Below are 144,179 nucleotides of genomic sequence, written 5' to 3' on the forward strand. Positions count from 1 at the left end.
ATCTGACTCTGAATGAAATAGAATGACACCAGATTGAACACAGGTGACAATTTATAAACTATGCTTCACTACTGAAATAGGAAATTGACTAAATCTAAATAATGAACATATACTACTTGAAGAGCAAAGCCTGGGATTTAAGCAATTGTGAAAGGATTTTAATTACTAAACCGTGCAAATACGGTCATGAAATCGACAGGATATTTCTGTGTATTGTTCAAAACTAGGGAAAATATTCACTCTTGACCCTCCATCTGTAAAGTAATGCATTACCTTCAGCCCAATAACATTTTAAATTGCTGATATCTTTTCATCTGTGTTCAGGTGTCAGCCAAGGTCTTTCTCATTAGCCTGCCAGTGAAATCACCTGTCAGACACCTCTGTTTGAAAAGAGTCATGCTAGTAATATTTGGCCTTCTTCACTCCATACTTATATTTAAAGTATGGATGCCTGATCAGTTATTGTCCTGTCCCTTACTGGCACTTCCAGTCAACAGCGGGGAAAGGCAGGAAGGGGAAAATTTTTAGACATCCCTTGGCTCACAAAAGTCGCTCTGGTAAAGGTGAGCAATGCCCCTACGTTGAACTATGAATATCTTATTTATGACATAACAGGGAAAACCGAAACAGGGTGATCTCTTTTACACAAGGTAAGCATAATTTACTGTTGATCTGTCTGCCAGGGAGGCTACAGTCCTACTAAACTCAGATCATATATATGTGTGCCAATGGGAGTGCTTCTGCCATTTACAGACTTGGTTGGTTGCTGATAAACCTGGTGTACTGTTTGTTCACGAGCTCCCTATCAGGAGTACGTCTGTACATGCTAACTGTATGGATATCTAACACCTTACAGTTATCACCTTAGAGCAGTGTTTCTCAACCCTCTCCTAGAGGACCCCCTGCCCTGCATGTTTTAGATCTCTCCCTGCTCCAACACAGCTGATTCAAATGATCAGTTTGTTATTAAGCAGCTTCAGGAGTTCATAACGAGTTGATCATTTGAATCAGCTGTGTTGGAGCAGGGAGAGATCTAAAACATGCAGGGCAGAGGGTCCTCCAGGAGAGGGTTGAGAAGCACTGCCTTAGAGAGTGTGTGCGCACATGCATGTAGGCTGAGAGAAATCCAATATGTCCCTCTGGAGTTTTTAATCTTCAGTGTGGAAACAATGTGGTGTACTTGGTATCTGGCTCTTCCTAGAACTGCAGTTGCTTCTACTCAGGAAAGGGTGTCTCTGATGAAACTGAGAAAATATCAAAGCTCAAACCCAGTTTGGAATGAATGACTCATTGAAAGGCCAATTTGCATAGAGCAAGTGACCTGTATCATTACATCACATTATTGGCATTTAGTAGATCCTCTTATCCAGAGCGCCTTACATAGGCTACAATTTTACGTGTTATCCATTTATACAGCTGGATATTTACTGAGGCAATTGGGGGTTACCTTGCCCAAGGGTACAGCAGCAGCACCCCAACAGGGAATCAAACCTGCAACCTTTTTGGTTATAAGGCCTGCTCCTTAACACTATGCTACACTACTGCCCAAACACAGATGGACCAGTCTCTTGCTTTAGAACATAATTCAAACTTTCCTTCCCGTATATTTATCTTCTTTGTTCTAACACCTAGCCATCAAACCTCAGATTAGGAAAAAATAGAGGATAAATTCTACCTGCAATTCAGGAGTTTGGAGATCTCCCTTGCTCCACCGTGGGTGAAAAATTGAAGTAATCATAAGGCTTTCAGGTATCTTATCATTCATACTCAGTAAATTCAGAGCACGATTTATCGGCGCTAATATTAACTGCGACACCCTCGGGCTGGTAATATATAACTCGTGTAAGTGAGAGTATGGCCACATAAAAACCGATCATTTTAGGTATAATGATATAACACTTCATAAACGAGGACTTCAACACCTTGGTTTTTACACCGAACGTCCCCAGCACCTCACACAGAATTCCTACAGCATAAATTCACACGCAAATTGACACATCCATGTTCAACCGCAAATGGTAATAGGAACATCACTAGAAGTGCGCACGAGTTTCTCGGTACGTTTGTGTGCTGGGCTGACATTGCCTCTTTTGTTGCGACATGCTCGTTGCAGAAAATGGTAGTGTTTCTGGTAGACATGGCTTGGCTTTTTTAGTTTACATTTTTAATCCACACTGTACAGATGCTGCTGATCATTAAATACTCTCGAAGATTCATTCTTGTCATGTGTCCGCTATGGAAACAGATTCACGTGTTACAGCGATCACTGAATGCGCGCAGCGCCGACAAAGAGCCCACAGTGACGCGTTCACCCTAAGTACCATGGCGTTCCAAACCAAGCCACTGGATGGAGACATTTATTTGCAAATGTTTTCTGCTCTAATTCATTGCACCAAAAAAGAGTTACCAACTATAATGCCATTAGGAAGAAACGTTCCTTTGAATCGTAGATTAAACTTAAAAATGGCTCCACGTTTATTTTATGGCTTGGTAAACACAGCTTAACGTGAGCAGTTAGCTTGTGTGTGATTTTTATTCGCGTGAGTGGAGGTATGAACGGGACATTGCGGCATAAGGGGTCGCAGTAAACGCGAACAATGTAAAGCTTTGTGGTCAGTTACAAAACACCCCAGAAGCGTAACTTGTATCTCTCCCGTGCGGGGGAACAGGCAAGTTTATGCGGGGCAGTCCCTTTCTCTGCCTTGAAGCTACGTTATGGGCCGTGCCGCTTCTCAATGAAATCACCATAAATAGGCCAGGTAAAAAAAAAAAAAATGTGGTACACAAAACAGAGGGTACATCTAACAACTTCTCAGCATCTAACCCCATCCCGTAGGCTGATTTGCAAAGCTACCCTCCCCCAAATGAATGGGACAGCTCAAAAGAAGGGTATTACATAACACCGTTGCATCCAGCACTGGGATGAATTAGTGCATCTGAGAGCTGTTAGGGAGGAATCCATTCCATGACAAAGTTTTCCTTCTCTTTGTGATTGCTTTTGTGACTGCAGTATTTGATTGACGTCTTTACTGAGCTGTGACATTAGGCATGATGTTCAGAATGAGCAGATTTATCTTTGGTGTGCCATACCCGCTAAGGGAAGGGAGAGTGTTTTGTTTTGCTTAATTTAATCTTTGGGCAAATATTCCGGTATCACAAAATGCTAAACAGGAGAGTCAAGAGTGTGATGCTGCTATGGCAGTTAAAAAGCAGGAGGACTTCCGTCAGGATAAAGTACCAGTCAAAAGTTTGCACACAGTTGGTTAAGATAACGGGACACATGCATTCAAAGACATTATGATCTAAAGACTTGTGCTTAAATGCTTGAAATTTATTTCTTAGTAAAATATATATATAGTGCAGTTGATCCCTATATATGAATTTCTTTTTTAAAAATTAGTTAAAAAAAATATTTTTGGCTACTTTGAAGAATCTAAAATATAAGAGTTTTTTTATTTTGTTAAAACATTTCTTTGGTCACTGCACTGCATAATTTCTTTTGTGCTATTTCGTAGTTTGTATTCTAAAATGTGGAAATAGTAAAATCTATCTGTAGGTGTGTCCAAACTTTTGTCTAGTACTTTACGTCTTAACCTAAGTTAACAAACAACGTTGAAATGTTTGAGGTAGGACAGGCAATAGAAGGTTCTTATTGGTTATGCGAGTGAGGAGGGGGATTGTTGACATGACTGAAGTTAGGAAGGGCAAAGTTTATTCAGTGTTTTTAAAGCATTTTCTATGTGTTTTTATATTTCATGTTTAACTTACGGTGTTGCGGTGCGTGATTGCTTCGTAAGTAATTTACAGTTACACATAAAGGCCTTTTTAAAAGTGCCACTTTTGCTGTCTGATTACCTGCCTACTTGCCTGCCTGTTCAACCTACTATCCATCTCTATCCTTCCTTCTCTCTCTGTCTCTTTCTCTCTCTGTCTCTCTCGGTCTCTCTCTCTCTCACTCACACACACACACACACACACACACACACACACACACACACACACACTGTACTTATATCAATTATGCCGTCCCTCTGCTTTTGTTGGTGTAAATCCAGGGTCTCAGTTTTCTTACACTGAAAGATGCACTCTGCTTCCCATGCCAGAACGGGTTCACGGTGAATGGAGCATTGTCTTCCCTGCCCTTTCATTCCGAAGGGCCGCGCAATGAATTATCTGTCTCTTTCCATGTAATCAACGTTCAGTTACAGAGTGAAACTGAAATTTGTGCATACGGTTGTTGGGTAAGGAAGGGGTGTGTGTGTGTTTGTGGCGGGCGGGGGGCGGGGGGTCAAGATGTACATTCATGTACATGTTTTTGGCAATGAATTAATTTGACTGAATGAGCTATCTGAAGACCAAATAATGATGTGGGCCACTTCTGTTTGTGAGGCCAAGTTATACTTTGTGAACAAGCCATGTCTTTTGGGTGTTAACACAGAGTAGCACTCTTAAGAACTCGGCTGTCAAAGGCAGGGTTCGGGGTAACTAGGTGCAATACATCAAACTAAATACGTGTAGTACTGCTAGTGAGTTCTCAGTCATTTTAAGCCCTTGCAGGCTGTCGGTATACCATTCTGTTATCAGCCATTTCTCTGTGATTTAATTTTATACATATGTATGGGTGGCCATGAAGTCTGCACCATTTTCCCCTAGTAGGGCACCAGCATCCCCAAGGACCTCACACATACTTCCATTTGAGGTGGATATGGACTACCAAGAGCCTGCAGCACCCGCAAGCACGGTTCTCTTGGTGTTCTGATGCCCGCGTTGGTGGTAACCCACGGAAGATTTTGGTGCACAGCTATGCGCTTTTTGGTGCAGAGTTCCTTCCCAGGGCAAGGAAATGGTGTCTAGGAAATTCATCCCTACCAGACACATTGTGGTCTCTGTGCTTCCCAGGATATAGCAGACAGACGGTGCGTTTAACAACATGGAAACACTAAGTCTCCAGACGGGTATGAACCAAATACAGTGTTGGTGAATAGTTACCCCATAAGCCTGATGTAAGCTATGCCTTTGGGGCATGGGTTGCAATGCCAGCCACATGATGCATGTAGGTTAAAAACAGCTACCCTGGATTCAGCCAATAACGAGAAGGACTTTTTTTTCTGCAACTTCAGCGAAGGGATCACCATGCTCACCCCTTCGCTGAATATATATATAGCAAATAATGGAGGATTTCATTGCTATAGATGTACTTGTTTAAACGGGATAATGAGTGGGTGTTTGAAAAAACAGCACATGTAGAGAAAGCCTCTGTAATTACTCCTGTTTTTTTCCTCTCCTCGGAGCCCAAGATCATAGTGATCTGGGATGCAACGCACACCCAACCGCTCCTTACCGCTTTTTAAGCGTCTAAACTTTTTAATTGTTGCAATGGCAAAAAATGAAATTCCATGGTTAAGGGGAGGTCAATTAGATGTTTTTTTTTGTTGTCTAGCTCTCACTCTTCCTCTCTGCTGACTCAGGACTTTGCCAGCTATACAATGGCTAATGGACACTCACTGTGTTTCTCAGTCTTTATACTGGGTTTTTGCTGTCTTGGAAATGGGATTTAGAAGTGGGATATGTGAGAAACCTGCTGTATTTTTGCAGTCTGTGTAAGGTCTACACAGATAAGCCCTGTTGGGGGGGGACAAAATGAAGTTACATCCACTGAGTTTGCCGAGGACCTCCCATGAATTCTTGCTACACATGAGACATCAGAAAGTGCATGTCACATTGTTGCGAATGCTCGCCTGCATCCCTAATATACCACGAAACAACATAACAGGAAACGGAAGCATTTCAATATGGTGTAAGACCCCAGCTACTAAGCTGTGAAACATAACATTCTACCAAAAGTACACAGGCCTGATGGTTCGGAATCGCCCAAAACAATTTAGCAATCCCACATTGTTTTATCGCTGTGTTTCCAGTCTGTGTGGCTTAGAGATGCCTCTCTCATTCCAGGTGTGGCAGGCTGTAGACCACCTCAGAGGTACCCCCTTTTCAGCTCTGACCTACTCTACTTTTTAGTGGTTTTTGTACGGCTCAGCTATAAAGTAATACTTTATGACCTCGTTTTAAAAAGCCTAACAACAACTATTAGAGATACTGTATGTTTCAGATGCACATGCTACACTGTTATGTGTGTCAAAATATTTTAGGATAAGGCAACTAATTATCAGTGATATACTGCACACAAGAATAGAGAAGCCTTGTGCTCTGCATTAGCACATGACTCAAGGGACACTTGAGGCTTGATTCAATAGAACCACGAAGTGGTTTGTCCTTCATATCAAATATAAGCAAGTGGTTTTCTTTAATTAAAGAATGTTCTGAGCTTGCCGATCACTGGTATTAATAAAAAAATGATGTGTGCAAAATTAACGAAGTAACATTTGCCTAAATCTGAAAAACATTTTCATTAAATATTTATCAACAAACTTCAGTTACCAGCAAACTCATAGCTGCTGAAGTGATGGAAAGCATTTGATCATGTATGCTCTGCACAGTCATAAGGAGAAAGTGCTTTGCAGTTGGATCAGCTGAGAGCGAAAGTTTGGCCTTACCCTCCTTTGACCTTATCTCCCTGCTAACTGCAGTCCCTGTTACCAGGCGCCCAGCAATGCGGCTGAATTTGTTCAGCACCGGGCTCATCAGTTAAGCCTGACCTCACTGTCTATAGCGGGCGGCAGTGTAGCATAGGGGTAAGGAGCAGGACTCGTAGCTGAAAGGTTGCTGGTTCGATTCCCCGCTGGGAACACTGCTGTTGTACCGTTGGGTGAGGTACGTAACCCAGAACTGCCTTAGTAAATATCCCGCTATATAAATGGATAACATGTTAACACATAGGTTACGATTTTTACATGTTATCTATGTAAGTCACTCTAGATAAGAGTGTCTGCTAAATGCCAATAGTGTAGTGTATGGACATGTGCCATTTGCTGTATTCAATAGGCCCTGGCAGCAATACATGAAGATCTTTTTTTTTCCTTCAAACTGAGAAAGCGACAAGCAAATATGATGATAATATGATGTGTTTCACAGGCACGCTCCCTTTTGTGTGGAATTGTTCATGGTCATTGAGTTAAGAGGATGTGAACAATCAGTTTGTTTCTGGCATAGCCCTGTGCTATCCTGCTACCATCTGAGAATGAGAGTATATTTTATCTGTGGTTTCTGGCCAAAGACCAGAGCTTTCCCACACCTCTCCTGAGAGATGAGACAAAGGCTGTGTCAGGGCAATCCTTTCATTCAGAGCGGGCATTTATACATTAATCCAAGTCATTTTGTTGTTAAGGAGAAGGTGTCTGTCAACATTTCTCTTGTTTTCTCCTCAATACAAATTTTAATTGCAAAAAATTTCCTCACGTTTAGAGTCGCTGTTGGGTCGAGGTGAACACTTGCAAGGCTTGCCTTTCTCCGTGATATTTTGGAGTCATTGACCTTTTCACATTACAAGATTGTGGCAGGGAAACCTAACTGCGCGTGACAAAAATGCATGTCTATTCTGGTAGTGAGTAAGAACAGCCTAGCCATTTTGTGAGAAGGAAAAACTTTGTAGTGGTTTGCAGTCCTATTACAGTACACAGTGTCCAGTGTTATATACCGTCTGAAGCCATGTTAAGTGGTGCCTTAGTTCAGCGGTGCAGAATTGCTTCCAGGACTCCTACTGAAGCAGAATCCTTTCATGGCTTATCCTCGACTGTCTCATATTGTCAGATATCCACCTTTTAAATGTTAACAATCCAAATGCACCTCATGCAATTCCAGCTGCTGCTCAAGGATTTTCCTGAGCTATTGAAAGTACAGACTTGCAGCCCAGTCACTTCCATTGCCACAAATTATGACGGGAGAGCGGCACAGACAACCTTTATAGACTGAGGGAGTTCACCGGGCCCCAAGAATAATTACCCGTCACATGGTTATTAGCAAGGAGTCCTGGAATATTAACCACAAACTTGAGATGCAATCAAGCCACAAACTGTCAACTTCTCCTGTCTGTCAAAATGCCCATGATTCATTTATATCCATCAGTCAAACATTAATATGAAGGAATAATGCTCTGATATGATCTTTGACTCAAAGGACTTTAGGGAAACCAGAATGTACTAGCTAATGATCTAAATGAGCTGATAATTTAGTTTATCTTTAGTTTGTCTTTGATCTTGTTCGAATATCCTGCATACAGCAAAGGCAAAGAAATATACCATGGCTTGTTGGAGTGACTGCAAGGTAATATTTTTGGGTGGTTCATTATCCTGAGATCATAAAATAATTATCTGAGGATTACAATATAATCAAATTGTTACCTCAAGAACAAAAGATGCATTACCTGGGACTTTGACATCACCAAAATGTTCATCTTGAGATGCATAATTCTGAGCAATCTGTCTTATGTTGAAAATGTTGAAATTCTGAGATATTTATCTTGCAATCTTGAGATACAAACTCCCAAAATGTTATTTTATAATGACTTCAAAAAGCCATTGACAAGAATATCCTTGTTCAAAGACATTTCCAGAATTTGCTCTGCTATATTAAATGTGTGTTTTAAAGTCAAGTCTGTTGTAGTAACACACAATGGTACATATACAAGTTCATAGGTGATTTTCAATGAGATGTTAGAGCACTTGTTTTATCAGGCAATACAATATACATAATTCATGGATGAGTTGTAAAAAGCAGATTTTTTTTTTTTTACTGTTTTTTTTTCTTTATATTATTTTTATTTGTTTGTGGGTCTGTGTACAATAACCATCCTGGATAAAGGTATCATCATCATGTCACAGTTATACATTTTGTGTCAATTATTACAAAGTCCAGGTCAGATATCTGCTCAGTAGTGCAGTTATTCAAATTAATTATTTCAGTTCAGTATCTGAGACATCGCAGCATTAAATATATTTATAAACAATTAGGTGTTTAGTTACTTATCTATTCCTGTCCTCAGTCTGAAATTTACCTGCCATGAACTATACATACATTTTGGAAAGTAGTATTTAACTGGATCATACAGTACAAATTTATCTTCATATTCAGCAATTACAGTAGACAGTATGATATCAATAATGTTTTTTTCCTTTAGTCTGACCGTTCCAGTGTAATTTCCAGCACTGCAAAATTCTATTGTACAATATACTTTCCACTGAGATTGAACAGATCAGAGAACTACAGCGCATTCTGCCTGTAAATGTCAGATTAAAGGATAAATTCTCTGTACTGATTAAACTCTCTTGGGCAAGCCCATACAGAAATGCATTACAGTACTTACAAAATCAACTGTATCTATGAATCAAATCAGGACAAAAGTATCAAAATTATTAGGGGGAGTGCTCTGTATGACATATTATCAGTGTATGATGAGACTTTCATAAATAGCACTTCACATAGCATACCATAAACAAACATTAATTTCAAGTAACTTTGCATTACATGGCTCTAAATAGCCAAGGGAAATTAAACAGAACCCAAAACAAAACTGAAGAAAATACAACACGCAATCAAAAAAAAAAAAAAAACAAAAATAGTTGGAAGATAAACAAAACTATAGAAAAATACAATACAAACCAATAAGAATAAATCTTTAAAAAACAAAGCAACAGAGATGTTGAGACATGTTTTACCCATATGAATTGCTTATGTTAGCTGCATTTTGTTGCATTTTTTAATAAAATATTATAAGATGAGAAGTTATGGATGACTAGACTGTGTGACTACCCTAATGTACAGCAGACTGTACACTGCATAGCAATACAAAAAGGCACTTAGAGTATTCTCTCCGAAAATACAACACAGTGATTGGATGTACCAAGCATTTGGACTGTGCTTGGCACATTCAACTACTTTTTTTCCAAAAATTAATTTTTAGTTACAACTACAGAAAAATACATATCAAAGTTCAGGTCTAGATACCCTTTACAATATGATACTTTAAATACATAGAAAGCATTTTTGATTTGTCAAAGTATGTGTCAGATACATCACATAAATTACAGTGATATGTTGTTATGTGTTTACTGTTTAATATACAAAATATATTATTATAAAAATCTATAAAAATGACTCACATCAAAACATTTTCCTGTTAATTTGATATTATATTAAACCCCTTTGCCACCTCCTGGTACAGAACTCATAAATTATTAACTAAGAGCCAAAAATGAAACACACAGGATTTTATACAACCCTGTGCATACACACCAAGTTGAGTTTTACTGTGGGAAGCCAAAAAAGTGACTCTAATGAATTCTTACAGGAAAACCCCTCTGGGGTCTGCCTCATATGTGGATGGTGAAGGATTCAAAATAATGATTGAAACAGAAAATGTGTTTTAAGGACACTTTGGGAAAATTAGCTTTTGACATGCTCACTTTTTAGTTATTGTTTGGTCTTATTCTCATATGTCACAATTGCGTTAATGTGAAAGCACCAAGCTGAACTTAAATTTAGCTCCCAGAGAAAGTACTTTTCAGACAGTGAAACTGATTTTGGAAAAATCTTAGAAAATTAGCCCACAAAAGGCACACTTGACTGGTTTACTTTGCTTATTTTTGGAGCTCCATGCTTTGCATACACCTCCAAACACACTCTCTGGGATCATGATAATTATTGCCTGTGGAATGTAATTGTGACTTGTCATGAACTGTCCCCAACAGCCCCCCCCCCCCCCCCCCAAAAAAATAATATAAAATCTGCTTTCTTTGCTGTTTGCATTTTATCGCAGAATTCCACTGAATCATACCCCACCTCCCCACCCCCCCCATGCAATGACACAGTGACACATCAGACTGCAGCAAGCAGCCCCACCCATCAGCACCCTCCTGTCTACTTTGTCCGTCCTAGAGCAGTCAGGGAAGGGGGGGCAGGGAAGCGGGGTGCTCCACGTCTCTCCCAAGAGGGCCTGACACGGCCCCCTCACACCCCCGTGGCGTTAGCCCAGGCGGGGAAGGAGTCCAGGTTGAACATGGCCCTTCCCCACGTGTTGATAGCCAGGGTGATGCAGACGATGCCTATGACGTTCATGACGACACCGGTCTTGGCCTAAGAGAAGAGCCAAATGACAGCATGGAGGGGTGAGCCACACAGAGCCTCAGAACCAGTGACTTCCCTCTCCTAAAAGTCCTTTCATTAGAGGGAAGGGATAAGACAATTCACCTCTCCAGTGAAATGATTTGTGTTATGATAACTGTGGCCATGGTGCGATCCCTATCCCAGAGCAGTTATGAATCTTTTCTCTTGTTGAGGCTTGAAATCATCGCTAATTAGGATTCCTTGTTTTTCCTTGACGGAATATTTACTAAGCGTGCATATACAGATGAACCCAATAAACATCACCTAGCCAAATAACACAACCCTCTAAGGTCAGGATGTCACTGGATTCATTGTTAAACAAACTCTTTTATGATCACCCATTTATTGTCCTTCTGAGTATCCAATAACTGCTTTTTGGCCCTTTAGGTACATATGTTTTTTGTCGCTATAGCTGTCACAACATCCCATAGAGACGATCAAAACAGGTGAGACAGTGTTGTAAAGGGATTGTAAAGGGAAAGGGAAAGGCATCAGCTAAACTAACACTGGTTAATGACAGACACAACTGCCTGAAAATGTATGCGCAACCACTGAACTCAAAGCTGTCGGTGTGCTGAGGCTCTTCAAGGCATGCTGGATCAGCTGTCAAAAGTACCACCGGCTTGCGATATGCTGTTGGATTTGATTCTAACTTGCATGGGCTACTACTGGTCTGCTGGCTGCACTATTGGGTGTGCTTCCATCAGTGGTCCTTATGTTGAGTCTCGAGAGTTGATTTGGAAAAACACAGTGTGACAAGCTCAAGAGAAACACATTGTCTGCATCTGACTCAGAGAGCTTTATCTGGCTAAATTCTCTCCTCCCTGAGAGAATTTAAGAGTGTCGAATGCACATCTGCGTAAATACAGTAGCTGTCTTTTTTCAGCTGTCTTTAAAACAATTAAGTGGATTAACCAGATATAAAAAAAGGGAAGGGTATCTCGTTAGCTACTTGTTAGCTTTGTTCACTGCATCTTAAGTAACAAAAACCATATCCGTAATAATGCCTCTATCCTTTTCATGGGCTTCATGGGCTTATCTTCATATTCAGCAATTACAGTAGACAGTATGATACCTATAATGTTTTTTTTCCCTTTAGTCTTACCGTTCCAGTGTAATTTCCAGCATTGCAAAATTCTATTGTACAATATACTGTACTTTCCACTGAGATTGAACAGATCAGAGAACTACAGTACATTCTGCCTGACCACTTTTGACCACTGCTCTTTTAAATTAATATATAGTAGTATTGTGTTCAAGTTTTTTAAATATAATTTGATCCTCTACAAATTGATAAATTACAACAACAAAAAATTCTGTGAAATACTTTACATTGGTCAATATCCTATGAAGGATAACTGACAACAACATTATGGTTATTCATGCATTTTTCAGTAACATAAACTATATTTAAATAAGCTAAAAGTTAAATACACTGTGGTGTACTGTATTGCCATTCAATCCATTTTTTATTTGTTTAACTTTAGTTTAACTGTAAAATGCATGAATAAGCCCAGTTAAAATACATGTTTTCTGTCACATGGCAACACAATCACTTAATGTTTCTATTTGTGAATGGCATGGTCTTTGGGCTGCTGTGGCTGTAGAATGATCAGACTGGTATTTACCATGGTAATACATGGCTGCGCAACTGCCAGAGACTGACTCTATCCATGATTTTATATGGCATAAACAGGACCAGAGACAGGTACTTACCATGTCGGACACTTTAAGATAGCCGTAGGAGAAGACAATGGCGTTTGGGGGCGTAGCCACAGGCAGCATGAAGGCAAAGGAGGCACTTAGCGTGCAGGGGACCATGACATACAACGGATTCACTTCTATAGACTGGCACTGTAACACACAAACAGGGTTCACTAATGTAGAATGGCACTGTAACACACAAACAGGGTTCACTAATGTAGAATGGCACTGTAACACACAGAGTTCACTAATGTAGAATGGCACTGTAACACACAAACAGGGCTCACTAATGTAGAATGGCACTGTAACACACAAACAGGGCTCACTAATGTAGAATGGCACTGTAACACACAGAGTTCACTAATGTAGAATGGCACTGTAACACACAGACAGGGCTCACTAATGTAGAATGGCACTGTAACACACAGAGTTCACTAATGTAAAATGGCACTGTAACACACAGGGTTCACTAATGTAGAATGTCACTGTAACACACAAACAGGGCTCACTAATGTAGAATGTCACTGTAACACACAGACAGGGCTCACTAATGTAGAATGGCACTGTAACACACAGACAGGATTCACTAATATAAACTGGCACTGTAACACACAGACAGGGTTCACTAATGTAGACACAGTTCACTAATACTAACTGGGACTGCAGCACACAAACAGGGTTAAGCCCTCTAGACTGGGACTATAACATATAAACAATGTTCATTACTACTGCAGGACCATAAAATATGGGCAAGCTACTGGTAGATCGGTAAATCCATATGCAGACACATCTGTAGGCAAGTACAGCACAAATGTCTGTGGTTTGACTCCCCCACATCCGGAATATTCAACAATTTGATGAGCCCTGAAGAAATAATCAGACATGTAGACATTGCAAATAAGAATAGTGTTCACCACTTAATGTCCCTGTAATCACTGACTCATACCTCTGATGTCAGCTGTCCATGTAATTTAGACTCAAAACACTTTAAAGGGTGTAATTCAGCTGTACTTGCAACGGGGAACCGTAGGCCTGTCTAGCTCAGATATCAGCTCCTAGAACAGAGCTGATCCACACACACAGAGCTAAGCAGAATGATGGAGCTGCCAGCAGCTATGGATTAAAATGCAGATTCATCGGGAACTGCAGACTTAAAAAAAAAAATGCTCACAGTAATCACCATTTTTATGTGGGGAAAAAAAGTATTTTAGACTAAGACTATCAGGTTTGGATTTCACACGCAACGCATGGATGACACTGTGTAACTTCCTCTTAGAGAGGGCAGAGTTTGCCTGAGCTTGTTCAGGGAGCTGGCTGCGGGATGAAGGAAAGTGAAAGGTTTTAAGAGAGCTGCAGTCCGCAGAGAAACAGCCGAGTGAACCTCACAACCCTGCCGGGCTGATGCCAATATTTCTCTCGCTTCCTGCCCCACCGAACCCATTTATATTTGGATCACTGAGCTTTTCGCTCCCCGTCTCTCTCTTTCTCTTTCTGCCCCCCCTTTCCTCTCCCCTCTCCTCCGACAATGGTGTCTCACTGGGGGATTTTTGTCGTCCCCCCCCGCCTCTCACTCCGGCTTTGCCCTGAAATAAATCCTCCTCAGAATGCCACTGTTCGAAGCATTCCAAGCACAGCCCGGCAGAAGCAGGGCTTTCTGGGGATTTCAGCCAGCAACAGTACTTCAGTCCTGGGGACAAGAGATGGGGGGCCAGGAGGGGGGGTGGGGGGGTGGGGGTGGGGGGGGGTGGATAGGAGGCAAGTAAATGCATCAGAATGTCCGGGGGGAGGGAGGGGGACTGGTCAGCGGACGGGATGAATGGCGTGGGGAGCAGTGCTACCCAAAATGCCTGACCGAAACGAGGGGCAGCCAAGAGAGTGAATCCAGGCCGGTTTGCACTGGGTTTCGTCTCTACGCTCACCTCCCGCTGGGGGAAAAACCCAAAGTGCTCGGACAAAGCGGGCCATCTCTGCAGCGGGCCCCCGCGCCGCACATTCGCACGCTGCTTTGATTTCACCCTCGCTGCCTCCCGCGTGCTGTTATCCGCGCTTCATATGAGCCGCGCACATTCAGACCCCTTTTCTCCGGGCCTAATTAGCGATCTGACATACGAGCTGCGTGAATCTCAGCGTGAGGCCATGTTGCGCTGTGCACCGGGAGCTCATCGTCACAGCACTGCTTTTTGTAAGCTGTTTGTAGCCCACACGCTTGTGTTACACCCCATCCAGTTATGCACATCATATTCCTCCCTAATCAGACAGCACTCAGTTCTACCATGCTGATTCACATGGACAACGTATCCAGTCTCTGAGGATGCTGTAACCATTCCTATACCAGGGTACTTCCACAGCAAAAAAAACTATTTACTGATAAGTGACATACAGAATAATGGAAATTCAGTCATGTAATATTTATATTAAATCTATTCTCTTTTATGTTTGTAATGTCAGACACATATTGTGGTGACACACTGTAAAATTACTTACTTACCCATGTGAAAAACATTCTGCAGTTTTCCTTAAAATGGCATGAATGAAATGAATACAAAAGTTAGCTTTTGTATGTATAGAAAAATAACATTTTGAAAAACTATATGATCCTTATATGACTTTGTTTAGTGTCTTAAGATTTCTCACCATTACTTTTTGGCGCTGGCACCTAGCCATAGAACACTGATTCCCTGCTGCTTAAAAGTCTCATCTTTCACTGCAAAGATTAGTATTACGAAACCTCTCTGACTCTTCAAAAATGCAACAATAAACACGCTGAGACGTTCCAATCGCTGTAGAACTCAGAAAGGTCTTTTTTCAGCACCTACTCTGGCTTTTCATGGCCTTAACACCAATGCCAGTTCTTACACAGCTGCAGAAGGCAACTGCACAAGTGAAAATGGAAATTTATGTCAACACGGAACCCTATCCGGTTTCAAGAACAGCGGAATCTGATCCAGAACCACAGTAACCCGAACAACGCAGGGGGCCATCCCCGGGCAGGACGGCTGTCAATCACAGGGCACACGCCCACGCGGACAATTCAGAGAGGCGAATTAATCAAGGTAGCATGCCTTTGAACTGCGGGAAGGAAACCAAAACGCCCAGGGAGACCGCACAATCTCCACTCACAAAGAGCCAAGTTCAGTCTCCGGGCCCTGGAGCTGTGTGGCAACAATGCCGTGCACTGTGCCACGATGCCAAGATCACCCAAATGTAAAAAAGCACTTCTGACTAGAAGGATCACCCTGGACTCGAAATAAAGCCCTCTATCATGCACGGCACCCACGTTAACTTGTAATGACCAGGCCTTTCCAGGAACATGACTCAGACCTACTCCATTTCACGTAAATGATCAGATGAAGTTTTAGTTGTGTTTTTTTTTTCCGTCCGCAAAATTAACTCTGCAAGCAATCTCCGAAGTGAAATGAAGCGGCCGTCAGAGCGATAATAGCAGGCATTGTCCACCCTCACCATGGAGGCTAGGATGGGCAGGAAGAGGGTGGCGGTGGCCACATTGCTGGTGCACTCAGTGAAGGTGGCAATCATGAGACAGAGGATGATGGCAATGGCCCAGGGTGGGATGGTGTGGAGAGGAGTCATCTGATTCCCCAGCCACCTGGACAGACCTGATTCCTGAAGAGGACATGGATACGGGGTCACAAGGGTATACACAGCCGAACACACACTCCCACCCTCACATACAACATCCCCACCACCGCTGCCACAGCTTCACACGCACACACTCACACTCACACTCACAGTCACGCACGCACACGCACACGCACACGCACACACTCACAGTCACGCACGCACACGCACACGCACACGCACACACTCACAGTCACGCACGCACACGCACACACGCACACACACACACGCACACACACACACACACACACACACACACACACACACACTCACACACACACACTCTCTCTCTCTCTCACAAACAGCATCATTACCACCACAGTTTCACATTCACACACACAGATGCACCAGTATCGTCACAACACCTAAATACACGCCACCACAACCATCAGTACAGTTACACACACACACACACACACACACACAGACAGATACACACAACAACACTAACACCATCACCACAGTTAAACACACACACACCACCCTAAGTGCTGCTACACACACACACAGACCAGGCCCGCCCCCTGCCAGTCACCTCGCTCCCCTTGGCCAGTGCAAAGCCTCCCCCGAGCAGCAGCACGATGTTCCAGGGCAGCTTCTTTTGGACCACCCTCCAGGTGAGCAGGGCAGAGGAGGGCTGTCTGGAGGGCTGAGGCTCTGTGGAAGAGCATGACCATCACATCAACCACTCAACACTGCGCGGAACACCAGCCTTACTCTCATTCGCTTACAGCATATGGTTTATTCATTTTAAAATGTTACATTTTCTGGCACATACTGATTGATTAAACATTGTTCTGTCTCTAAAAGTGGAAGTTCTCCAGGTGTTTAGCATGCTCGGTCAATCCCCTTGTATTCTATGTGTTGTACTCTGTCTCACTTCTAAGTCGCTTTGGAGAAAAACGAATGATTGTACATGTAAATGTGTGAATCCAAATCAACTCCGAACTTTCACCGTCACATGTGACGCCATTTGCAGTTCATTCTCAATGTGACTGTCTGCACCTCTCAGCCCTACCGTCTGCCCTCTCTGCTTCTGTGTCAAAGTGCGTGCATGCGCGCATGGAGTCGTGTGGGGCCGCGTGGGGTCGTGTGGGGGCGACGCTCACCCATATCCAAGCTCTGAGACCTCCTGTAGCAGAGCAGTGGGGGCTTAGAAGGCAGGACAAAGAGGAGCACGGCCACAAACACTGCCACCGTGGCATCGGTGACGTACCTGCAGGAGAGAGGGCTAAAGGTCAAGGCCAGGCCCGCACCTCTGTGCTGCTCTGATCAATCAAGAGGCTTCTGCTGATTGATTTCTGTTCCTGCCACCTCTCTCTCTCTCCCTCTCTGATCTCTCTTGTGAGGCGCTCACCACGCCGTAGGAATACTCCCGCGCCACTTCTATACGCACACAGTGTACCGACGTTGTTTTTCCACAACTTCCCGAAGCGCTGTCCCATTCACAAAATTCTGGACATTCGACCTGAAGATAAGGACACCGGTGGCCATTGGCAGAGAGAGACTGATAAGACAAGGAACGTTGTCTGCCCTTTGCTGTGTGATCGATGTGTTTGTGATTTCCATGGCGGGGGGGGGGGGTTTCCATTCATTTGTGAGTACTGGAATGGATGTTTGGTGTTTGTTTGTGAGTCTGTTTGCATCTGAGCGTGAGACTCCCCAGTTGTACGCATGTTTGCCTTTGCCCACAGTTCTTTGTTCCACCGGTTGTGTGTATGGTCCGGCTAAAAGAGGTGGGCTTGTGAACGTCTGTTTTGAGGGGTTGAAATGAGGCTGAGACATGAGTTGAGATATGTGTGTTTGTTTTGTACGTGTGTGTGTTTGCCTGTGTATGTGCGTAGCTGAGTGGCCTGTGTAAGTGTTTGTATGCTTGTCTGATCATCCTGTACAGTATAGCTGTGTGTATGTATGTGTGTGTGTATCTGACTGACCTGTGCGTGTGTGGTTGTCTGATTGCCCTTTGTGTGTGTGTGTTTGTGTGTGTGTATCTGATTGACCTGTACCTTTGTGTATTTGTCTGTTTGTCCTGTGTGTGCATGTTTGTGGGTATCTGATTAGCATGTGAGTGTGTGGTTGTCTAATTGTCCTGTATGTGTGTGTGTGTGTGTATGCATGTGCAGTTACGTGCGCATACTCTGCGTCGGCGTTGAAGACGTGCGTGGCCCAGCCGGCCATAAAGCCCGGGTCCCGGGTGAACCACAGCAGCACCAGCAGGGTGAAGAGGGCCAGCACACTCATTTCCCCGAACGACATGGGGCCCAGACGCCGGTGCTCCTCCCGGATCACGTTATACGCGGCGATCTCCTTCTCCGTCTTCACCACCCCGCAGCCCCACGTCTTCCTGAAGCTGAAGAGAGAGGGTCTTTAGGGTACGCCCGCTGCAGTGACACGGGAACAGAAGGCCCTGCAATCTGCTCAGCAAACACACGAGGACACTAGTAAGATCTGTCAATTATTATTATTTTTTTTAAGTATTATCCATACTTTTTTTCTTCTTTCCTTTTGTTATTTTACATTATTCAGTTAGTGCTTATCCCTTATTGTGTGTTTTTTTTATATTTTACTCATAGCTTTGTGAAATGTCTCACCATAATTACAATAAAAAAAAACAAGAAAATCAAAACAAGTTAGAAATGCAGAAAATCTTCATTGCAGAAAGGCTTAAATACAGAAAAGCTGGTCGCCTTCAACAGCGTGGCGTTACACTGCGTTTCACAGCTGGAAAAGCAGAATTGCTGGTTTGTACAAGGTAAACGTGGCAAGGGTCAGTCTTGAAAAAAGAGGGAAGGAAACTGCACTCTAAAATATAGATTTTTCCAACCTTGATAACTGTCTATTTGCTAGGTACACTGCAGCTCTGCTAACGTCACACTATAAATGACCGCTAAAGGGGTTGTAGCTGACAGGAAGAGGACACATTGTTTCACAGACAAAAACTGCAATAGATATATAATAAAATAATAAAATATTTCTCTAAGAGGAGAAACCTTAAGTAAAATTTATATTTTCTGTGACATGTACATAAAATATCTATGTATCTATCAGTCTATCTATCTGTCTATCTATCTCTCTATCCAGCTCTCTGTCTAATCTATCTACCTATCTATCTATCTATCTATCTATCCATCTCTGTCTATTTTTGGAAGGTATTTTCAACAATAGATGCCAAAAAGACATATTTCCTAATAGCTGGAGTCACCCTTTCTTTCCCATTGGTTCATGTCAGAGCTGTTAACTGAGCGCGCTCACTTGAATCCCATGAAGACGAACTGCAGCCAGAGCCAGGCCAGGGTGAGCATGAGGATCATGTTGGGGAAGGCGAAGCCGAACCACGAGGCAAAGTTGATGACATCGCCATTTTCAGGGAAAAGCCTATGACAGATTACATGACATTACATTATTGCCATTACATTTAAAGACAAACTGATCTGACGTTTGCAAAATTTATTTCAAGGTCATTTTTCCAAGTGAGATCATTTGTATTCACGCCAGATAAGCACTCAAGCTAGACATTCAAAGTAGGCTCTTCGCAAAAGATGAAAAAGAGCATGCGGTCTCTATGTATCTCATGCAATGCTCGGTTGATCTGGGACTTCAATGAAAGTGAGGATAAATATTAATATGAATATTATTATTAATATTAATATTAACTGGCTATACCCTGCAGATTTACCCACTGAATCCAGAAATTGGAGAGAGCTGCTAGGTATTTTGCCAGATCAAATACTCTCCCATCTGCTTTCTTGTAACTTTCAAGTCCTGTTGTTGATTGTGAACTTAAGCACAGGCCGTAGATAAGCTGAGTCTTAGTGTCTGGGGCCATGATCCACTCAGAGCCTCTATATTACCCCTTACTCAGATTTTCAGAACTATCACTATTGTCAACTGCTTGATTCAAGTTTGAACTTTATCAAATTCGAAAGATACTGTTAGTAAAATGGCTAGACAGAAGCTAGACAGCTTTATTGACCTTGCGGGTATTCACTTTTGGATTTGTGTAAAGCACCAAGATACAGCAGGTATAGCAAATAAGTTATAGCAAATATTGGCACTGCTTGGTGCGATGTACAAGGTGCAGCCTCAGATAGTGCACCGTGCAGGAACGGTAAAAAGATTAGACACAGCTATCTTGCTAATTCATCCGAAAAAGAAAATTGTACAAACAAGCTTATGTCAGTGTCACATTTTAATTGAAGCTTCACTGAATTTAAACAGGGAATGGAAATACTGGCCGCTTCCTGCAGCTTTAACACATAGTCCAGGCTGGGAGCGATTCCACCCATTTGCCTTTTTTTCACCTCTATGTGCAGTACTGTTTCTTTACACCCTGGGAAGTGAAAGATGGCCTTGATTTGGGCAGATCAGAATCAAAATCAGAATCGGAATCTGAATCCGAATCAGAATCAGAATCGGAATCGGAATCGGAATCGGAATCGGAATCGGAATCGGAATCGGAATCAGAATCAGACTTTATTGGCCAAGTATGCTTTTACACATACAAGGCATTTGACTCCGGTGGTGGGGGGAGGGGGAGGTGATGCTGGTATCACTGTAAGGAATAGGAATAATGTTTCTTTATGCCCTGGGAAGCGAAAGACGGCCTTGATTTGGGCAGATGACCGAAGCCAGGGGGGGTTACTCACTGGCTCATCTGGCCCGTGAGCACCAGGTTGGGGCCGGTGCCGGTCAGGGTGGCGGTGCCCCCGATGCTGGCCGCGTAGCACACGCACAGCGTCAGGCCTTTGCACATCTTCCTCCGCTCCGCCGCCTCCTCCCGGCGCTCCGCCTCCGTCGACACCGTCAGTCCGTTCAGCACCACTGAGCAACGGGAGGGGAGGAGAGAGGAGGGCGGACAGAGAAGGAGGAGAGAGAGGGCAGGAGGGAGAAGAAGAGGAGGCAGGAGGCAGGAGGGAGGAGCATGGAGGGAGAAATCAGATTCACTGTTTCTGGTTTGCCCTTTTGTTACTCCCCAAGCTTGCTGGATAATAGTAAACCTATTGTCCTAACTGCTGGTCATAATGAAGGCTATTGCCAAAATGCATTGATTTGCGTGCTCTACCCATCAAAATAAATGCATTTTATGCATTTACTCTAGTTTAGTGCTCTGTTTTTGGAATTTCTTTTTCCATAGGGGATGTCTCTCCTTTTGAAATCTTTGATTCTTTTCAAACCTATTGCCCTATTGCTGGACATATTTCCGCTACTGTTTCCACTCTGTATCGCCCTGTAAATGACCCGTTTTCCCCCGGATACGCCCGGCATGGGCCCTCTCTGCTGCTCACCGTGGCTCTCGGCCTGCTTGCCGGGCTGCTTGTCCTCGCCCTCGGGCGGCTGGCTGTCTCCGCTGTGGATCTGGGGCACCTCGGCCTGGGTGCTGTTCAGCTGCTCCAGCACGGCCTGCACGATGGGCACCATCATGGCGGTGGTGGCCGTGTTGCTGATCCACATGGACAGGAAGGCCGTCACCCCCATGAAGCCCAGCATCAGGCTGTGGGCAGAACAGAGGCACTGGCCTGACCGGGCGGAAACAGGGACTGACTGCGGTCTTACACTGTACATGTAGGAACAACGAGCATGCATTTCGTCTTCTCCTTCTCACCCAGTTAAACCCAGTCTCATTTAACAAACCCCGGTCTGTAGCGGAGTCGTTTACATTACACTGCATTACGTCACATGCATTCAGAAGACACACTTATCCAGAGCAAAACCAAGCAAAAAAGAACAGAAGTGTACCAACCCAAGCTGTATGAGTAACAGTGCCAGACCAGCAAGCCCATGTACAACACCATACATGTACTTTTTTTTTTTAACGTGGCACCATTCATCTCATAAACACTGTATAGCAGCGTGGATAATTACAATAGCGGTTTCCACTTAGCAGAGCACATTTGAGTTGTGTCTGCCTCCACTAGAGCTTCCCTGTATGGTTCTGTCCTTCCCCGCTGTGGCTATGTGGTACCCCGTCCCAGGCCTTCTCGCTTGCCACGTAATTGGCTACTCACAGCGCCGGCCGCACCCCTACGATGAGCAGCACCCGCAGGGCGATGCGTTTGTGCAGATTCCAGTGCTCCACGGCCACCGCCACGATCAGCCCGCCCACAAACAGCATGTTGGTGTCCTTCAAGTACTGCATGCACACCTACAGGACACAAGACATCCATGGCGCGTACACTTTTCTGGATTGTGCTGTGGTTTGGGTTATGACATAACAAAAGGAGAAGTACAAATAGTCTGAGTGTGGGACTCTGGACTTGGGGTTATAAGTTTGAATTACAGGGGGGGCTGTTGTGGCAGCCTTGAACAGGGTACTTACACCTGAATTGCTCCCGTAAAAAAACGCAGCCGTATAAACAGGTTACATAATGTGACAAGCAAAGAGAAAAGTATATCTTAGCAAATAAATGCAGAGAAACAAAAAGAATAATTCATCAAAAAGAGCTGAACTGAGTTGAAAAAAAAAAGTCTAGCTGAAAAATAAAACAGCTACTGAAAGCCAAGGCCGTGAACCATCACATGTGCCTAATGGACGTTTTGGTGGATGCTCCCTCTGCGGGCCACAGCGAGCAGCGGCCGGCGTACCTCTTTGGACTGCATGATGCCGAACATGGGGAAGAGCAGGACCGGCAGCAGGGCGGTGACGGCGAGCGGCAGGACCTCCGTGCACCAGTACACCGCCATCAGTGCAATCACATAAGCACAGCCGGCCTCCTGCAGGGAACAGGGAAAAACTCAGCTCAGAACGCGCCGGCATTCAAAAGGAGCGGCGCTCTCAGTAACTCCTCCATCGAGACAGCCTGGCCTCAGCGACCACTTCAGTAGCAACCGAGAGATCAGTAGAAACTTTGATGATTCAGTTTTCTTTTTTTGCATGACTTTACTTTACTGCTTGCTCTTTCCAGCAATTCTGATGTTCAGAGTGAAAAATTAAGCCTAGCTCCAGTGAAACAAACAGACAGAGCAAGCAGAATCTTCATTAGCTGAAGTAAATTTTACCGTTGTGGCAGTCGTGACTTACTTTATGAAGTGACAGTAACCAAGGTCACATGAATCTAGTACATAGATATTACCAATTGTGGACTAAGATCTTTAAGATTCTAAGATACTAAGATTTTATGTCATAGCTAGGGGAGCTGAAGCTGCTATCACTGTAAGAAACAGGGATAATGTTTGTCCTATGTGTCAAACTGGGACACATCCCTTAAAAAAAGAATTGCTCTTACATTAGTCTTTCAATAAGCATGTAGATACAATTGTCACTGCCCATCAGCTCTGTTCAAATATTTCAGGATTCGCAGTGGACTTATGCGAAACACTTCAACAGCAATGCCAGATACAGTATATGTGAATCTTTTCTAAACCAAAGAACTCTTTTACTACCTGTAGATGGCCTTTATCACAGTATAACTGGCCAATGTTGCTTTTAAGAGTTTATCTTTCTGCTGTTGAATTGGAAATGCAAATTATTTGACTGCTGCAGTCTGTGTTTTATGCTAAGCATGAGTCTCAGCTGTTAACATTTAAAAAGGAGTAAAGTTCATTCTGTTATCCAGTTACTACTTTGTAAAAAAAATACAACTATCCTCACTTATTATCCTCAACACATAATACAAAAACAAAACACTATAAACCTGGGAACGTTGTGTGATCTGAGCGCATATTTGCAACACAATTCAGTCTTATCAACCATGCTTCTGCCAAACATTATCTGCTGAGTAATAAAAAAAAACTGAATTATACCACGTTTTGATTACAGTGCATGTTCTGCCACTACAATACTGCCAACTTGTGCTCAGCCCCTCATATTTAAAGATTCAGAGTGTGACTGACCTTTTCACTTAAGCCAGTTTTACCTTGCAAGTACTCCATGGTCAACATGGTGAACTGAAAGACATTAGTTCTCATGTCTGATAGATAAGAGCACTCTAGCAGAGGGGCTACTGGATCAACCAAAACCGTCAATATTTCTGTTTGAGAACAGAAACACTCCACGTTGGTTTAAAGTCTAAAGAACTGAGCTGAAGCAGGAGTAGAGGTTTTGCTTCCGGGCTCTCATCTGGAAGGTTGACGCTCAAAGCGTCGTCTCGGTGCGAAGACATTAACAGAGATTGCTGTCATCACTAGCTATAGGACTGATGCTCTCATGACAGAAGTCATGTCTGAGCCTGGTCGGCTCCTATCGTTAAAATGTGTCATCACGCTCAGTTTGGAAGCAACTCGAGGCGGTCTTTTAAAATTACTTAACCAAATCCATATTGAATTTCTAGGTGCATGTCTTATTCCCACTTCAGACCGTTTACTCTCATTGATAATTGTGATACACAAATACGTTGTATCTGTTCGGTGGCCTTGCGCCCGTATCAGTTCGTACAAGGTTAAAAGGGCTTCAGATCGTACTGTCCGGTATAAAATCGGACGAATTGTCTCCCTTGTCAGAGGGGCACCGGCAGCCTCCACATTACAGGCTGGGTGACTGATCAGGAGCCTGGGGGGTTTCGGGCTTTAGTTTCCCACGGTGGGGCACAGACCTGCTGGTCATATCGACAACAAAGGGTTAAAACAACAAGCGTGTGGCGGGAGGCATTGTGCGCTGCCTGCAAGCCCATAAGAAATGCAGGAATGTGTCACTAGAGTGACGACAGTGATCCGCGGAGACCCAATTTCCCTCTATTTAAAAACTAAAATTAAACGTCTTCTAACTTTGATCTGAAGTTTAGGGCAACAACGTGGGTTAAAACAGTAAAATGAATCAAGAGAATGACGTAGAATACACAAAATGTTTTGTATTATTTTGGCCCCAGCGACAATATGACATATTGGCTTTGATACCGTTGTCTCTAAACTAATCAGTAAACTAGTATTTTACGTGGTAAGCGAAATTCAAAACAGGTACTGGAGGGGGCGCATAGCGCAATGATTTTTTAGCGACTTTTTCTCTTTTTAAACTATATTTGTATTAAGTTGCTCAACAGTACCTTTGGAATTTCGAACAAAGTACTAAACCATTACAGAAAAAGACGACATTTAATGGTGTCCTTATACTTCTGATATTCTAATTGTCATTAATGCGGATGAAATAGTTTATGCAATCCATTTTATGCATTTGCACGCACAAAGGATGCACCTGCAATTGTCAGTGTTGTTAGCATGCAAAATGTGTACACATGTTGCCTACCGTGGTCCCGATGATCAAAGGAAGAGGTAAAAGAATAAACGGGGTGCAGAAGAGTATCACCCTGTTCTTCAGCTGCCAAAGCCCTTTCAGCGACGGCTTCATCTTCTGATGTGGTGAGGCCAAGAGAGACCGGCTGGAATAACGTGCACCCCAGTTCAGTCGGAAAAGAACGAGTGAAAGACGGCAAAGTAGGAGGTAGCTCTGTAACACCGCTGCCGGCGCAATGGAGCTCAGGAGATCAGTCAGTAACCTGCCTCTTTTCAGGAGCTACTTAAATATTAACTGTTTCAGCGCTGCATCGTCGCATCCCTAAACATCCCATTTGTCATTGGCTGAGCCAACAATGCCCTTTTTCAGATGCATCTCATAACAAATTAGCCGCAACCATACACACTCTACACGTTTGAGATCTTCTAACTATCTGTCTTTTGTAGGCAAAGGTATAGTTTAGCTATGAATCTGAACTACAGACTTTTAGGTACAGAGAATGCTTCAGCGCAAAAGTTCTGCGTAGGGTGCAATCAGGATCACAATCACGAAGATGTTGACCAATTTTGTTCTGTCCTATCGTAGACACTGTCCTTATTCTTCAAGTGACTTATTGTGAAGTTGCGAATTGTTCATACATTTTGAACCATAACCTATTATCAATAGCCCCACACCAACTCTGATATGAAATTAGTCATCGAGAATATTACGCATTATTGGCTAATTCATTATCAACTAACACTAAGACTAAGACGGTTTCCTACTCTCGGTGAACTTTAATTATTTCGCAGTCACGAGGTCTGTCGAAACTCTGGAATAAACGCGTTTTCTGAGAAGTGACATGACTGACTCGTTGCCTGCCAATGTCTATAGCCTTTACACAGATTAAATGTCATGTCCCTCTCTTGGTGAACTGCGCCCAGAGCACCTTTAATTTGTGGTCCTGAAATTAGCAGTTCCAAGATTGTTTTGTGGGTCGCAACTCAAGAGCGGGATTTTCACATTTATGACTTGTCACTGCCTTTCTATTTATTTTGAATCCCAAAGATTCATTCCATAATTGGACCACAATCAAAGCAATGCTTGTGCTTAGTCAAGGTTTTTCACTTGCAGTGTTGCGGTTTTTAAAATCTGACTATACTTAGAGATGATATGGTACAATTTTAACTTTGACATATTCTAACGTTGCGCAGCCGAATGAAATGTAGAGGGAAAAAAGGAGGACTAGAGTTTTCTTGGGCCTCCGTCACAGTGCGGTCACGAAGCCCATTCCGATTTTACCTGGAAAATCGATATCGCTATCATGCTGTTTTTACGGTCGTCCCGACACAACATGCACGTGTGAACGTAGCAATAGCGTTAGTCATTTTTCTTTTCTTTCTCTTAACTTTTCTTGTTACTTTCTCTGCCTCCCATATTTGCCACCACTCTTTCTCTCTCTCTCTCTCTCTCTCACACACACACATACACTTTACAATGGTTCTGCTGTAACACAATGTGAGATGTGTGAACTACACGTCCCATAATTCTACATGAGAGGGAGCCAAATCCACAGATAGAAACCAGACAGCGCCCCCCCACCCCAAGGTAAAGCTAGCTGTAACCGAGATCAACTGTGCCGAGATCAGTGCTGCAAAGAATTTTTACTGGGTTTTAAAAAATTCTGTGGTAGCATTACATCAAATTGGATTCACATTGAGCTGGAAATTCTATCCCTACAACAGATCATTCAGTCAGAGACGTCCCTGGACTCCTTAATGCCTCAGCAGCTTCAATACAGACTGGAACTCCCTTACTGAAGTAAGACAGAATGCAGAGAGCACAGTCTCCTTAGTAACTTGTCTGTAGCGAAATACTTAAGCACTGTTCCCACTGGGTGTAGATCAGATCTACACTATTATCTGTTGGGCGCAGCTCTGCCTTGTAAGATTTAGCAAGTACAGTTAGATGATAGACAACAGCAAAAAAAAAATGTCAATAGAAAGGTGTATGAGGTGAGCATGGCTATTGGAAACATAATGTAGTGATTCAAGCACTAGATTGAAGCATTACTCGGTTGTAAGATTAATTCCTGAATGGAACAAGGTACAAGGCATTTTCCTGTACCTGCTTCTGTAAACTTCTGTACTTCTGTAAATGGTTCACATCCTCCATTAAACAGTCGGGCAGCACAGATGGGTTTTATAAAGCGTACAATGAAAAACTGTTACCAAGGAGAAGGACATCTGCCAAGTATAATCAGCCTCCACCGTGTTTGAAAAAACAAATACAATGGTGATGTACACTGTGAGATTTGTGGATATTAACCTTTCTGAGAGATTTTTGGGTGCAAGGTGTACACAGTATTGATGTAAGACATCCTTTTCCACCATAGAAATTTATTCAAAAGTTCAGAAAACAGTATCTTCCATTGTATTTTGTGGATGCATTACATTACATTACATGCATTTAGCAGACGCTCTTATCCAGAGCGACTTCCAGCACAATAGAATGAAAGTCTGTCCATTCAAGTTAAATGGGCAACAGTGTCAGACCAGGCTAACAACACTCACAGACCAGTGAGTGTGAGCATAACACCATTCGAGCCCTACCACAAGTTAACTTGTGCAACCTGACTAGATATAGATATAGGATGTGACAGATACGTAAAAAAATGCAATTCTGCTGACTGCTGCTTGTATCAGATTCAACACCCTGGTGTTAGCCTACTAGCCTGTCAAATGAATCATCCCTTCCTATAGCACCTTTAATTTAACATCAGACCATGCACTCCTGCAACACCTCTTCTCTCAGTCGCTTTGGGACGTATTGCATTACATCACATTACATTATATTACATTACATTACATTACATTATGTCATTTAGCAGACGCTCTTACCCCAGAGCAACTTCCAAATAAGTACATCACTATGCTAAGAGTAGTTATTGGGAAGTACTACAAGAGGTCGGTAAGATACTGGGTTAAGTGCTAAAGTAGTGTAGAGTGCTTTTTTTAAAATAGAAAATAAGGTTAGATAGGACAGATAGAGAGGAAGGTAGACTAGAGATACAGCTTGAAGAGATGAGTTTTCATCTTTCTCTTGAAGGCGCCCAGGGAGTCTGTTCTACGAATCTCAGCAGGAAGCTCATTCCACCAGCGTGGTGCAAGTACTGAGAAGAGGCGGGTCTGAGAGTTGCTGGCTTTGTATTTCAGGACACAGAGGCGACCCGAGGTGGCTGGCTTGTAGGCCTTGGTATGTTTGCTCCTCCTCTCTGTGGCAGCGCTGCATTGACCTCTATGTTTCAGAACTACAGAATCCCTCACCATCTTCTGATGCTGACTACAAACACACCTGTTCGGACCTCACCTTGGTGCCCAAAACTTGCCCTAACGTGCCCTAACCTCAGCTCCTCAGTGCCATCTAACACAGTATAAAGCCGCTCTAACAGATAATTGTAAGGCACCAGCGCTCCTGTTATGGATTAAAAAAAAATTGGTTGCACCCTCCCTTTGCACATTCAGATGCTGTTTTTAGCAATACCAGAGCACAACGAACTTCCTGTCAAAATTAATCGCAAAGCACATTATTTTGACAAAAACAAAAAGGTAAAAGTGAAACATTTGATAGACGACAGACAAAATGTTGAAAATTCAAATGTCATCATCCTCATGTGCTGTGTCATATGTCGTGGGTGATCTGTCTCTTATCTCAGATTTTCAGAAAAAACTTTTCAAAACCTTTGCTCATCCAGCTCTTGATATAGCCCATTAATGTCACGAACATTCAGCCATGACTTCTCTTTGCCTTGATTGTTTCTATCAGTGAAAGACGTTCTAACGTCTCTCTCCTCAGTATGCTTCAGAGGTTCCAGCTGTCATTTCCCAGTTGACAACATCAGCTCTCTTCTTGTTCCCGCAGTCCTTAACGTTTCCACATTTGTTACTCTTCCGCAATATTTTCATCATCCCCCTCAAAAGAAACCTGACTCTGTCTGAGGCTGTCTAATCAGGTTGCACAGGTTAACTTGTGGTAGGGCTTGAATAGTGTTATGCTCACACTCACTGATCTGGGAGTGTTGTTAGCCTGGTCTGACGCTGTTGCTCATTCAACTCGAATGGATACAATAGTGTTCTGTTCTGTTCTGTTCCTCTCCTCGAAGGCGCTCTGGATAAGAGCCTCTGCTAAATGAATGTAATGTAATGTATGTAATGTAATGTAGCGGTGAGACTTTCTTTGTTTTGTGAAGTTAAAATACACCCTGGGAACAGTAATGCCGCGGGTGACTAAGGAATCATTTTGGAATCCCAGCTATGCATTTGCTGTGAGTAGGATTGGCAGGTTGAACAATTTATTCATTAATTAACTATTAATCAAAATTACAAACAGAAAAGAAATGTCACTATCCACGTTAAGACCTTGCAAAGACACACTCAACCACAATGTAAAACCGGAAATGTGGCAAGCTAAACTTTGAGCTGCTGCCCATCAATTAACTAATGTGACTTAGCATTGCCATTGGATAATGGCTGACTTGGGTGGGGTGAGGGTGTTCCAACCTCTCTGTCATACTATAAAATACTACCTCTTGAGTATCAGATATAACTGTAGACAGGAACACGTTGTCCTTTACTCTTTGAAGGGGCAAACAGCATCTGGAACACCTACAGATCTGATATACTTCTGTAGCGGGGGGGGGGGGGGGGGGGGATCTTTGTCCCATGCCACACCCATTTCATCACAGTGTTTTGCAGCACCATGCAATTACCTTCTCACACGTGAGGCAGGCGATGATCAGTGTGGTCATCCAATCACCTGCTAGCGTGATGCAGAGGGAGAAAACGGGAAACGGCAGAAAAGGAGATGAGTCAAATATGGCAAAAGATGAACCTGTTTGGGGAGGTGCACGAAACGCTTCTGTACCGGAAAGATATCACGCGTTTTTGCCTTTTTCTGGGCGCCTTCTTTGAGCTAATTTTAAGGACACTGTTCGTGAAGCACAGTTCACCCCTTTACTTAAGAGGTACGCTGATACTTCGTGACTGTTGTCTGTAGAAGACAGCAGTATTCAGAATGGTGCTTTGGTGTTGCATGCATGGCTGATTACCCCCGTCCCTCTCAGTCACAGCTGCGGCAGCGTTTTACACTTTACCATTAGTATCATCCAAGTTAATTAAAATTTGACTCTTCTGAGAATCCTGGCCTAGGGCATGTACAGAATAACCCAGAACATTACCGAGACACCTAGAAGGGCACTAAACGCTAAAACAAAACACATGCTTGGAAACATAGTGACTATAGACTGAAATTGATGCTGTAGTCATATGTGTGTGTGTATATATATATAATATATATATATATATATATATATATATATATATATATATATATATATATATATATACATATATATATATATATATATATATATATGTATATATATATATATATATATATATATATGTATAACATTACATTACATCATTTAGCACATGCTCTTACCCAGAGTGACTTCCAGATAAGTGCATCACTATGCTAAGAGTAGTTATCGCAAAGTATTACAAGAGGTCAGTAAGACACTGAGTTAAGGGCTAAACTAGCACAAGTGCTAACCTAGCTCTAATTCTGTTCATTTTTATAAATAAAACGTTGGTGCATGACATCCAGTGTACAGTCCTCTGTAACTTCGTATTGTATAATGGCTTAAGCTACGTGGGGCGGTGGCTGGGTAACACTTGCATGGGAAATCTCAGTTGAAAATCGGGTTGCTACTTTAAGTGGCATTTGAGTGCCAGCAGGGGGCAGAATTCCCCTGCAGGCTAATGCCCAATGGTTATTAACTATCCCATAAAACATATTGCAATGATGGGGTCCTGGCCAGATTCCCAATCAGACCTCTTTTATTTTGGCATCTAAAATTCACCTTGATTCATTGGCTAAATAACTCCCTCCCTCTCCACCTCAAATGCAGTGTGGTGAGTGTTCTGGCCCAAGACAGCTGCTGTGAATCAATCAGGTACGTCCCACATATTGGAAGTGGTTGAGGGGAGTCTGTTTCCTCCAATAAGAGGCACTTGGGGATCCTTTAAGGTGCTATATAAATGCAATCCATTATTACTGCTACAATTATTAATACACCATCCCAAATAACAACTGATGCCTAAGTATAACATTTTGGCATGCTTCTAGGTTTGGTACAAGTAAACCAATGTTGAACCTGGCAGGGTTAATGAAGCGCTCATTTTCAAAGGGATACTGCCACAATTTGTACGTCAGGTACAATCACAAACAAACTGAACTTAAATTCTGAGGCTCGTTCTCTTTCCCTCCCTCTCTCTTTCTCTCTCTTTCTCCCTCTGTGTGTTTACATTCAAATTACATTAATGCTTGCCAGCTACACTGGATGTGCAGTGAACCTTGCAGTATTATAGTAGCTGTCACTTCTAAGACGAAACATGATCTTGACCTGCTGTCGTGAAAAGAAAACAAAGATCAGCGGAGGTCAGTGAGCAACAATCTGAAAACCTTACGTCGCCACCTTGTGGACATTTTGTATAATCACATCATTTACTTGGCGCGTTCAAAAGGTAGAACGCTTCATAAAATATCTCCAAGGGGCTTTGGAAAAATGCAGTTAATAATATACTAACTCTTAAGGTTTGAAACTACCAGAATTTACAAGTTTTGGTGGTGGTATGGTGCTAACATGTGAACAAGAGCATATGTGGTATTAGTGGTAGATGTAGTAGAAGGAATTTTTGATAGTATTAAATCCTAGGAGGCGTTTTACTTGTTGCTCCATCATTGTGCATATGCTGTGTAGAGTGAGGATTAGGTGCAAAGCCACCTCTGAGTCTTTCTGCTTGAAGCAGCTGCGGTATTGCAGGATATAGACATAACCAACTGATTATGTCATCTTTGATGCTGTTATTATCGAGCAAAAGACCCATCATCCCAGACGTACAAGAATGGAAGTGTTGCCACCAGTTCTGTAGATCCCCCTCCAGTTACGATCGAACAAGGGATTGAATTTATTCATTTCAGGTTGCTCCAGCTGACTCGCTGAATTGTCGGTTATTAAAAGATGAGTCCAGTCTTCAGATTTTTTTGAACACTCAATAAGTGTTTTTGAGAGACGGAGCAAACCCGTAGCGAGTTTTGGGAACCCTCCCCCAGAGGATAACAGCGCTGCCGCTGAAGAGAAACCCCGCATCAAGATCAGAATTCAATATTTTGCTTCTTACCTTTGAAACTGTCTTTTCTCATATCTCCAATCAAATCTGACAGTCTGGAGCTGAAACATGTCCTCAAGCTTCAATGCAGGTGTCTGTCTCTCCTCTGCTTATGTCATTCAGAGACATGTGCCAAGCCTGAGCAGATCCACAGATATATATTATGGCATCTTGTCATCTTTTTTCCTACTCTTATATACTCATACATATAAAGTGTGAAAAGACCCAGGATATCCAGGATAAGAGGACACCCAGGGTGTACATATGAATAGAATTTATATATTCATTGTATGTTCAATTTATATAATTTGTATAAATATATATATACATATATATATATATATATATATATATATATATATATATATATATATATATATATATATATATATATATGTGTGTGTGTGTATATATGTGTGTGTATATATATATATATATATATATATATATATATATATATATACACACACACACACACTCACATCTCATATCTGTTGATGATTTTGCATATTCATGTGCACGCCCTGGCCATCCTCTTTGCCCTCCTCCAAATCCTAAATCATCACAGTCACCCCTCAGATGCCACTGACCAGCCACCCTCCTGCTAGCAGGCTATCATGCACAGCCAGTCTCTGAATCACACCCCTGCCCGTCCGTCACAGTGCTGATGCCCTGCGGCTCTGCCAGAACTGCCCATTGCCTGGCAGAGGGGAGGAGGAGAGACAGACACACGTGTACAGATGCAGTCCCCTGCCTTCGCCTGCACTCAGTCCTTTCCTCTCCCCCCGCTTCCCCACTCCGTGGTTCATTCTTTCCACAAGATCAAGACCGGCTCAGCCCGCAGTCCTCATCCCCTTGTCCTTCGCTTGTGGCGGCAGCAGCTGCGGAGGCTTGTGCGGGGGTTGAGATCGGTCCTCAGGGACCGGAGACCCCTCCGCTGTTCAGGCTCACTCACCCGCATCAGAGAGCCCCGCTGCCAGCCTCTGCCTCAGTCCACCCCCAGGGCTCCACAACCATTTACATTTAACATTAGTCATTCAGCAGACGCTCTTATTTAGAGCGGCTCGCAGAAGGTGGCTGCACAGACACTGAATAATTATCCTCGAAATATCGTGCCTTTGTGGGAAACATTGGCACGGATGGAATAAGTGCTGTCATAGTACAAACAGCCACATAGCGTGACCAGCAGTTTGTCTGCGTGACCTCTTTTCCTTCTATCCCTGTGCCTTCTGCAGTAATGCCTTCACGCTGCAGCTAATGTTGCGACCAGAGCCTCACTGCTTCCCCACGTTATACTGATCCCAGAAGCCTTGGGGAGCAGCGGCTCTGGGCCATGGGGTGAGATCCCCAGAGACGAATAGAGACGAAGAAGACAACGAGGTTTGAAAGATTTGGGGGACCGTGACTGCGGGCAGGGTTGGCCAACCGCTGAGTCTCTGGAAGGGATGGCATCAGTGGGGCCGGAGGGGAGGGAAGAGATGGCTCCTCTTCCGGAATCAGCCTTCTATGACCAGGTCTTTCTGTTCAAAGCCAAGGAATTCTAGAACGGACAAGGAATTCTAGAATGGAATTTTAGAATTCTCAACAATGGATCTGGAATGTCCAAGGGGGTTTGGAGGATCTGACAGTGGCAAGCAAACTTGGATTTATGGGGAAAGGGGACTGATCTGTGAAAGAGTGCAATGATCTAAAATTTATGGGAGAATGGGAGAAAGGGAGAATGATCTGGAAGCTGTGAAAGACGGGACTGATGTCTTCTGAACTCGAGTGGGGCACACAACCACTGGCAGAATCCGCCAGTGAATATTTCACCCAGGCATCCACTGCCAGCAGTTAGTACCTTTGTCAAACATTTAAGAAATATTCTACTGAAATGGGGGATTTCCTCTTTTCAGCCAGTTTTTTGTTGTATTACTCTAACTGGTGGTCTCTTTACAAATTACATTACATTACATGCATTACAAATACATTGCAAATACATTATAAAAGACAGTCAAGTGGTCCTCTGTGAAGATGGGGTTTATGAGGTCATGCAGATACAGGGGAGGGAGGTTGTTGCACCTGCTTGGCAAACACTGGTAAGTCATATGCATATTTATGCACATGAATTATATAGCTATATAAATTGTCACAAATAAGGGCATTTCCTGTGCAAAGTATACTGCAAAATCTGAAGCTGCAAGTTTTTGTCAGAAAATGAGAGCAATTACATAAGATCTGGTTGTAATACCATGTTATCCCACAAGAGGGTGCAAGGACAGGCCAGGAAAGGTGGCTGGTCTCACAGAGGCGAGAGTGTAAACGCACAAGAGCTTCACTTGAGGAATGTGCTGAACCAAGCCCTCCTGTCTGCCCAGCTTCCTCAGCGTGTGTGTGTGTGTGTGTGTGTGTGTGTGTGTGTGTGTGTGTGTGTGTGTGTGTGTGCGTGAGGCTTGCAGGCCCGCGTCTGGTCGTGCCACACCGCCTCTGTGTCGGCTGTGAAGGGGAACAGCACATCGCAGGTCCTTCCAGGTCACCTCTCTCCCTGCTGTGCAAACACACAGAAACACAGTTTATTTTACATGCTGTTTGTTTCACTCTTCATGGATTCCTGCCGCTAACAGGACCCTGCCATCTGGCCTGCAACAATACAAGCAGATGGGTCAGGTATTTCATGTAGATGAAGGTGTGGACAAGGACATGGATCTGGGGGTGTTTATGTGGAGAGGGAGAGCCTTTCTGTTTTATCAGGGATGTGTATATATTTGTGTGTGTGTGGGCATGTGTGTGTGTGTGCATGTTTGTGCAGGAGTTACAAAATTTTCCCTAAACATAGTGATGGATTCAACTGCCATTCTGAGGCCCCCTAGTGGCCAGTAGCATATGTGCAGCAATTTATAGAAGCTGTGTTGTGTGGGGGGGTGGGTGTGGGGGGGTGGGTGTGGGGGGGTGGGGGGGGTAGGAGTGGGTGTGGGGGGGGGGGGGGGACTGACTCAAACACTGCAATTTTCTCCCCTCTCTCTTTTGAAGCACATTATATTCCAGGCCACTCACTCCCTTTGTGTTAGAGTTTCTGGCCTCTCTCGATCACGCATCACGCACAGCTCGGGAGGGGTGTGTTCTAACACAGCTCAAACTGATTACGGAACCTCTGAGTGTGAGGGGACTGACAATTACCGAAGAACACTTAGTCCAGCCAAACATGTCTTTTTCGCATTAAAACTGAATCAGAATGAGAGGACCCAGTAACTTTTTTTTTTTTCAGACATGCTAATCAAAACCACAGATCAAAGCAAACTTTATTTAACCCCTGATTTGTGGGGTCAAGGACTGCATCTCTTGCATTAGACTTGCAGGTCCAGGTAAATATGGACAAGGGTTACTTATTAGAGCTGGGTTACACTGTGCTGTTGGACCGTTTGCACACACTGCTGCTTGCATTTCCTTCCTGTTTATTCTCTTATTAAGACACTTAAATAGCATGAAATCTTTAGATATAGAATAAATCTGCCATCATGCTGGATCTAATCCAGGTGACGATTTAAGAACAATAAGGCATTTTGTGCTTGTGGGTGGATGGGAGATGACTGTATATGGTTGTCATTTCTGTGTTGAGTGTGTGTGTGTGTGTGTGTGTGTGAGAGAGAGAGAGAGAGAGAGAGAGAGAGAGAATGTGTATATGTACTGTGGCCCCCTTCCACTCCCTCTCGCTCTCTCTCTCTCACACACACACACACACACACACACACACACACACACACACACACACATACACCACACACACACACATGCGCACACACACACACACACACACACACACACACACACGCACCCGCACACACACACACACGCACACACACACACACACACACACAAACACACATATACACACACACACACACACACACTCACACACACACGCACACACTCACACACACACACATGCACGCACTCACACACACACACACACGCACGCACTCACACACACCCGCGCACACACACACAGACACTCACACACACACACTTGACTGCAGGCTGTGGGGGAAAATCTGTTTATCAGCTCCTCTACAGATCAGACGCTGATAGTGTGGAAGCACCTGGAGGACAAGTATCTCTTCCAGAACCACCAAACACCAGCCCCACCCCCACCCCCACTCCCTCCATCTCTACAGGGCTGAAGTCACAGCCAGCGTCTTGGCCAAGAACATCAGAATCTGCCCCGCGTTTGACATTTCCCCCAGCCTCTGCCAGCTCCACCAAGCTCACTTTCTGAGAAAGTCAGCAGCATCCACCCAGCGATGGCTTCCAACAAGGCTTCTCCTGCTTGGCTGGGAAAATTGAGTAGTGGGGTTTTGGGCCTATGCTAATCTATTGGCTTGGCTGCATGTTAATTTTGGGAACAATTGAGAATTTCTCTCCAGGCGGCTTCCTGTGCTCCCACCTATGAGAATTGTTCTGCAGATCTGCAGACAAATATCAGAAAACTAATGATAAAAGCACAATTCAGTGGATTTTCTAATGAGGTGCTGATGGGAAGGCTCTCCACTTGTTAGCCGGTGTTTTTTTTTTTTTTTGCTGGCTTAAATTTGATGAATTATTCTCTCAATAATATTTTGCCCCAGAACTCACGGTAGTTACTTCAGGTGTTGCTGTGAATTGAAATGCTGATGCTTACAACAGAATTAAGGAATAGGGAATGCAGAGAATCTCAATAGTGGAACCAAACTTCCAACGCAGTGCTGCCACTTCTGTCCACAGATCGACAAGAATCAACACGCGTCGCTCACAGACATTTATACAAAGGCCGTTGCTCTGTAGCTCTATTTGGAAAGAGGAATCTCATTTTGTCACCCAAGCAGTTAACTCAACATTTGCGACTGACTGTTTGCAGTTTGCGGCGTTACCTTGTCTGCTAAATGTTGACACCCTCAGGCTGCTGGAATGGCTGTGTCACAGGTGCATTCTGGGTCAGCCCCTTGTTTGGCCACAGGAATGTACCCCGCATCTTTGAGCCAAGGCCGCGCGTAGGTGGGCACCATCTGGAACAGCGCGGTTTGGCTGAGTAACACGTGGCAATGAGTGAGTTTTTCCTGAAACTCGTCTCCACTGTTTTCCCTTTTCCCTCCATCACAGTGCAGATAAGCAGGAGTCCTTTAGGCCTGAAGAGCGGGGCTGGTATGCAGTTTGAGCTTTGAGTTTTACATTCAACACAAATTCTGTAACAGTGGGTTTTTTTTGTCTTTTGTTAACCCTTTATCCTACAGTCAGGTGGTGTGAAAATTGAACCCCGTTATTACTGAAACAATTCAGATTTTGCATTGATTACATGAGGTGCTGCAGGAGAACCAATGACATAAAAATATGTCTACAATAGAGCAGGTTTTCTTCTTTTTTTGGAGCGAGAAAATACCTCCATAGCTTTCGAAAATGCTTGACAGTAAACATTATTAAAATGTATGTGGAATCCTGAGAGCCTGTAGTATCCATACAGACAGCGGAAATACTGAATCGCTCTTACACCTCATGAGTCTAAGAGCATCATGGACCTATCTGCCAAGTGTCAGGCCAGAGTCATGGGTTATGTAGTGTGTTTACTACTCCAAGACTCTGAATGCTGCTGGAAGAATGCAGAATGCGATCTTTCCACACCGGCATTTCACCACCATCTACAGAAAAAAATGTGCATTCTCTTTCCAAAACCATAATAGGTAACTTCAATACCCTTAACTAAACAGAATGACTGAATGAGTAGAATGGAAAAAAAAAATTAGAAACACCAAACCTGTCCTCTCTAAAATGGCAGCTTTATTATAACTACAGTCAGATGGATGCATGAGGAGGTGGAAGAGAAGGCCTCGGTGTCAGCAGGTGTCATAAGGAGTAAGAAAACAAATACGACTTGTCTCTACTGGAAATGGCAGTTGACTTAATTAGGAGAGCTTTTGCCGTCCCGCCTTTCAGAATCTGCCAGCAGGAATCACTGCTTTCCTGCAACGATGGTCCCCACGGAGAGGAAAAAAGTCTCAGTGCTGAAATACAAGAATTTATAGTTTCACCTCAAGGGCCTCCCTCTGGATCTCCAAAGGTTAGTGCCACAGCAGGGCAAAGATAGTGCCTCTCTTTGTGTCAAACAGGAGTGGTAATAAGAACCCTGGGAAATGTAGCCACAATCCCTACAGAGTCCCCTTTGAGGCATGTGACAACTGCTGCCAATGGGACAGAATTTATCAATCAGATAAAGGGAAAATGCTTCTGTTTCAGTCTATTTAATCTGATATCTTTACTCATCTTCTTTACTCATTAAATTAAGTTGGTAGACATACATACAAACAAACATTCAGGATGTAACACATTCACAAGTTTTTGTTTTGTCTAGTTTACTCCGTATGCTCTAGTTTTTTTTTTTTCTCAATCAGAAATATTTCTTATGAAAAATTCATTCAACATCTCCCACTAGAGTACCCACTGCGTCAGGATGTAGGTACATTTGAGCTCTTTGTTGTAAATTATTGCCCCGCACAAAGCTAATCAAACAAACACGATATCAATCCGCATGAAGGGAGATAGATTTTCACACAGACTCTCTGTGAATGTTCGTTGCCACGGCATTGTCAGTCCCTTTGGGTTTTTAGGATTTCTGTTTTAGATTAATGTTTGACTTCTGTATCCTATGTCTCAATATTTACATTTAAAACAAGTAGTGACTTATATGAAGCACAGATCAATTGCAGGTGAATATTAACTACTTGCTGAGAAACTGCCAACATTTGACACAGGAAATTCGCCCCAGTGTGCATTTATAATTCTCCCTCTCAATTCTAGGCTGAGAACCACTGTCTCCCTTTTATATTTTGGCAAGGTAAGCACAACCTTTCCTGTTTTTTTTAAATGGCTGTTGATTCTTTTTATCATGATTGCATGTTTGGGTTGTGTGTGGTTTGCTGGAGAGAGAAATTGCTCATCTGATTCATTCTGTTGTGTGTTACTGGGGATGTGCCTGTTCAAAGCCTGTGATCTCTCACTTGGCTTACAAACATGCATAAATGTAATCTGAAATGAGGATTGCATTAATTAACAATCTGTGAAAATCAATAATTCAAAAAAAGCACTTTTCATGTCTAAATGATATGATATACCTCCCAATGAGTGTCAGCTTGATGAATAATGAGTATTTAAATCATGCTGGAGAAGCTTTTTTCAGCCCCTGTGCGCCCTGACAGGATTGTCAAAGTTATTGGTGGGAACAGTGTGTACTAGGTGACATTGGAGGGCTTATTCAAATCACACTCCAGAAGAAATGGACTTTAGAATCCAGTGCAAAACTTCAGCTTTTTACAGATTTCAACACAAGGATGATTGGAATTCTTCTGCAAAAGCACATTTTGCAAAGCTGTGCTGCCTTGCCAGGCCAATCTAACAGTCGCAGACTCGGGCTGCGTTGCGCACTGCCTTTGGCAGGTCTTCAGGGGAGGAACCAACACCCGGCTGTCTCGGCTCCTCGGGGGCCAGGTTTCAGTGTAGCCCCTTTTAACAAGGCGGCGATTACACGCGAACATGCGTTTAAGTATGAAATCAGGCAAGGCCCGTTACTGTGCGGCGTGTGAGTGGGGCAGGCAGGAGGCTGCAGCTGCAGGGGCCGGTGGCGGTGCAGTCGCGGTGAGCAGCGCCAGCACAACCCTGGGATGTGACTCCACTCCCACGCTACATGACCCTGGCATTCGAGGAACAGAACAGTCCCTTCTGGGAGCCACACTTTTATTCACTGCCCCTTCTGTCATGCAGGTTTTTTTTTTACCCTCCCTCCCCCCCCTCCAAAACGAGCCGGCTGCTGTCCTGTCCCTTTCCACATCCCACAGCGTCTCAAAGCTGCGAACAGAGGGAGAGAGAGGAGGAGAGGATCAGAAAGAGACAGGGGATTTATCAACTGCTGGATGAAAGGACTTTAGAAACTAGTCGCCAAACAATACAAAGGTGAGAGGAAACCATTTTGTCTTCATTCATTTCTTCTCGTAATTTCTACAGACCAATCAAAATTTGTGTCAGTTACATGCATTTATATATTGCCTTTACATGTAGTATTACCTCTCCGTATGTATTATAGAAGTATTTCTTTTTTCTGCATATATAGCACACACTGACCTGTTCCATCATCCTTTTGTGTTTTTTTTAATGAACCTTTTGATGTCAAAGCAGGTTTGTTCTGACTGTATGTGTTATAACTATGGGAAAGGTGTGGTGCAGTGTACAGTGTTGCTGTGACCAGCCATATCTAGGGTCAGTGGACACACGTGTTCATTACATACTATAGATACAGCATGCATTTCTGTTATTTATGATAAAGCACATAATGTATAATATTTTATATATTGTGTTATAATTGGGTGCATAAAATGGATTGGATAATTCTGACATAACGCTGTTTGCAGCACATTTTTTAGCAGTAATCGCATGTAAGTGAAGATCTGTAAAGTGCCCTTTACACCTTAAATATATTGACGGAGTTGCTATTGATGATATTACACAGCACAGTTGGATTGACACCCACGCTCTGTGTTTGACCTTTGCACCTGAGAGGCAGCGTGGGCCTTATCTTGTCAGGCCCTGTCTCACTGTGGTCATTAATGATCCCGTAGCACTCAAAAAGAGAGGGAATGCCTTCAGGTATCCTGGCCATGTGCCTGATCTGTATCTTTTAATCTATCTGTGTAATCATCCCTGGCATAATTAGTCAATTAATCTGCTGCAGAATGACTCACGGGCATGACCTATTACCCTGCCGCCAAGTATGCACTATGAGGTACTCCCAAACAGCCATCATAGAATAACAAGTGACTGTTGTTATTATCACATTACATTACATGCGTTTAACAGACGCTCTTATTCAGAGCCACTTCCAGCACAACAGAACATAAGTGTATCCATTCAATTTAAACGAGCAATAGTGCCAGACCAGACTAACACTCCCAGACCAGTGAGTGTGAGCCAGTGAGTGTGAGCATAACACTGTTATGAGCCCTACCACAAGTTACCTTGTGCAATCTGACGGAAGCCAATTATACTACCATGTAACAGTCCCTAGAATACAGAATCCAAAATACATAAAAATACTACACATGACATAACTAACAAATAATAGAGGTATCGGGTGTTAGGGGGTGGGGATTGAAGTTGAACCGAGATCCAGAAGAGAATGAATGGGATCCAGGGCACAGGTAGTGGGCTGATGTGATGTAAGGAGGTGAGCAACATCAGCAACTGAAAGCGGGGAGAATTTAGAGAGAAGAGGGGTTGCGAGTGGGATGGAGGAAAAAAAGGTAGAGGTGAGAGATGAGGGTTGTGGGGATTGGAAGGATTTACGAATGTTTACAATCTTTAGGTTGAAATGATCTGTGAAGTCATTAGTAGAAAGACCGGAGAGGGGTGGAGGAGACAGAGGATTGAGGAGAGAAGAGAAAGTAGAAAATAGTCTGCGGGGATTAGAAAGTGAGCTTTGAATTTTTGATTCATAGAAGGAAGCCTTAGCCAATGTCACACTTGCAGAGGAGGCAGAAAGGAGTGCTTGACAGTTCAGCAGATCGACGGAAGAGCTGGATTTTCTCCACTTCCATTCTGCAGCACGAAGCTTCACCCTATTCTCGAGGAGTGAATCCATTAGCTAAGGACACGGCGGAGTGGGTCACACAGGCCTGGTAGTTAGAGTACGGAGAGAATCAAGGGAAGAGGGCAGAGAAGAGAAAAGGGTGGATGCAGCAGAGTCAGTCGACAGTTTAGAGAAAGCATGAAGGGACAGGAGAGAAGCACTAACTGTGGAGGAGGAGGTTGAAGGTGAGAGGTTGCGTATATTACGGTGAGAGGTGACAGAGGTAGGCACCAAGGCGGGTCATGGAGGAGGAGGTAGAGAAAATGAGACAAAGTAGTGGTCAGAGAATAGAAAGGGGTAACTTTTAGGTGGAGCAGTCCCTGAGGAAGACCAGAGCCAGCTGTTTGTCTGCACTGTGTGTTGGAAGCAACTGCATTGTTGTAAAGTCAAAAGAATGTAGCAGTGGGAGGAATGTAGACGCTTTAGAGGACTCTAGGTGAATGTTGAAGCCGTTAGCAACAGCACGAAATTCAAAAGAGCAGATAGAGAGATGAGAAAGAGGGAGAACAGAGAATTTCCAGGCCTGGGATATGAGGAGCCCAGTCCCACCACCCCAGCCAGAGGGTCGGGGAGTGTGGGAGAATGAGTGTGCAGCAGAGAGGGCTGCCGGCCTTGTGGTGTTGTCCATGGTGATCCACGTCTCTGTGAGGGCAAGGAACTGGAGAGAGAGGAGGGAGGCATATGCTGTGCATTTCTGGTTGCAGACTGACAGTCCCACAAGCATCCAGCAATAAGAAAGTTGTCAGTGGAGGTCAATGAGAGGTAGACAAGGTTGGAGACATTTCAAGGCTGAGGAACACAGCGATGACAAGCGCATCTTCTGCAGGAGATGGTCACAGGGATTGGCACATTGCTGTTCACCCTGATGTTCTCCCTCGATGGACTCCCGCAGATAGACTCCCTTGTCTTCATCTGAATGAGTCTTCTTCTGACCAAGGCCGGTACTTAAATACACCTGCTAATTAGTAATGCAGCAGTGGAAACACTCTTCTAATGAGCTGCTAGATCCGCCTCTAACTAAATAGCACTGCGACCAAAACTTCCACGGCCCACTAATTATCCTACAATTATCAAAACAATAAAACTAACTAGGCATAAAGCAATAAATACGCAACAAACAAACTAACACAGCTTAGAAAACAATGTAAAAAGCTACAAACTAAAGTTTCAAAGCACCAAATAATGCGAGGGTTTAGCTTAAAATAATGTTGTTTGCTTTAATTGGCTATCGAGAGTGAAACTAACTTGATCTAGAAGAACACTGGACACTCGTTCCACAACTGACGAAATACACTCTTCTGATCGTATTATCTGATCATGTGTTTGTCCTTTTCATCCAGGCTGACCGAAAGGACATGGACCTCAGTCTGCTAGCACTCCTCTTTCTCTGTCTCAGCAGACAAGGACTGACAGTAAGTCGCTTCGCACGTGGTTTTACACATTAGAGGTGTGGCGCAAACGGAGTCTGTGCGGCAGGGCTGTGACAGGACTCCCGCGGGGAGACGGGAATGAAGCCCTACGTGGAGTTACTTTGCCACCGAGACAATCCCTTCTGCCTGCATCAAATATGCAGGCCTCACCAGCCCTTAAGATAACAGATTCCCAGCATTTGTGTATGTCAATGCAATACAGTCTAAGTATAAAATACATACAAATGCCTAAGGTTCAAATGCAAATACTTTTGAAGAATTCAACTGATAAATATGATTTTTAATACATTTTTTGTCAGAGCATATGACTGTACAATAAAACAGCCACTAATACCGCTGAACCCAGTTCATATCAACTTAGTATCACAATCATCCTAATATCGTGCTTCTTAAGAACTACTGACCACTCACCATGGGTTTCTAGGTTAAAGATGTTATTTAATATTCCTCTAAAACCTGTTTATTATCACCTTCAGAGGTGCCTATTGTAGCTTTTTGCCGCTCCAGTGTACATTTTTAAAATAATTGATTTAACCAGTAATTGCCGGCTGTAGAATCAATGAAAACAGTCAATTAGGGTTGGTGGGGTGGTGTTGCAGTATGAGGGGTATCATCAGCTGAACTAACGCTGCTCAGTGAGCTTGTCATACATGTGCCAAATGTGTCCGAATGCCCACCCATCTCAAAGCAGTCAATAGCACAGACCTTTTCAGAATAAAGTCAAACTTCAGCTAATGTCGTCTTACGGTTTTGAGATTTGTCTGGATGAGATCAGGAGCGTAGCTTACCACCAGCTAATGATATGCCGTTAATGATGGCTGGAAGTGTACTGTTGGCTGCACCGGCGCCTATGTTTCCATCAGTCATCTTAGAGTCTCACAAGTCCATGTGGAGGTAAGCTCAAAAAGCACATGTAGATAGTCTTTAACATCCTAAATTGTACTCCACATGAGATGTTAAATGTTAAAATGCGAACATGTGCCCCTAACATGCTGGATGTGAACTTCTGTGCCCAGGCATTTGTTTTAGTTGTCTTTAAAGCTTTTCAATATTTTAATCGCCAACAAACATGAGAAAGTATTCGGATAGCTGCTTGTTACCCTTGTTCTTTTGGTCTCATTTTTAAACAGCCTAACAGTGCTTCTGTCATTTGCAAGGACTGTGGTATGTTTCCTATTACCATTACAATGATGAAACAATAGCGCTGTTTACACAATTTTTTAATCCGCCATCTTGCCAGACGTTCTGATCATTCCCTTGTTGCCTCCGCTCTGCCTCTGTCTCCGTGCTGTAACGCAGACCTCTGCCAATATCTCTCCTTCCATTTCAAGGATCCAACCGCAGCTCCTCCCGAAACAACCCCCTCAGTTCCTGAGCCCACCACCCCATCCCCAAAGCCCGAAGATTCCTTAGAGGAGAAGGAGGAGGAGGGTGGGTGTCCGGCCCATCTGCTAGGCGCAGAGGCCAAGAGGGTGGTAGGGGGCGCCATACTGAAGCTTGGCTTGCAGCTCCTGGAGAACCTGAAGACCAGCTCGGAGCAGCCCAACGTGGTCGTGTCACCCCTCAGCGTCTCACTGGCACTGTCACAGTTGGCTCTCGGTGAGAGGAGGGGGAAAGGGGCACATTCTCGGGGGCACAGTGAACGTGTGTGTTTTCGTGTGCATTTATGAGTTTGCGGGTGCGTCAGTTTGCCGTGATTGTCATCTGACGTCTGAGGGGCTATCCTGAGGCGTTGTGTCTTTAGCCGCCTGGGTGGATCAGTGTTTCTGCGGTCGGCTCGGCGGTGTGGAAGGAGCCTGTTGTTTGTGGCGATGGCTTCCTCGTAAGGGCGTCATTAGAGTCAGGAGACCTCTTCCTTTTGGCATGGTGGGCGCGATGCCTCTTAGCGGATGTGTATGGCGTGTGGCGGGAAGGTCACAGGTTTGTCCCCTGTGAAAGCAGGGAATGGGAGCTGGTGGGGGGGGGGGGGGGGCTGGGTTGGGGACATATGTTCGGGGAGGGGGGAGGAGGTGGCTATGTTTGTGGAGTGCCTTTCCAGGGCTGTGTGTCTTGACTCTTATTGAGGTGGCACATCTCATTAGAGGTGTGAATGCACTTACTCCCTCAGGGGCGGCGAATGAGACGGAGCAGCTGCTCCTGCAGTCCCTGAACGCGGACTCCCTGCCCTTCTACCACCAGTGCCTGCGGAGTCTCCTTCAGCACCTCAGGAGCAGCGCCATAAAGGTCGCCACCCGCATCTACCTGAGCCCGGGTCAGTACGGCGGGGGAGGGCACTGGGTTACAAGGGAATTCTGGGAGCTCGTGAGGCGAAGACATGAGCTGGCATTGGAGTATGAGGCGGGGCGACGCCTGCATTGTGCGCTAAAAAACCGAGCAAGGACACATGCTTGTTTCATTTTGCGCTTACTCCTTAGTGTAATGTTAGCGAGGGCGAAGAAATCAGGAGAACTGCTAACACACCATCACCACCGTCTAACTGTTTTCCATATGTTTATGCGCCTGCAGGGTTCCGTGCGAAAAAAGACTTTATACAAGAATCCCTGCGTATGTATGAGTCTGAGCCAGTGCCACTGGCTGGGGTGGAGGAGGTCAATCAGTGGGTGGAGAAGGCCACAGATGGCCTCATAACTGACTTCCTGTCCAGCCTTCCAGCCGACGTGGTCATCATGCTTATCAACGCCGTCCACTTCAAAGGTAGGCCCTCTTATTGGCCAGCTGTCTCTCTGAAAGGGACAATCACACTGGTGAAGGAATTGGCCAGTCTAATTCACAGCTCCTATGGCACAGTACTGCTGGTTAGCTCTGAATACCTCAGACCTCTATCTCACACTTTTTATTATGTGAGCTGAGATAGAGTTTTGTCGTTCTTGAGTCATCCTCTTTGAGTGATTACGTTTTCTCGCAGGGTTACTGAAGGGTAAGCTATCCTCTCGTTCAACAGTTCAGTCCTCGGGTGTCACTTTGTGTTACTGTACAGTGGTTGTGCCTCCGCCTATTTTGTGGATGTGTGAAAATGCTCCGCGCACAGTGGGTTTCAGGTGCATTTAATGGTTTAAGCGATCAATGTGCTGCACTATAAATGTCTCTGTGTGCAGGAGCAAGCGTTGTGTCGTGAGAGGTGGCCCTGTGGAAAAACGGTCTAAATTCAAGTGCTCAGAACAACAGGCTCTGAGCCAGAGGATTATGCTCAGACCCTGTGATTGTAACACATCCTAGGTGAGGGTGTCTACTACCAGTGTGTTGTGATAAAAAGATGTCACAGATAGCCATGTGCAATGATTTCAGGAACTCGCTTTTTGATGGTTTACTGTAGGCAGGGATGGCACAAAGGTGTCCACATTTTTACAAGATTTTAATTGGTTAAGGAACAAAAAAATCTCAAAATCAAAAATGTTGACAAAATCAACATTTAAAGCTGTTTTCATAAATTGGGGCAAAAAACAAGATCTCACCTCGTTTTCCATTTCTAGCTGATCAAGACCTATACATCAAACAAAGTTTTGACTATTCTGATAGATATGAGCTTGTGGACAGTCCTGGGGTCTTGTTAACCCCTTATCCACCCCCCGTTCTTACTCAGGAGAATGGATTGCCCGCTTTGACCCCAGCCTTACTGCCAAAGACCGCTTCTACATCGACAACAAGAATATGATCTACGTTGACATGATGCAGGAACCCAAATACCCCCTGAGTCTCCTCATGGACAGTGAGCTGGGTGCTCAGGTAGACCTGCCCTCAGATCTTACCTGTCTATTTCTCTGTCACCAACCCCCCCATCCTTAATCCATTGCTGCCCATGTGGGTGTTCCTCACTGTCTAAGTCTCTCTCTGTCAACCATTCTCTCCCCTGTTTGACTCCCTGGTTCCTTTTGCCACAAGTTAAAATATGTCATATATTATAAACAGATCACAGTCTACAATATGCACTTTTACAAACTAAATATGAAGGTGCCAGTAACTGAATTTTTTATGACATGATGCAATTGTTTATAAACTATATATTTATATATTTCCAGCACTGTTGTTTGTTTCTAGCACTCTGGTTTATGTAAGCATGTTGCTTTCTCATAAGCTAACCTTTGTCATGACTCCCCCAGCTCACCCTATCTAATTCCCATCCCTGACACCTTTTATCTAATATCTCTTCTTCCATTCCTGGCATTCCTTCCTTCCCCGTCCCATTGTCATTCTTCTCCTGTGATCTGTATTCTCCTCAATCCGTCTTTCAACTCTGTCCCTTCGATCCGTCTCCCTAATGGCTAAGGCGGGATTTCTGATGTGTCCTAGTGCTTTTACATGCTGAGATTCTTGCTGAGATTTGAAACCAATGCAGCCAGACTGAAAAATAAAATTTTAATAGTAAGGCATATGGTAAGCAAAAAAAAAAAAGAACTACCCAAATTTTCTCCTCCTTTCGATCTTCTCGAGAAGGCAGAGATGATTTCCTACGTGTCCTTTGTGTATATCTCTCTCCCATCCCCATACAGGTGGCCCGCTTCCCCTTCAAGGACAACACAAGCCTCCTGGTGGTGATGCCCTTGTCAGGGGAGGTGAACGTGTCTGACATTGTGACCAAACTTAACATCTCAGAAGTGTATGCCCATTTGCCCAGCGAAAGGACCATGCACGTCAAGTTGCCCAAATTCAAGCTGGAGTATAGCCAGGAGCTGGAAGAGGCCCTCACCGCCATGGGTAATGAAGATCAGACAAAGATGTATACGTGGATATTGGATGTTTACATAGGGCGGCAGTGTAGCGTAGTGGTTAAGGAGCAGAACTCGTAACCAAAAGGTTGCCGGTTTGATTCCCTACTGGGGCACTGCTGTTATACCCTTAGGCAAGGTACTTAACCCACATTTGCTTCAGTCAATATCCAGCTGTATAAATGGATAACATGTAAATATTGTAACCTATGCAAGTTGCTCTGGAAGAGAGTGTCTGCTAAATACCAACGATGTAATGTAGCATGTGCAAAGGTTCTGTGTTTGTATTATTTGGACATGAATAGAGACTGCTTGCGTGGTTGTCAATGTCTCAACCATCGTTCTTGCTCCTTTCCGGTTCTCCCCTTTTTGTCCTTCTCTTTGCCTCCCAGGGCTGGGGCAGCTGTTCACCAGTCCGAACCTGTCCCGCATCGCGGACGGCCTCCTGGTGGTGTCGAGCGTGCGGCACAAGTCCAGCCTGGAGCTGCACGAGGAAGGCGCGGAGGCGGCCGCCGCCACCACCGTGGTCATCTCCCGCTCCATCCCCTCCTTCAGCGTCAACCAGCCTTTCTTCTTCGCTCTCCTGGACGACGTTTCTCAGACGCCCATCTTCCTGGGAGTCATCACCAACCCCGACCCGGGCGCTACCGCAATGCAGAGTGACGCGCCCGAAAAGATGGGCTACGTTGACCACAAGGGTTTAGACATCCCCATGTCAAGCATCGACCCCAAGTAAAAAAGAAAAAAAAAAAGCCACATGAACTGTGAAGGAGAAATGAGGAAATGATCAACGCAGAATTGCAGTGCTGTCCATCGGCCAGCAGGAGGAGCACAGGAGGGACAAATCCAGAAGAGCGAATCTTGTACAATGCGAACCACAGATCTATTTACAATGGCTTGGATTTGCCAACTCTCAAAGGCATTAAAGGAATTAAAGCTTAATAATTTGTCTGCCAGGAGATGAAAAATCACTGGTGGAGCAGTTATTTTATTTAACTGGATTTAATGAACTTTCTCATTGGCTAATCAACTGAGATTTATCTTTCCCAAACATGACCAGTCTCCAGCTGGGGAGTGTGGGTGTCTGAGTGCTGTGAATTTAGACAGACACATGGGTTTGAGTGCATGCTCATACTTGTTAACCAGCACAAACAAAACCCAAACTGGAGTCAAACAAAATTCTCAGATGGTCTCTTTGATACTGTATACTGGCTTTTGAATGTGTTCATTGTTTTTTTCCACCACAGATTTTTGTTTATTTTTTTTTCCATTATAATACATACATGATGGGGTGTTCACTTCCTTCTGAACTTCTCAACCTTCTCCTGTTGTAGCAACTCTCTAATGTTATTGATTAAAGAAAAGTAAAACCCCTAATGCCTTCCAGATGTCTTATTTTAGAATGCTTACTTATTATATCACAAAATTATCAGACAACGCACTGTCTTTGTTGTTAATAGAAAAACTCTGTGCTCCCAGAAATTTGCATCTGTCACAGTTACAATCGGCTCTCAGAATCCTCTCTTTGACTAAACACAGATATCAGGCAAACTTTTATCTTGCCACAAAACAGTAATCAAATGGAAAAGGCAAACGATAATTACACCGCACACACACCTACAGTATGAGAGAATGTGCCAGAGTATTCATAAGGTAAATGCTGTAACAGCTCAAATCTATGAATAAAGATAGAGACGGTTCATGATTAAAGGAACCATTAAAGTATTAAAGGACACTGTGTGGCAATACTGTTTCAGTGTGTTTCAAATTTAGATGGCTGTGTTAAGGGTGATACTGGTAACAGCTTGTAAGCAATATCAAAGACATAACACAGAAAGCATAACAAAGAAAGCACTCAGCTATTATAATTAAGACGTTAAAAACGTAACCCCTTTTGTAGAGAAGGTATCATTTCTTACAGCTTTAGATGGGATGGTGGACCATTCCAACCCCCATATTCCTAAGAGTCTTTTTTCAAGATTCTTGTGTACCCTTTAGGCCTAAACGATATGGTGCTCAATATACAGCATTATATCATGATAGTGTGGTGTGTCAATCTTGTTGATCTACTATATTTTAAGCATATATTAGTAGTACATGAACAGTTATGGATTCAGTTTAGACAACCAATAACAAATTATGCACACTTTTTAAAATGACATTCTATCTGTCAGTAGCTGTGTAACCAGCTGCCCCCTTCTTTCTCAACGTAAAACATATCTTAGATCTATGCATTCCCCAAGCTTATTATTTACAGTTTTGACCAGCATATCAATGTGTTTCTCACAGGTTAATTCTGAATTAATCCAAAATCTAGTAAACATTCTCGAGAAGAGTACCATCTGCTCCCTGAATTATTCATGTGTACTCCTTCCGCCTGCACCAAACAACATGGCCTATAATTTTACCGTTCAGCATCAATTTTTAGCAAAAAAAAAAAGTAAAATTTTCTGCGTTTGTCTATATTTCTGTAACATGTCTAACATCCTCTCTTTGTCTGCATTGTATAATAGTATGATCTATGTATACATATTATTGCATACTATCAGTAATTTATATATGAAAATAGAAGATGTATTGGATCCAGAGTTGAAACCTATGGTACACCTTGTCCAAGTTCTAACAGACTTGGTCAACAAACTCCTATAACTAATCTCCTTCGATTGTAAACATTACTGAATTTTGAATATTTGAATATTTAAAAACTCTTTAAACTCTTTTAACAAATTAACAATGATGGCATGAGCTTTTCTCTGATCCACTGAGGCAGTCAAACTCTCACCTATTTTCACTAGATATGTGTGACAGTAGAAAGATTTCATTAGGGCCGAAGCATGGATATTATAGTGAAACCTATTAGATAATGACTCACCTTTATAGGCTAACTTTCCAAAAACATTTGCAACAGCAGGACTGTTTAATGGCCTATAATTAGTGAGAGTACTCTCCCCTTTTTAAAGAAGAGTACTTCATGCACATTTCCACACAAAAATCAAATCTCCAGTAGACAAAGGAACTGAATAAATTAGTGAACTTGAACACATTAATATGCTGATCGCTTAGCCAATTTTGGCTCCCATCCATAATTTTTGATTCTTTGTTGCTTACACAAAGGATAGTATACTGAAAATTAAAATGCTTCTTGAGGTTTCACAACTGCTGCCAAACATGTGTGGCACAAATGTGGGTGGGGACAAGCTCAACGGGTCTCAGGACACCTGACAAAGAAATCAGAAGTCCAGATACCCATTACTGAACAATACCATACGAACAGTAATAGAGTCAGCTTCATTCCACTCATCAACACCTGGACATAAACTGTAGTGTAAGTTTACAGGTTTAAAATGAAGCTTCTTATTATGGTGCAGCAGCTTGCCAAAGTGTCTTATTGATGTAAGCATTCATGTGAATCTGAACAGTACAAGAAATGTAACTGAAACTGACCTCATAACTGGTAAATACATTCCAAAAACAAATAGGTCTAGGTCTGTATTTGCTGTTATATCTTTACATGTTGAGATGGAATGGAATGTAGTTCAAATTTCAATATGCGTAAAACCAAGAGTGATGGGAATGAGTTATTAGTTTTCATTAGCAAAAACAATCAGTTTGCAATCAATGTCATCATTATCACTCCTCTTAGATTTTGTGCTGCTATTTCAGGCATTGAGCCAAATAGACCTCAAAAGCTAGCATAGCAAAATATTGCAATGGACAAAATATAGATAGTTTCATCCAGCACAGACTGTGTTACAAACATAAGGTAGGTTACTGGATCACTGCAGGCCCTAAGAATTTTACTGTATTTTACCAAGTTTGAATACTAATAGGTATTGATGATTGAAATCTCCAATCAATAGAACAATGAGCAACAGAGGGAGCATCCTTGAATGAAGCAGACAGCTGAAATGACCCTCAGGACAAAAGTATTTGATTTGTGATTCAGAAGCAAATACATCAAATAATCTAAAGGTAAGAAGCAGCACATTCTTCTTCTTAGCAAACAGTCGAAACACACTTTTTCTCAGTCTGGCTGTTGTTGGGACCATAAAAACAAAAACAGAACGTCGATGACATGCATCTCGATGTGAATTTATTGGGAGCTTTGATCAGCAGATCTGCTCTCGTCTACTCCCACTCACAGGGCACATTTCGATTCTCCCACTGCACTGTCACAATTGTTTTCATCATTTCACCCTTTGTCAGTAATTAACGAACGACTTATTTAAGTGTCCACTTTAAAAGTTGATTTGTTTTCTCATTTGAATTTAAAACGGAGCATAATTGTTAAAAAAAAAAACACTATCAATAAATACTGACTCCATACAGACTGAATGCTCAATAAAGCGCCTTTGTAAGAGTAAACTGTTGTGGTCCAAATGAAATCTCCACAAATTATATTTACAGATAAACTGCGGTTCCTTTTTCACGGACGGAGGAAGACTGATCGCCTACGGTGCGTGCTGGGGCGTGCAAGACCTATCAGCCTTACATCTGGAAGATGGCCTGGAGCTACGTCATGAGCTAGTCTTGGGCGGGATAGGCGCAGTGAGTTTGGAATATAGCGGTGAACCGGGCCGGTCCTGGGACAGTCAGACAGAGACGGCTGGTCCGGAGAAGGCAAAGTCGCGCACGCAACGACCATTGCTTGCAGGTAGGTCTACTTTTCAGCGACTGATGATAAATCCGAATGAGGTGTTCGGTTGAGTTGTGGACTAATCGGGAAAAGGAATGTGATCGAAATGCAGTTCGTGAAAATGTAAAGTAAAGAAATGGTATTATCCTCCACCACTTGCATCAAAGGAAACGTTGTTTTGCGCCTTTGCCTTTCTTGCTATTTTTATGGGAAAAAAAGTTTGCGGGGCCTTACAGCTTGATTTCATTTCTCCATTCTATTTAGAACACCCCATTGCATTGTTATAGTGGTTGTATAGCCAAAGAACATTAGACCAGCTGCTACAAAACAGTTTGTAGTGATCGCGCAACTTCGTAATTGCAATAATTCGGAACCCAAATACCAAACACGAATTTATGTTATGCCTAGAATGCTGTTTACTAATGTGATACTTAGCGGAATTATAAATTTTCTCCTGAAATCCTCTATCTCGAGTCTCAGGTATGTTTTGATCGTTCATGTTATGTATATACAGTATTTCGTTTTGCGCATAAATGGACCCTGATTACGTTGAATAAAGAACATTTTACAGGGATAATAATCAGTAGCACTGCTTTGGCTTATGCTTGTTACTATTTCCATACAGGTGTGCCTGTATTTTTGCACCAATTTCACTGGTGTGCGAGAGTAAACGCTTGGTAATCTACCCTGAGCGCATATTGGAATTATGTAATTGCCCTGAAAGTGGAGATTGGAAACCTTTTTGTATGTGCAAGGCTAAAAATAAAAAAGAAGAAAGCGTTGTCCTGTTGTATTCAGGGTGGTGTCACATCAAACCGTGAAAAGTTCAAACCACACGTCTTTTGAAAGAATGAAAGCAGCGCACACTCGACCTGACAGGATCACACAGAATAAAAGAGTGCAAGTGATGTTTAAGGCTAGATTATAGCTGGCTGGGCTGAGCTCACCACTGTGTTTATGCTAGGGTCGGGTGTCTAGAGTTAATCACTAGGCATGCTGGCAGAGGGATCTGGAGGAGAGGAGGGAGGGGTGGGGGGTGGGGGGGGGGTTGCGCTTGTGGTTAAAGGATGGGCATTCTTTCAACAGAAACCCTAAGAGTAACTGAATGACATCCAGATGTGCAGAGAGAAGGAGAGAAAAGTTCCTGTTGTGGGGTTTCAACATGTCTTTCGGTGCCCTTGTCCAAACAGTTCTGCTGGTAGTGCTTCTCATTTCTCTGTGTAGTTGGCTCTTCATTTATCGGTTGAAGTACATAAGGCTCCATTTCTAACTGCCTGAATGTCCTGAGGCTTACCTTGGCACTGTACCGGTCACATGAAATTGCAGTGCAAGGCTTCGGCTTGGTCGCCAGTCTAATTATGTATAATTTGATTTCACCTTTTAATTTTCCTGTGTGTGGAGCACCCGGTGGGAATTGACGATGCTTGAGCATTTGCTCCAACATGCAGCTCTCTGCTTTCAGGAAACATGAGCTGAAATTAAACCCAAAATATCATCTTCTGTTTGAGCTCCTTGGCATTGATCCCTGAGACTGTAAGCATGGGACATTCCCACACATGCACAGAAGCACAAACACATGCATAAACATGCATACATTCATGCATCCATGTATGCAAATGCTTTTAAACCTTTGTGCTCCCTATAGGAGGAGCTCAAATAAAACCATCTCCATCAGCGTTTTTTCTTAGGCAGGTGAGACCCTGGGTAAGGGACTCTTAAGTCAAAACACATTTTTCCACTAGGTCCTGGAGCACATTAGGGAAAAGACACAGAATCCCTCACTGGAACAACAGCTACTGTTGGAAATGATCCAGTCCTCTCTGCATGTGAGCATTTAAGGATGTGTTTGCCTTCCAGAATTTATTTTTCCCAAATTAGCTCTGCCAAACTCATTCACACCGAACATAGTGTACACAGTTACGCTGTCTAAACTTTTGCTGTGGTGTGATATGGTAGGCGAGAACTACCACAATGTTTGTAAATGCTGTAACTCGTTTACGAGAACAGCATATGTGCATGATCTCATAGTTCTCCTTCAAAAGGCAGTATTGATGTGAGTGGATGCTTCTGTTTGCTTTGATACACTACATTACATTAGTGGCATTTTTTAGCAGACGCTCTTATCCAGAGTGACTTTACAGGTCAATTACAGGTTTTGACAATGTTATCCATTTATACAGCTGGATATTTACTGAGGCAGTTGTGGGTTAAGCACCTTGCCCAAGGGTACAGCAGCAGTGCCCCAGCGGGGAATTGAACCAGCAACATTTCAGTTACTAGTCCTGCTCCTTAACCACTGTGCTACACTGCCACCCTGCAGGAGCCAGGATGCAGAGGACAAGCCTGCTGCTGTGTTTGGGGGTGCTCTTTTCCCTGTCCCACGCTCAGGTGAATGAGACTGCACCCTTCCCACACATCCATCACTCTCTCTCTCTCACTCTCATAAATTCTCTCACTTCATCTTTCCACGTTCACCCCCGTCTCCTCGTCCTCTCTCTCACACTGCATGCATTCTCGCTCTCTTGCTGTGATTTCTCCCTCTCAGGGTTTGCCTGGTTAGTTCTATTTTTTTCCCCCAGTGCGAGCACACATTCTAATTGCTCCGATCATAACAAGTCTTAAACATCAATTAATTTAATGATGCGCAGCTCTGCTGCGGATTGTTAGCTAAGCTATTAAGTCATCATGATTAAAGCAGTGTTGTGCTCTCAGGTATTTCTGCAAACACTGCCTTGTTATTCAATTTCTCCCTGACTCCTATCCCTCATCCCCCGTTCCGTCCCTGCTGTTGTCCTTTACCTCAGTTTCGGAAAAGAAAGGTCATTGCTCTTGTGAGCATAACATTAACAGCCAGACAAAATCGATGACATACCATTATGAACAAGGCAAATGTTTAATCGTCTCCGTCTGTCTTTATTTTCTGTCTTGTGCCCCCTTTGCTCAAACAACCGTGCAGTCGGATCCAGAGGAAGGCGGCGCCGAAGAGCAGGTGGAGCTCTTCACCACGCCCACCACAAAGATGGCCGCCGCGACCTCTGACTTCGGCTACAACCTGTTCCGCCAGCTGGCTGCACGCGACCCAAAGGCCAGCGTCCTGCTGTCCCCTATCAGCATCTCTGCTGCACTCACACAGGTCTCAATGGGTGAGAAATTCTTATTATTGCACCGTATGGAGCATTACATTACATTACTGGCATTTAGCAGACACTCTTATCCAGAGTGACTTACATTGTTTACAGTTTTTTTTAACAATGTTATCCATTTATACAGCTGGATACTTACTGAGGCAATTGTGAGTTAAGTACCTTGCCCAAGGGTACGGCAGCAGTGCCCCAGCAGGGAATTGTGCCGGCAACCTTTCGGTTACAAGTCCTGCTCCTTAACCACTATGCTACACTGCCGCCAAAATGCAGCACCTAATACCCTTATTCCATTCCAGCACACTTCATCAGAGGGTATAGGGATTAGCTTGGCTTAGCTTTCACTGAAAAGCAGAGTGAAGGAAAATGTCATTAGCAGACTGTCATTACCCCGCACATTAGCATATTGTTATTCTGTACACAGCTGGCTACATGATCAAGAACTTTTATTTCTCCTGTGTTGTCATAATGTTCACTGGTAAGACTTGAGCAATTGCTGCTTTTGGCACTTGTTCCAGTCGCAGTGAAATTAAAGAGAGAAGTTTTTTTTTTTGGTCAGTTTTTCCAGAGACTTTTTTGAATTGTGCTGTGTACCCTCCCTTCTTCTGGTGACCTGTTCTTTGCCCCCCAGGGGCCTCCAGCCAGGCAGAGAAGCAGCTGTACCGGGTGCTACGCTATCATGCGCTGACGGACACCCAGCTGCACGACACCCTGAGAGACCTGCTGTCCGCCGTCCGTGCCCCGGGCAAGGGGCTAAACTCTGCCGCCCGCGTCTATCTGGAGAGGAGTGAGTCCCTGTGTGTCTGAGAGGAGCTGTTTATTCATGAGCGAGTCACCGGTATTGGTGCAAGCCTTAACTGTTCAGTGCTTCTCAGAGACTGTGTCCTGTAGCTGTACTTGTATCTTATGTCTCTGTATTGGGTGGGTCATGGGTACCATAGGGTTTAATGGTAAGGAGTGTAACCGACTTCTGTGGGTGATACAGACCTGTATTCTACGCTGTGTGCTAGTTAATATATCACTAGCACAGAAGTTCTAACAACACCTCTATTGCATCTTACCAAGCACCAAGACAAGTGACTCTTATCTTTGGTACCTTACCTTAGTTAATATGAGTAAATTCACATTCAAGCATTCAAGAAAGCCCATTCCCTATGTAAGCAGAGGAAATACACCCTCAGATTTTACACACCTGCAGGTTGCTCTGTGATGTTTATTTTAAGGGAATTCAGGCACATGTTCTGAGGTAGATGAACACATAAATGTACAAGGTGGATTATCCCCAAAACAGGATAAATATGTAAGATGCTATGACAAGGTTTCACAAGGTTTCTTTCCATTATACTTTGGTCATGCATTGGTTATGTGCCAACTGGCATGTTAGTTACCTACACATGGGACTGTAGTCATTTCACCCACTTCACAGCACCCACAGGAGTACGTGGGCTACGTTCTAGTAACTTCTAGATAGATGGTCGTGACTATTATCATCATGAAGTTTGGTCAGATGCTAGATTAACTGCAATTACATTTTGACCAACTGATTAGTGATATGCAAATCTTCATAATTCACTGTAGTTTTGAATAAGTAAATTATGTATAAAAAATGCTACATGCTAGTTAAGTCAAGTCAAGTGAGCTTTATTGTCAGCCCATCCATATACAAGTATACAGTAGGGTTGAAATAACGTTTCCCTGGGACCCATGGTGCTACATGTAGACAATGAAAGACAAAGACAACATAAGGTGCAAAGCATAAAATCAATAAATAACAAGACAATAAGTACAATAAATACAACAAGACAATAGACAGAATAACAAGACAGGATCATCATGTGTTAATTTTGACTGCCTTTGGCGTAATCTGGGCCTTGTCTGTGTGAGCAGAGCTGCGTCTGAAGCTGGAGTACCTGAACGCGGTGGAGAAACAGTTCGGGGTGCGGCCCAAGGCGCTGACGGGCAGCTCCCGCGACCTGAAGGAGATCAACGACTGGGTGAAGCAGCAGACGGGGAGCAAGGTGGACCGTTTTCTCACCTCCGCCCTCCCCCGAAACGCAGGCGTTGTCCCGCTGGGAGCCGCCTACTTTAAAGGTAAGATTATCCCAGAGTGAGAGATAAACCAAAGGGGAAGGGGTAATTATGTGCAACAATCTAGTCCCTTAAACAGACATAGTTTTGGCTTTAATTAAATTTTGGGTGTTGTTCAATGTTTGTTGCTATTAACTGTATGCTTTTGATGATTTTATGGAGAATGGTGCGTGTGCAGTGGACTCTACATTCTGGTGAAAGAATAATGTATGTAAAATATGAGTGCCAAAGCAGGAATACCAAATACCATATTAGTATGCATTACAACTACATCAATTAGTGCTCTCATATCATTGAATTTACCTTGTGCTAATTGTGACATAACTTTTTTAATATTTTAAAATATATAATTAATATTAGAGTTCATCTAAATAAATGACACTAATCGGATGACGTTCCTGTGTCTTTGGTATATATGAACATACACACTGCTATTTCTTAACACTTTAAAAATTGGGGGTAGACGTAACCGGAGGTGTATTTGACCCTTGTGGAGACTGATGGTGTGTGACTTGGGATCTAGGTAACGATCTCTATGCGTGGTGTGGTTTCAGGTCAGTGGGTGACACGGTTCAGTCAGACCGGGAAGATGAAGGACTTTAAACTGGATGGGGCGGCACCCGTGCGCATTCCCATGATGCAACAGGAGAGGTATCCAGTGAAGCTAGGCATCGACCCTGACCTTGGCTGCACAGTGAGTATCTTCGTTTCCGACTACTGGGATTGATCCGTCTACCTCCTCAACACTGACATCTAATATCCTATTCCAGTCTTTTTCTGATCTCTTCGATTTCCTCTGTCACTTATGTCTGTGTTCTTTTTTGCTGATCTTTTTTTGTTCCCGCTATTATGAATTGCTGATCAGCAATACCTGTCGCAAGTAGTGCAATTTGCAATTTGTCAAATTCACTGTGCAACTCGAGCTGAATTACCTGCAAATATGACTTGAATACTCCGAGCGTTAACAAGGAACAGCTTTTGACACACTGACTCTGTCAGCAGTTTTTCTTTGTGCGAATCCCCTCTCTAGATCGCTCAGGTACGGATGCAGGGCGACATCAGCATGGTGTTCTTCCTGCCAGACGAAGTCACGCAGAACATGACCCTCATCGAGGAGAGCCTGACGGCTGAGTTTGTGCAAGACCTCTCCAACATGCTCCACCCCGTCCAGGTTGACCTTGCCATCCCTGTCCTCAAGCTTAGCTATTCCACTAATCTGCTCCCTCTTCTCTCCAACATGGGTGAGTGTGTGGTCAGCAGGTCAAAACAGCCATTCACTGTAACCAGGGCCACTCGAAAGGAGCTTATTTTAGTCCTTCTGAGTTCATCAAAGCCCAAGGGTTCATTCTGGCAAATGGCTATTGATTGACGATGTGTTGAGTGGTACTGAATCTCAGACATAGTGCCATTGAGGTAATTCACGACTCTCAAAAACTCCTCTCCCCTCTCTTTCCCCCGCAGGTCTGTCCGAGTGGCTGGCCAAGACAGACCTGGTAAAGATCACATCTCAGGAAGCCAAGGTGAGCAGCCTGCACCACAAGGCGGTGATGGAGACCGCCCCCGACGGCAGCCAATCCCCCAGCTCCACTCCGCCCTCCAACGGGCAGTCGCTGGCCCTCACCTTCCACGTGGACCGCCCCTTCCTCTTCCTGGTGCGGGACGAACCCTCGGGGGCGCTCCTGTTCATCGGGAAGGTGCTGAACCCGCGCGATCTCAGCCGGGTGTGAGACAAAGCCGGCCCATTTGACCAGCACATACAAGCTCTGGGCCTGGAGTATGCTACTCATGCTAAATGCAGGAAGCAGGACAGTACACACACACACACACACACACACACACACACACACACACACACACGTGCATGTGACGAAACATGCCACGCAGGGAATCTCACACACACCACATGTAAATGGCCCAGTGAAAGGAAGGATCAGTACCATTGTGCATTTGTATTATCATATATGAAAAGCGTAACCTCCACACTTCGACAAGGCAAAGCCATGCTGATTGAAAAAATTCATTACCACTCTAGCCCCATGTGACAACCAACAAAAATGCAAACGTGTTCTATTCAAAGGAAAATATGTCTATGAATACATGATGTACGGACAGCTATAAATTTACAAACCGCTCTGTGAATTGAAACAAAGCTGTTGGTATAAAATACCTTCCCACAATGCATTGCTGAATGATAACAAAGCTCATGTAAAAAGATCAGAAATGTAATAATACTATGTAATAATGCTGTGTCTTTTGTACATTTTATGTGTCTCTAAATTGTATTTTTAAGTGATACTGCTCTTCCCTGCATAAAATCAGGTCCCTGAAAGGCTCGTTTGAAATATATTGCAATACTGTGTCAACAAACTGCAAGCCAGAGGCTCAAAAAATATGGAAAACACATTCAATCCAAAATGTGTCAAACAGATACTGCCAAAACACGGAAATAAACAAATGTTACAATAAATATCCTGTCAATCCATGTCATTGTAGGCGCACAAGGTCTCAGCACGAGAAGGAGAACTAAGCTTTGCAAAAGTGTTTGAAACACAGGCTGAGTGTGAGCGGGTAACTAGTGGAAAATCAGCTGAGACAGGGATTTCTCAGCTGTGAGAGTTAACTTTCAGCGCCTGCAGCCTTCCACGGCTTCAGTCTGCATGCGGTGTCTTGGACCAGCGTGCTGAGAGGGAAAGCTCGTCTACCTGAGCGGCTGCTCATTATGTGAAAATTAGGTCTGGTCTCACAGTGTTCAAACTGTTTTAAGGGAAAAGTGTGGGGTTTCTGTGCATGGCGACTTGTAAAGGAGAATTCAGGTCAGAAAGTGAAACTGCAGTGCTTTATGACAACTGAGCCATGTCTTATAAGTATAGAAATCAACCTTCCTCCTCAACCCAGTCACTGACGCAAGCTAGCTTTTTTCTAGGAGTCAAAAGCATTTCATTACAACGAATAGAGAAATATCTGCACAGAATATTTCCACATACAGCTCTCTGATCACTAAGATGTGAAACAAGTGCATTCATTTGTGCAAGCCATACCCCATTTAAAGAATTTGTGAGTGTCATCTTGTTTAAGTTAGGTCAGCAAGCTTTTCACTCAATTTATAAATGATGAATTTTTAAAAATTTTTAAAACGATGGACAAGCCACCCATTGATATGCCCACAAGATGTTCTATGTGATTCTTGCTGTTTTTAAGAGGCGAGAGAACAACTTGTGCAAAAAACAGCCTTTTCTCATCAGTGTACTGAATTCCTCTCAGTATTTGTTGAGTTGGTGCGAAGTAAACCTTTCAGCCGTTTGGTGTGTCTGCAGCCTCCTGTCTATTTTTGGAAGGCCCCGCTCCTTCTGGATGACTCCGACATGTGATTCCAGTCATCTGTTCTGGCATTTTCTGGGAATCGTTAGTGGCTCAAGAATCTTTCCCAAATTCTCCGGAAAACTCATTACAGGGTTGCAGAGTCAGTAGGGAGCAATGACTCAACTCAGTCAGGGGATCAGTGTCCAGACAGCCTGTTTCCATCTGCAGATGGACAACCCCCTCCACCCACTCATTCCTTCTTTCTTTCTTTTCCTCCTTTCATTCCTCCTCAAAGGATTGTAACACAGCCTTGACTTTTTTTCCATTTTATGCACCACGTCCAAAGTTGTGCTATACAACCTCCCATTCATTTTTCATATTAATAGATTACACAGTCGATGGAATGCACACCGCGGAAAACACGTGGCAAATAGTTCAGGCGTGATCAGATACTGTAGCTACTACGCTGTAATAATACGCAGAACATTTTCAAGACGCCTTCCAGTACGGTAACAGTTCTTTCCCCAAACATTTTCAACCCTCCGTTTCGTAAGGCTGAAGACTTAACAAGACATTTATGACATGACATGACAGACATGACTTCGCCGTGTGCCTCAGGCCAGCACTATTGTTGTTTGCAGCCAGCTGCTTCGGTCACACTGTGAATCACAGCGCCCCCTTCAGGCAGTCTTCCATGGCCCGCAGCTCCTCCAGCTCGTCGCTTGCGGGACTGGAGTGCAGAGACAGCAGGCGCTGGGCCGTGGGAATGACGGAGAGGGTTGCCTGGAGCTCCCCACTGCGGGACGGGAGCGAGACGGATGAACACAGACAGAGAAGAGTCAGAACACATGACTGGAGCAGCCTCTTTAGCGGGGAAACTCTGCTTCCCCAGTGACGCCCTGTGAGGAAAACTGGGGTCTACAGAGCACTCTATTAAGAATGTGCTGTTTTGCACTCACTAATACCTCTCTGCACACATCTACATTACTGCGTTTTTTTTTTCAACACCCTACACACCCATGTACCACGATAATTGCATTTATTTTGCACTTAGGAAGAAAATGTCATTAGGGAATGCCAAATGACAGGTTGAAAACAAATTACTTTTACAATGATGAACAAATCTTAAACAAACTGTTAACAGCAGAAAAAGAAATTCAATCCCTTGATGTTTTGGACTGTATGATGAATTTGAAGAAGCTCAAAGTGCTTCCTCAACAGAAAAATACGTTTGCATTTGTGAACGACGCAGCTAAAAAACCCCCGTGGGCTTCACCTATGATCCAGGTGTCTACCAAACATTAAGTAATGCACATTACGTTATGATAACTAACAGAAGCAATGCCACAGCTCCCTGTCACGTGACAGCCAGGGGTCTCTTACCCATTGAAGTGCAGCTGTGCCAGTTTGAAGAGCTGCCGCCCCATTTCCATGCTCTCCTCCCCGAACTGGGCCTGCACAGCCGCCATACTGGCCTTCAGCTGTGCTGCTGCCCGACGCCAGTCACCTGCGAAAGCACACTGCACCTTCAAACACCTGGTGAAAACCTGCTAACCCTCATGCCCACAACCATATCTCTTACTGTTCTTTATGCAAAGCTAACATTACATTACATTACTGGCATTTAACAGATGCTCTTATCCAGAGCGACTTACATGGTTTACAGTTTTATACAATGTTATCCATTTATACAGCTGGATATTTACTGGGGCAATCGTGGGTTAAGTACCTTGGCCCAAGGGTACAGCAGCAGTGCCCCAGTGGAGAATCAAACCGGCAACCTTTTGGTTTACAAGTCCTGCTCCATAACCACTATGCTATACTAACAACCCAAGCTGATATTTAACAGTATACGCGCTTTGTCTTTGAGACCCTGCATGTTTTCTTTCTTACCAGCACAACACGAAGTGCAATCTCACACCAATAACAAGACACAAAAAATGAAAAACAGCAAAGATAAACGCAGCATAAGCAGATGGGCTAACCCCACACTTAAAAAATCTGTCTTGCAAGGAGAGCGTGTGTGTGCTTGGGTCGTCCACGCAATAATATCCCCTGGGGTGACTTTAAAATTACTTGACTTTTTTTGCCAGAGAACTCAATTTCAATATCAGAACTCAATTTCAGGCGTCTGCCCTTAATGAACCCTTTAAGCACTGGCTCTGAACAGGATTTTTAATCATTGACCGTGGCTGAAAAGGCACGCTTTGAAGGAAGCAGTGTCCCACCCATGGCGGCGTAGGCCCGGGCAGACATGTCGGCCAGCTCCCCCCACACTGGGTAAGTCTCCAGCAGGAACTGGCTGGCGTGACTGGTGGCCGCCTGTAACCTCCTGAGCGCCTCGTCTTAGAGAGAGAGAGAGAGAGAGAGACCAGAGAGAGAGGGAGAGAGAGAGAGAGAAAGAGAGGGAGAGAGAGAGAGAGACAGAGACAGAGACCAGAGAGAGAGAGAGATAAAGAGAGAGACAGAGAGAGAGGGAGAGACAGAGACCACAGAGGGAGAGAGGGGGGATACAGAGAGAGTGAGAGAGAGGCCAGAAAGAACAGAGAGAGAGAGAGAGAGAGAGAGAGAGAGAGAGAGACAGAGAGAGAGAGATAGAGAGAGAGAGAGACCAGAGAGAGAGGGAGAGAGAGAGAGATAAAGAGAGAGACAGAGAGAGAGGGAGAGAGAGAAAGAGAGAGGAAGAGACAGAGACCACAGAGGGAGAGAGGGGGGATACAGAGAGAGCGAGAGAGAGGCCAAAAAGAACAGAGAGAGAGAGAGAGAGAGAGAGAGATGGGAGATGGGAGATGGGAGATGGGAGATGGGAGATAGGGAGAGATGGGACAGTGAGGAAATGCACAGCAATCATCCATATCTCACAGATGGGCATTTTATCTGGGATAGAAAGAGCATTGTAAAAATTTCCATTTGTGTCTGATGGCAGAACAGAGCCCCGCCTCCTTACCTGGTCTGTCTGTCTCGATGAGCTGTGCTGCCCGGTCCAGCTGGCCCTGCAGGTCCTGTAGCCTGTGGTCCAGCTCAGCAAAGGACAGCTGGAAGCCGCAGGACTGGGAGCACACATACCCCTCGGTGCCACGCTGTGTAAACCACACACAGATAATACGACTCAAACATTTAGTGCTGCATCCAAAGGTGAACTCACCCCCACTCCAGAGAGAGTAATGGAAATAACACCCCCATCCTTTTGACCTCTATCTTTTGGGCCTGAGGTGATCAGTCTACACACAGCGTAACACTACTCCGTCTGAGATTGTCTTGCTGTAGCAGCTGTGGAGCTGACCTGCAGGGTGGATCCACACTGAATGCAGCGGAGTCCTGGGGCGGCAGCTGCTCCCTGACCTTTGCCCTCTGACCGCAGGTCCTGGCAGCAAGCATCGCACTGACAGAGGAAGAAGTACTGTTCCTGCAGAAGTCTCCGCCTCTCACTCGCTGGCATTCTGCTGCGGTGGGGCCCTGGCAGAAGGAGAGAAAAGGGGTGAGTGAGAGATGAAGAGGAGGAGAGGAAAGAGCGGAAGGGACAGACAGAGGAGCAGTGACAGAGAGAGAGAGAGAGACAGCGCCTTGCTCACCGTAGCAGTGCAGCAGCTCCTGTCCCGCGCCAACCGCCTGCGTGGTGCGGACCGTGACTGCGAGGGCAGCTCCAGGGTTAGCGTCAGGGTTAGCGCCAGGGTTAGCGCCGGGGAGAGAGTTGGGCCGGGCCTGAGGCCGGTCAGAGCCAGCGCTGTGCAGGTCATTCACAGGCGCTACGCTGAACGTGACGCTGGTGTTTGGGCTGCAGGAGTGGTTTAGGAGACTGAGGGTGGGGAAGATCGCTGTGGCCACACGCACCTGCCGGACGGACTGCACGGCCGAATCGGGAGCACCTGGAGAGGTCAAGACGCCAAGGGTCGCGCGTGTCAGAACGCAAAGCCATCGCTCTCCCCGCTGGAGAGTAAAACAACACCAGGCGTGTTTTGTTCCGATTCTGTCCTGACGGTGAGGCGCAAATGACACAATGGGGCCGTAATGTTCCCACGTTCCAGTTCCTGTAGTTACACAGGGCTTATCGGCACGAAGCCGAGCGAAAATACAAAAACGGACGCCAAACTTCTTTTCTTACTCCTCCTTCCTCTCCGCGTTAGGGGCACAGAAAAGGGACGGGCTGATACCTGTTTCTGATTCCCTGCCATATCTGCCAAGTCCCATGCTGATGTTCCAGGAAACTCATTTCTTATGCAGGTACACTGAAAGTGTATGTTCTCTGATCGCTTTGCCTCATGTTCTTCCAAGCAACACAGCCTTCTTTGTGTGCATGGCATACAGAATCAAAGCAGGAGCCTTAGTATGGATTATGACATTAAACGGGCTTCATATTCAAACATTTTTTTACAATCTACTTCTGTTAAGAGTCAGTTCACTAAAGTGAATCATCTCACACAGTACAAGCTGGCTGTATAACACTACACTAATTGAACACAATTCAAAAAGATGATGTTGGCTAAACGAACACATTGTACTTTAAAGGGCCCACATCCTTAGAATTCATACATTTTACGTCGTGCACTGATTGGCAAACGAGCAAATGTGTGAAGCCAATTCCAAAACCTGAAATTTTAAACCTTTCAAATATGTTGAAAGATAGGACTAAAACAGCTCCATCTATAAATGAATTGCAGAAGTACTGGACATGTAAAACCTTCTTTTAAAAGTGTCAATATACTGTGTGGTTGGAGCACATATGGTTTTAAGAGGCACACGCATCTTAGAGCCAATATCTGTTGCACAATTTGCTGGCACACTGAAACAGTCAAATTTTTAAATTCACACTAAGGACCCATCAGTGAACCTGGATGAGACTGGGCTGGCTGCAGCAAAACCAGCTGGAACCAGATGCATAAAACATTCTACTTTTACAGTCTGGGGTAGAGGTCAGTGTCATTCTCCTGAAAGTAATGTGTTTGCCACACACGTAACCTTGAGTGCACATAGCCCAAAAATACACTCTTCATCCCTCCTAACTCTCCTTAAAACTCTCCCAAATCTGCCTGTTCAGAGGCTCTGGTGGCCTGTCTCAATCCACTGCAGACTTATGCTAATTACGTTTCGAGTTCACACTGAGGCCACAATTTGGGAATTTTCTGGCCTGGAGCTCTTTGAAGTGTGAAAATCCCTGTGGTGTGAGAGGCCTCCAGATAATCTGCCTGCCGTAGTATGCAAAGTGTAGCTGGATTCAGAGTATTTGATAAGTTGGTGGAGACATGAATGACCTACAATAGATAATGGCTGATTATATAATGTAATGAATTCCAGTATCTTTTGCTTTCTCTTTTTCTGATTTTGAAATTCTGAATTCTAAGATAATTTCTCTCATGCCCTCACATATATGTATATATAGATAGAGACATATAGAGAGAGTACATATGCAATATGCAATACATGCAATCCTTTTTCGAATGACCAATTACACATAAGACTTGTCATACTATGACAACCTCTGCACTTGCAGGAGAGCTGAAGGATGATGTCAGTAGAGAAGCTGCTGTCCTCCAATCAGCGTTCAGTTTGCTGCAGTGCATTGTGAGACTTATAGTACGGAAGTTAGCCATTGGCTGTGAGCAAGTGCATTGGAGGATTGCATTTGTCTCATTTCCTTTCTTTAGCCTGCAGCAGTATGCTTGCAGACTCAAACCACGATGAAAACGGCGGGGGAGTATGACAAAAAACACAAATAAAAGTCTGATGTGCTATTTGAACATGTTAACTGTTCGTTAACTGTACCTCTGTTGGAGGCACCCTTCTATATCACACTGTCGGAAATGAAAAGGGCATTGACTGATAACCAGTAGTGCACTTTAACCCTGGGCTGGGCTGGAGCCTATGCTGTTGACTAACTGATGCATTGGTGAACCCCTTTTCCTGTCTTCCCCTTACCTCTCTCCTGGCCTCAGTCTCTTACCTTCATCTTTTAGCATGGTCACAGCCTGGGCGTTGCATCTGAGCTGCAACATGTGCCTCAGGGCAGCTGCTCCCAGCATTCTCAGCTCCGGAGACCAGCCCCTGCTCTTCTCCTGGCTTTCGGATTGGCTGCCGGGCTTGTCATTCAAACAAGCCCTTCCCCTCCACGCTGCAGGGAGAGGCCCCGTCTCTTGAAGCCTCAGGCACAGGGTGGCTACGGTGACCGCGCAGAGAAAGCGCAGGCTGGGAGCGTGTCCAGATACGTGTGGCAGCAGGTGATAGACACACAGGTAAGAGTCACCCAGGTATCGGCCTGAGGGGTCGCAGCCCTGAATAAGGGCACTGTCCTTGGACTCAGGGTCACCATGGGTGCCTGCTCCTTGCTGCGAACCCTCCATCCCACTTGAGATCTTATCACTGAGGCCAGCTTTATCAGCGCTGTAGTTGCCGTCACTGTTGCCGTTCCCATTCCCTTTGACCTGATGCAGGGTGACATTCCTTGGCCATGCTGGATTCTCCTTCGTTTTCTGGATTCCTTCCAGTCCAGCTCTTAACGCCACCCTCAGTGCCAAATGAGCCATGACACCGGCGGCCCTCAGTTCCCCTCCGACCGAGCACTCCCAGCGGTGATGCCCTTCCCACGCCTCTTGCTGGCACCACCCCCCGCAGTAACGGGCGTAGCTACAGCCCTGGCAGGGTACTGGGTTCAGCGTCTTGCGCAGGCAGTTGTGACAGTGCTGGTCCTCCGTGCCAAACGTTCCCTCCGCTGCTTCCTTTGCTTTGTCCCTCTCTGCCCTCGCAATGACAGCTCCACCTGGTATCAGGACACAGCTAAACGCTCTTTCCTCCAGCACCACCTCCCCGGCCGCTATATCCTCTGTGGCCACCAGGTGGCGCCCTTTGCCGGGGCTGAAATGAAGAGCCACTTGAGGGGATGCACAAGAGACCACTCCAGTCCCATCACCCTGCGACACCTGGTGATGGATTTTGAAATTTCTCATCCTAGTCTGAACGCCGTCTTCCTCTTCCTTTTGCCCCAGGTGCTTGTAGCATTGGCTTCTCCTGTCCAGCAATTTCTGCTGTAAGTGATTGGGATAGCCCTCATCAAGGGCCCTTTTGATATCCTGAAGGCACTCCTTAGGGATGTAAGAAATAAGAGTTTTTTTTTACCTATATTTTCAAAAACACATCATATCTATCCATACAAAACTGGATACAGCCATATAAATAGCAACTATTTCTTCTCCCTATAAGCAATGGTCAGTCATATGCACACAATAATTTTAGTTTTATCAAATAAATTTGCGGCTAGAGGATGACTGACAAACTAAAGACAAAGTCACGTTTTCCCACCTCGTAGAGGCAGAGGTGAAAGAGGGCAGCAGAGCGGTTGGCAAAACAGAGTGAGAGCTCCTCTCGACCCGGCGTAGCATGGCACACCCCCTGAGGAGAGAGAAAGAGCAACAGTCTTTCCGTCTGTCACCGTAAAGGGGTATTTTAATGGCTGCTCCCTCTGTGCTGGGCTCATTCCCTCTTGAGTTTTAATAAGAGCGCTCAGTTGCACGTAGGAGTATGCTCCAGTCTTATTTTTTGGATCAGCGGATGTACCTCAATCGTGCTAAGGCTCTGGAGGGTTCTTCGAGGTAGACAATGCAATTTTCCGGATTGAGATTATCTTACTTCAAGGATAATAAGTGATAATGTTGTTATTGTTGTGCCTGGTATTACTTTTGATACCATTGCTATAGTTATCATTCTCATATGTCTTGGTCGTCTAGCTAGAACACACTTGGTTGGTGTGTTCTATCCAATATAATTTAATGCGGAAATATTGATGAAAAATATAATTTTATATAAAAAGAGAGTACCCTACTTCATCCAACGCACAGCACAGAGGTGTTCTCCGTGCAAACGAAACCACCTCTCTCCCCTAAACCTCAATCCTATTGATTCAGGAGTCTGATGGTGGAAAATGAATCTGGTAATGCGAGGGAGCGGTAACCTTGGAATAATGCAACGCAGCCGCACTGTAGTCCCGAGCCTTGAAGCTCAGGTTGCCCTTTTCCCGGAATCGACCGGCGCTCTGGGGTTTCTTCTGCACCTGGTGAACCCCGGAAAGGCCTGACAGGACCTCCACGTCCCTGTGACTGAGGGGACCGTGGAAGAGAGGGGTTAAATTAGGAACACGGGGAAGAAAACAGATTAAAGAAGACACGGCGTGACACGTTACTGCCTTAAATTGTTCTTCTTGCAACATTTCCCAACGGCGTATTTAAATACACAGCACGGTCTCATTTTTTAATATTGGATTTACTACTTTCCCTGTCGGTATACGCATTCACTAGCTTGTGAAATAGCTCACGCAAGCTACCACAGCTAGATCAAGTGTCTTTCACTTGTAGTTGTGGCACTAGTACAAGCCCAATAAACCTGAATTATGAATTGGCCGTGGCTTTTTGCATGAATAGCGGTGAACTCATTCTATGAGCAGAGGAGGAGGCGCAGCAAGTTAGAGTAATGTAAGTTTGTGTACTCACTTCAGCACTGACAGAACGAATGTGAATATTTCATCAACTTCTGCTAGAGAGGAGAAAGCCTTCTTTTGATCAGTGGACAACTGATTCCATTTCTGTTCAACGTGTTTATGCCACTCAATGCACGGCAGATCCATTGTGTTATCTTATGATTACACAGCTAAATAAAAGTCACGTGTACTCATCTGCTTCAACTTCAGCGCTGCACGGCGCCAACTGACACGAATGTAGATAATGGCAACATTACCATGAAAGCATGGCTCTCGGTATTTTGTGCCCTTCACAATTCAAAGGCCAGCTTTCCACCACCTCCCCAAACAAAGACCGTAATTTTGCATTCCTGATGCCCCTACAGCAACAACAACATGGACGCATATGCCATTTTGGCTCTGTAAACACTTCCTTTCGAATACAGGCAGAGTGCTAAAGGCGCATTTATTCCTACACAGTTTCTCTTCCGCGTGGGCGTTATTTTTTTTTGCATAGTGGGCAGGCGTTGCGCAAATTAACTGTCCGCTATATCATCCGGATAGGTTATCAGTGAACGTGGCCCGTTAAGACAACGCATCCACTTACAGTTGAAAGCAGCGCACCTGCGCAGAGGCTGCAGCATTTGCTGTCCACAGTCGTGCGTGCGTAAGAATTTGGCGCGCTGACGTCAGGAAGTTATGAACAATCTCGCGCGTTCTGAAACGGGTAAACTTGGCGCCACGGACGCAGAAGGAGAAAGATAGCGTTTCGATCTCCATCAGATATTTCGTGTGTTCGCTAAATAAATCGTTACGAAAAGAAACCCCGTTTCAACTGAAACATGACTATGAAACTCACAGAAGGAGCCGTTGAGGTAGGTGGAAATGCGGTTGTTAAAATGGACAGTTGCCGATATAATATGGCAAGGATAGTTTTCTTAGCTAGCTAGCTAACTAGCTATAAACTGCGTGTGCGTTCTTGCAGTTCCATGAGCCATTTTGCAAAATCGCTCGCTGGCTGTCTAATCTAAATACCTAGTTTGCTGCCCAACTGTTGGAATTATAGTTTACGTTTAATGGCTGTTTTCATCTGTCTGACAGTTGTCGAGTTGCTATCTAGCTGTGTAGTTAGCAAGCTAACGTTATCTCCCTCACGCTCTTTGCTATAGCTAACGGTAGTTGGCTAACCACTACTAAAGGAGTGATAACAACCACATATTTTGCATATTATTTCTAGGTCGTTGCTATTTTTATGATCCAGCTCTAGATAGATTCATGATCCAACTCTAGATCCAACTCTTGTTGTATTGGCGTGCTGTATCTTGTTGAATTGATCAGTTAGCCTCGCCGTTTGTCAAGCTCGTTTGTTAGCTGGGAAGCTAACAAGTCTGTGCAGGGTTGCCTTGCAAGACAATTGGCACGAGTCGTGGTTTAATACTATGTCTGATTCTGTCCCAGGCTTTCTCTAAAGGCACAGAGGTGTCCAACCCCTTGCTGCAAGTCGTGGTGAGTGTTGTGTGCTGTCTTTGTGCAATGACTGAATGCGTTTTGAATTCATTCACTTGAATTGATTTCGATAATTCAGGTTAAATTACATGTTTGTAATGGTCGGGGTCGTGGGTGTGGGTATTCACATGTAGATCTTATCAAGAAATGGCATTATTACTTTAACAATAACATTTAAATAGCGATTATAAATATTGCAGACTAAATAAAAACATAATGAATAGCATCAAGACAAAAGCACCTATTGTGAAAGTAAGTTCCAGTTTAAGACAGACACCCAGTATGACAAAAATGAAACCAGCTGCAGGAAAAATATTAAATGCATAGAATTATGGTAACTGAAGTGATAGGTCACAGGTGTCGTGTCATTTATTTCCTTGCAATTGAGCTTCTGTCCTTTTCTCCCAGAACATCCGCAAAATTGAAGGGGGCACTGGGCCGGCCAGGTTTCGGCTGATGATGAGTGACGGGCTTTACACCATGTCCTGTGAGTAGCGCAGCGCACACGCTGTCATTCAGAACACCCCGGAGACAGTGTAGCGTAGTGGTTAAGGAGCAGGACTCATAACCAAAAGGCTGCCGGTTCAATTCCCCACTGGGGCAGTGCTGCTGTACACCTTGGGCAAGATACTTAACCCATTGCTACTTGCCTCAGTAGATATCCAGCTGTGTAAATGGATAACATGTAAAGACTGTAACTTATGTAAGAGTGTCTGCTAAACGCAAGTGCATGATAAAATGACAATAAAGGAATTCTAATCTATTAATGTAAAAAAAAAAAATCTCCATACACAGCTGGCTGCAGCAGTTTTCAGTAGGCTTAATGGTGGGCCACTGGAAATCTAGTCTACTAGATCTAGTCTACTGAGAGGCAGTTAGCATGAATGTGGAATACCACTGCACTATTTGTTTGATGTCGTGCCTTACCCGGAAAGCAGTTGATTCCTGCTTGAATCTTCTTTCATGCCTTGAGTCCTAAATTTATAATCGTGGAACCAGAGCACGTTCTCCGGCTGTCAGAGAAAGCCTTCACAAGACCTTTGCTGAGCTACTTATCCTGGTGTAGTCTGGATGGGCTGTGAGCAGAGAGACATCATAACATGAGTCTTCTAGGGCGGTTGAAGATCGGTGAGTCTGCGTGGATCTCTATCTCGGTAATAGACAAATTGAGCTTGTGCTTCTGTTCCGGAATGCCAGTTACAGTTTGAAACATGAAAGAATCTTTTAGAACAACAACATCAAAATTATTGTGTCTTTTTCTGTGGAGCTTCCCAGTAGTCTTTCCTCTTTTTGCAGTTTCACACGGATATACACCGGGGACAATAAGCAACAAAATTACAGAGACACTGTGCGGGTTTCTATAGCTTTGTGCTGTGTGATGTCAACTTATTCTTTTCTTACTGTTGTTTAGATTAAACACCGCACTAGTTCATAAATAAACCTGAATATTATTACATCCAAACACATGAAGCCATGGGTTGGAGCCATTACAATTTACATTGTATTACATGACATTACATTACTAGCATATGGCAGATGTGAGAGAGGACAGCAGAGTGACTTACATTGGTTACAGTTTTTCTTTCTTTTCTTTTTTTTACAATGTTATCCATTATGCAGCTGGGTATTTACTGAGGCAATTGTGGGTTGAGTACCTTGTCTAAGGGTACAGCAGGAGTGCCCCCACAGGGAATCAAACCGGCAACCTTTCCTGCTCCTTACCACTATGCCACACTGCTGTCATGCGGTAGCATGCAGCACCTCATTTTGGAGCGCTCTTAGGGCAGCAGATAAAAACCCGAGTGCTGTGCTCACGCGTGTATTTCTTCTTGCAGCATTCATGCTGTCCACCCAGCTGAACCCCATGGCTGAGCAGAACCTCCTGGCCCCCAACTGCATCTGCCTGGTCAAGAAGAATGTGACCAACACGCTAAAGGATGGGAGGTATGGGGTTTCAAGCCTTTTGCGTGTGGTTCTACTGGTTGGTCTGCTTGTGTAGCTGTCAGTAGCATAGCTTGTCTTTTTAGAGGTTGGTTCATTAGTCTATGTCTATCAGTCTAGTGTACTTAAAAGTCTCCTGGGTGCCTTGCTGATTGGCCACTCGGCCTTGCTGGTAAGACTTTATGATATAGCGTGTACAGTTGCCCAGCTATCATAAAGAAATGAAATCTGTTCCCCAAAATTAGAATCCAGCAATAGTTTTTGTTCATAGTTAGTTACAATAGTTTTGTGCTTCTCTGCGCATATGTGTCTCGTTGGCTGATTTCTAAGCTCGTTCTGTCTGGTGTTTTGTGTTTGTTCTGTGTGTGTGTGCAGACGGGTGGTGATCATCTTGGACGTGGAGGTGGTGAAGTCAGCAGAGGATGTGGGCGGGAAGATTGGTGACCCCACCCCTTACGTGGAAGGTGAGGATTTGGCATCCCTAACCCTAAAGTTAGGGCCAAATGACACTAATCTCAATATGCACCGATACAGACTGGTGACAAATTAAAGGAAAACCCAACATAAAGTGTCTTAGGAAGGTGTTGGGCTACAACAGGCCGCCAGAACAGCTTCAGTGTGCCTTGGCATAGATTCTACAAGTCTCTGGAGCTCTACTGGAGGGATGGAACACCATTCTTCCAAAAGATATTCCCTCATTTGGTGCTTTGATGATGGTGGTAGAGAGCGCTGTCTAATACATTGGTCCAAAATCTCCCATAGGTGTTCAGTTGGGTTGAGATCTGGTGACTGCGAAGGCCATAGCATATGATTCACATCGTTTTCATACTCATCAAACCATTCAGTGACCCCTCGTGCCCTGTGGATGGGGGCATTGTCATCCTGGAAGAGACCACTCCCTTCAGGATAGAAATGTTTCATCATAGGATAAAGGTGATCACGCAGAACAACTTTGTATTGATTTGCAGTGACACGTCCCTCTAAGGGGACAAGTGGACCTAAACCATGCCAGCAAAATGCCCCCCACAGCATAACAGAGCCACCGGACCCCCTCACTGTAGGGGTTAAGCAATCAGGCCCATACCGTTCTCTTGGTGTTCGCCCCCTTGTCAAGAATATGGTGAAGGATGACTCATCTGACCATATCACCTTTTTCCACATTTCTATCGAGCAGTGCCTATGGTTTTTGTACCACTGAACTCTCAAATGTGCATTCATCTTTGTAATGAGAGGTTTATGCACTGCAACCCTATTATAATATCCCTCTCTATGTAATTCTCGACGGACTGTTCTTGCTGACACAGTCTGATCACGTCCTGCATTGACATTCTCAGTCACCTGAGGAAGAGTTGCTCTTCTGTTTTTCCTTACGCACTAACACACAAGCATCACGGTCATCGAATGTTCGCTGTCGACCACAATTTCCGACCCTATTTACTGATGTCTTTCCCATAGATCTAAGTGCAGATGTCAGTTTAGTTACTGCTCCTGTTGAAACTCTAGCAAGTTGAGCAGTCTTTGCGACTGAAGCTCCTGCCATCCATGCCCCAACAATGAACGTTCTTTCAAAGTCACTTAGATCTTTTCCTCTTGCCATCTTGACCCAAAATCTAGATCAGCTGGGCCTGCTCAGTGTTTCAGTACATGCCACAGAGCATGATTGGATGTTAATTGCTTAACTGTGCCATGCAATACACCTGTGTGGAAGCATCTGCATTCGTTGTGTTTCTCCACTCATTTATTCAGGGTTTTGCTTTAATTTGTCACCCGTCAGTATGTATGTGTGTATGGGATTATTAAGGAATGTGCCTTATGTCAATATGTTAGAGTTTGTCCTTGGAGGAGTGGGAGTACAATGTTACAATGACAAGCAAATTTTGGTAAATCTGTCTTAACCCAAGTGCTTAAAATTTATCTCGGTGTCCTTGGGGACACTGCGTGTTCCTTTTCTTGCGACAGTGAAGGGATGTTTCTCGGTAAAATGGGATAATCCTGTGTTCTGTTTCCCTTTCCCCTGTACTCTCCAGGCCAAACAAAGCCACAGCCATCTGCCCCCGCCTCCACTGTCCAGCCACTGCAGCCCCGAAATGGACATGAAGGTGAGTGACTGCGCTGTGACCCCAGCTTCCTTTCGCCGCCAGTCAGATTTCTTGTGGCTGTTCAGTGGGAGCTGCTCATGGCGCTGTTACATTGCTATGCTGACACTATGGTGATGCTGTGCGTTGTAGAAGGAGAATCCATTGTCTTTGTTCTACTTTTAAAATGAAACCGTGATAAATTTTTATATTCCTTTCTGACTCCCACATCCGCTTCATCAAATAATTCAGAAACGTCTGCAGCGAAGTGTGCTAAGTGTGCTCAGTCTAGGTCAGTGTCCCCAAAAAAAAAAAAAAAAACTGTGTCCTTGGGGATTCTCCAGTAGAGGGCAGCTTATACACATTAAATAGCCTGAGGTTTCAGTTCCGTTAAGTTGCCACGGTGGAAAATTTCCTGCTGCAGGTACTGATGGGACCACTTCAGAGTCTGTGAATTGACAAATTCTCTGCAGCTGAGGGCTCCGCATGTGTTCTTTAGATTAGCAAGGCAATTGTGCCGTTTCTTAGCTGGCAAGGGACGCGAGGCCTTAATTGCTGAGAACGCCACCATGGGCGAAACGAGAGGACTTGAGTGTGGGCATTTTGAGCTCTGATCCGCAGTGTGAGAGGACACGCCAATCGAATGCGCAGGGCTTGTCGAAACGGGGGAGAAAAAAAAAAACCTGGAAGACAGACTGCTTCGGTCTGCTTGGGGACACTGCAGAGTCGTCTTCGTATTTTTCCCATGTTGAGCTTTGAGGCAGTGTGAAATGCCTCTGAAACTGAATCGCTTATCGCTCTTTGCTTTCAAGTTTGTGTTTTCTCTCCCCCCCCCCTTTTTATCCTCACTTTACACCACTAAATCCACCTTCAGAAAGCCAGTTGTTTTGTGCGATTTGAGTGGAGTTTATGATGTGATGACACCGCTGCTGCTCTGATATGAGCCGGCTGTGCGCAATGACCGTGGAATTGCAAAAGGAATTTTCCTTTCCCCCCCATATTACCGTGGTTGACGAGTAGGTACAGTTCATTTATGCACCCTGTCAATTTCTTTCTAAAAATGTAAATGGTTGTTCTGTCTGTGTCTGATCCCGAATTTTCAGCCAACACCAACAGAGGTCCCAGTCGAGATTTTGGGAAGAAACCCCAGCTGGCCCTTCCAAGCACCCCCGGAGGATCGTCCAAAGTTGTGCCAATTGCAAGCCTGAACCCCTATCAGTCAAAGTGAGTACTGTAATTCCTCAAAGTGGTTATTCTCATTAGGTAAAGAAAACAATCAAATGAATGCAAGGCACAGGAAGCTGAACTTTATCAAGTTAAATGTTCACATTTAGGAAATATTTGATATCCACATTTCTTTTTTTTTTTTTTTTTATTGAACCCTATTCTGACAAGACATTCGGGACTTCCATGTCTTCCATGGGCGGCAGTATGGCATAGTGGTAATGAGCAAGACTCGTTACCAAAAGTTTGCCGGTTTGATTCCCCACTGGGGTACTGCCGTTGTACCCTTGGGCAAGGTACTTAACCAGGAATTGCCTCAGTAAATATCCAGCTGTATAAATAGCATGTAACATGTATAAATTGTAAGCTATGTAAGTCACTCTGGATAAGAAACTGAAAGAAAGGTGTAAGATTCAGTTAGCCTTACATGCACAGCCCATAACCATTGATGCAGTAAGTCTGCCCAGATAGGTTTTTTTTTTTTCTGTTTTTATGTTCTTGATTTACACTTCAATGTACGAACTAGTGTGCTAGTGTGTGAGCGTCTGTGTGAACTGTCTTTTGATGAAATGACGCAGATTCATCTTAACACCTTCCTTTAAAGTTAAGGCAAGTGGGTTTTTTTTAATAATGTGACAATGACTCATTTTCAAGTAAGTGACTCTAGCAGCTTCCTTTGTTGCCTTTATTTTCCACCTGGTGGTTTTGCAGCCATGTTCCTTTAATCATTGTGCCCAATTACATACACGGCACTACTGCTGTCGTTAATCAATTCCACAAGCAGTAGCAGTAATTTAGCCATAACTAAAATGGTGCAAGTCAACAGCTGACTGTTATTAATGCATAAATATTGCCGTGATTGTTTTTTATATAATGCAACTTATTTTGCATTAGTATTTATGCTGCTGAATTGCTAAGTGTGTGTATATACACACACACACACACACACACACACACTCATTCCCACACACTCTTTTTCTTATTTTTCATATTAAAGAGTGCGGGATTTGGAGGGCTGGAGTTTTGCTAGTTTTTTGCAGGGGTAATTAGAACTACATGAAGTTAAAAATAGTTTGTTTTGGAAATTCCTGTGAACTGATTGTAGTGCCTCTTCAATTGTGCAGTAATTTATGATTCAGAACACATTCAAGAGGACAAAACAAAAAAAAGTGTTGTCAGATTTAAATGAAATTTAAAAGAAATGGGAGAACAGAGTGAAGGATACTGCTTTGTTTACAATTAAGTGTAATTAAATTAATTAAAGTAATTCTATTTGTTAGATGTTAACAAACAAAAATGTGTTCATTAAATCTTGTTTTTGATTTCTCAAATTATGAAACTACTGATGAGGGATGCCACTGTAGTTGTTCAGTTAACATATAATCTGAGTGCAAGCACCAAAAGAGAATCCAGCATTGTCACATAGAGGCCTCACCTGAGTGGCTTGGGAGTGAAATACCATTCTAACAATAACTGAATTCTAGGCCAACAGCTGTGCAAATAAATAAAAACCCACAAAGGATCTCAGACCCGACAAAACACCCAGGGGTAAGGGACAGCCTATTCCTTTCAGTGGTAAGGGATCAAGCTGTGACATGGCTTCATTTCATGGTGACCAGCGATGGTGTTGATTCATTCCACCTCAGCAAACACAAGCTCGTGTTCGGAGACCATTTCTCCCCTTTACTGAGGACAAGCATGTCACATTTGTATTGGGCGTTCAACAAAACACTAACACATCACAAGGCTCTAGACCCCTGGAGAAATGCCAGCTATATTTGATCATAGATCTGCAAAATGCCACCGCCAAGGTCGTGAAAAATGGTTATGTTTTAACTTCCATAACGCTGGTCTTGGCACATGTGTGATTTGTGGCTAGCAGTGGATTATAAGTTAAAAACCAGGTGAACTGTACTTTGAGGGTCAACTACTTCATGGCTATGTGGTCAGTTAAGTAGGACAAATTTTAAACCGATCATTTAACTTGGCAGATGTTGCCGCAAATCAAGGAGAATGAGCTTGGTAGGCTAGGTTTTTGTGAAAGGAAAATGGTGTTCCTAACAGTTTTGTTACAGCAATTTTATACCAGCTTGTGACTGATAACAGGCTAATTAGATACTGGTGTTGTTTGAGGTGAGTCCCATTATGACATTTATCCACTTGTCTCCCAGGTGGACCATTCGCGCTCGTGTCACAAACAAGAGCAGCATTCGCACATGGAGCAACTCGCGTGGGGACGGCAAGCTTTTTTCCATGGAGATCGTGGATGAGACCGTAGGTGTTCTTCTGTAGTCTTGTTTGAACGTACACAAGGCCACACCTGGACTGTTAATCCGTTATCACCCTGTCAGTTAGTTGTTCTTTGTGTTCACTTGGGGGGGCGCGCTGCGAGGAACTCTCTTGGGTTTTAGTATAATTCATGTAACATTTGCTAACATTACTATAACTTGTGCATGGATTGTTTGAATTTGCTTCTGATTATGCAGGTGTGTAGAGGGTAGTGAGCCATGTCTGTGTCTGCACACTTGTTATTCACAGGCGTGTCTATTAATATGATCTAGTTTGCAAGAAAGTAATTTGAAAATCAACATTAGGCTTGGACTGATATCCAGTATTATTGTATGTTGTGATATATGCGTGACCTCGCAATATGTTCAGCAGTGTAGTATACCCCCCCACTGCCATCCACATCTCCTCCATCATGCTTGTCCAAAGTGAATTCTTATTGTCTATTATTACTAAAATCAAAAATTGGAAACGGACTATTCAGTATTGAAATTTATCATACACCTGTTGTTGCTTTTCCACTGCAATATCTGAAATGAGTAAAAAAAAAAAGTGCTCACTACATCAGATAGCTTTTCCCTTATTACAGCAGGAGCAAGTGAATTGCGTAGAAATGCATTGTTGTCTTGATTGCTGAGAATATCTGCCTATTTTTACCACTACATCCCTGACGAGGCCGGAAGTAGCAAAATATGGACAGAAGCCAGTCAGCAGTCAGTATTAAAGTTTTTTTGTCCCACTTTCCCTGTTGGTCAAGTTGGTCAGAAATCTACTTGCCCAAACTAAATTTATAGTTTATTTTGGTCTTAAGTCATACCCTTCATATTTTATTAATACCCAACTATGACATCATTTAAATGTCAATTTTAACATGTAAAAACAATCATTGTTATAATTTTGATCACCTGTGTGTTACTATTACATACATGTCTGTCAGATTTGACATGGAGACATCATCAGATGTACTAGCTTCTGTCTGAATATTATATGTCAAAAAATCAAGGGTTGCACAAGGGATTTTTGGTGTGGCTGGACCAGTCAGTATATCCAGCTTGTGTATTACAACTTTGCAGGTAAAGCAGTATGGCAGAAACAGTCAAAAGACTACACTACAAAGTTGTACGAAATCGTGTGTATCCGTGCATCACAGTTACCAGATATGCAAGTACCTGTGTTAAATTTTGCATGAATAGGTTACAGAGTCTTTTCCAAGGTAATGAACTCTGAACAGCAGAGCTCAAACTTCAGACTTCAGACTCTTCACAACCTAACCCACTTCAGCCGAGTTTCCCCTGAGGATTTCCCTGCGTGTTATCCTGCCAAGCTCCGGAAGTTTAAAACATGTCAAACAGAAGTCAGCTGCCACCAGTAGAAGTCAGTTGCCACGTTCAATTTTGTGCCGATGGGGCCTTGCTCCCATTTGGCCCTGATCATTGTTACTTGCAGCTGTATTTTGTGTTTGGTTCCGCTGCTTACCTGTGAATTTTTGTTGGGCTGCCATGCTTGATCACCTTTGTGCTTCCTTGACCCAGGGGGAGATCAGAGTGACCGCTTTTAACCAGGAAGTGGACAAGTTCTTCACCCTCATTGAGCCTGGCAAGGTGAGAGCGGTTATTCACTCGGGTCATTAGTCCCTGTGATATTTCTGCGCTCGACAAAGTCGATTTCACCATTTATTTTTGTGCTTTAGTAGCCCTTGTAGTTTTGTTTGTGCTTGCTCGGATGTCTCTTTCAATCCGATGAATGACATTATAGCGCTGCTATCGACAGCACTGTCACAGAATTAGTTACAGGTAAACTTTAGTCAGAATCGGACCCTCCGGGGTTTTTTCCTCCCAGAATAAAATTAAGTTTGAATTGAGTCTTCTCCGACCTAATTTAAATTCGGCGTGATGAATCTGTTTTACTCCCGCTGTTCACTTTCCAGGTGTATTACATCTCAAAGGGCTCCCTGAAGATCGCCAACAAGCAGTACACATCCCTTAAAAATGATTACGAGATGACACTCAACGGCGAGTCCTCCATTATTCCTTGTGAGGACAGCCAGGATGTTCCCATGGTCCAGTGCGACTTCGTCTCCATAGCTGACCTAGAGTCCCGGGAGAAGGATGCCATCATTGGTGAGGGCTGATTAGCGCTAGTCGGTCTAGAACCATTCTACCAACTAGATTTCTACTCATTTAAACTAATCAAGCGGCCAGTGTGGTGTCCATTTTTTTTTTTTCTGAACTTGACTTGTCGCCAGAAGTTCGGGAGGTTTGAATCCTGGATGAGTCACTGCCTTCGTGCCCTTTAACAAAGCACTTACTAGAAATCTCCAGCTGTATGCATTATGTGATGTGTCAATTGAGTCATGCAAGCCCCTCTTGAAGAATACATCTATGTGAGCGCTTTGCAACAGTGCAATTCCATGTGAATGGCAATAATTATCATTAATAACAGAATTCCATTCATGGGGCTGGCGGGAACCGGTAGGTTTGGTGAGGTGGGCTCAGTGGTTGCCAACATGGTCAATTACGCAACATGGTTTCCAATTACGGTAGTAATTTGTGCTAAAGCTAATATTCATGATGCTGACAGTAATTGCTGTCGGTGTAATACGTTTGGTAGGAAGGATAGACTTGGATATCAGGATGGTGCATTTAGCAAAGCCGGAAAGGACAGGCAGGGGAGGATGACAAAGATCAGAAGCCTTTGTGATTTGTAATGCTTGTCGGTTAGACAAGAGTACAGAAAGACTACGGGGAGAGTCATGGTGGCAGAAATGCCGCCTGCCAGGTTAGGGGTTGGCAGAGCGAAAGGTTGGGCCTTTTTGGTGTTTCCTACGGAGATAACCACAGTAACCCTGAGGTTTGGTTCATCACAGTTCAGCACTTACATCTGTACCATCTGACCTCACAAGACCCCACAACAAATGTCCAAAGTTGGACCATTTGAACTTTCTTCCTTATGTTCTTTTCTTTCTTTCTTTTCTCCGTCTTAAATTTCCTGACACGTAATGTTATCAAAAATATCATGGCTGTCCTTGATATGTTTTTTTTTTTTTTTTTTTAACCATTGGTCTCTCATGTTAAGCCAGTAGTCACATCTCTATCCAACTGCAAGTTGCATTTTGCTGAGCAGTACATGGATGATAGCCTTTTTGGTTGTGCCTTAAAGAAGACTAGCTAGCTAATTAAGCAACAGTAATAATGATAACATAGCAATATATCATCAACAGGCAGCAAAACATTTTTAAAATACCTTCCCTAACATTTCTGATTTAACAGCATTGCTTTTGTACATTAATACGTAACAAGTAGCAAGGGTAAAAGGATTTGCTATTCACATCTAGCCCCATCCTGCAGTCATTCAGGTTATAGAGAGTCTACAGTCAGGTAGCTATCTAGGATGTTTAGTTAACTGGCGGCTAGCTAATTCTCTTTTCAGCCAACTAGACAGTCAGCCAATGCATTTGCTAGATGACTAACTTATGAGTTAGCAAGCTACATTGCTAGCTACCTGATTTTATTTTTAGCCAGATGGTTATCAGACTAACAGGCAATGTATTTTTGGAGGTATCTTCCTAGCAAGATTCCATATAGTGAAAGTTGCCTGAACTCTGATCTTGCTAATAAGCTTGATAATTGACTGATTTTGCTAGCCAGGTAATTACAGTAAGTAAGGTTAACTAGATTACAATTGTTTACCTATCATACTTACTCTTTCTTGTGATCTAATGTATTTCAAATCATAACTGTAATACATGTAAAATGTTTTGCATTCCTGTTCTACTTTGCAAAGATTCACTGTTTTCAGAATATGAAGATGTCTTGACTAAGCATCCTCAGTGGTTAGCCACAATTCTGCAATATTATGCTGCGTCACTTTGTAGTCTTGTGAAAACCATTAACGTGTTACCAATATTGATGGTATCAACACTTTCAGCATAGAAAAATGCCAAGTTACACACATGTACTCAGTAATTCTCTGCAAGCCAGTAGAAATACTCTCAAAAATAGGTCTGCCATGTAAATTATTGATATCAAAATGAAGCCAAGTTTCACCGAACTGTCTGGCCTCACACAAACTTACCAAGCGCTATTCCAAAGCAAACCTACCTACCCACCCAAACCTACCCCCAAAACCTATGTTTCCTAAATTCTTTTGTATGTTTTGTTTTTTTTATTTCATCTCTCTAAGCTGCAGACAATCTAGTCTTTGTGTGATATCCAAGTAGCAAATTCCCGAGAAGCATCAAACACTTGTAAGAATATTCCTGCAATGGTAGCGATCAGCTCTTACATTTTTGTAATGTCTTTCCTCTAAGAATCTCAAAGAGCTTTTGTGGTCAGGGCGGTGTGGGACTTACCACATCCAACACCAACGTATAGCACCATGCTGTGTGATGCAGGCAGCTGTTCTGTGCCAGCCGCTTACCATGCATCCTCTCCATTGGCAGGCCTTCATTACTTATACAGAGAGAGATTAGATGGTTGGGCGGAATAATAACCGCAATGAATCAGCAGTGCGATTACATGTCTAATTCGAACGGCGCCGCCTCCTGCAACACAGCGTCCCCTGTGACGGGCTTGTAGTTTGGCTTCTGCTTGGCCTGGCAGAGAAGACGGCCACCTAACCCCACTGCCAGCGGCGACGTGGTTGCCCTGGGAGAACTCCCATGCGCGTGCAGGCTGTGCTTAAGTTCAGCTCTTTGGTGGAAGAGGGCCAGAGTGGCACTTTTGCTGCCTGCGCTTCTGTTGGCTTAAACACTTGAGATGTTAGCTTGAGGGGTCCATGGGAGCCCTGCATTACATTGCATTATTTATCCAATTACCTACCGAATTCCCTTATCCAGGACACCGGTGACAGCTCGCGCAGCCTACATATTATCCGTTTATAGCTGAGGGAGAGACGGCCGGCTCCCAGAGCAAGGGGAAAGTCTCGCCGGAGTTTGGCGAACGGCGCTCTGGCGATGTTGAGCTCTGCCAGGGGACGAGAGCTGACTGCAGGGAAACGACGGAGACGGTTCCGCACGCAGCTAATGTGCTGCTGAGATTTAAAGAAAGAAAGAAAAGCGGAAAAAAGTCAGCTAATGCAAAAAATGGTTTTATTTATTTATTTATGCTATAAATGAAGGTCAACGATGAAAAATGAGGGCTGTCGCGTTGTGTGATGATAATTGAGTGGAGGTGGCTTGCGTTTTCATACACTGTGTAAGCATAATTAAAATCCTAATGGTTTTAGGGCTAGTGATATTCTTTGTAAGTGTAAATACCAATTTGTTCTTATACCTTCAGTGTCTGTTGTTAATATGCATGGGTAAGTAATGCATGGAAAATGTTTGATTCATTATGTATCCGTTTCAGCAATGCTCATTTGACATGGCTGAGCGACAGGTTACTCATGTAGACTCATGCCGTCATGAGTGTGAGGTAGGTGTGCTAACGGAGGGGTGTTACTGAGCTGACCGACACTCTTTGTTGCGCAGATGTGATCGGGGTGTGCAAGAGCGTGGACGAGGTGTCCCGCATCACCACCAAGAACAACCGCGAAGTGTCCAAGAGGACCATCGGCCTCATGGACATGTCCGGAAAGGTGGTCACTGTCACGCTGTGGGGAGAAGAGGTGAGTAACGTAGACGGCTGTGGGGGGGGGCAGGAGGAGTGAGACAGCCTTCAGCGGGGGTAAAGGGGAAGTGAGAGAGACTATGACAGGGGGGGCATGGGAGGTGAGACAGGCTATGACAGGAGGATGTAGGAGGTGAGAGATTACCGGAGGGAAGGTGACTGGGACTGACAGCGGCACAGAAACCACAGAGGGTGCGACAGGGCAACAGGGTGGGGGGCAGGGGGCATAAAGGCAAACTGACGATAGAACAGGGGAGAATAGCTGAAATATGACAGGGACAGGAAAGGTCTTGGCTTTGTTTTCTCTTAATTTTCTCTTTGCTTTGCCCTCTCTGCTTCTATTAGGCTCGTAAGGTGATGGTGTGGTGTTTAAAAAAAAAAAAGAGCTAATCGACAGACCTGCGCTGAAGCTTTCACGGCGTAAAGCAGCAGGTGTGCACCACTTACAGTATGGAGTGCATAAGCCAGTTACATGTCAGCTCAACTCAGTGAGCATTCTCAGTGCGAGCTCGTTTATCATACAGCCGCGGGTGACAAAGCTAACGCATAGAGCCTGCTGCTTTCTGCATTACTAACGTATGACTTGCTGAGACGTCTCATGTGACCCGTTAGAACCAAACGGAGTGTTCTGCGAGTAAAGGGGGAAAAAAGCCAACCCGACTTTATGATGTAAAAGACTGCAAAAACAAAAACTGCACGACTGTTACTTTTTGAAAAAAGAAAAAAAAGACATAAAAAACCAAAACAAAACTAAAATTAAATCGGGGCTGATGAATCTATTAATCGTTGCAGCTGTAGTTTAAGTGTTGCATTGCATCCTTAATAAATAATGAGAATTTTTCTTTATTTCGGTCCAGTTGTGGTGCCAGCGCCGGCTGAACTGGGCCAAGCCGCCGTGCAGGGGGAATAAATAATCATTCTTGTAACGATTGTGTCGCCGTTTGTGTCCGTGCCGCTTTCATGCCACAGTGATGGCATCGAGCATGCTAATTAAAGCCGTAGATAATGGCGGCGGAGACGTGCGGTCCTGTGCGGGGAGGCCTTTCCAAGCGACGGGGAAATTCCTGCCTTTGCTCTCTTCGCCCACTCTCTGGCGCGACAGACGCGGCTGCCGCGTTTGTTTCCGTGGCGATCCAGAAGGTGGTCGGGCGCCCTGGCTTGTCTCTCTAATTTCCACTTCCTCTGTGGGGGGAAAAGGAGAGTGTTTTTTTTTTTTTTTTTTGATTTTTTTTTTTTTTTCCAGAAAATTTGTATTATTTGCTGCCAATTTTGAAATCCCGCTTGCAGAGCAGGGGGTGGTTTGTGTGGGAGATGGAAGCTTGCAGCGGGCACGGTCGTTTAGGCGAAGCGGCCGACGCGGATGAACTGGCTGATCAAATACCTCTGCCGTGAAGGGATGAAAGAGAGGTGCCTCGGCTGTTTGTTTTGCGCGCGGCGCTGTAGGCCGCCCCGCCCGCTCTGCCGCCGCCGTACCCCGCCGTCTCGCGGCGGTTCTTCCCTGCCTTTGTCGCCGCGGTCGATGCCCGTCACCGTCAACTGGAGCGGGTCGGGGAGGACGGCACGTTCGCCGCTGTAGCTGACAGGAAGTGCATCGTGCGCTCTTCCTAAGTGAAGCTAGGATGTGTGGACAGTTGCGTTTGCCCGTCTGAGCCTTCTCGTCTGTGTCCCCCCCCCCCCCGTACAGGCAGAGAAGTTTGACGGGTCCGCACAGCCTATCCTGGCCATTAAAGGGGCTCGGCTGTCTGACTTCGGCGGACGGTCTCTCTCCGCCCTCTTCAGCAGCACTGTGATGGTCAACCCAGACATCCCAGAGGCCTACAAGCTCCGAGGCTGGTGAGTTCAAGAGCAGGTGCACACGTTGCGTTGCATTGCATGCGTTTAGCGGACACTCTTATCCAGAGCGACTTTCAGCGCAACGGAACGGAAGTGTGTCCGTTCGATTTAAAACGAGCAACAGCGTCAGACCAGGCTGACAACGCTCCCAGGCCAGTGAGTGTGAGCATAACACTATTCGAGCCCTACCGCGAGTTAACTTGTGCAGTCTGACAAAAGATACATGAATGTATGGAAGTGTGTACTGTACACACGCCATTCACACGCTGTACATATGAGCATTCACCACACAAACACACACACCTCTCATACTGTTTCTGCAGGAAGAATTATTGGCTTTTAGCAAACCTAGTCTAGGTGCCAGACAGCTCCAGTTGACCAGCTTTTGAGCTGGCCCAGAATTTGACAGCTAAAGCCATTATTTACCAGTGCTTAACTGGAAAAGCTGATAAGGGAATTTTTGTCTGATATGCTTTTTGGGGGGTGGCTGTTCCATTAAGTTCTAAGTTCAGCTGCTCTAAAAATAAGGGAAAGTGCTGAGTGTCTTGGTCCTTAATCTTAACAAAACACTTCAGACTCCCAGCAGTCCTTTTTTGTTTCGGTGGAACTAATATCTTTGCATTCTGTAAGCTCAAGGAGGTGAGGCACGCTCTGGATCACATTATCAAGATTATTTCCATTAAGGGAGAGGAGAGGGGCTCTTCAGTGAAGCGCTATGTAAATGTGGAGCATTGTTTATCTTGTTCGAGGGTTTGTAATCTGTCTCATTGATAAATGGCAAAGTTGCACTGAGAAAGAGATGTGGGGATGGGGCGGTGGGCCTGTCAGTTCAAATACTATTTTTGTTTGGATGACTGTAATTAATGAAGACCATGAATATGGAACCACGGCCGAGAGAATAATATCAAGATGTTTGTGTAATTGATGGTGCGCAATTTAGTGCGCAGCGTAGTAGCAAAGAAGGTGGACAGAATGAAAGGAGATGAAAGGGTGAGGGGGGATACGGAGGCAGTGAGAACGGGGGGAGAGATTCGGAACGAGGCTGAGATCCTGAGAACGGGGGAAGATATGGGGAAAAGACGAGGGTGGAAAGGGAGGAGACCGAAGAGGAGGTGGAGGAAGAAGATGAGGAGGAGAACGGGCAGAGACGCGGGAGAGATGGAGGCTCCGAAGGGGAACGCGAGGTGGGAGAGATGGGGAAAGACAACATGGCGGTAGGAAAGACGTAGAAAAGGAGAATTGCCATGCTGGACGAGGGTGGAAAGGGAGGAGATGGAGGAGGAGAACGGGCAGAGACGCGGGAGAGATGGAGGCTCTGAAGGGGAACGCGAGGTGGGAGAGATGGGGAAAGACGACATGGCGGTAGGAAAGACGTAGAAAAGGAGAATCGCCATGCTGGACGAGGGTGGAAAGGGAGGAGATGGAGGAGGAGAATGGGCAGAGACGCGGGAGAGATGGAGGCTCCGAAGGGGAGAGAGAGATGGGGAAAGATGCCATTGCGGTATGGAAGGCCTAGAAAAGGAGAATGGCAACAGTAGAAATGTGAAAGGTTACTCCGGCAGCGCTGCCCTGGACGGAGTAGGTCCCCAGCCAGCCGTCTACAGTGTCTGTGTAAATCATCCACGTACAAGGCAGAGGAGACGCACTTGCATATGTAGGAGGCAGACAGCTTTGTGACTGAACAAGGCTCCTCTCGTTCTTCGAAGCCACTGTTGTCAGGTCCTCCGCTGGAAAAGAAAAGCAGTGATGACTCATGCATTAATCTATTCTTTTCCCTCTCCAGTTTCGGCATACATATTGTTCGGAGTGTTTATTCGAGATGGTCGTAAAATAATCCATCTGCTCTTGCTGTGTTTGCGAGCCATTTCATTCTTTTTTTTTTTTCTCTCCCCCCCCCCCCCCCTTTGCTGGAATGGTGGTAAATCCTGCGAGATTCCAGAGATTGTTGGAGATACCAAAATATGTACTCATTTAATTTGGAGCCGGGTTTCACTCCTTGTTCAAATAGCTAGTTATATAGATATTCTGGGTTTTTACTTCTGGCCTCGTGGAAAAAAATCAGCAAGAAAGAGATTTATATGCCATGGTTTCACAGGAGGACCTGTTTCTTTTCTGAAATCATCCTCTTAGCCTCCTTCTTCATCCATTGATCTATCCCTCCATCTCGCAGCACATCAAGGTTCTTCTGTTAACGAATGTCTCCAAGATGAAAGCAAACGGCTTTTTCTAGAGAAAACATTGATTACACTGAAAGCAATTCATTTTTCTTAAAAAAAAAAATCTCTCAGTGTAATTGTTCATTCCTCAGGGGGGAACCAAGGTTAAAGGAGTTAAAGAAAAGAGATAACAAATAACAGCATTCGTTTATTTAGTAATTTTTTTTTTGACATGCTTATGAGCTCGGATTCCGCTGTGGAAGAGATGAGGAGGGATTGTGGGTAATTATTCTGAGCAGATCTGGAGACCCGCTTTGCATGATGGGAGCGGAGACGTGGCAGGTGTCAGGGGGGTGTAAATACAGCAACCTGACGTATTTTCTCTAAGACTGTTCGGAGGATGTTTTTGCACCTCTTATCGACCCCGGGTCAAGCGAGCGCACCGCAAGCCCGTTGGGCTTCGGGGATTGTAACCCCTAAATAGCTAGCAATTACCTAGATTAATCAGTGATCACTGCGTTGTGTCACCTTGTCCAGTTCACTTTGGGTCTCGGTGACTTTAGATGAGTTTCTCGGATTCCTGGATTCGCATTTGCATGAACAGACAGTGTCTGACAAGGACATGGAGTATGTCACGGTATAAAGTCATATACTGTACGAAGGTTTATGTTAGAAATTTCCTCTCCATAAACCACAAGGTATGGAAATGATGATGAATATATTATAATAACCCGTTGAAGCCACGGAATACGGGATGGATGCATATGTAATACACGCAGTTATTATTATTTATTACTTACGTGGCAGACACCCTTATTCAGAGTGACTTATAAGCATAACATGACATGATGTATGAAATGATGTCTGAATGTAATATAATGAATGTAAATCTACATCGAATGTGTGGAGCTCCCAGTCACTGCATGTGGAAAAATGGGTCTTTAATTGTCAGGGACCTGGAAAACTCGCACAGCTCTATTTAAATCCACAAAACAGTGTGCTGTATTCGCTCTCCCTCATTTTGCTTTTGTTAGTTAACCCAAGGACCATAAAAAAATGTTCATAATTAGAACGGTGCCTGTGTGTGTGTGTGTGTGTGTGTGTGTGTGTGTGCGTGGAGCAGGCTGTTCCCTTAATGGAACAGGATTCGGTTGGAGGTGTGGGTGCAGCACATTTCATGGACCCACGCGTACTTGGACACACGTAGGATTTGACAGTTGGTTTAGAAGCGTAGCAAGATGCATCTCCGGGGCTCAGATGGTTTTCGCTTCCTCCACCAGTCATAGCTCTGTTTGTGGATACTGCTTGGAGGAAACTGCTCGGCTTCTGCTGGTCGTCTGCCTTTTTTTTTTTTTTTGGGCCGAGCTCTTATATAGGTGCAAATTGCAGGAAAATCAAGAGCTCTCCTTTTCTGACGCTTCAATCACAGAATTACAGACAAATAATATGGTCTTTTGTTAAGATAAGTAAAGCTGTTTCGGTACAGGGCTCGTGGAGTTAATGGTGGGCTCTTACAGGTCTTCCGCCAGCATCCATTAGTGATCACAAGGCTTTAAAATCCGATCAGACTGGATACCCCGTCTGAGCTGCCAGCTGTGAACGGTGGCATTAGGATGTTTCCCAGTTTGTTTCTCATTCAGAGAGAGAGAGAGAGAGAGAGAGAGACGGACCGTCAGGGGGTGTGGATGAACAAGACGTGCAGCAGCAGTACAAAAAATCCCGGAGTTCTCATCCTGATTATCATTCTGTTTCTCCCCGCGTAGTCTCAGCCAGACTTTTAAAGGATTGCGAGGGAAGTATGGGACTCAATGAATTTTGCATGAGTGCCTTTTTTTTGTTGTTGATAACATTTTCTTAACAATGTTGCTGTTGATGAAAGAATTCAATGCAGGCAAACATCCTTGGCTACCTTTTGTGGTATTGTCATTTTATTGGATTTGCGTGGGCATTTATTTTGGTCCGTCCTTGCTGCAAACCACCGGGATTTCCATGTGTGAATATCCCCCCGGGGGGTTGTTGACTGAAACACACGAGGAAGATCAATTGTGCCACTCACTTTCTCTGTGTGCTCAACTGAAAAGCCTTTTTCATGATGCCTTTAATCTCAGTCTAATTAGTCGCTGGTCAATAAAGCGTTTAATTCCGAAACATGAAAAATAACCGCTGGATCTTTGCTACACTGATCAAAGTTAAATTTCTTTATTCTCTTATTTTTTAATATTTATTTATTTTTATTTTTTTATTTTTTTTTACATTTGCTTGATTCTTTATGCTGAAAGAGTTGGCAGTTCACCACAGGATAAATAAGGCTTTTTGAAAAATTATAATTATAAATTGCAACGGATGAAAAGAAACTGATCTTTTTTTCTTCTTCTTCTTCTTATAAGGAGCGTCTGACATGGTTCCCGTGGTACCGCACTGATTTCTGGGTATGTTCTGGCCCAGCCATGTTACATAATTGAAATACTTAATAAATTTTACAGTATTAATGAAATCCATCATGTGCTAGCTCAGGAAGGTTTTATGGCCGCTCTGAATCAAGCAAAGCCCTTGTTTTTAAGGTCGTGTCACCTAGGAGAGAAGGTGTAATGTAACTGATCATTTAGTTTTCAGCATTCACCAATTATTCATCCTGTCGTTACCCGGTTTAAAGATGGATAAACTGTTCCTCTTTGAGACCCAGCTTTTTAAGCCCCCCCCCCCCCCCCCCCCCCCCCAGTGCGGGCTAGCGGTTGTCCATTAGATGGCATCGTGTGATTGAGGTAGCTGTGCCGGTCTGGACAGCGGATAGTCACACACTATCAGTCACAGTGCTCCTTGTCATTTTTTTTTCCCCGCTCTGCCACACTTCTCCTATTCCCTCGCCTCTGTCCTCGTGCCCTCGCTTCCTCGTTCACGTGGTGGTCAGGAATCAGCGCTTGCGTTCTGAACTTGCCCCCCCCCCCCAACCGTCCCCTTTCAGCCCCCACTCGGTGTATCGCCCATCGGTGGCCTGCATGGATTATCCACGTGTTTATCTGCCTTATTTTCAAACCAGCAACCCGGTGGACCAACGTTCTAGCCCTTTGTTCTTGGTCTGCAAGATCTGGTGTTGTTTGAATTAGGGAGGCCTTGACCTGGGTGTCACGCAAGTGCTGACCCGGTGCAGCAGAGGTCATCGCTGTGGGTGGAACTTCTCATCCTTATGTAGCTGCTTTTGTCATTGATGCTGTTGTTCCATGTGCCGTGTGCCATAGCCTGGCGCATTAACTAGTGCAAGTGAACCGCCTTGCGTTAAGCTAACGGGCAGTCATATCATTCTGTTAAAACTCCTCAGTCCCGCGCAGGAATCCCCTCACAGTCTGGCTCTGTGAGTGTCTGCTCCACCCACGGCCCATTCAAGCGGTCCCGTCTCCCCGCAGACTGAAATGGCGAGGAAAGTTTTTAGCTTGCGCTGCTAGGCTACCTGCTCCCCGTATCCGTCCTCGCACGCCCGGTCCTATCGCTGTCTCTGCTCGCAGCCGCATTGTTCTCTTGACACGCGACAGCCTGTGTGTCGTGCAGTCTCACTCTCCTCTTCTCTGTCCTGTCGTCTCTTGCACTTGTCACTCGTTGTTCTGGAACACATTGCCCTGAGGGTTCCGGCTGCCATGCCTGCGACGCAGCCTTAGCGTGTCTCCATTTTCTCTTCTTGCCGTTTTTTTTTTTTCCCCCCCCTCTTCAGCCACCTGACCTAATATCTTTTTTTTTCTTTTTCCCAGTTTGTGCTGATCACTTACTTGTATGTGCTGCGTATGCATGCTTGTGTGTATTAACAATAAGTGTATGTTTAATACGCTCACACACAATTTTTGATAGAAATGGGAGAAACCCGTGGTTTTCTATGCGTAGGTATTATGCTGGGGCTGTAGGAGTTTGTGTATTTGCGAATGCTACTCGACAAATCAAGAACTTAGCTATGTCTTAGCTAGATTGATTTTTTTTTTTTTTTTTTTTGGTTATAAAACTAGAAACTACTTCATATTTTTGTTTTCTTCATGTTTTTACGAGCTGAAAATCACATCATTGAAACTAACAGGGATTGATGTTGCTAGCTAGCTAGATGTAGTGGTTGACTAGCCAGCTTGCTAGATACTGTCATAAGTAAAAGTAGTGTGCACCACTTTGAAGTAGTGAACAAGTTGGCTCCATTCGTCCTGGCTTTTGTAAGCAAATAGGTGAAATTGATTAGCCAAAAAAAACTGAAAATAGAAAAGTAATCTTCAGATCGGTAGATCCTTCATGTCCAGGGTCAAACATCAGCAAGGTTATTAGTGACAGTAGTGAAATAATGGCATACAAACAAAAGAGATTGTGGATTCAAGATTTGGTTTTAGATTAGACGGTGAAGAAATTTTAAAGGGGAACTTTTTCTCTTTAAATTTCAAACAGATATTTTCATGCAGGGTTAGTGTGTTGACTGTATTGCAGGGTTTTTTTTTTTTTTGCTAGGGCTAGCAATACAGTGCTGGGCAGTGAGCAGGAGGTTTCCACAACAGCCAAGATCGCTGTTTTGGCATGTAAGCAAAAAAACTTTGAATATCTCATGGAAAGCCAGGACTGCATCAAAACGAAAAACCCTTATTGCCGCAGCTGCCGTGTGGATTGCATCAAATAGTCAACCAATTAATGTTGTTGAGGTCAGTGGGTTAGAAACAGTCTTACAGATTGCACTTGACTCAAAGGAATACAGGCTCCCCAGCAAGATCTACTGTAACAACACTGATCAAGCGGCTGTTTCATGGGCAGAAAATAAAGTTGGATCGAGAACTGACGCAAGTGCAGTACCTCAGGCTGACGGGGGAATTTTTGGACCTTGATTGGCAATGACAGCTACCTGGGTGTCACAGGGCATTGGATTGACAATGAATGGATTTTTCGCGGTGCAACTCTGCAAGTGACAAATGTCACAAAGAGCTATACTGCTGACCAAAGTGCAACAGAATTTCAATCCCCTTGCTGCAGATTGGAACGCCAGTGACAAAATTGAGGCTGTATGCACACAGACGACGCTAGAAATGTCACTCTGGGCATGAGCAGAACTGAATTTGAAAAATGTTGAGGCTAACTACTGAGAAGACCGGGAGAAGGTGTCAGTTTCTGGTGCTCTGCTGTCAAATAGTTTGGTGCTTCAAACACCGCTCTGTAAGCAAGGGGATCCTACATGATAAAGCAGATGAACTTTGACTTGGTCATGAATGTCTAGAACAAGATACTGGAGCAGTGCACACAATGGTCAGCAATTTGCTCGAATTAAAATGTGCTGTACAGGACATTTCAGAAACAAAACTGATGGTGATTGTTTTATATTCAATTAAGCATTTACACCATCCTCAGATGTTAGAGAGTTGCCCAGGGGGACAGAACGTTGCAGCCAGTGTGGTTATTCTTGCCTTGTCTTGGCTGCATGCGCAGCTGACTGCCACGGAGAATGAACCTGCTTTCACTGACAGATTTAAAATTATGCCTGTCAAAGACCAATGAGTAACTGACAGTGCATCGACCCACAAGCTTTCTGCTTCTCTTTGACCTTCGATTCAAGAAACTGCAACGCATTTCCACGCAGAGCCATGAAGGTGTGTCAGAGGAAATGCTGAACTTGGAATGTGAACTTGACTTGAACTGTTTTTTTTTTTTTTTTTCCTCAGTAAACGCCAGTTTTTCAGAAATGGCAAATCTGATGTCTCCAATGTTGCTCCTCTGAGTTAAAAGGGAAAACAAACCCCCTAGTTGCTTCTGAATTGGCAGTGTACTGATAGCTGGCTGAACTGGATGGTGACTTTGCTAATCCACTCGAATGGTGGAAGGTCCATCATTTGCGAGTCTTGAAGCTGTTGAGAGTTGCCAGGCGATTGCTTTGCATCCCTGCCACCACTGTGCCTTCCAAAAAGGGTCTAGCATGACAAGACTCGTTGTTACTGAATTGTGGTCCAAGCTCAACCCCAAAAATGTCAGTGTGCAACTCTGCCCACAAAACTGGTGTAAGAAGGACTTGAGTTTTGCAGAATTTCTTCATAAGGACATTAATACATTATGGTTAGATTTAATTATTCTCTTACTTTAGCCCAACTTTAAATAGAAGGTAGCTTTAAATAGCAGCTAGTTTTGTGCTGCTGGTGTTTTATTTGTAGCAAAGGCTGCTAGCTACAATGTTTAGGTATAATGCTGTTGTTTAATCCTACTTAATCTGAAATGATGTTGTCCAGGGTCTTGCAGCTGGTAAAAAAAACATGTCAGAAAGTCAGAAAATGCATCATTTATAAAGAGAAGACTTAGGTTTGGTTGATGGGCAAAAGTAAATAGAAGGAGAGTGAGAGACATCTGAGGAACAAGTCAGTGACAAGTCAGTGAGTGTTGTAACATGGTAGATATGTGTGTGTAGTTTTCATGCCTCCCATTGGAATGAAGTAGCAGGCTGTTAAGAACGTGAGAATGGGTTGTAACACACGTCAGTGTTAAAAAAAAAAAAGATTAACCTGCTGATTCAACAAGGGAAATCAGGAATGGTGTAATAGGAAAAATGACAGAATTGGTGGTTTATGAAATCGAGGTTTCTTTAAGAATAAAAACACTTGGAATAGAAATAATTGTCATGTCTTTAATAAAAAAAATAAAGTTTGTTTTCATCGTAACCTTTCATTGTGTGTGTGTGTGTGTGTGTGTGTGTGTGTGTGTGCGTGCACGCACAAGCGTGTGTGATGTAAAACAGGCTGCAGATGGTGTGGATATAAGAGGCTACAGGTGCCCGCTGGAGGAGAATTAAACACATTTTGCTGGGAGAGGTAAAATTGGCAGTGGCCATGCTGCCTGGGCCTCTCCGCTCCCATCGGTGTGGACATTTTCAATTAGTCATGCCTCCCAGAACAAGCCTTGTTCCTTGTATGTACTGCCCCACCTCCCTGACAACATGGCCGCTTTCAAGCAAATGAATCAACAAGCTCTATTGATCTTCCCCATGCTGTTCAGACATGAGCAGCCGTTACGTTATGCCTTTAGGCTTGGCTTTTTCAGAAAAACCCCTGTCTCCCGCTCGGCCCCTGAGCTTTCTGCGAAAATGGGTTTCTGAATTTTTTTTTTTTTTTATACTGACGCAACCCTGACCCCGTCAGGCTCAAATCACTGTTGTACATTCAATTTCCCAGATAGGATTAGGCTTTCGCTTTTGTAGGTGGCTTGATTTTGTCTGGTCATAATTCATGCTTTGTTATGTGTGCTCCGGTTCCTGTGGACATTTTGTTTGGCGATAATTAAAAATGGTGCAGATGAGACTGAACTTAATCATTCCCTGTCAAGTTTTGGGGTGGGGGGGCATGAAAGCACATCTGCTTTGCCATTTGTTTTGTCATTTGATTAACAGCAGCAACTTTCTGAATTCATGCTCAGATGTATTATTTGACCTCTCAGTTGCACCAGTGTTGTACAGAAATGGTCAGAAATAGTCTTCATCTGTAACAATCTTGTATAATGTATATAATCTATAATGGTTTTAATTTATGATTTTCCCTCAACCACCTACCGAACACTTAATCACAGCAAATGCGACGTTAACATTAGTATCATTAGTACTATTCATTTTTAAAACTGCAAAATATTTGCATTCTTCCTCTTGCATTTGTCAGTTTTATAATGCAGTACATTCTATGACCTCCTTAAAGTCATTATTAAAATTCATTCAGCTTTGCAGGTTATCCTCAATTTTTTTCATTCAGATAGAGATGTCATCATATTTCCCATCTGAACTCCTGTATATGAGCCATTTACTGGTAGAATTGCATTATTTTACTCTGTTTATACTTAACTTCACCCAGCCAAATTTGTAGTTATTGTAACTTGGATTTGGAGATAAAAAATCCACCCGAACCAATCCCATATGTGTGTGTTTGTCTGTGTGTCTAACTGCCAGACCACTGCAGTGATACTCAGTGTAGAAAGCATGCTTTCGATACACTGCGGTGAGAACATGCATTCTGTTTGCGTGTGATTCTGTTGGGATGGCTTCATTTGTTCAGGGGGAAATATGTGGAGTGGAAATTCCACTATGTCTCACTTAACGAGAGGCGAATTAAATTGCATTGCCTGCATCTCCAACATCACAGTTTCAATGCCGTGTATCTCCACTCCCTCTGGACTTGGTTATTACTGACAGCCCGGCATTAGCGCATTTACCCAAGAGCTCCGTGCAGCTGCCTGTCCTGTGTCTATGTGGTCTCCGCCGGTGTGTCTGACCGTAATAGATTGATATTATGCGTCCTCACTCGGCACATAATCACTCGTGTCTCTGACTGCAGGTATGATAAGGAGGGCCATGCTCTGGACGGGCAGTCGGTGACAGAGATGAAGGCTGGGGGAGGGGGTGGAGGCAACACCAACTGGAAAACCCTGACGGACATCAAGAATGAGCACCTGGGGCACGGAGAGAAGGTACCGCACACAGCTCTGACTCTGTCTCTCTCTCACACACACACACACACACACACACAGAGGTAACCCCACCAAACCCTCACGTATCGACACAATACAGCATCCTTCTCCTTGCCTTTTAAGGACCCTTGCGACCTAACAACGGCAAACGCCTCAACTGCTTGAATACTGAATTTTAGTCAATTAGGTGTCTGCAGCTCCCATGAGCTCGCATTTATAGAAGCAGATCACATACAGCTGTGAGATAGACCCTCCTGCCCCCCCCCATCAGAACTGCACACACACGCCATCAGACATGCTCAAAGCCATGTGTTCAAGGGCAAAAAAAAAGCAGTGTGAGGAAAATGTGCTCCCAAGTCAGAAAAGAGTAAAAAGATACTTGCACCATCTGGATCAAATGTACCTGATATGCACATTGCTTTCATACAATGTCACCTTGTCCTTGAACCCCCCCCCCCCCCCCCCCCCCCCTCGCTGTGCTGTTACACTGTAGGACAGTTGTTGCGGTGGAGGTTCTTAGCTCACATGCTCACATGCCTGGGAATTCCGGGGGTCTTGTTTCTCCTTCGAACCCAGTGTTCAGACCTGACCGAATCGTTCAGACTCATTAATCATTAACCAAACGTTGTTTCCTTCAGTGTTTCACTCCTTGCATATATACTCCTCATACAGACGTACACGTGGATCAGCTATCAGGTGTCTGATTCACTGTGCAGATTAGGAGGGGTGATTTATTAAGCTTGGTAATGAAGTGATTGTGATAAGACCCATATTAAAAAAACCTCAGTGCTTTGGAATGAGGCTCTGGCCTTATTTAGTTTCAGGTGAGTCCGTTCAGAAACATTCGCATGAGAGTTGATAGACTATAGAAAGTCACGGGAGTGTACTTTTTAATTGAGTATGCACATCCGCGGTATGCTATTATATTTTTAATCTTCTAATTGTTGCATTAATTTATTCTTTCTGCCCCATTTTTTGGTGTTGTACAAAAAAGAATAGATAATAATCTTTGGCTGTTCTTAATTTGAATTATGTGAAAGATGGCAAGGATAGGCCTGAGGCTGTCAACTGAGCTGTGAGGAGAGCATTCTGGGGTAGCGGGGAAGGCGGCGGTAATTATTCGGTAGGAAGAGGGGAACAAAAGGAAGGAGAGTGGGGGTGAGCGGAGAGACAGGAAGGGGGGTGGGGGGTAGCATGTAACACAAGACTTCTCCATACCTCAGGTGAAGGAAAAATAGACCGGCGGGGAAAGGCGAAGCTGAAAATAAAAACCGAGGCTTCACGGTGGGCTCCTTGTCACGTCCCATAAATCTTAATTACCAGAGCTGCCTGAAAAATGTTGGAGAGACGTTGCGACATGAAAAGAATTTGCGATACACCAGAATAAAGGGGACAGGAGCATACCTCACGAACACGCGTGACGTTGTCACCGCAGAACCTGCTCTCATGAAACTCCAGCGCTTAATATGCGACTGAAATTTACTTTGCGTTGCTGACACAGGGAGAACACAACCCAAACCGTGGATATCATGATGCACTTTTCTATAAGTTTTTGTAAGTCTGTGTGAGGGTTCGGGAAAAAAAAAAGAATAATATATGTCTATAATATTGTCTAAAATATGGAAGCATTAACATTATTTGTAGGAAAGCATTAACCACAGTTGTATATAATGTACCAATACCATGTTTTTCTTAAGGCGTAGAGCCTTGTAATTGTCAATGGGGAGCCGAGGTCACTAAAAGGATAAAGACCTTCTGTCCTGTACAAGTAAAGGCATTTGGGTGCAGTATGTCTTCGAAGTGAAATGGCAAAACATTGGTAACCAGTATTCATACATTGATAATTGGGAGCTCATCATTAAACCTTTTCAGTATGCTGAGGAGTTGTGCTACAGTTTAATGTTTAAACTAAACAATGAAATGATTCTTTTTTCCCCTCTGCCTTTCCCTGGCTGCTTTGTGGAAACCAGAAACCAGCTGCATGCAATTTAGTAGTTGATGGCAAAAATGCAAACATTGTGGCTCTCCAGAATATTTAATTTTCCAAGTGCGGAGTGATTATTTCACAGTTCCACACCCACACGTTGCGAAGCACATAATTTTGAGTCAAAATTAATATACACAAAAGCTGTTTTTCAGGAAATTTTACTAAAGAGCGTAATTCTACCAAAGAGCACATTTTAAAGATAAGACCGTTTCTTCAAGTGCTGGCATACTTGCAGTTACTACATTTTTACACAACCTCAGTTACAAATGTACTGTCTGCTGTATCAGATGGTGTCTTAGCTAACCGAAGTAATAATGCACAGTTGGCTAATAATGGCTATAATAAGGGCTGTCAGTCAGTCAGTAATATTAGCTGTTCATTTATTTACTTACTTACTTTCATGTTAGGAGATTTTGCTAGTAGAAGATTGGACTCTTCAGTGGCCATTTTTTGATGGCCTCTCCCACTGAAATGCGATAATTTGTTTTGGTGGATTTATTGGATGCTGTCAGTGTTAATGCCGACTGACAATCTGGAAATTCGTTCATTAAATACTGTAGAAGGAAGAAAGAAGTGTAAACCTGCATGATGTTCATTCTCGGTCTTGATTTCTCAGTGGATGGACGGGGTCTCATTCATGCAGTTTTAAAGGAAATCAGTGTGGTTAGGCTGGGGGAGTGGGTCTTGATAGCAAACTCTTTCAAGATGGGTGTACAGGGTTGGGTTGTTGGGCCATTGGAAACAAAGGTTCTACTCATTCTGGTTTTGCCATTTTGGCAGGTTATTTTTAGGGGTATTTTTAGATTTTAGATGGCTGCACTGGGAATTCCCCTCTTTAGAACCATCATTATTGGAAGTCAGTTTCTATATTTATGTTAATCTTAAGATTTGTGGAATTCAGTCAACCTGTCATTACGAAATAGGAAATGGTTCCCTAAACGCGTGTGGTTCTCTCTCTAAGGCAGTTCTAAGGCAGGTAGAGAGGGGAGGTGTTATACGTCTGTAACAGGTATGGTCTGAGTGGAAATCAAGCCCTAAACCTGGCAACCATACGGCACTGTTTGCTACAATCAGATGATTGTGTTAAACGTCCAGCTCCATCATATGGAGGAGAGGTCACAAATCTGTTATTTTCACTCTTGGGGCTACACCCTCCTACACTGAACGCCTGCTGTGTAACCCTTGCCAGGCTGATAAGCGTCAGCCTCAAGCTTTAATATAACCGGCGTTTTGAAGAGCTGGGTTTCCAGTCCGCAAACTTTGCAATCACAGGCAATCCCCTAACGAGAGACCCCATTGACATAAAGGAGAAACGACGCCAGATGGGACGGTGAATCAGTGTGCGGACTCCATGGGCTGCTATCAGAATGCAGTAAGCTGGCACGTCCACACAGTAAGCGTGGGCTTGTGGTGACAGCATGGTGATATAGGCAGGGTCCCCTGTCCCCAAGATGGTGAGAACGTTTCATATTCAAACAGTCCTCCAACTGCTCTTCCTCTGAAAAACTGTCCCCTGTCTTTGAAGCCTGTGTGGGTTCTTTTAGTGTCCAAACCTAAGGGTATAGGGTATCCCTGTCTCAGAATTGTGTGAATCAGATTTTTTTATGTTATTTGCATTCTAAAGATGTTTCTTATTCATTTAATGGGACATGGACCATCCATTGTTCTCTGTTTAAGATTGAGCGGTCAGTGGAGGGGGGGGGGGGGTTAAATAAAAAATTCAATAACTGTGGAAATTGTGCGTTTTTTTTTTTTTTTCCTAGGTTATTTCCTTAGAAAACTGGAGGTTAAGACTTTGCCGGAGGCCCCTGCCTCTGTTGTGGATTAAAGAGAAAAGAGAAGCTTTTCCATGCGGAATACTCAATGAACCAAGGGGACAAATCGCCCCTCTGTCTCTTTCCCCATTTACCATAAGCTGAGGCAGTTTCACACTATAAATACATATCTACTTCTGTGCGCTTAAATATTCTCGATAACCTTGCTGTACATCACGTCCGTGTTCACATTGATTTATTGTGGGTTCTGGCGTCCTTCCACGTGAAATGATATTATTGAGTCAGTTTGTCATGTTGAACTGCGAGGCTGTTCTAGCCTGTGGTTTTTTTTTTTTCTCCATGCGCTTGCTCTGGCTGATCTCTCTCTTTCTCAAAGGCTCCTCTGTAAGAACATCAGCCTCTAAACCCGGTCTTGAACCCTCCCCTGTTGCGCCTTATTCATTGCCTTGGTCAGTGGAGGAGAACATGAGACCTTAGGGCAAGTCGGAGTTGTAGTACATGGTCCTCACTGTGATTTAAAAAAAAAAAAAAGAAAAGAAGTATGAAGAAATGTTGGACATCTGGCGAAAAAATGTAAAAATATATAATGATTAAAAATATTTACTGGTTTACTCCTGGAATAGTTGACCATGAGGAATTCGCATGTGTAAGTCAAAAGGCAGCATGATGGTGTTTAGTTTTAGTTCAGTAAAACTTCTGTCTCGCGTGCAAAGAGCACTTTAATGTTAGTTTGGGCCACATGGTGGTCCGCTCTGTTTTACAGATCTCAGTGCTGTGAGTTATGTTCCTGACGCTTAGGATTACTCAGGGTTAATGGGGAAAAGCGTTTGTGTCACTGAAGCACCAGTGGTACTTGTCCTTTTCTTCATGGTCCTAATAGTGGATTTATTGACCCCTGCTGTGACCGTGCTTTCCCTGCGTTTGGCCCTATCATCTTTGTTTTCATGGCTGTGTGCGAACTTAACTGCAGGCTTGCATGCTGCGGCCACACCAGAAATACAGATACATACATGAACACGTGTGCCTGGCAGCAGTGTAGTATAGTGGTTACGGAGCAGGACTTATAACCGAAAGGTTGCCGGTTCGATTCCCCACTGCAGCACTGCTGCTGTACCCTTGGGCAAGGTACTTAACCCACAATTGCCTCAGTATATTTCCAGCTGTATAAATGAATAACATTGTAAAAAAAAAAAAAAAACTGTAACCTATGTAAGTCGCTCAGGATAAGAGCATCTGCTAAATGTCAATAATGTAACATGCAACCCACAGACACAAAAAACGTAGTGGGGAAGGGATTGCTTCAGGCCCTTAGTGTGATTTCCCCCGTTTGGAGTCTATAATCCACAGATTTAACCTTGCCAGTAGTGTGACATAGTGTCTAGGGAGTGGTTGTTAACCAGAGGTTTGCAGGTTCAAATCCCAGTTTGGGTATTGTTCTTTGTCCCCTGTGTACTTGAACAATATGTGAAATATTATCTGTAAGCCTTTCTGGATCAGCAAGTAAACAAGAGGAGCTTACTCTGGAAGACATCGAAATTCCGGATGGGCAACAGGCCAGATCTCACCTGGCTCCTGCACGTGGCTTTTCCCTTCTCGCAGATGGAGACAAGGCTTCTGAGCAATTTTACAAGAGAGCAGCGTTGGGGGGAGGGGAGGCAGGTGTGTGTGTGTGTGTGTGTGTGTGTGTGTGTGTGTGTGTGTGTGTGTGTGTGTGTGTGTGTGCGCGTGTGCGTGTGCGTGCGCGGGAAAGGCTGGAATCGTAACAAACACCAAAATGGATATTCTCCTTTTGTGTTGCTCTGCCAATTATTCTGCGCAATACGGCTCCTTGGTATCCTCTCAATCCCCCCCTCTTTCCTCTCCTGAATTCCATCACGTTGAACCTAAAGACCTCATGCAATTATTTATTCCTCAGACGCTTGCAAGTTCTGACCAGGTGTGCTTCGTTTGCCTCAATCCATACAGCACAGTTCTGTAAGATTATTTATATTTATGGAGGTGGAGGTGTTTTTTTTTTTTTTTTCTCCTCTTCTTGTGAGAAATTAATGTTTAGAGTTTTCCTCTTGCGGTTGTATTAAGCAGCTTGCTTTCTGTTGCCTGTGGTGGCAATATCACAGCAAAATTTTGCATTTCATGTTTGCATTTTAACTACATTGCATTTGTCTGAGTCAAAACGTGCTTAAGTTCAACGTTTCACACAATTATGTTGAACCTTTGTCTATGCACATGGATAATTTCAGATCTTGGTTCTGTGTGCCCGTGCCTGTAAATATGTGAACATGTATCTGTGTATCTACATTTATTGACTAAATCCTCATAGTCAGCAACTCTGAAGTGGGTGGTGTGTACATGGATAATAAATAAACTCTCTTCCTACCTTTGGGCATAGCATACCCCAACCCATACATATGAATATTTGTGTGTGCGTATGTGCGTGCGTGCGTGCGTTGCGCCTGCTCCCAGTGCATTAAGCCTTCTGTTTCCTGTGTGTCTGCTAGGCGGACTACTTCAGTTGCGTGGCCACCGTCGTGTACCTGCGCAAGGAGAACTGTCTGTACCAGGCCTGCCCCACACAGGACTGCAACAAGAAGGTGGTGGACCAGCACAACGGCATGTTCCGCTGTGAGAAGTGTGACCGCGAGTTCCCCAACTTCAAGTACCGGCTCATCCTCTCTGTGAGTCCCGCTCCGTCCCCCCCCCCCCCCCCCCCCCCACCTACCTGCCTGGGGGGGATGTGTCACCCCGCCCCCTCTCTGTCTCTCTGGCTTCATTATGAACCCCCTCCATCTTCATTTTGACGTCCTCAGCCATTTTGTGCCCTATGCACCCAGTGGTCTCCTTCCCCTTATCCCCCTCATCTCTGGCATTGATTGTTTTTCCTTTCCCCATGAATGGCTTTCTTCTTCTGCTATTAATTTGCCTTATGTTCAGTATCCAGCGCGGCGCGTCTTTGTCGTTCTGTGAATGAGATTTCTCGTTCTACCCAAGAGTGCTCGTTCCTTCAGCCAGAACAGTTTTAGAAGAGGTGCATCAAAATATGTAACTAATTTTGTTAGCAAGCAAGAATTTGCAGCCATATGTCTGGAACAAGCTGCTTGTGTTTTTGTTTGCAATCTCGGTGCCAGTCAGCGTACAGTGGTAGCCCATACATCCTGTGCGTGTGCTGCTTCTCTGTAGCAGATCTATATAGCTCATACCCCTGTGCATGACCTCTGTGTGCTGTTTCTCCGTAGCAGATCCCTGTAGCTCATACCCCTGTTTATAACCTCTGTGTGCTTTTGTGTAGCAGATCTATATAGCTCATACCCCTGTGCATGACCTCTGTGTGCTGCTTCTCTGTAGCAGATCTATATAGCTCATACCCCTGTGCATGACCTCTGTGTGCTTTTGTGTAGCAGATCCCTGTAGCTCATACCCCTGTGCTTAACCTCTGTGTGCTGCTTCTCTGTAGCAGATCTACATAGCTCATACCCCTGTGCATGACCTCTGTGTGCTTTTGTGTAGCAGATCTATATAGCTCATACCCCTGTGCATGACCTCTGTGTGCTGTTTCTCCGTGGTGTATCTCTGCTACTCCCACGATTCTGTATAACCTTTGTCACACTCTCAAGTCCGTCACAGACAGACGCAAGTGTTGATTGGTTGGCTCCCTGTTAATCAGTGTTTACATTTAATTACGCGTTTGCCGGCCAAGTTTCATAGCAGATTGAATTTGGTGGTTGACTGAGAGGTGAATAAATACACTTAGTGAACCATGCTCTGGGATTTTAGGGCTGATTTTCTTGTAACTGATCCATTGGTGTGTAAACTGTGATTGCTGATGAGAGGAATACAAACTGGTATGTGTAGTTTTACACACACACACACACGCGCACACAGACGCATACACACATACTCAGAGACACATGCAATACACATGTGCATTAACACAAGCGCACACACACACACACACACACATATATATGTATATATATATATGTATACACACGCACACTCACTCACATGCACATGTATGCTCACAGACGCACGCTGTACACACGCACACTGACACACACACACACAGACGCGCACACACATTGCAAACACTCATCCTGCTCTCTCTGGCCCACTGACAGGTTAACATCGCTGACTACGGAGACAACCAGTGGGTGACCTGCTTCCAGGAGAGCGCGGAGTCCATTCTCCACCGTGATGCGGAATCTTTGGGGAAGCTGAAGGAATCGGTGAGTCTGTGCACTGAAAGTGGGGCCCTGGGGCACGCCCCCAGATCCTGCCTCTCATATGTCAGCGCAGCCCAGGGCTGTCCTTTGGGGCCGGTTTAACAGCGGGGAGCATGCGAGACCTTCCAAAGCGGGTTCCAGGGTTTACCGTTGCAGATAGATGTGTCCACATGAAGCCTTTCAGAGGTTATTGAAAGCAAGGGATGGTGCCATTTTCTAAATGGTAGCATTGTGTGTGCACTGGGGAAAAACTCGCACCCACTGACTTTCTGAATGCCACCAGTTATGTTTTCCAGCTTTTCTTTAAGACGTCGTTTAGACTCTCTACTTGAACAACACGTTAGGCTGCAATCTTTTCCTAGCTTTTTGTTTGTTGTTAATGTTGGCAGCCATGTTTTGTTGGAAATATCTTTGGAGATTTGAGGAAAGGGAGGGAGGTGAGGGGAAAAATGGCAGCTCCGCTGATCTCTTTGAGGCATCAGTCAGAAATGACAGACACTTCAGACCTGTATTCTTCATCAGGATAATGTTGTTTTACCCCCGCATATTGTACTACCCAGTTCTGTAGAGGCTCTCTGTGATTAAGCCTTGTGCAACTCTAAACTCCCTGAGCACGCAAATGCAAATAGAAGCGCACACTTTTTACAGGGGCTGCTTGTGTGAGGGACAGTTCGCATTAGTTTTCGAATTGCCTGTGTGCATGCGGACATGTTGGTGGATGGGGCTGGTGCATTTTTACGTGTCTGTATTTCTTAATGGAAATAGCTGATGTGGCTGTTGGGTATTGCTTCTGTAGTCAGTCATGCTGAAGTCCCCCCCCCCCCCCCCCCCCCTTCTGCCTTGATCCCCAGAACGAGACCGCCTTTGATGAAGTCTTCCAGCAAGCCAACTTCAACACGTACAACTTCCGCATCAGAGTCAAGCTGGAGACATATAATGTGAGTACAAAGCTTTCCCCCTCCCCCTTCCCCAAATGCGGTTAAAGACATATTCCTTAAATATACTAATAGATGTTGTTTAAATGCAATTAAGGGCCTGTTTCTTTGTGCTTGGAAATGATTAGAGGTACCTTCTGTCTGCACTAATGAAGGAGGGCAAACGAATAGCTCTGTAGCATTCTAAAGAAGTTGTATTTTCTCCGTGCTGTTCTGATCATTGACGTAATTGAGAATAACAAGGACACTAGAACCTCCGTGAAAACAGCATTATTAAAAACAAATGAATTAAATAAAATGGAGTCCTAAGTCACACTATTGTAGAGAGCATTGTAGAGCACGAGGCCCCGGGTGAACATTGGTGAACTTAATGTCTCAAGGTTAACAAGGTTAGCTAGCTGAGTAGGTGAAACAGTGTTGTTTGAAAACTTTTATTACGTTACTGTTATATACTGTTGTTATTGTTTTATTGAATAGCACATGGTCTGCACATGTGATTGATTGGTGAGAAAATGGAGCATATGGGCTAGGTAGGGAGCTAACGCTGGAATTGGGAAGAAAATTTAAACTAGCCAGACTTAAAATGGCACTGAATGGTTTGGCTGAACTGTTAATGTTAGATAAGCAGAATTTCTGTCTTCCCTTGTCATTCTATATACCCTCGTAGCTAACTAGATAGTTAGCAGTTGTGCTTATGAAACAATAAAACAAACCAGTTGTTCATACATTCAGATCATTTTTGTAAGTGCTAAAATACTAAAAACCCCCTTTGATTTGATGAATTCACATTTCAGGCTAGTCACTGTGGGTAGCTGGCCTGTCATCTACCTGTGTAAGAGCCTGCGTGCTGTCTCGGCTTCATTTAAACCGACAGCAGAATTGTACAGGCAGACACCGTCATTCCCTTAGCTCCACGGTTCGCTTTCCTCTGTGCTTTTGAGAAGCTTGGATAGTTAGGGGGAAAAAAGCAGAAAATTCCTTTACCCATGTTCGATAAGTAGTTAACTGTATTGTATACCTGGCTTGCAAAATTACTCTGAGATGTCTAAGACTCTCTTGCCCACTTCATAGGAATCGGGTCTGCAAATGAGGTCATTTTTTGTCATCTTGCCTTGGAAACATCAAAACTGTCCTCAGCACCTTTTGGGCAAGATGTGGTCTGGTTGGGTGAGGTCGCACTATAACTGGCACCTGTTTCCTGGTGGTCTGGCTGTTAGTGCAGTATGCCGGTAATCAGCATCGCGAAACGGGTGTTGGGTTCACCACTGCTGGTGACAGTGCAGTGATAGCTGAAATGGGCAGGAAAACGCGTTCCTCAGACCTCTGCCTTGCGTCTAACGCCCTCATCCAGGCAGGGCTGGGAGGATGGCTGGCGTGGTACGCTTCAGGGTTAATTCTGCTGACCTTCTCTAATTTCCTCTCGGTCTCTCCCCCCATAACCCAGTCAGCGTCCTTGTAGCCTGTCTCCTTTCTGCTTGTGCAGTGGCGGTATAGTGCCTGACAGGGGGAAGGGCAAATCTTCCCCCAAAGCCGCACTGGACATGAAACCGATTCAGGTTTTCAAGTGTGTGTGCGCGCGTTTGTGCATGTGTGCATATATGTGTGTGTGTGTGTGTGTGTGTGTGTGTGTGTGTGTGTGTGTGTGTGTGTGTGTGTGTGTGTGTGAGTGAGCGTGTGCATATGTGTGGGCGTTTTTACCATTTCAAAAGGCAAGCTCTGGTCCACATTTGCATAACAAACAGCAGTTTGAGTCTGTTCTCCTTGCCCACACAAATCCTGGCTTTCTGGCAAGACGTGACCGATGCTAATGTCTCGAACCCTGTCATACCGAGAGAGCTGAGAGGCAGGTAGCGCGGCCCGAGAATCAGCAGAAAGGCCCTTGCCTCCCTGCTGGCGCTTTTGTAGCGGTTTAAAGAGGGGGGCGGGGGTGGGGGGGTTTGTGTTACCGGTTTTATTTGCATTTAGGTCCGTCTGTGCCACACACACACACACACACACACAAACGCACGCACGTCTCCCGGAGCGGTTCAGATAATTAAAGGAGAGCGGCGGAACAAACGGGAACAGAAGAGGGGTCACAGGTGCTTTCTGCTAGTCTGGGCTGAGCGATCAGAGTGGATGCTGATCGCCCCCCTGGCTGATGAGGTCCTCGCTCCTGTCACGGAGCGGCCGGTGGATCAGACGCGCCGCGGCCGCGGTTAAAACCCCTCCGGCGCGGGAGCCACACGCACACAGCCAACACCCCCCCCCCCCCCCCCCCCCCCCCCCCGCCCCCCCGGACCGGAGCCAGCAGAGTCTAACCACACCAGCCCTCCCCGAGGACAGCAGCGGGTACAGATGGACCGGGTTCATCAGTCATCGATGAATCAGATGCGTTTCATTGGCCGCGGTGCCTTCCGCAGTCACGATGTCACACCAAACTTAGAAACCCAAGCCGTTTAGTTTTATTTATGTATTTATTTTTTTAAGAGAGCTTTATTGTCATTGTTCCAGACAGTGAAATTACAGTTGCTACCCCATGTCAGTGCCATGACAACATTTAAAAAGAACTCAGAAACAAGAATATATACAAAATGTATGAATGTATAAAATATGAGGAGTGTATGAAAAATAAATAATGATAAAATGTCTGAGCATTGACAGGAACAGTCAGCAAGGGTATGTAGAAGAAAAAAAAATGGTTTCTGCATTTTTCTGTATAGTTTCTATAATTTTTTTTTATTGTTTTTTTTTTGTTAAATTATCTTTGACCACACCCCACATAATGTTCCCAATTGCATCTGCACAGAAATGGTGCTGTGTGTCTGGAGGAAAAGCCTCTGATACAATTCCCCTGAAACCCTCTTTACGCCAGTGCTGGACCCCCCCCGCCATGGCCTGGGGTGTTATACTTGCTGCTGCCATAACGTATAAAAGCCACAAGTTTTGAGAACTCTTTCTGCACTCTTTGTTCAGTAGTTTGTGGTACAGCAATTTAATAGCCAGACATGCCGTCCTTAAGTAATGGATGAGTCCAGCTCGCGGTGTCCCACCAAGCCGGCGGAGCCTTCTAACCCCCATCTCTCCCTCGACTGCTTTCAGTTCACTCACTTCTAGCTCTCCCCTCCCTGGAGAGACGTCCTTCCTGGAAGAGGCATTCCTTGTGTCTGCGCAAAGGAAAATTCGCTGCAGAATTCTACTTTTTCCCCTTTTCTCAGTCGCTGCCCTGCCCTGCAGACAGGCAGTTTTCACCCTCATTAATATGTTGGCCTTCCGTAATCAAGCGATTGATTTTTCTGGCGGTAGTGAATACACTCGTGGACCTCAGGTGTGTGTGTGTGTGTGTGTGCTTCATTTTAGGCCTGTGAGAATTGTGTCAATCCATTAAATTGAAAAAACGGTCTGAAAGATAAATACCCCTTTTTTAAATTGCCTCAAACTCTGTGCACTTTGCGAGAGGGCTAGCTTTGTGACAGTTGAATGGGTCATTATGTAGCTTTCGATAGGGTGCAATCTTACCTTTGTTCTATGCATTTTTCTATTTATTCATTGGAAATGACCAAGTAATTAGTGCTAGAATAACCCTTGATAGGCTTGCAGCTTGGCTTCAGATTTTGAAGTGTGTGAAACAGTTTGTTTTGGTGCATAAAACAAAAGCCAGAGGAGCTAAAAGCTCTGTGCTGGTGTTCCATCAAACGGGGACAGCTGAGATAAATGAAACCCAAAGAACTACAGTAACTCACACTAACTGCAGACACACTTCGGTACTTTCATTTTACACTTGGACCAAGGGTTAATGTCCTGTATGCCTGATGCAGTTTGCTGATACTATTGTATTTCCTACAGCTGAATTTGTGTTGCATATTTTAGGTTAATTTACTCTAATATGTAATATTAATTTAATAATTAGCCTTCCACCTGGTTTGCCTACATATTAGTCAGCTGTGCTGTGCAAATCAGAATTCAGGTGTTATGTTACACAATACAATACCTTGTGTGCTAAATAAACTGTACATAAAATATTATTTTAAGTTAAATAATGCAGCCTATTTTTGATGATTTTCTCATTGGGAAAATTGCCCCAGCTCTAGTTCATTCAGTGTCTCTTTATTTCATTTATTTAGCTGTGTAACATATAACAACATAAATACTATGTAAGTATGTATGCCATCTAACAGTAAGAGCCTTTTAGTGAATTGTCTTTGATGAAAGTGGGGCATCTGCAGAATGTTGAATGTGAGTGAAGGTAAATAAATGGTGTGTGGCAGTTAAAAGGCAGGCCTGTGTGCGGTGTCCAGAGCCTTCAGCAGGGTGTTTGCGAGCGTCAGGTACGCTGAATAAGACATGAGCAAATGAGAGCTCTTTTTTTTAGGTGGCCAGGAAGGCTGAAGGCGATGAACACCTTTTTACCACCGCTGCCCCGAATGAACAAAGCCCTCCTCACCCCTCTTCCCCGCTGACAGTCAGGACTGCTAAGCAAATTCCATCAGAGGCTATGAATAGGGCTATTGTGCTGTGTTTTTTTTTTTATTATTCTGGTGTGGCGCTGGGACGCTGGCTGATTACTTTAAATGGTTGTTCTGTGGTGTGGAATGACCCGTGACTCAGCCATGTTTGTGCGGGGCGGCCCTTCCCCGCTGTCACCTGAGCCCAACCGCCGGCTTATTCACCGCTGACCCGATATGTGGCGTCGTTCTGGACCCACGCGCGTGCACGCACGCGTTCACCGTCATTCACGCGCGTGCACGCCCACACGCCCACACGCCCACACGCCCACACGCCCACACACACACACACACACACACACACACACACACACACACACACACACACACACACACACACACACACACACACACACACACACACACACACACACACACACACACACACACACACACACACGCGCGCGCGCGCGCACAGGTGTGCTAATTTCTGCTCCTGCTCCGCTGAAAAGCATTGGCGTTGATAACCCGTAGGTATGGCGCGACGCGTAACCTGGAATGTGGGTAGGGATACAGGCTTGTTTGACCTTTGCTGATAATGACAGGCTTTTAAATTAGAGTCTGGCGTTGTGCGGGAAACAAAAGGTTGCTCCTTGTTGGGGAGAGCCGGGGTAGTGAAATCAAAGGATGTTTTGAAGGCGCGCCGTTTCTGCGGCGATCGGCTGTTCACCTTTCCTTTGTAATTTTTTGTTGTCTTAGATTGTCCAAGAGCAAAGCAGGTGAGAGCGTGCTGGTTTACGGTTTAAAACCCAGTTATTCCCCAGACTGAAATAAAACGCATTTGAGCATATTACCATTTCTTGAGATCCCCAGAGGGCAAAGCCCTTTGATTTGTTATCTTGTACGGCAAAAGGAAAAAAAAATGTTCCCTTTGAAAATTAAACCCCAGGGAAAGTGATTGTTTGTTTGGACAGATGGTGAAAGATATTCCTCTGATAGATAAATGGTCAGTACAGTCCTACCAAATGCACTCTCTGTATTATCTTCTTCAGAATTTCCAGCTCCAGCGAGATGCAGGTATGTATTGTATATGTTGCGTGTCAGATGATAATGGGTTGGATGGGAAGGTATTGATTGTTTTTTTCCCCCCAGTAAGAGCGGTCCTCGTGTGAAGTGTAGCTCTTAACGCAGCGATGCATTATGGTGCCTCGCGCACAAAGAGCACAGCTGCAGCAGCTCTTTCTGACGTGCCGCAACGATCTGGCTTTTCGCCCCCTGTAGGATGAGTCCCGGATCAAAGCAACGGTGATGGACCTCCAGCCCGTGGACCACAAGGACTACAGCAGGAGGCTGATGGCGAGCATCAGGAAACTGGCCGCCCAATAGGAGCGTTGCAAACGCTTCTGTGAAACACCCCCCACCCCACCCCCCCTCCCGGTTGGGGCAAACATCGGCACTTCAATCCTGCCCTCAGTATCGTGATCAGATGGGTGCCGTGTATTGTTTTTGTTTTTGTTTTCTTTATTTACTTCTCTCCAAGTGATAGTACTTTACCAAGCTAAGAAGTACTTTAGTCTGTCTCAGTTGTTGTTACATGTGTTTTTTTATTTTGCTTTTAAGGTTCCAGTCTTCTGAGGTGGTGGAATGTTATCTCCTCATGGTAACTGTAATAGAGCTATGGTTAAACAATAGGGTTATGTTTGAGGTTACTGAGACCTGGTTGAATAACATGTGTGAGATTTTCATGTTGTAGCTTAAAAATGTCATCCCCCCCATGCAACTGATTACATCATCTCGCTTTTCCCGAGGTCTTGTTTTTTTTCTAATCGGCACTTTCACTTAACGCATTTGAGTGACGATGGCTTATAACTGTAAAGTACTGAGGGAGTCATATCTAGTGATATGTATTATAGTTATCTGTCTACTGGCACATTGGTGACAGGGGCGGTTTTTCATACTCGCCTCACTCATTTACAACCCTCTCTCTTTCCATGCTATTTCGGAAAAAGGCCTCTGTGGTGTCTCAAACATAACCCTTTTACTACCAATCAACAGACATCAGGGGAAATGCCTTCCTGAGTAGCACTTCATCAACCTATACTGGTCGACGTGTAGCGGATGAAGTCTCTCAGCATGTGAGTGTGAGAGAGAGTGTGTGTGTATATGTGTATATGTGTGTGTGAGTGTGTGAGTGTGTGAGTGTATGAGTGTATGAGTGTATGAGTGTATGAGTGTATGAGTGTATGAGTGTATGAGTGTATGAGTGTATGAGTGTGTGAGTGTGTGAGTGTGTGTGTATGTGTGTGTGTATGTGTGTATGTGTGTATGTGTGTATGTGTGTGTGTGTGTGTGAGTGTGTGTGTGAGTGTGTGAGTGTGTGAGTGTGTGTGAGTGTGTGAGTGTGTGAGTGTGTGTGTGTGTGTATGTGTGTATGTGTGTGAGTGTGTGAGTGTGTGAGTGTGTGTGTATGTGTGTGAGTGTGTGTGTATGTGTGTGAGTGTGTGAGTGTGTGTGTATGTGTGTGAGTGTGTGTGTATGTGTGTGAGTGTGTGAGTGTGTGAGTGTGTGAGTGTGTGAGTGTGTGTGAGTGAGTGTGTGTGTGTATGTGTGTGTATGTGTGTGTATGTGTGTGTATGTGTGTGTATGTGTGTGTATGTGTGTGAGTGTGTGAGTGTGTGAGTGTGTGAGTGTGTGAGTGTGTGAGTGTGTGAGTGTGTGAGTGTGTGTGTGTGTGTTAAACCAGCTGTGTGGGTGTATTGAAGGCCCTCTGTGGTATCAAGCTGCGAGCTTCAGCACAGAGCTGTCTTTGTTCCCCTGATCCCTGCTGTGCGCTGAGAGAATAGGGGGGACCGGACCTGCACGGCCCTGATAAGCCCATTTACACACGTGCACGAGCGCTTGTGCACACACCTGACTCTCTCCACGATTATGTACAGTAGATACATTCAATTTTTTTTTTTTTCCTCTATACCTTATTCTTTGTTGTTGATGTTAAATAAAATAAGTACTACTCATAATAATAAGAGTGATTGTGATCTGAATCTTTCATTCGTCCTTGAGTTGGTTGTATGTGTCGGAGGGTGGGGGGGGAGAAATCTGGTTTTCCATTTCAGTGACGCTGACCGGTAATCTATCGGTGAGGTCCTGGAGGTGGAAGTTGCGGGGAGTGGTGGGATTTGAACCCGTGCGCCTCACAGGATTTATCCCTCCCGTGTCAGCTGGGGGTAGTCCGTCCCGCCCCCCACCCCCCCGGTGGTCAGATGCGCCACTGATGCCCCTTCCGCTGCCATGACTTCCGTTCCACATTAAAGTACCACATCTGTAGAGCAGCCTGTTCCTCCTGTGATAATCATCGATTCGGCTTTGAGCGCTGAATCACTGGGCCGTGCACGAGCGTCTTCGGCGATATGAGCCGGAGATTTGTATTAATGCATCAGGGCTCCGTAATAGATGTGCTTTTTCCCTTTGTATTACAGCTGTTGATAGGAAAAAGGCCAGGCTCTCCTCACATCTCTTCCCGTTTCTTCAGTGTGCTGCTTCCAAAGCACTCTTTATTTCTGCCTCTTGTACATATTTAGCCTTTCCTCTGTGTGCCCTGCTCACCCTCATCAGAAATTGGCCGTACAGGCGAAAGCTGCAGTTTTTCATCAGCCCATGAAGGCTGTTCAGTCCCTGTATATCGCCTTCTCTCTGCTTCATCTGTTTTTTTTTTTCCTTTTTTCTTTTTTTCCCCTCTCTCCCTCACCCTCTCCACTTCATGGTAGTGGTTTTTCTCCCTCATTAACACTGTTGTGATGTGCGGGATGAGTCTTTTTAAGAATCCGCAGCAGCTAATTGCGGTGTCAGAGTTGAGCAGATCTGTTTAAGAATTCCGAGGCCCGTTCGCGATCCCAGAGACGCAGCGTGTCAGTCACACGTAGCCATGGAAACTGAAGTTCTGATTCTGGAATGGGTTGGAGGGGGGGCTGCGAGTGTCGCAGTTACTCATACATTCTCGGCATGATGATGACGCGCAGAAGGCAGATCGAGGAACAAGCTGGAGTGTGTCTGGGATGCTCTAGTCATTTCAGAGAGTATTTATTCCCAGAGAAAATGATACAGCATACTAAAACAAGGTAATGAGTGTAAAGAACACTTTTTAATATGGTTTCAACTGGTGTACCACATTAGAAATAAATGAACACGCAAAGCGGCAGTAATCGGGACAATTAATATGGTACATTTTTGTTTTTGCAATATACAGTATTAGTATGAAAAAGGTAAATAATATATTTTAACACATTTCCTTTCCAGAGAGAAAAGTTCACAGTGTGATGGGATGGTGGGCAGTTTTTTTGTGGTAGAGTACCCCTGCAGACAGCTTCCAAAACCATTTCTAATTCTGTAGGAGGTAGCAAAAGGCCGAAGTCGACACTTTTCAGGGTGAGCAGCGGAATCCTCCCGGTGTCCCTTTTGGGAAGAGGGGCTTCAGAGCGCTCTGGGTGGCTGGAGAGGTTACTGCCTGTAAACGAGGGGCTTTCAGCGTTGCACATCAAAGGGAATTGAAGAGTTCAGTGTGAGAGGAGCGGTAAGGAGAAAGTGCCCTTACGAGCCCTACCGTCTCTGCCTCTGGCCCTCAGACGCACATGGGAGTCTTACCCGTTTACTGTAAGGAGGCAAACTGCATCAGTAGTTGTGTGAATAGCAGTAGTATTATTATCAATATAATAATTGTAATTACCGTGAATAATTATCCACAAATAATGAATTGTTTTATGCTGATCTTTCAGCCAGTGTGTTAATTGTATTACTTTTTAAATAAGGGATCTAAATATCAACATAAGCATCTAGCTAAATATTGGGTCAGTAAGATGGTAGTTGAATACCTCTGATTAAAAGCTTCAATGCTCCTGCCCCCTTAGGTGACCGCTTGTGCTGCCAGGCATTGAGGCCATGTGACTGAGAGGCGCGTTGCGTAGGGTGTAGGCACGGCCCCGAGGCTTGGCAGGGTGAGACTGACAGGTGGACGTCAGTCAGTGCCGCGAAATCCGCTGCAGATGGGTGTGAAGCCCCTCCGACTGCCGCACGGGCGCTGATTGTGTGGACTCACCCGTTAGTCAGATGCTGGTGTTCATAATCTTTCGTTTGTTTGCGCTTAAAGGTATCTAATGTATTTTCATTCTTCTCTTAATGGGCAAAATGGGCTTTGAGGATGCGTGTGCATTTCGAATTCGTTCGAACCCGACGTTTTCTTTGTTTTGGCGATGACTGCTTCCCAGTAATGTCAAGATCAGCTTTGACTTTACTGACTCACCGCTTTAATGTTCTGCTTGTTTGTCGCTCAGACCAGCGGAGAGCCAGTCTGGACTGACTATTTTCTCCTGTTAAAAATGAATTTTGCACGCATCGAAAGCAGTACTCTGATCTTTTCAAATCACCGGATGCCTGCCGTCACGTTAATAAACCTTTCCCTGACGTTCACACAAGCTATTTTTCTCCTGTTCTTTAAGAACTACCTATTGCAGAAATGGCCTTTTTCATTTGTACCAGGGAAAGCCTAGACCACCTGTTGTTCGATGCGGTTACATCTTGAAAAAGAAGCAGACTTTGACATCCTGAGTGATGCTTACAAACAGCTTTTCAATTAAGACGGTACCCCTGACATTCTCAAACACCCAACTGTGACAGCTCATATCTTTTTTTTATTTACTCCAGCGGTTTTCCATAAAGGAGAGAACCTGAAGAAAAATGAATAAGTGAAGCAAAGACCTGAAATCGGAAGAATGGAACTGAGTATGCTGTTTTCCCACTTGTTCCATGAAACGTCTACCCACTAATCCGTCCCAATTAACATGCTCCTATTAATGGTTTTTGTGGGGGCGGCGGGCTTTACAGTAAAATTTTGCAAAAGCGTGCCGAACAATTGAAAGTGGAGCCCGTAAGTTCAGATACTGCAAAGAAGCTCTTTGAAAGGGGTCATTACTTCTCGTTTTGAGATTCACAATGCATCATTCGAAATTGACACACTTTTGCTGACTCAAATTTGCCAGCTGTCTTAAAAATCATAAAAGTGAATAGGCTGAGCCTGTTCAAAACAAATCTGTCCACCCCGGTCTTAATTAAGGTTAAGCTTATCTAGGACTATAGGTTACAGCTTCACTGTGTTGCTGACAAGAATAAGCGGATTACAGATTTCAGTGAAGGTCTGTTTAGTTTGTAATACCAGTTAAAATTGTCTTGCACTGGCATATCTAGTGGAAAAGAAAAAAGATTCATAGCCCATGTCTTGCCACACCTTTCTGTCTCCTGTATGTTTGGTGAAAATATTTGTGTACAATATATAATAAACATAAAGCATGTTCGAGGCACAATGAAAATTCCTGGAGTGTTTTGACCACATTTTTCTCCTACTTTATTGAGGCTCAAGAAACCTTGGAAGCTAAATTTAGCTTCCATGTTTCCATTTCATTTTTCAAAAAAAGCATGGTGACTCACAAACGCACAAGAGTTTGAGTTTTATTCAAGGACACTGTACCTTTCAAAGATGGGTTTTGCATTGTACAGTACGCCATGGGTGAAATTCAATGGTGCATAGGAAGAAAGGAAAACTACTCATTTAAAATGGTACAGTTTCTTAACCAGACACTGATGCGGAGACCTTGACCGAATCGTCATCTAGATAGGAGGGATCAGCGAATATTTTCTCATTTAATCTCCTTACCCCCCCCCCCCCCCCCTTGCTTCCTGTCAGCTCATACCTGTATCCATTTATCCACCAACCCCCCCCCCCCATCCATGAACAGCAGTTCTGGCCCGAGGGCCTGTTCATGCTGTATCAACAGACAGGATGCAGGTAGCATTCTAACGTGACGGGGACAGATGGGAACCATCTGGACCAGTTGAGTTGGCAAGGGACCGGACCAGGTAATGTACAGAGACTAGACCTTGGGGAACGTGTGGAAGTAGTGGAACTTTTTTTTTTTTTTGACTGTTTCCTTGCGTTACAATACTGTTGTGGCTTTATTATCGTTTTGTTGTCGCTTCTCTCTTCAGAATTTGCTTTCACGGCAAAATATAACACGCCTGTGTTTGTAGATGCTCTGACCTTATCAGATTTTGCTATCTTGCGAAAAGACCTTCTGTAGCAGAATGTAAATCAATATGCATAAGAGAGTAATTAATATTTTGTAACACAGTTATGTTGTTACTAGAAGAACACTGATGATAGGAGCAAATTCTCATGGGAAATATGTATCTGTCAAAAAAAATAAGACTGTGCACATTTTCAGTCTGTGTAATAGGCAAGGTATGAAATTATGAAGGGTTGGAAAAAATAACACCACTCCTGTACTCGACTTCATTGTTCAGTTCTGAATGAACTTGAAGCTTGACTTTTGAGCCCTGTGCTGAAGAAGCTGTTTGTTGACGTGTTGTACAGAGATCAGGAATCACTGTAGCGTACCTTCCAGAATAAGATTTGGTAAATTGGAACTGCCAGTCAAATATTGAGGATAGAAATTGGTAGTAGTAATAATTATAATGATGAAACAAAGTAATCTTTTGCGCCTCCTCAGAGTGATTTAGATCAGACCTACTGATATAAATGCACTGTGGCTTTAATCTAGTTTCCCACTTTAATTGGATTTGTTTACAGCTGGTGTAATTTGTGTTATTTTTTATTTTGAGTTCTTGCTTGTCTCTGCATTAAATGTCAGCCACCGTATTCTAGAAACCTGGCTTCTTTTGCACCAGGGAATTATGCATCTCTGTTGAGCTGCTGCTGTCTTGCGGTGCATCTGTATCTACCAGGTGAAAGCTGTCATATATTTTAAGCCAAAAGAAAAAAGACATTGTTTTGCGGGGCTCAATCAATCTCTCCAGCTCTATCTCCCACTGATAAATAATTGAAAAGTTATGAGGGATATTTGTCATATCCTTTCATGATCCACTGAATACAATTTAATTCTGAGTTTTATTTCCTCAGATGAAAGGTGTGATTGTGACCTGATCCGTGTTTATGGACAGTTTGCCGCTCACGATTTATTGTGTCGCTGCTCAGATTTCCGCTGTCTGCGTCATCTCAGACCAGATTTGTGTGGTTCGAACGTCCGTCCGTGACTTAAGAGTCTCCTCACGTGCAGAACTGTAAACTCTCTCCCAGTTTGTCTGCATATTTTCAGCTCTAGGTTTTTTTTTGTTTGCTTAGCTAATTAAGATGCACTTAATATGCAAAATGCAAATAAAGGAACCTTGCGGATTTTATTTGATGATGCAGCCAAAGTGGTTTCTACCGTAGGAGTCTTTTTCTTTCATTGCCGGCCCTCATTAGCTTTCGCCTGTGACACAGTACCAAAGGAAGGGATAGTGTATGGAGAGAGGATGAAAAGGAGGGGATTGAAAATGATTGCGCAGAAGTTGTCTTCTAATTCATACGTTTGTTGTTGTTTTTTTTCCCTTAAGTAACTTGGAAACTAAATAAACTGCCGAGTCTGTTGAACAAATTAATTCCTAATCATTCCTTCTGCTAAGCAGCGGTATTGATACACAGGAGAAGGGGAAGGGGTTTGTAGTTGTGCCTCTGTGACAGCAGTGTGGCGGTGGAAGGGTTCTGCAAACTTTTGCTGTAGTTTTTTCTCTTTTTTTGCACCACTGGGCTCCCCTTGCATCACCTGGAATCTACAGTAGAGTCACATTTCCACCGACCTCCCATAGCTGTAGGGTCAGCTATACCCGGGGCGAGCTGGAGGCGTTTTTCGCTGCAAATTGACCGCAGCCGCCACCGCGGTAACCAGCCCCGGATATAGGGTAGGTTGGTCCCAAGCCGAGGCAAATCACGTGGGATTAGCCGTGTTTATCCTGTTAAATGCCTTGGCCAGGAAGTGCCTCTGTGTTCAGGTAACATAACTATTGTAATATAGTCGTGTTCACATACCCGTTGATAGATCACAAAAGAAAATAATGAAATATTTACTTTCAGTGCTCAGTGTGGGTTCCGCATATAATCAGCTTCGTGCAACGCGGTCTCTTTGTTGTGGTCTCCATAGAGAAAGAAACAACAAAATCACAAGCACAAGGATTTATTTCTCCATCGTGAGCTTGTGGGCAAACATACAAATTAGTGAATATTCTTGCTTATTTATTAACACACAAAGTTTTGTAGGTACGTGTAGTATCAAAAAAAGACTCAGTTCTGGTGTCAGTTCTGGGGTCAGCAGCACTTAAGCAGTGAGAGGGATTGGATCTGTTGAAATGTCAGTGGTCATATTGGGTTGCATTTCAACATGAGCGCACACACACACACAACTGTTAAGTGGAAAAGTGGCTTAACACCTCACAAAGTCACAGACTTCTCCAACCTTGAGCTGAATACTTCACCTGAAGTGATCCTAATCTTTGCTTCCAGAAGAGTCTTATTTTGAAACTGTACTTTGTAAGGAAAATATGTATGTAACTTCCCTGCCTTTCACATGATATAGAAAGAGTCACTGTCAGTGTCATTTTCATAGGGTTCTCAACTTTATTTGTGCTCACTTGAAAGAGGCCTGCCTTACCTTGCCTGTTAGAGATAATATAATCTGCACCCACGTCAGGAGTTACTTGATAATAGCACTCTGATTGGAAGAGGGGGTTATCCTATTGGCTGCTGCCAAGAACAATGTTAGAGAGGAGGAATCCGATTGGTGCAGAGATCTCTGAGTCGTCCTCTAAATCATAAAAGGAAGAGGAACTGAAGAGGAAAGTTGAAAGGTCTGCCAAATGTCAGGATTTTGCAGTCAGTAATGACAGTAAGTCAAACCCTTCAGACTGAGTGCAGTGCTCTTGGAACCTTTTGTGTGCTGCTGTAGAGAAGGGGGGCTTTTAAAATTCATGCTGCAGAGATAATACATTTATTTACTTATACTTTGCTTTTTTTGCAAAGTTTCTTACCCATGGCTTTTGAATAGAGGCTGTTCTAAAAAGGAAAAGTGTGCAATTATACATTCAGAGGTCACTGAACAGGTTAGCGAAGAGATTCTTGCTGATTAGACAGACTGAGGACATTACCGAGACGCATACGCTGTAATTAAACGGTGTGTTTCTGTGAAACAAATGGCCGAGGGTTTATACATCCCAGCTCCAAGCCTCGGTTAAAACGGAATCGTTCAATAAACCGCGTCATTCAATAAACTCGCCAGGTTTTAGGACGGCTGAGTCCGCGCTCATCAGAGTGAGTAAGGTTTAACACAAACAGCATTGTGCTAAATGGAATGGCAGAAAAGTGATTGCTCGAAACGAAGCGTGAACCCTTCAGGCCGGCGCTGTATGGACCTATTTTAGGTTCATTAAAAGCAGCGTAGGCTGCTGACTGGCGCATCGCGCTTTCCAGGGCTCTGCATGGCCCACTTCCTTCCTTTGCCTCCGTTTATTAATGGGAGCCTATTTTTTTTTTTTTATTTAACAGGCTCCTCTGGCAGGGCGTTTGACAGGCCGCTCGGTTGTGTAATGCGGTAATGCTCGCCTCTCTTCTGGTTGCCCCCGTCCGTGACGCGCGCTGGTTTAATTGTCCCGCGGAGCTGGTTGGGGTTCTCCCCCCTCCATTGGACACGTCCGCGTTCGGTTCTGAGCGCCGCAGCTGCATGTCGGTTGGGGCTCGGGGCTCAGGGCTCAGGGCTCAGGGCTGCGGGGGGGGGCATGGGAGGGGGGCGTGGGGGTGGGGTGTGAGGGACGGGGAGTCTCTCTACGCAGATCAGTGCAGCTACTTCTCTCTGCCTCCTATAGCTTCGGATTCCAGCTCTGTGAGAGAACTGGGAAAATCCGACTGCTCGTCTGCAAAAGAACTGTCCGCTTACCAGGCACTTGTACTTCAGTGCCGAATTTGTGTCCCGTAATGCGCGAGTCCTGAGAAGATTTGTTTTTTTTTTTTTTTTATTTGAAGTTGAGAGCTGCTGTTGTAAAATCAGGCCTTCGTGTCACAGCTGTGGGTTTTGCCGAATGCTCTCAGACCATTGATCTGAAACAGGATGATTCAGTGAACATGTCTCTGAGCAGACCACTTTGCACAGAGCAGCAAGGCGCGGCTCAGGAGGCGGGCATTGGCTTTCTGCAGGTGGCATTGGCTGCATGTGACTGACTCTCTCACTCTATCTCCCTCCGCCTCCCCACCACACACACACACACACGCACACACACACGCACACGCGCACATGCGCGCACACACGCACTCTCTCTTTGAGATATTAGATGAAAGCAAATGGCCACTTGTAGAAAGCATTAAAGAATGTCATATAGCAATTACCAGAGAAAATATGACAGAGATGTCCTTGAGGGGTATCGGCGATGCACCAGGCCAGCAGAAAGAAAACGCAGTGCCGTGCCCAGCGCGTAGTGGGATATTTTCTGTTCGGGGCTGTGAGGTTCGGCTTTTAATGACTAATTAAAGACTGCAAGCGGCTCCATGTCTGGTTAGCCCTGCAGTTCTGCAGTCCAGCTGTACAACAACATTGCAGCAGTTTTGTTTAACGTAAACTGACATGGACAGAGACCGGTACCGCTTGGCAACAACAATGCGTGTTATTAGCTCAAAGGAAAAGACAACACGCACCCAGAGGGGGGTTTTGGGGGGGTGGGGGTGGGGGGGTAGAGGTATTAAATTTATAAGGAACAGAAGGTCACACACTCTTACAGCCCCACACTTTCGATCAATTAAAAAGCACTAGCTTTATGACAACACCAGGCCTGCAGGGAACTTTAATAAATGTTCTGGAGTGTAAGGTACTTTGATGTTCTTTTTTTTATATATATAATATAATATATGTTCTCATATGTTCTTCAGTGGCAGTGTGCTGGCGGTTTATCATGGTGACCCAAGGGAACAGTCATGTCACATGCCAGGCCTGACTCCCAGGCTTCAAAGCTGTGTGGCGGGGCAGCTGTCCCCAAATGACGTCCCTTTCTCCTGGTGCCCAGTTCTCGTCCTCCTCCTTCCCCTGGCTCTCCGTCTCATCCCAGGCTGGAAGCCTCTGCCTCATGCTGAACCTGGAGGCGTTTGGAGAAGTTGAGCGGGATAGTTGAGCACACCCTGCGTCTCTGAGACAGGGAGAAAGGAGTGAACCTCTCTGGAGGATTTCCCCTGGTTTATTCTGTGTTGAAGGATTAGGGAGAGGTGTGTGTGCGTGTGTGTGTGTGTGTGTGTGAGCGTGTGTGAGCGTGTGTGTGGGTGTGTGTGGGTGTGTGTGCGTGCGAGTGCGTGCGTGCGTGTGCACGTGTGTGCGTGCGTGAGTGTAAGTGTTTGCGTGCGTGTGTGTGAGTGTTTGCGTGCGTGTGTGTCTGTGTGTGTGCGTGTGTGTGTGTATGGGTGTGTGTGCGTGCGTGTGTGTGTGTGTGTGTGTGTATGGGTGTGTGCGTGTGTGCGTGTGCATGTGTGTGTGCGTGTGTGTGCGTGCGTGTGTGTTTGCGTGTGTGTTTGCGTGTGTGTGTGTGTGTGTGTTCATGTGCATCTGCGTCTGTGTCTAAAAGAACGTGTGTTTGTTGGTTCAGTCGGGAAAACGGAAGCGCACTTTGTGTCAGGATTAAGTGCCATTTGAAGTTTCTCCCACATGAAACAACTCATTGTACTTTTGTGTTGCTCTGCAGTTCTTCTGAAACTGTCTGCAATGGCAAGTGTTTTGAAGTGGGAACATTTATGGCAGCTGAAGTTCCTCATTTTGCTTGATGATTATTGTCTGTACTTCTTTGTCTATTTTTTTATTTCACTGGCATAGACACAACAGGTAAGATGTTTTGTACAGCCTCAAGCAAATATAGCACTGGGGAGAGTGCATGAAGGAATACTTGTACAAAGAATATGGATTTTTAATATACCTTCAGAATAGTGGCTATATGGATATTACGTATTAAATAGGAATAAAACACTGCCCTTCATGCATTCATTTTGAAAATTATATCCTGTATGGATAATGGCATACATGGATTAATCAGTAATTTATATGTAATGACACATACCCTGACATTAAAATGTGATTTAAAATGAATTAGGTATTATTTTGTTTGACAGAAAAAAATTCAACACTATTTCTAATGCTCTTCTGACAGAACGTAATACATAACTTAGCCTAATGAATAACTTGTGATGTAATGTGAAATTCTTCCATGTTACTGCCTTTTATACTGCAGGGAAATAGGAGGTGATTGCCTGCTTACATCATTCCAGAACTTTCCATTGAACATCAGAATGTTGGTTTAATTTAGATTTGTAAAAGTGGTCAGTGTGGAAAAAAATGAAAATGAGATTCTGTATTTGTAAAAAATTTGAATGCACTTTCTGCAATGCCATTAGGGTTAAAATATAACATTTACAAATGTTTGAAAGCAACAGAAATGATCCAATACACACATTCTATCTGTTGTCCTGGTTTTTGTCCTATTTAATCAGGGGTAAGAATATATATTAAGAATATATATATTATATATAATAATGATAATATATATTATTATTGCATATTAAGAATAGGAAACCAGGTGCAATGTATATTATGCCATCTGGTTTATTTATTATCTATTAGGTCTTGCAGTAATCTCCAACATGGAAGAAACATTACTTTTCTGTTTGTGTGGGAGGTAAGGTAGCTATCAAGCTATCAGTCTCCTGAAAGACATGGCAATTATCTGCCCCGCGAGCAAACATCTCGCTTAGGGCCTCTCCCAGATCTCATAAATCACCTTGCGTAGGGAGGATACAATTTATCATTTCACAAAAATGTAGCAGTGGTAAAAAAAAACGATAAACAATTTCATATGGAAATAATGGTGCGATTTCAATTTCTTGATGTTTTTTTTCCCCCGAGTCAGATGTCATGATGACTACTGGCAAAAACTGGGCCGAATCAAAGCCTGGGCGTAGAGAGTCTCCTCACATGACTCTGCTGCCCATCCCAGAAAACTCTGCCGAAGAGTCACAGAACCCATTCGCTATTGGTGCAAAAAAGTTCCCGAGCAATTATCGTGTAACGAAACGGATGCATTCTTCAAGTCTGGAGCCGGGTATCACTTACAAAGCTGTGGCGCCCCACAAAACGAAGAGGAAAGGCTTATCAACATGCTTTGGACTTCGTTGCTGTGTGTGCGTAGGTACGGCTGCGCGTGTGTCTGCTGACTCAGAGGAAGGCGTTGAGGGCCTGACTGACAGCTCAATGCAGGCCCTGTCCCCTCATGCACTCTCCAGCCAGGAGTTATTGATTTAGCCGTAACTGATTGTGTTTTCAGATGGCTTTTCAATGGACTGTGCTGAGAGTATGAGAGAACAAAGTTTTGGGGGAAAGGAGGTGATGGAGTGATTGAGGGAAATAGGATTAGGGAGAGGTAGCAGGAGGAGGGGGGGAGGGGGGTAGAGGAGAGAAAAGATAGAGAGATGTGGACTGAGAGTGACGGAGGGAACTGAGGGCGTCTTTTCAGACAGTGTGAAAGGGTGCAGACAGTGTGTTTTCACCTGGTTAGGTTGTTGATTGTGTTAAAACACTCTTAAAGGACACCCAGGGCTAGGCTCTGAACAATCATCGGTACTTGCCTCACAGTTATCATTTAACCTCAGTGGACCTTGAAATTAATGGAGTTTTTTGGGTGAAGAAAAAAAAAAACGTCTTGTTTCGAATAGTATTCAGAGATGTACCTAAGGAGACGCGTTCATTTGCAAACATGCATCAAGCCGTGACCCCTTTCAGAAATATAAATGGCTGAGATGTCCAAAAAACATTTTCACTCTCTGGACACAGCAATGCCAGTACAGCATAGAGGTGAGGAACAGAACTCAGAATTGCCTCAGTAAATATTGACATGTAACATGTAAAAATTGCAACCTATGTAAAAGAGCATCTGCTAAATGCCAATAATGTAATGTGTGTGTTTGTGTGGATGTATGTGGTTATGAGTGTGTGCATGTATATGTGTTTCTCAGTGAAACCGGATCACTCTGGAGCCTGCATGTATGGTCCTGTATGTTTAACCTGTACACAGCGTAGTTATGAAGCTCTTAGAGCGTGACCAGCATGTGGCTGATCAATGCATAGATTGGGCCCTGGCTGTGCTTAATGGCCAGAGCTCATCACCTCTATGGGTCTGTCCTGGGTCAATGGCATGTCTGAATGCACAGACATTAAAGGTGGTTTACAGTCTGCGCTATGGTCCTGATGAGGAACAGCCTGTCAAAACCAGCATTTTTGTTTACTGGGGATATTGATTTGATATTTCTTTATTTTTCGTTTGCTTTGAAGTGTGCTTTGTGTTTGTGAGTTAATAACTCAGAACGGCATGGTGAGCTGTTGACGTCTCTTTGTTGTGTTGCCACACTGGGAGCATTGAGGTGGGGTACAGGCTCTTTATAAAGGCGTACCTCACCATTTACAGATGGCGTTAAGCGGAAGAACAGGCTGTGTCCGGCTTCAAACCGCTGAGGGAATGTCAGCCTCTCCCTCCCTCTATATGCAGCTGTACAGTTTTCAAAGTCTGAAAAAAGAGAAATGGAATATACACTGTGATTCTTCTCTTTTTTTTCCCCCTGGACCAGTGTGTCAACCAATGCCCACAACCCAATTACTGCATGTGTCTTTTTTTTCCTCTCGTTTTCCCCTCTCTCCCTCGTTTCCCTTTCTCCCTTTCTTTTTTTCTGAATGATTGGAATATTCTTGGTTGTATGGTTGGAACATTGATTTCAGATGGAAGCCCGTCTGTGCCCTGCAGCTGAGGTGAGAAGAGTTCTATTCATACATTTCCGTTCCTCTGCTCTTTGAATGTTAATCCGCATGCTTGTGAAGTCAGGAGCCCGTGAAATAAGGGGTGAAAAGTGCCACCCAGTCGGTGTCACTCGCTCATCCTTCATGCGCCCGACATCCTTTCAAAGGCCCAGAGGGTCAAGTGAGGGGTCTTTCTTCGGATTCCATGGGTTGATATTGAGATGGTGCCTATTTATGCCTCATCCTTTTGAGCTGTAAAGGAAAAATTTCCATAAATATTTCCATATGGCGAGAAACGGCTAAAGTGGTCGTTCTGGAACTGAACGGACGCTTATTTACAAGACATGGGTAGTCAAAAATGCCCCCGGTGGGACCCCCCACAGACCCCATCCCACCCTAATTTTTGGTATCTGAACCGGTTTGAACATGAGTGACTAAAACCAATCTCTGTTGTGTTGGCTACTCTAGATCTCTAGCCTGAAGGACATTTTATGTTGAGCGGCAGTGTAGCTCACTGGTAAGGAGCTGAGCTTAACTGAAAGGTTGCAGGTTTGATTCCCTGCTGGGGCACTGCTGCGGTACCCTTGGGCAAGTTAAGTCACCTAGAATTGCCTCAGTAAATATCCAGCTGTAAAAATGGATAAATAAAAAAAAAACATGTAAGCTGTGTACATCGCTCCTGATAAGAGCATGCTCTACGTGACAATCATGTAATGTAATGTTGCATGTCAGAGCCCGACCCCCCTGGGCACTTATTTGCTCCTACATCCATTGTAGCAGGGAGAGGCGACATGATGTAGCATGGTTGGGTGCAGGGCACCTTCTTTGTGTTGCTTCCCGTTTGCCTGAAATAGAAAAAACAACCTTTCCTCAAAGCTTCAGAGCTTTCAAATACTTCTTACTCACAACACACATTTAGGAGTTACAAGCCTCCTAAACTGTTGTTTTTCTGGGTATGACATGCAATGGTATGACATGGAAGTCTGGCTTTCTTTAATGGTCCACATTCGTTAGCATTGTGTTTCAGATCGCTTAGATCCTACAGCAGTGTCCTACCTGGATTATACAAAGCAAGGGTCAGTGTTCCAATCACAGTCTGCGGTACCGCATTAAGCTCCATCTGCTGGGGTGAGTCTTCACTGTTTTTTTTTCAGACATTAATTAAATTACAGGACTTAATTGGATTTTAAGAGTTGGAATTTAGACTCAGTGCTGAAAATAAAAGTGACCCAGCAATACCATTGATTCTGACTTTGGGAGTCTGTCGATTCCATGACTTCTAACTCACTTTCGTTAATCTCACAGTAAATTATGTACCATCAATGAACTCATTAAAGCTGTACTGCCCTACTCACTCTGTGCATAGGGACTTGTGTAATGATTAGCTGAGAACTTCTGCTTGTACTCGTCAGCACGGCTCAGCTGTGGAGTAAGGACTGGCCTGTTATCCGGGCCTGTTCAAGGCTTTTAAAAGTATAAACCTGGGTCTCTGCTTCTCTGTCTGTCACCCTCTGTATTTTCATACAAAACTCCCACACCTAATATTCTTCATAGTCTCTAGAATTCTTGGGAAAAGTGCTTCCGGGCTTTGATGGTTCAGTGTTGGAACTACAGCCACTCTGGTGAAGTGCGTGCAGCCTCACCCACCTGCCTGTGCCGGATCCGGTCCTTGAGGGTCAGCAGGTCTCCTGCATCATTAAAAAACAAGTGGAAGAGAGAAAAAGGCGTCTTGCTCTGTGGGGGGTTCTGTGTGTGTGTATTGTAGTTTTAAAAGCCTGCCTGGTCTGCCTCCTTTAAAAGCAGATCAAACGCTTTCACAGACCACGCTCCTTTCTGAATCCGGTGCATTTGCATGTGTATGTGTATGGGCATATGTGTGGGCGTATGTATGTGTTTGTGTGCGTATGTGCATGTGTGTGTCTGCACACACGTGTGGTGTGTGTGTGTGTGTGTGTGTGTGTGTGCGTGTCTGTGCATGTGTATGTGTCTGTTTATGGGCATGTGTGCAGAGGCGTGTGTGGGTATGTGTGCATGTGTACGGGTGTGTGTGTGTGCGTGTGTGTGCGTGTGTGTGCGTGTGTGTGTGTGCGTTCGTCTGTGTGCATTTGTGTGTAAGTGTGTGTGTGTGTGTGTGTGAGTGTAAGAGAAAGATAGAAAGAGAATGGTGCGAGAGGCAATTCTTTTGATCTGACTGGCTTGAATTTAATTAAGTGGGTCAGGGCCAAGGAGGGCCAGGGGAGAGAGAGGAGAGGGGTGGGGCTTGAGGGCTCTGTTTTATTATGGCCTGTCCATTCATCCTTAACATCATTCAAAGAAATACACACAGTGATAAGCAAAATGAGAGTCTGAAAAAGAGAAGCCTCACCTGTCACTGAAAACATCAAAGCAACAATATGACTTGATCTTAGACTGATGCTGACTTAGACTAACCCCAGTTAACGACAGCATCTGAAGTCCGACACATGTTACTCATTACATTGTCCAGAGTCATTGTGCAGATCCTATGAGATTTTTGGATATTTTTCATATTAAATAGAGATGTGCTCTGTTTATAAACTGCATGACCCTCCATTTCGACTCACCATGATCTCTGATCAAGACAATGCTAGCCCTGGCTCCTGTAGTCATGTGCTGATTGTATTTAGACCTGTTTTTATCTCTACACAGAAGAACCCTAGTCCCTGACACATGTTCAGGGGATGGCCAGGCAAAACTCCCACAATCTTTGTATTTATTCATTTAAAGTTTTTTTTTTGTGACAAGGAAGGTGGGGGGTTGAGGAGGGGGTATGTTTTTAAATACTGTTATGCTTCATAATAGCATTTCTAAATGTGTTTTTCATTAAACTACAAAGTTACAGTAAATTATGCCATAAAAACATTGCATCAATTCCCAGGTGGGGATCAGATGATGCTCGGATGCTGCTTTTTCTCCCAGGTTTTCCGCGTCAAACCCTCGGCAGTTTTCCTCTGAGTGTCATTAGGAAGTAAAACAAACGGCAGTGTGTTTGCGGGGGACGGGGGGTACAGTCAGAACCCACAATCCCCCGCTTCCCTGCAGGGCTTGCTTTGTAAATGAACTGAAATGAGCGCAGTTTTGCTGGATTTTTTTGATCTTATTTTTAGCTGTGGCGCGGCAGCGGTGCGATCCTGGCTGAAAGCTCGCGTCCCTGTCTGCTGTCAGCGTCGAGGCGAGTGACGTGGGGCTCGTGTCTGCATCGCTAACCTGCAGGGAGAAGAGGCGCTCTGTAGTCCTTTTTTTTTTTTTCATTGTAACATCTCAATGTCTCCCAATGTCACCGTGTGAGACGGTTTCTATTCCAAGACTTAATTCTCAGATTAAAAATAAATCTCTCACCTTCCCCATCTCTCTGATTCTGTTTTTTTTTTCTCTCATTCTTTCTCCCTCTGTTTTCTCTTCAATCTCTCTCTCTTTCTCTCTCTCTCTCTCTCTCTCTTTCTCTCTGGGTCTGTCTTATCTGGCGGATGGTGAAGGAAGTGATAGTATTTAAAAATGCTCCAAGGAGCGGTAACACTGGGAATGCAGGAAGCACAGGCTAATGAACAGCATGGATGTGAAAACACCCCCATTTTATCCATTACCCAGATGAAGCAGTCAGGTGAACTTGAAGAATATGTGAAGAAAGGTACTCTCCTCACTGCTGCCTGTCACATTACCTTCTGTCACATTAGATTTGCTTAGCAGACACTCTCATCCAGAGCGACTTGCATAGATTACTCTTTTAACATGTTATCGATTTATACAGCTGGATGAAGGCAGTTCAGGTGAAGTGCATTGCCCAAGGGTACAACAGTAGTGGCCCACCTAGGAATCAGACACGCCCACCTTGTTTCACACTGCAGGTCTCCCAGAGCACTGCAGTGATCTAAGCAACCAATTGGAGGAGGGGTATGGCTTCAGTGATGTCATCCAGGCTACCTGCAGGTGGCTGATGAGTCACAGGGTGGCTGAGAGTGACGAGAGGAGCAAACTGCGGACATATCCTCCCCTCTCCCTGGTGAAACAAAGCCAATTTGTTCTGCCACTGTGGGCTCCCGGTAACCATCAGTTTATGACACAGCTGGAGTGGAATCTTTGCCATAGAGCTCAGCGTGAGCTCAAAGTGAACGCCTTAACCGCTGAGCCAATTGGGAGCCCCCCCCCCCCCCCCCCCCGGGGTCAGGCTTTTTTTAATTAAAATTTTGAAAGCGGTACAGCTGACTACTGTATGCTTTCTCTGACAAGTTTATGTCTGTGCCTTTACTGCTTTTGTAAAGGTATTAAAACATAAAAATTCTCTTTTTTTATCTTTTTAATATCTTAGCTACAGTAGTTAAGTCATCATCCATTTTTTGTACTTCATGAGTTCTGTTCATTTAGCATTTCCATTTGAAAATGATAAAGGCTCACATTTCTCAGACACTCATGCCTACAGTGCCTGCCTCACTTGTCTTTTTCATTTTAATACAGGGCTGAGTGACCCCAGAGCTGCAGCTGGTGAGGTCACCTGGTGTCTGGAAGTGTCCAGCGCTGAGGAAGGCAGTCAAACTTTGAAGCAGAGTAAAAGTGACAGCTCCAAATTTAGGGGTGTCCCGGCAAAATGAAGGCTTTTTGTGTGAAAGGCTCAATCTCATGAAGAGTGACTGTGCCATTTTCACTTCTGTCTTCTTCAGGAAGTCAGTAATGGACAGAAAGCTATCTGAAGGTGATTGTCATGGGTCCTGTGCTGTCAAAATAGAGTTTACTCATATTAGTTTTTTTTTTTTCTCCAGGATTCCCATCAATCCACACAGCTTAGTCCATAACTGCTGAAAAGTTCTCAACAAAGAGCCTCAGCTTCAGGTCTAGATACTGCATATTAGTGCTCATATCTCTTTCACTGTTGGAAGTGGTTGACCTGCCTGCTCTGGAGATGATGAGCTAGATGCTATAGAGCTTGTGCAGTGTACCTGGTGAGCTGGGTGCTTATTGCCAGGGAGTTTGCTGTCGTGGAGCTGGGTACCGGTGAGCTGTGTGCTCTGTGGCTTGGGCAGACAGCTGCGTCCTTGATGCTGTGGACCTGGCTAGGATTACAGGTCAGCTGTGGTTAGAGAACTGAGTTTAAATGTGAGAGGGTATTTTTTTCGCTGGCCTGGAGCTGTGGTTCAGACCCAAAGGCACGCAGCCAGTTCCCGTGGCTCTGTGTCTATGTGGAAGGGACGCCTTCACAGTTTTCATTTATCATGCAACTGGGTCATCTGAGAGCATTATTTTCCTGGAAACATTTTCCTGTTTGCCTTCGACAGTCATCCTATCCAACAGATATCATATGTATGCTGTAATAGATTCATACATATTTATTTTTTTCTGTTTGTTCAACAGAATCCTTTCTCCAGGGTGGCTTACAATGTGATTCTGCACATTCTGCAAACTGTCGAGCAGGATTGTCATGGGTGCTGCAAAGTACATTGCTTGCTGTCGCAACAGCAATATCCAACAGGAATTCACCTTGTGATGCCTTGATTCTGAATGCAGTGTTCTAAGCACTGCACCCCATTCCTGATGTACCAGATTCACTCGTTTTATGAGGATGGTTCTGCAGGAGAGGCCCTTAGCGGCAGGTGTGTGCTGTCTGTTACCTGACACTTGCTGTTAAATCTCAGGCTTAGGAGTACACCTTGCCAACAGAAACACACCTGCTGCTGAGATGGTTGTGGTTTTGAATGTCCTCTTTCAGCTGTGGAAAGGAAGCCTGGACTAGAGCCTCCCTGTAAAGATCCAACTTTATTTCATTTTCCCGCCAACTTTTCGTGTTTTTTTTCTTTAAATAAAATGTCAATGTCATTTTAATAACAAAATATATGACATGCAGTAGTACATTTCAAACAAATGTTTCCATTTCTGAAATGGGTTTGCCTGGGTGACATCTGGTTGTGGATGTCGAGCCGTCATCTAAGGCTCAAACTGGGTAAGACTGGGCCTCTGGACATCTTAGCTAAGTCTTCTCCTTTTGAAGACCTCACCTCACCATTACCCGTGAAAACACTGTGGTGGCAGCCTCCCAGACCACCAGGACACTTGACAACAGACTGACATTAACGAATTGCCTGGTATCAATCTGCAGGGTCTTCTTCATTAACACCATCTGAAGAATCCAGTCATTTCCTAATCACTTACTTATCCCAGTTCCTGCTCCAGGCTCTGGTCGTCTCCTGCCTGGACTGCAGCAACTCCCTCCTTTGCTGGTCTCCCTGCTTGTGTGATCAGACCTCCTGCAGTTCATCCAGAATGCTGCTGCTAGGCTGGGCCACAATCTCTCCAAGTCCTCCCATGTCTCACCCCTCCTGATTTCTCTCCACTGGCTAGTGGTATCTGGTCACATCCATTTCAAAACGCGCGTGTGGACCTACCAGGCGACCAACGGGAAAGGCCGTCCCATTTGTGCAAATGATCATCATACCTTACGCTACAGCCATATTACTCAGCTCCTCAACTGCAGAATCACAGACTGATTGGCTTTCCAATCATACCCAACCATAGCTCATCTTCCCATACTTTGGGTAGTCTTTGCAGAATTTTAGGGTATGTCGGGGTATGTTGTCTTGCTGTATTGTTCATTTGAATTCGTGCACTTATGTATGGCAATAATAAATTTGTTGTAGCAGGTATTTATTTATCTCTAGTTATCACAGCACTGTGCGAGGAACTGACACATGTTCGGAGGTGGTTGTTTGTGTTAGGTACGTACCCGTGGCTCCCATGACTTTATTAGATTTACATTTACATTTACATTCCATCATTTAGCAGATGCTCTCATCCAAAGCGACTTACAAAAAAGTGCATCTGATAAAGCGGCATGAAAAACGATGCATACAGGCCGCTGCTGACTACATCTGAATATGTCAGATCCTTACACGCTGTTGTGATAACTAGTGCATAAATATGTACGCGTATGGATGCATAGATCCCGTTTGTAAGTCACTCCGAGAGCATCTGCCACAAGACTAAATTGGAAGACACTTTGATGAGAATGCCCCGTTTTAGAGATCTCTGATCAGCTGTAAACAAGGTCCCCCACCAACTTGTGTTTTGAGTGGCTTTTCCTGCAACAGTAATAGTATTGATCATAACCTGCTGGGGATCATAAGCAGAGAACCAAGGGGGACTCAAAGACACAGCAATTTTCCATGCCGTGGGAGCCCGAGGATGTTGTGGAGTGTAGAGCTGTAAATCTGGACGGGTGTGAAACGTGGGGCGGAGGCGTCGGGGCCTGGCTGTCTCTCAAAGCAACGGGGGCCAGTCCCGGCAGCACCTCCAGCCCAGTGCAATTATGTTCAGGGAGACCAGAGACCCTCACGCTTGTCACAAAATCGATGCGGATCTGGAAGATAATAAGGGCAGCTGGCGAGAGGGGGAAGGAGCTGTCGGGGACCAGAAGGGAACTGACTGCCTCCTCACTCACTGCGGCGCGTCCGCACCGGAGGATTGGGGGAGACCCTTCGCGGAGGGCTGGGCCGGCTCGGTTCTCTCACAGGCCCGCAGGCACGGTCTTGCTCCTGAGGTGGGCAGCGGAGGGGCGCGGCGGTTAAAGAGCCGGGCTCCCAACGTGAAGGTTACCGGCCGGATTCCCAGGAGTTGCACTGCTTGTTGTACCCTTGATCAAGGCGCTTAACCTGAGTTGTTTCAGTAAACATCCAGTTGTATAAATGGATGATACTGTGTGTACGCCCTGTAAGTCCCTCAGGATGGGAGCGTCGGCTCAGCAAGTGCATTTTATATACGGGGAGACGGGGTATGAAGAACAAACATCGGCAGGTGCGCTGACATTTCATCATGTGTTTGCTTATCTGGGGCCACTTAGACGGTATAAGCCCTCACGCGTTCCCCCGTCACTGTGCATCGGGATGTTTACTAAAGTGATTCGGCTAATGCGCCTTGCTAAAGGCTATGACTGCAGCGTCCCGCCTGGAATCCTAACCTGCAACCTTCAGATCTTGTTCCTGTCGGGAGTAGTTTCCTGGCCAGTGCTCCGCGCCCCCTCGCCCCCCCTCGCCCCCCCTCTCACTGGCACCTTGCCGTTATTTACGTCCCATATGCCTCCCTGTCCATCTCTCCCCTTTCTCCTTCTAATACCCTCTAGTTGTGTACCTCTCCGCCCCCCTGTGCTGTCCATAAGCGTCTGCGTTTCCCTCAGACACACACACACACACACACACTCCCAGCACACCAGGAGCTGTGTGTGAAGAGCTGCCAGCAGCTCTCATGTCAGAGACAGCTATTCTTGTGATGATTTATACATACACCAATTGGATCGGGAGCGAGGGTAGAGAGTTGGCTTCAGCAGCGGAAGCAAGCCTTTCAACTTTATTTAGTCGTAAAAAGAATGAGGCTCAGGAATAAGGCTCCTGTACAAATCATTTTTCTTTGTTGTTTTTTCATAAAATTACTTTACAAGACGTCTTATATTACTGTAGGTGTTGGCGTTAGGTTGAGATGTAAAGTCAGCTAAGGTCGGTAACCAGTGGCCTAGCAGGCCGGCCCTTCACATATCATTAGAGTGATGCATGAGGGAGAAACATTCCCAAGCACGATCTGTTCTAGCACAGAAGTGCATCCAGGGATTGAGCACCTGAGGAACAGTTAGACATCTTTTGGGAAAGTTTTGGGAATATGGGATCTTTTTTGTCCTAAGCTTGCCTGTAAACAGATTGTGCTGAATGGGACTCCAGTCCAACACTCCCTGCTGTGTGTTTGCTGGGTAGTTTGTCTTTTCGTTTGCGTATTGCATATGCGTGCATGTGCGTGCTGGTATGCGCGCGTGCATGTGCGCACGCCGGCCTAACACTGTGAAGCGTGTGTATTCCGAGGCTTGTGTGTTTTTGATTTCTGTAGGTGTTTGTTCGTGTCTGTGTGCCTGTGCTTACCTGCTGTGCGTACCTGTGTGAGACAGTAGAGAGTATGTGTGCATGCAGAAATGATTGCCTGAGAAGGTATTCTCAAATCAGCCTCAGGCCTTCTGTGGCTTTTCAGAAAAAAGGGGGGATAGAGATGGGGATGGAGCAAGGGAGAAGCTGGAGAAGAGCTGTAGAGGGAGATTTTTTTTTTGTTTATCTTTCTTTTTGTAAAGATGAAAGTTTCCCTAGCACTGCAGTCTAGGATGAACAGCAGGGGGGTTATCCTCTCTTTCCTCCAGAGCGAGAGGTTGGAATGTCTCCTGGGCTGTCTGAGACCAGGGGAAGCCGCATGCAAATAACCATATTTTACTTCACATCTTTTCCATTTTTTATTTTGCTTATTTATTCATGGGTGAGAGAAATCAAATGCACATCTCTAAATGACAGGAGTGATTTGAATGAAGCTGTGTTCGTGTTTGACTTTGCACTGCACAATCTGCCACTGGAGCTGTTGAAGAAGGAATTGAATTTTAAATTCCATTTTTTTTCCCCTCCCTGTCATTGTAGTTTTAAGGCTTTTGGTGAGGAGAGCAGTTTTGTAGAGAGAGACAGACGGGGCCGAGTTAGAACACAAATGCTTCATAAGCAATCCGGAATCTCACCTGTAGTCCTGGGAGCTGTAAAACAGTACATGAATATGTACACATGGAATGCTAGATTCAGTACATAACAAATGTCCACAGAAATGAAGTGGAACTGAAGGTTGCAGACCCTGTGGGAGAAGGGAGGTTGACCGCCCTATGGTTTTGCTGGAGGGCTGCTTTAAGAATGTCACAAATATTACAATTTGTAAAAATCGCTAGCCGGTGCATGGCAAGTGAGCCTTACCCACACTGCTGTGGAGGGGACTGCTGCGGAATCTGGAGAGTGTGGGCTGACACAGCAGACAAGCTTTGAAACCAGGAAACCCTTCTGCATGTAAAAACATGGATTTGGCAACAGTTTTCGATCTGTACGGTTCTGCTCGCTGGTCACTTATGCTGCCCTATAAGGTTGCAAAGTACTTACCCTAACACACAAAGTCACCAACTGTTTCTGCCACGGTGCTCACCTGTTTCTTTCCACTTGTGCTACTGTTGATAGCAGTGGTAGCCGTTTGCGAACGGATTAAATGAACCCTCTTGCTCCTACCACAGCCCAATAAATTCCTCATCTTCCTCCTCTGTCCAGCGTGTATTTATAGCTTGGCAATTGCGTTTTATCTTTCTCGTTACAAGGCACACTCATGGCTTCTTGCTGTGCTTCTACAGGAAAAACGAACATCCTACAAAAACGATGTTGACATATTTTTGTTGACATGCAATTGCTATTTTTATTGCCTATTGGCAGTCCCTTACTGCATGTGAAATGCGATACTGAACAGCAATTGATGAAAATTTTATGACTGCTTAATATCCACAGCTTGTAGGAAGCTTGAAACTGTAATTATAATAATTTGTAGGGCCTGACACATTACACCCTGTAAGGTTTTAAGTTGAGAAAGGATTTCAGGATGTATGTGCAAAATTTCCCCAAGAATCATTCCAAGCTCTTTGCACACTTATATAGACAATTAAAAGAGCTTATATTGTAATATATATATACATTGGTGACACACGATTTGTTCGGGCACCAGAGGAACCTTTTCCAGGGGAGTGTGAAGCAGTGCCAAGTGGTTTCTGAACGCATTCCCAACCTGACCTTTAGCCCCGCCCAGTCTAGTCACAACTGGAAGCTCACGGAGCACCATGGAGAGCCTTAACCGGGTGCTGAAACAATAGACAACATTATTATTGTTATCATTTTTTTAGGAGACATTCTTATCCAGAGCAACTTACATAAACTACAGTTTTTTTTACATGTTATTCATTTATACAGTTGGATATTTACCGAGGTAATTCTGGGTTAGGTGCCTTGCCCCAGCAGGGAATCCAACCAGCAACCTTTCGGCTGCGAGCTTTGCTTGTTACCATGCTACACTGCTGCCCAACATAAAACGTTCTTCAGGCTAGAGATCTTTACAACAGAGTAGCAACACCACAGAGATTGGAGCTGCAGTGCAAACTATGGGAATTGAGGTCTGTTCTTGACATGGTTACTGATGGCCAGCAGGTCTGAGCACTTAAAAACTACTAGAGGAAATATCACTCGTTTAATTTTGTGTTTTCTGTAGTGCCACCTGGTGGCCATGAATGTGTTTTGCATGTCAATTAATAAAACGCCAGAATGACTGCTCTAAACCTCAGCCCTGGCTCCCTCTCTTCCCATCGATTACAGCCTCCGCACTCCTGGCTCTCCTGCACGAAGAAAGAAAAATGAGGAATTCACTGCATTCCTCCCGAAGTCAATTTAACCTGGATAACTCACAGGCATGCATGCACGCGTGCACACACACACACACGCACACACACACGCACATACTCCCTTGTAAATGAGAAGAAATCTGTATTTTCAGCCAGTTCAGTCTGGTGCAGGCCTGTAGCAGTTCACAGGGAGGGTGTGCGCGTCAGGACTCAGAACCCGGCGCGCATCTTTGCAGAGCGGGAGGCAGCACAGAGCTAATGGAATTAGAGAACCCGAGCAGATAGAGGTGCCGCGCGGAATGAAAGGATTTCGAGCGGCAGCGTGGATCCGCCGGCTCCGGAGGGCAGGGTGATTAAGTGCGGCAGAAAGTGCTGCGAGGGTGTTTTTAGGGGGAGCCATTCGGGGCCCCGTAGCTCGGCCGCGCAGTCGGAACGACGGGGCCTCACTGTTCTTCCTCTCAATCGGAGCCCTGACTCTCTTTATATTGCTCCCTCACCAAAATTGATCTTAGGTGTTAAGTGCAGTCATTGATCACCTCCAGGGTAGACACAGAGCGCTTCTATGGGCCCGAGTGTCTTAAGTCAATAACACAGAGATGTCATTGTAATAAACTGTAATAAAGTCCTCCTCTAGGAATTTCCAATATAGCTGGGGTAAGCGCCAAGGTTTAACCCTTTGAGCCCTGGGGGTGTTTTCCTTTGTTTTCATTGTTGCTCCCTTTTTTATTTACTGGAGGCGAAGTACTGACTGATATGTGCATCAGAAGGATCCCTGCAGAATAACCATTGCATGGGTAAATATGTAATAATACTGTAACTATTGTATTACTAATTATGTAATAATAATGTTATAACTTTAAAAACATTCTTTATAAGCTGATCTGTATTCCTTAAAAAGCACAAGCTTTACAAGATGTTGAATACTATAAATAAAAACAAATCAAGCTGATATTGCAGGAATTGTATGGCTCAACCCATATTATTGCCACATCACACAAATAATTCATGAAAAAAGTACTATTTACATGTACTGACATAAAAATAAACACACCGAAGGTCTCCTTTAAGTCCCATGACAAAAACACGGTCAAATTTAGATTTAGCTTTTGATAAAGTGTTCATGCAAAGAATGATCAAAATGGACTGGGAGTAGGTGATGCTGTCAGCAAAAGCTCGGTGCTTTTAGAGGAGAGAGACTTTGAAAAGGGGAAGTGGTTACCTTCTCAGCACAATACACGTGGTCTGGATTTAGCCTGCCGAATGATTCAGATTCAGCACATCTGCAGCTTTGAATAGCCTCGGTCGCTTGAAATGACATTTGCAATCTTTCAGAGTAGACAAAGCCTGGAGATCAGGTAATTGTGGTGGTTTATGGGTTAGCACCAGCGCATGAACCTTTCAGTTCAGGAAAAAAAAACACCTGGAGGACACAAATTGGGTCAGCATTGGGTAAAATGAAACCATGGCAGCAGAGATATTTGTTGGAGCTTTTTTCTTTAACCTTTGAATGGGTAGCTGAATTATTGCATTTTACTTGTTGCCATATCAAAGCTGCTGCTCTGTCAGATTATACTACCCCAGGGTTTCTGCGGTCTTTTGCTCCAATTTTAGGCCCTCATCTATCTGTAGTCATGATAGAGGGCGTTATGTTTGGGAGGGTAGGGGGTGGGGGGGCTGCTGGCTGTTGTCGTGGGGTTAGGCATCTATTGCATAAATAAATAAGCAGATTAAAAGCATTGTGAATAGCAAGGGTTTATATAGATGGAGGCAATATTAGATTTATGATTGATTGGGGAGCCAGGGACCCAGGGAGAGGAGGAGCAGGGAGAAGGAGAGGCAGGTGATGTGATGTCGTTTATTCTTTTAATTAACAAGCCTCCCCTTGTGCAGCTCCTCTTGTTCAAGCAGATTCTCTCTCTCTCTCTCCCCTTCTTTTACATTTTCCAAATGCTTGCTTTTAATTAAAGCCACATAGCAGTGACAGGAAGCTTCATCAAAAGCTGCACTGCAAATACCGACACATTTTCGGCATTCAGTACTTACCAAGTTCCTTTCGAGGCTTTCAGATTCATCCAGATTATGGCCCATTTTTTTACTAGGAAAAATGAATAACATTTATTTTATACATATAGAATACAGAAAACTGAATCACATTTGTGCATGTAGTATGCATGTAATATGTTCATACTGTGCATGTATGCATATATACTCACATACACACATAGATACATACACAGGGGATAGACAAAATAATGAAAACACTAACCAATATATGATTATTGAATATTTTAAGTAACTAACACGGAATTGGGCTGCCATTTGCCTTTAGAACAGCTTCAGTCTAGCTTGGAATGCTGTCATACAGGTTTTGAACTGCTTCTGGGATATTGGACCATTCTTCAAGAGGGAAAGCCTCTGATCTGATAATTGCAACAGGCCATGGAAGGTACTTAACTGCATCTTGGTGTTCATGAAGCCACTCTTGAATCCATTTACCAGTGTGTATTGGTTAGTTATCATCTTGGAATATGGGAACATCTTGAGGAAACAATGTTTGCATGGTGTACACCCGGTCACCAGCAATGGCTTGGTATCCCTTGGCCCTATTTTTTTTTTTACCATGCGGAGTACTAATTGGAATCACTCTCAAAGAACAGCTGCCCATACTGCCACAATAGATCCATCACAGCTTAACAGTTTAAGTTTAACAGCTGGGAACAAGCAATGTGATTTGGAGCATTCCTTTGGCTTTTTCCAAACATAAACCCTTCCAGATGTAGGAAAAAGAGTAAAGTATAACTCATGAAACTACATTATCTTCTTCCACTGCTCAGAAGTCAAGGTTTTGTGCTCATTATACCAGCTTAGACATTACCACACATTAGCCTTGATTATCAAAAGGCAGCCCTACCATAAATATCAGCTTTGTGAAGCTCATGACATACAGGTTTTGTTGAGAGGGGGTCATGGAGTCATAGATTCGGTGCTGTGGTAATTTTTGAGGCTGTTGTTTTGTGGTTATGGAAACTATCTTGTTAAGTGTCTATGCCTCTCAGTGGACTTTAACTTCAGATTCAGCTTGTTTGGTGTATGCTGTTTTCAAGACTGCTCCCCTTGACTCGTTAAATATTTTGCCATTTCTGTAACTGAAGCACCTGCAATGCGGGCTAACCATATTAACTCTTTCAAAATCTGTTAGATCTTATATATGGCTTTAGAAAGTCACATATTAAAGTGTTGATATTAAAATGTCTTTTTATCACAGAACCATATTGGTAATCAGCGTTGATATTACTGTAAAAAAAGTGGTAGAATTGCAATTTAGTTATTTAGTTCAAAATACGAGTCATTTTTTCATTTGGTGTAGCATTTTCTAGATGTGGAATAGGTAGATAGCTATGTTGCTTATGATTCTACCTACCAATCGTTTTAGTTAGCCATCAATCCCTATTTTCAGCAAACCACATATGGGGTACTTAATGTGATACGAAATGCATTATATTCACGTTTTTTTCTTGCAGATTTAAGCAATTTGCCACTGTTGTTTATTCCACATTTTCCTCCATTTACTGATGGAACAAGAGTGTTGTCTAAAGAGGTACACTACTGCCTCACATGTATGTCAGACCACAGCTTTAATACACTTCAACTCCAAACTGAACTTTCCCATAGATTACTGGTTATTGCCGTTGATGTACATGAGCAATCAGTTTCCACTCAACTATGTCATCTGTGTTTTGGATGGAGGCACAATACAGTTTTATTTTGAGGGCACTGAACTTACATGTTTTTAATATTTCATTGTGGAGTTAAGCTTGGAGGCAAATACTTTCATTTCTATGTTATTTGTTAGTACTTGAAATGTTTAGTAAATGTTGAAAATGCTAAATAAAACTTCACCATATAACTAAATATTTATTTTTGTCTTGAATATATAATTTCCAATTAGATATGTCTGTGAAAAAAAAAGAAATTTGGTTAAAACTGGCATAAAACATGATACTTCAATGGGATATTTATGGGAAAAATACATGTCACATTTGACATCCTGCACACCTACAGTGCAAATCCATGTTCTAATCTCCAGTGAAATTACTTCAGCAAAGCAGTACAGAACTGTACAGTACATTTCAGATATGTCAAACATGTTTCTAAATTCAATTTTAATCTACTATTTTATACCCCCTCCCCTTTTTCACCCAAACCTTTAGAAATAGCATATTCCATTTTACACACCTGTTCCACTTGCGCCAACAGATATTTTTCACAGAATAGGTCACATGGTGTGCCCACTCGGGATGCCCACTTACATGGACGTTTCATCACTGCCCTGCTAGTTGCACTGTATCCGAGGCAGTGATGCAAATGAGCCGGTGGGCTAAATGCTTTGGGGAGCGTGATTCATGTAATCAGCTCGCTAGCTGGGCCCTCAAAGCAGCACGTGGACCAGTGTTAGCGCGGCGGTTTGCCTCACCTTTGAAGCTGGGCTGGCATTACTGGAGACAGCTAAACGTCCGTGACAGGGCATCGGTCCAAAGCTGTCTCCACAGCTACAGCATCCTCCGTGCTGCCCTCCATCAAAGATAACTTCAGGGGGTGGTAATTGCCCTTGGCTTTGCCTCGGGGCGCATCATCACCGCCAACTGCATGTATACACTGAGAAACCGCACCATTTGGTGCAATTCATTCTTAATATATGCACGTACATAGTACACTTAATAAATACAGCAAATACATTAACAAATTTTAAATTAAAATAAGTTTAATTAAAAACACAATGTATATAGGTGTCATGCACTCAGTTTTTGCTGAGCTCAAACATTTAATGTTAATTTCATTTGTAAAATATGTTATAATATGTACAGGATTACAGATATAAAAACAGCCACAACTTCTATACTTAAAATACTTAAAAGAGACATATATTGACATTTTTTTATATTGACTATTTTTTATCTCACATTTTGACATAAATTTTTTACTGTTTCTTTGTAGTTAGTGTTGCCCTGACTGTGTGTGACGTGTGTGTTAATTGATTTTCTAAGTTACAAATGTAAATTAAATGAAAACAACTTTTCATTTCTGACGTGTCTGCAGGCTGTAGGCAATAGGATCATACTGGGTGGGTAACGGCAACAAAGTGTCATTTTATTCCCTCACTCTGCAGTAAATTTAATCTGGAAAGACTTGCAGCTCATTATACTTTATGTCTTCTCTGGTTGTATGCACAAAGGGCATATTTACCAAGTTAGCTGCAGGATGGGAAAGGAGTTTTTATGGAGTGCAAGCAATTCCAATTACTATTTACTGCATGCAGAACACACACACACAATTAAGCAAATAAGCAAAAATTATGGGGGTACTCACAAGTAAAATCCAAATGCTGTGACTAATATCATTCAGGGTAGAGAAGATCCCGGTTTAAGAGCCTGAAAATTGTTTGCTTTCCCCATGAGGTCAGGCGTTCTCCGGGTCGAGAGGTGTGTGCTGTGATTGGGGTCAGAGACAGCAACCCCCGCCCCGCCCCCAGCTCTGGGGAGGGAGAGGCGTGGGGGCGAGGGGTGACATGATCGAGTGTGAGCCGAGCGCAATCAGCCGCCGGAGCTGCTCATCAATTTAAAAGTAATTCTGGGACCATCCTCAACCATGCATAAAACTAACTTTTTCTGCCGCTCATGTTGTTTACCGGAAAAAAACGAACTAAATTGCACTCTCACTTGTAGATCAATTCCCATCATGGAGAGGAAAAAACAGGAAATAGAATTTATGTTCTAAAGTTCCATTAATAATAATAATAACTTTGAGTGTCTACAGATTTGCTATGACAATCTCATAAATACATCTGCTGTTTTTTAAATTATTCACAGCTGCACTGCACTGTGTGTGCACGTGGGTACGCGTGTGTGAGTGTGTGTGTGTGTGTGTGTGTGTGTGTGTGTGTGTGTGTGTGCATGCGTGTGTGTGTATGTTCCCTTGCCACTTACCTGGATGATTTCTTGAGTGCACGTTTGCGAATTTGCCACTTTAAGTACTTGTTTCTCTGGTATGAGTCTGTGTTCTGGGTTCTGTCTAGTTACCACATGTCTCACTTTGGGCCCGTTCCTCTCCACCTCTCCACGCTTCCTGTATTCTTTCTGTTTTTGCTAGCCTTAATTTCCCATCATGACTGCTCCCCTCTTTCTCCACGCTCATTACATTCTGTCTCACCCCTCCCTGCATAACGGTCACTTGGCGGGGAAAAATAAACCGACACCAACAGTCACCTCTAACATAAGAATATGGTATTTTTAATATTCTTTATAAACAGCTTTTGTATTGTTCTTGTTGGATAACGACATACAGAACAGTTGAGTCACAGCGTGGAGGGAGGGAGGGAAGGGGGGGAGATAAAGAGAGGAAGAGGGGGGAAGGACGAAGAAGATGAGGGGTACAGGATTGTGCATTGTTTATCCGAAATGGTGCAGAGAAGACCATACAGGCAAAGAAAGAAAATGGGAAAAATAAAAGAAAATAAAAACAATCATACCTCCCCATCCAGGGAAGCAGAAACCCTGTAATCACTTTTAATGCTATAAACATTATTCTCATGATAATGAATGGTTATAATCACCACTGTAATTATTCTTATTACTTTAGATTTAGAGTTCACATTAGTACAAACACAGTCTTAGGATCATCTAGTCTGGGGCACTAAAACTCATCTAGTCCAGAGGGGGTGCTGTTGTACGCCGTCTGTCCGT

The 144,179-nt window shown here is 44.2% G+C and overlaps 5 protein-coding genes across 5 annotated transcripts; 3 read left to right on the plus strand and 2 right to left on the minus strand.

The window, feature by feature from the left end:
• Positions 1–10,797: 10,797 nt before the first annotated feature.
• LOC118774347 (solute carrier family 13 member 5-like) lies at positions 10,798–25,785 on the minus strand. The gene is made up of 12 exons (XM_036523666.1): positions 25,577–25,785; positions 22,984–23,112; positions 22,407–22,543; positions 21,687–21,892; positions 21,048–21,222; positions 19,654–19,776; positions 18,539–18,751; positions 17,511–17,617; positions 16,937–17,058; positions 16,225–16,386; positions 12,775–12,912; positions 10,798–11,028 (listed from the first exon to the last, which is right to left on the minus strand). The coding sequence occupies exons 1-12, from the start codon at positions 25,676–25,678 to the stop codon at positions 10,903–10,905; spliced, it is 1,740 nt and encodes a 579-aa protein (XP_036379559.1). The 5' UTR covers positions 25,679–25,785; the 3' UTR covers positions 10,798–10,902.
• A 13,756-nt stretch (positions 25,786–39,541) lies between these two features.
• On the plus strand, positions 39,542–49,279 carry LOC118775198 (alpha-2-antiplasmin-like). The gene is made up of 9 exons (XM_036524968.1): positions 39,542–39,613; positions 40,537–40,725; positions 43,735–43,806; positions 45,156–45,423; positions 45,932–46,075; positions 46,330–46,518; positions 47,405–47,547; positions 48,312–48,516; positions 48,920–49,279. The coding sequence occupies exons 3-9, from the start codon at positions 43,750–43,752 to the stop codon at positions 49,261–49,263; spliced, it is 1,350 nt and encodes a 449-aa protein (XP_036380861.1). The 5' UTR covers positions 39,542–39,613; positions 40,537–40,725; positions 43,735–43,749; the 3' UTR covers positions 49,264–49,279.
• Positions 49,280–53,101: 3,822 nt separating this feature from the next.
• On the plus strand, positions 53,102–60,833 carry serpinf1 (serpin peptidase inhibitor, clade F (alpha-2 antiplasmin, pigment epithelium derived factor), member 1). The gene is made up of 8 exons (XM_036524646.1): positions 53,102–53,181; positions 55,484–55,551; positions 56,120–56,306; positions 56,935–57,090; positions 58,191–58,394; positions 58,946–59,085; positions 59,422–59,632; positions 59,853–60,833. The coding sequence occupies exons 2-8, from the start codon at positions 55,492–55,494 to the stop codon at positions 60,116–60,118; spliced, it is 1,224 nt and encodes a 407-aa protein (XP_036380539.1). The 5' UTR covers positions 53,102–53,181; positions 55,484–55,491; the 3' UTR covers positions 60,119–60,833.
• A 1,232-nt stretch (positions 60,834–62,065) lies between these two features.
• Positions 62,066–70,553, minus strand: smyd4 (SET and MYND domain containing 4). Its single transcript, XM_036525205.1, has 10 exons — positions 70,166–70,553; positions 69,631–69,775; positions 68,982–69,071; positions 67,630–68,764; positions 65,264–65,557; positions 64,975–65,147; positions 64,639–64,771; positions 63,920–64,036; positions 63,075–63,198; positions 62,066–62,487 (listed from the first exon to the last, which is right to left on the minus strand). Exons 1-10 carry the CDS (start codon positions 70,297–70,299, stop codon positions 62,358–62,360), a joined length of 2,475 nt encoding a protein of 824 aa, XP_036381098.1. The 5' UTR covers positions 70,300–70,553; the 3' UTR covers positions 62,066–62,357.
• A 299-nt stretch (positions 70,554–70,852) lies between these two features.
• rpa1 (replication protein A1) lies at positions 70,853–112,064 on the plus strand. Its single transcript, XM_036524219.1, has 17 exons — positions 70,853–71,006; positions 71,590–71,637; positions 72,046–72,124; positions 73,473–73,581; positions 73,954–74,042; positions 75,606–75,677; positions 76,757–76,877; positions 79,049–79,151; positions 80,696–80,764; positions 81,091–81,283; positions 84,634–84,770; positions 86,457–86,605; positions 97,068–97,200; positions 103,461–103,637; positions 105,078–105,185; positions 106,034–106,120; positions 111,823–112,064. Exons 1-17 carry the CDS (start codon positions 70,974–70,976, stop codon positions 111,925–111,927), a joined length of 1,812 nt encoding a protein of 603 aa, XP_036380112.1. The 5' UTR covers positions 70,853–70,973; the 3' UTR covers positions 111,928–112,064.
• Positions 112,065–144,179: the final 32,115 nt, after the last annotated feature.

The sequence above is a fragment of the Megalops cyprinoides genome, chromosome 3 (assembly GCF_013368585.1).
Source record: "Megalops cyprinoides isolate fMegCyp1 chromosome 3, fMegCyp1.pri, whole genome shotgun sequence".
Lineage (NCBI taxonomy): Eukaryota > Metazoa > Chordata > Actinopteri > Elopiformes > Megalopidae > Megalops > Megalops cyprinoides.

Bases quoted from the DNA above. Each gene is read 5' to 3' on its own strand.
- rpa1 (XM_036524219.1), top strand. From the start codon at position 70,974: ATGACTATGAAACTCACAGAAGGAGCCGTTGAG. The intron at 86,606-97,067 runs GTGAGTTCAAGA...CTCTGACTGCAG, and splicing joins GCCTACAAGCTCCGAGGCTG to GTATGATAAGGAGGGCCATG. The intron at 105,186-106,033 runs GTGAGTCTGTGC...CTTGATCCCCAG, and splicing joins TGGGGAAGCTGAAGGAATCG to AACGAGACCGCCTTTGATGA.
- LOC118775198 (XM_036524968.1), top strand. From the start codon at position 43,750: ATGGACCTCAGTCTGCTAGCACTCCTCTTTCTCTGTCTCAGCAGACAA. The intron at 46,519-47,404 runs GTAGGCCCTCTT...GTTCTTACTCAG, and splicing joins CAACGCCGTCCACTTCAAAG to GAGAATGGATTGCCCGCTTT. The intron at 48,517-48,919 runs GTAATGAAGATC...TTTGCCTCCCAG, and splicing joins AGAGGCCCTCACCGCCATGG to GGCTGGGGCAGCTGTTCACC.
- smyd4 (XM_036525205.1), bottom strand. From the start codon at position 70,299: ATGGATCTGCCGTGCATTGAGTGGCATAAACACGTTGAACAGAAATGG. The intron at 69,776-70,165 runs GTGAGTACACAA...CGGTCCCCTCAG, and splicing joins TTCGTTCTGTCAGTGCTGAA to TCACAGGGACGTGGAGGTCC. The intron at 64,772-64,974 runs GTCAGCTCCACA...TGGTTTACACAG, and splicing joins AGTGTGGATCCACCCTGCAG to CGTGGCACCGAGGGGTATGT.
- LOC118774347 (XM_036523666.1), bottom strand. From the start codon at position 25,678: ATGAAGCCGTCGCTGAAAGGGCTTTGGCAGCTGAAGAACAGGGTGATA. The intron at 23,113-25,576 runs GTAGGCAACATG...TGTTCCCTGCAG, and splicing joins CTTTGATCATCGGGACCACG to GAGGCCGGCTGTGCTTATGT. The intron at 11,029-12,774 runs GTAAGTACCTGT...CTCTTCTCTTAG, and splicing joins ATCTTAAAGTGTCCGACATG to GCCAAGACCGGTGTCGTCAT.
- serpinf1 (XM_036524646.1), top strand. From the start codon at position 55,492: ATGCAGAGGACAAGCCTGCTGCTGTGTTTGGGGGTGCTCTTTTCCCTG. The intron at 59,086-59,421 runs GTGAGTATCTTC...TCCCCTCTCTAG, and splicing joins ACCCTGACCTTGGCTGCACA to ATCGCTCAGGTACGGATGCA. The intron at 59,633-59,852 runs GTGAGTGTGTGG...TTTCCCCCGCAG, and splicing joins CCCTCTTCTCTCCAACATGG to GTCTGTCCGAGTGGCTGGCC.